Source organism: Chionomys nivalis, chromosome 7 (genome assembly GCF_950005125.1).
Source record: "Chionomys nivalis chromosome 7, mChiNiv1.1, whole genome shotgun sequence".
Taxonomy (NCBI): domain Eukaryota; kingdom Metazoa; phylum Chordata; class Mammalia; order Rodentia; family Cricetidae; genus Chionomys; species Chionomys nivalis.
Genome location: NC_080092.1, coordinates 23,738,534 through 23,882,712, shown reverse-complemented (window position 1 = coordinate 23,882,712; position 144,179 = coordinate 23,738,534). Strand labels below are relative to the sequence as shown.

Below are 144,179 nucleotides of genomic sequence, written 5' to 3'. Positions count from 1 at the left end.
TTGATTAAGGTATTGTGATTGTGTAGTTCATTTAAAAATGTAATGTATAATTAGGAAATATAGGTTGTTAATGGATAATCATCGATAATTGTCAAGCTTTTAGTCATGTTAGTTAGATTTTCTAGATGTGCATAGATATATTTCAGCTAGATAGGCATTCTTCATATCTTTCAAAGACTGCAGAATATGGCATTTAATGTTTTAATAACTTAGGGCTTTTCATGACAATGAGACACGTCTGCTCCTGGCAGCACCAATCTACTTCAAGAGGATGATGGGCATCGAAGAGGCTCCTTATGGAGTTTGATAGCCATTTGGGCATGATACTGCTCATGCCTGGACTGTTGCATAAACTGGACACAAAGAACCTGCAGAAAGAGGACTGCTGAACTTGCCTAAAGGTGAGATGGTCTTTCGGGGTTCCTGACTCATGAAAGTGTCCGCGAGACATTCTGCAGGACACAGCAGAAAATGACTAAACTGTCTTTGGAATTTCCTGCTTCATAAAAATGTCTGCTGGATACTATGGACCTAAAGGCTGAAGATGGATGCCCCAATGGTACAGAGGAACTTTGGGTGACTGTCCAGGCAATGAGATGTCTCTGTCATTTCTAGAGTTTTGGATCTCTTGTTTGCTTAGGTAATATTATATCCTTCTGGAGTCTTTGATGGAGTTGAAGAATGGTTAGTTATAGTTATAGTTTTCCTTAGTTATGATAAAAGATAAAATAGATATAAATATTGTAACTGTAATTCTTGCTTGATAACTGTTTTGCTATATGTAATCTTACTATGTTAAAATGAAAGCCTTTTTTTTGTTTAAACAGAAAAAGGGGAAATGATGGAGGAAAGTTATTGGTTAAATAATAAAGAAACTGCCTAGGCCCATTTATAGGCCAGCCCTTGGGTGGGTGGAGTGAACGGACGGAATGCTGGGAGAGAGAAGCCGAGTGAGGAGTCGCCATGATTCAGCCACCAGATACAGACGTAGGTTGAGATTCTCCCTGGTGGGCCAGCTCGTGGTGCTACACAGAATATTAGAAATGGGTTAGATCAATGTGTAAGAGCTAGCCAATAGGAGGCCGGAACTAATGGGCCAGGCAGTGTTTAAAAGAAAAAAAAAAAAAAAAGAATAAGATCCTTCATGGGACCAAGAGAAAGTGAGATGGAAGTCACCTGAAAGCCTACTCCCAGAAGACTGGTTTTCATAGGGCTACAAGGCCCTCTTCAAGCTTCCAACACAGGGTAGCAAACATGTATCCTACCTTTGTCCTTAACAACAAAGATAAAGAAATTATTACAATATTTAAATTGTTCCTCAGCTCTGTTCCCTTCATGACAGAGACTTAAAAAGAATGAAAAAGTGACCTATGGACATGAGAGCTTTCCCATATAACCCACACTGAGAAAACTAGCTTATTTAGAAACCAACAAACTATATATAAAACTATATAAAGACTGGCATAGTTTTTGTTTAGTGCTGTAATAAAGGCCATGACCAAAAGCAAGTTGGAAGGAAAAGGTTGATTTCACCGTTGAACTTAGAGTCTCTCTTAAATACAAATCAGGGCAGAAACTCAAGGCAAGAATCTGAAGGCAGGAATTGAAGCAGAGACCACTGAGGAATGCCACTTAATAACTTACTACCCATGGCATCTTCAATCTGCTTGCATATACAACTCAGATCCACCTGCCTGGAGGATACACCTCCCATAGTGGTCTGGGACATCCCACATCAATCATCAATCAAGAAAATGCCCCCGTAGGCTTATTTACAGGGCAATATGATGGAGCAAATTTCACAGGTGAGAGTCACTCTTCCCAGATAACTCTAGCTTGTGTCAATTTCACAAAAAACTAACGAACACACTGAATCATATAGACTGGATTATAAATGTAATAAAACCTCAGGAAAGAAAACAAAATAGCATGGGCTACAATAGAGCATCGAGAGAAAGGAACTTGAAGGATAAATAATAACTTAATAGCCGGGAATAAGGTCCTAGGCAATTTGAAAACTGAAACAGGACAAGGTAAATACTAGAGAAAGCCACCATTGTGAACTGCCACCAAGATTAAGCATCATTAATGTATCTCAATGAAAACTTAATAATAGTAGTGTTATGGTTTAGGAGTGTGTAACTGGAGGTTTTTCATCCCACCTGGTCCCATAGCCACTTTTAAAATAATCACTCTGAGGCTTGATATTAATTAACAATATTTGGCCATTACAAGCTAACTCTTACATTTAAATTAACCCATTTCTATTAATCTGTTTATTGTCACATGGCCTGTGGCTTACCAGTGGTGCTCTGGCATGTTGTTCTTTGAGTGGCTGGATGACACCTTCCAGACTCTGCCCCTCTTCTCTTGTATCCCTGCCTGGATGTCCTGACCAGCTTTATCCTACCTTGCCATAGGCCAAAACAGCCTCATTTATCAACTAATGAGGGCAACACACATTCACAGCACACAGAAAGACATTCCACATCATTTCCACATTTCTGTCTAATCAAAAAGGAAGGTTTAACTTCAACATAGTAAAATTACATACAACGAAATGGTTATCAAGCAAGAATTACAATTACAATATTTAGTCTATTTGTATTTGACAAAATTAAAGAAAATACTCTGTCATCTATTCTATCTTTGTGGGTCTAAAGTTTCATATCTAATTGATCTTTTGTCATAACTAAGAAAAACTATAATTATACATATTTAGTGTTCAACTCCATCAAAGACTCCAGAAGGATATAATATTACCTGAGTAAACAGGAAGTACATTGCAAGCAGCTTCCAAAACTCTAGAAGTTACAGAGATATCTGGCTGCCTGAACAGTCACCCAAAGTTCTTCTGTACCACTGGAGCAACAATCTTCAGCCTATAGGCCTAGAGTATCTAGCAGGCTTCTCAGTGAGGCAGGAAATTTGAAGGACTGTCTCATCCATATTGGCAAAGTTCATCAGTTGCTTTCCTCTGTGTCCTGCAGAATGTCTGGCAGTTCCTTCTGTAAAGCAGGAACCCTAACATACCATCCTTCCTTGTTTTGGTCACTCTTCTGTGGGTCCTGCATGTCCAGTTTATACAGCATACTGTCAAGCAGTTCAGGCAAAAACAGTTTCTTGCCCAAATGACTAACCTTGACACATTGAAAGCAAACTCCATAATGAGTTTCTTTGATGCCCGTTATCCTCTTTGAAGTAATTGGTGCTGTCAGGAGCAGACTCATCTCATGTCAAGAAAAGTCTAAGTTATTAAAACATTTTAAATGCCATTTTTTATAGTATTTTGTCTTTGAAGTGTTTGAAGATGACCTAGCTATCTGAAATATGGCTCTGTATTACCTTGAAAACATAACTAACATAACTATAAGTTTGATAGATATGGGTAACCATTAGCCTGTATTTCTTAATCTGAATAACTTTTAAGTACTAAAGCTTCATATTGCATAATTAAGCAAACTGTATAGGTATGAGCTGTATAGGTAATACCTTAAGTAAAAGAAGAAACAAATGTATAGTATGAGGACAATAACCTTAATCTTTAAACAAGAATAAAAACATATGTACAGGGTAACAAAATTAAGTTTAAATTTGTATTATTATACCAAATCCATGCCAATGCAAAATATCTGAGATTAATAGTTGCCTTTTTATCCTATATTCCTATATTTTCCAAAATATAACTAATACCCATAACCCACCAGATAACCAAAGAACATCCATACCTCCCAACTCTTGGGAATATGGATATCATTTTCTCCAAACTGCTTCCTGCTGTCTGTGGATGAAATATCTTTAGGGTACCTGATAAAAGAGGAGCAAGTCTTGTGGTTGGTCTTCATCACCCCTGGGCAGAACGGCCAAACAACAGCAACTGGGTGAGCAGTGGTGTCTACCTTGTTCTGTATTTGTGAGTCTGTTTCTTCATTGTGCCTCTCTTAATAAGTGATTGGCCCGACTTTGTGGGTTCTTGCTTCGGGGGTAAGTGAAGTGGAACAGAAAATCAAGGTTTTTTTCTATCTGCTAACTCTGTGAACTTCAAAGGAAGCGGCAGGAGGATTACTGCCAGCTCCAGGAGAGCCTGATCTATATAGCAAGATCCAGGTCAGCCAGGGCTACTTACTAAGATCCTGTCTCAAAAGAGAATAGAAAGAATTGTAGAATGATGTGAAATGATGTCATCTGCTATGTTCCGCCAGATCACGGTGTTGCATTTCACAGAAGCAGCCAGAAGACCCTTCTGAGCTGTTCTTGAACCCTGGTCAGCGGCTTCTTCTCCTGGACCAAGGCTGATAACGGCTGCCTTAAAGCTACTACTAGATCACAGGGCATAACGAATGCGAAGAATGCAGCACAAGCTCACACACACACACACACACACTAGTGTGTAATAAACATCCTGTATGATAGTACTAGGCTAGACATAATTGCTGAAAACTAACTAGTCTGTAGAAGAAGAACTACCCAAACCTGGAAAAGACCTACCTGTCTGACGTCTGGAGAGATGGAATGGCCTGCCCTAGCTCTCAGAGGTACACTCAGCTCTCTGATGTCTCACCACACCTGTGAGATTCCCCATTCCTAACGGAGAAACTAGCCATCAGTGTCCTTGAATATGCTAAATTAGTGCTGACTCAAGAGTCCTATTTGAAGGATTGCTGAGGTGTGAGCTGCCTCTTGTCAGGAGGCCCAGATGAGGACACCAAATTCTGCAAACAGTAGGTTTCAACTCTACACAAACCATTTCCAAAGCAGGAGCTGGAGCAAGGCCACTGTGAAATTGTACACATTTTCCCAGCTTCCTCCAAAGTACCTTTCTACCCAAATTTTCAAGGCAGCAAAACAAAACAAAACAGAAAAAAAAAAAAAGAAAAAGAAAAAAAAAAGAAACAAAAACCTCCTCTTTTAGTCTCCAGAAGTAGAAATCAAACCCATTTTTTAAAGATATCCTATTTTTAAGTCAGGCACTGGTGGCTTACCCCTCTAACCCCAGCACTCTGGAGGCAGAGACAGGAGGATCTCTGTGAGTTTGGGTCCAGCCTAGTCTACAAAGTTGCACAAAGAAATCCTGTCTCAGAGGGAAGGGAGAAGCTATCATATTTTTCCAGAAGATTCTAGAAGTTCGTAACTCTAGAAATATATGTAAAAATCATTTTGTAAAACACTTGGTGTTGTTCCTAATGAGGATTTTTTAAAAGTTGGTTTGGCTCCAGATAAGCAAATTATGTTCTTCTACCGCCCTCATCTGGTAGATGTCGGGAAAAGGCAGGTGGCATGCTCTGTGTTTTAAGAATTTGTTTCATTTAATGTCAATAAAATCTCACTGCTCCTCATAACCCCTTCGCTCCATCCTTGTTGATACAGAAATAGTTTCTTTGCTAAAAATGACTACAAATGACGAGTAACCTCCTAATTTTAAAGACAGTTCCCGACTCTGGAAGGAAAATAAATAAGAAAACTGTTCAAATATATTTGCATCAGGTAGGAATCGGATGAGGGAAGAAATAGAGCTTTCTCCTTGACTTGTAAAAATGCATAGTATGAAGGTGAACATGCTGGCACATGCTTGATATCACAGCACTAGAGGGAGGCAGAGGCAGAGAGATCATTACAAGTAAGACCAGTCTAATCTACAGAGCAAGTTCCAGGTTAGCCAAAATTACTTAACAAGTGAGACCCTGTCTCAAAAAAAAAAAAAAAAGCAAGAAGCAGCAAGCCCCCAGAGAGCAGAGATGGAAACACTCTCTGCTATTAATCTCAGCCAAGTCACAGAGGCCGGAAGACACAATGCCCACCTGAGCTGCCTTCTTGGTAAGGCATCAGAAGGGAAAGGGGAAGGTTGACAGCGACTGTGACTAACTAGAAACCAATTTGCAGAATGAAACTGGCCTCTGATATTTCATGCTTCCTGAACTATGTGGAAAAGCCTCCAGGGTTGACTTGGGAAGGCGTAACATGTCTCCATCCCGGTAACTGTCACTTACAACAAGATGCGCTATGCCACAGTAACAATCTGTAAGATTTCAGAGCCATAATCTAGGAGTCATTTATCACACAAATCCATTTGACTAAAGTTCCAAGTGTTTATCACACCAGAATGCACTTGCAGATTTTTGTTTTTGTTTTTGTTTTGGGAGACAGGGTTTCTCTGTGTACCCCTGTCTGCCCTGGAACTCGCTCTGTAGACCAGGCTGGCCTTGAACTCAGAGAGATCTGCCTGCCTCTGCCTTCTGAGGACTGGGATTAAAGGTCTTTGCCACCACCACCTGGTCACTTGTAATTCTTAATGACATACTATAAGTTACTTGGAGCATAGGAACTGTATTCAGTTCTATAATGGATCTCTGGAACACATGTGCTCAGAGAATATCTGTTGAGTAAAAGGATGATGCGAAAGATAGAGAACTGATGAACGCCAGATCCATGGGGACATCTTTACTAGGAGCTTGGCCACTGCCTTCTGCTTTTTCTGACCTTAGGTGCAGACACCTGTCCAGTGACCATCTTATACTCTAGTAGCAGCCACTGGATTTCCTAAGCCCATGCTATAGGACCATGCCCCCGTAAGTGAATGTGAGTTAACAGGGAAGGTCATCAAGTAGAAAGCTATAGCAAATAGGACAAGGAGTGAGACGTAGATCTGGACACAGTCCATCACAGCTCTAAGAGAGAGCCTGTTTGGAGCGACTTGTGGCAAAGTAACAAACACCAAAAGGAAAGGCAGAACCTTGTAAATTTATAGATCTTTTTTAGTTGGGGAAAAATTACTCCATTTAGAATTGTAAAAGGAAAAGAAAATGAACATTAACATGTAAAAATTTAGTCTTGCTGACATGAAAACCCCAGGAGGTCTCTCTCTCTCTCTCTCTCTCCCTCCCTCCCTCCCTCCTTGCTTCCTCCTTCCCTCTCTCCCTCTCCTTTTTTTCTAGAGCCTTCAATTTAGGCTGTACACAGCTACTTTGAAACTTCTTTCCTAATGACCTTACCATTCTCCCTTGTTTTTTAGCAAAACCTTTTAACCCTTTTGTTCCTGTGTATACCAAGCTAGCACCTTTGCCTATCTATGTTACATAATTAACACAAGAAATTCTCCATATAATTATTTTTTTATTTATGAATTTGTTTGTTTTGTTTCTTTATTGGCTCTCAGACAAGTATCACTATGCTACAGAGGCAGACCTTGAACTCCTACCTCAGCTTCCTGTGTCCTCTGTGTAATTCCTGAAGAGTTTATCAACTATAATTTTGTATCTAAAGTGGAATAGAGTATGAATCCTGAATTTATAAAAATAGGTAGAATGAAAACTTCTGAATATCAATCTTGCGGCTTAGTAAGAATTGTATCCGGGGCAGTTTATCCATCCATAAGGCATATATATTGTTTTATAGTAACTATAAATCCTGCTTGCATCCTTTGCATTTTGAGATGAAATAGTGACTTATAATTTGTACTGAAAACAAAGCTACTAGCCCTGATTTCTTCTCCTTGGCAGACCCAAAGCACAGATCCTAGGTCCCCATTGGAAGCCCCCATCCCATTGTTAGAGGGAGCACTGCACTGCCACAGGCCTAAATCCACCTGACCTTCTGCATGCTCACATTAGACAAGATGATTATTACTGGAATGAAAAACACGAACCAAATTGCAGACAGATTACACAGTGTGTCTTCTAAGTGGCAGGTTGCTATGGTTTCCCACTGAAAGGACAGATTTCTCACTGTTAGCTTACCCCGAATCACCAGGACTGCACCAAAATGTTTCTGCAGAGCAGTGGGCAGCCCTTCTGATGCAGCTTCATCAGGTCAAATCCATCTCAGATCAGCAGGCGACATGCCATTTCTTACAAGCGTATCTTCATGGAGTGCACTAGAATTCGCACACTGTTCATAAGGTTGAGGCTGAGGCCTTGACCTTTGTAGGTAGCAGAATTTCTCCCGAACTTACCATCTATGATCCCTGTGCAAAAACAAATGAGAAAGTGGTGTTCATGCCCTCCAAATGCTCTCAAAGGGCTCCTAGGATAAAACCAAATCAAGCTGCCTGCTGTGCCATCCTTTCAGTAGGCAGGATCCTTGCCTATGCTCTTGGGTTAGACTTGCCAACCCAACCCACAGCTGTAAGGCACATTTACCTTCTTTATCTCATTCAGAACTTCCCATAAACACTTTTGAATGGGGTCTTTTGAATGGGGTCATTTGAATGGGGTCTTTTAAATGGCGTCTTTTTTCTCCCTGTCATAACTAGGAGAAGTAGAGGCAAAGAGCAGGCAAAAGAAATGATAAAGGCAATGGATTGGTTCAGTTCCTCACCTCTCTGAGGCTTATATCCTCATCTTTATTGTTTTGTTTTTGTTTTTTATTGACTTTTATCAAGCTCTACATTTTTCTCTGCTCCCCTCCCTGCCTCTCCCCTCCCTTTCAACCCTCTCCCAAGGTCTCCATGCTCCCAATTTACTCAGGAGATCTTGTCTTTCTCTACTTTCCATGTAGATTGGATCCATGTATGTCTCTCTTAGGGTCCTCATTGTTGTCTAGGTTCTCTGGGATTGTGGTTTTCTTTGTTTTATGTTTAAAAACCACCTATGAGTGAGTAAATGTGATAATTGTCTTTCTGGGTTACCTCACATAAAATTTTTTCTAGTTTCATCCATTTTCCTGCAAATTTCAAGATGTCATTATTTTTTTCTGCTGTGTAGTACTCCATTGTGTAAATGTACCACATTTTCCTTATCTATTCTTTAGTCAAGGAACATTTAGGTTGTTTCCATGTTCTGGCTATGACAAATAAGGCTGCCATGAGCATAGTTGAGTACATGTCCTTGTGGCACAATTGAGCATCCTTTGGATATATGACCAAAAGTGGTATTGCTGGGTCTTGAGGTAGGTTGTTTTCTAATTTTCTGAAAAATTGCCACATTGGTATCGAAAGGGGCTGTTCCAGCTTGTACTCACACCAGCAATGTAGGAGTGTTCCCTTTACCCCACAACCTTTCCAGTATAAGTTGTCATCAGTGTTTTTAATCTCGGCCATTGAATGGGGTCTTACACATGCCTTTTGTTTTGAATTTTTGCCTACCTTGATTCTCATAAACCCTATAGGACTCACATTAAATATCCTAACCTGAGGAACCCATCACCATCAAAAAATTACTACCAAATATGCCATCTAACAAAACCCCATATTTTCATTTGATAGCACTCACCAATTCTCTATTTCTGTGATGTTCCTAATAAACACACTTACACATACACACATCAAGCTGAAAAGCATAGGCTAAGTCATTTCATTCTCCTCTATATCCTAAATCTATAAAACTTGGCACGGAGTTATTTAATATTGAATGAATAAGCCAGCCTGCTAACTTTAACCCACCTTTAATTAACAATTAGGTGGGACTGGATGTCTGCTTATTTATTTAACAAGTATTAAAATTGATAATTTCAAAGAGATTCTTGCCCTTGATAACTACAAATGTAAGATAAGGGAAAAGATGAACAAATAGTCACGTACAGAAGAAAAGACAATTCCTGTTGTACCATGGAACACAATACTGATAGTAGTTAATACAACGTGTCCAACATTGCTGTGTTGGGCACACACCTGAAGGATTTGTAAAAAATGTGACAGTCTGTCTTATGGTAAGTTTCTGTTCGCCCTAAACATACAGATAGAATGAAAGAAGACCAGAGATTCCATGAGAGAATGAGAAGAAACTTTGCAGACTATGTATGTATTACATACAGTGCAGGGCTGTATGTAAGGTTTAATGCCTTTCCTCGTGTTATCAAAGGTCTGAGAGGAGAGCCTCGAGAGACAGAAGAACACAGGTTCGGGAAAGGGAGGAGGGGTGGACCATGCTAGAAAGACAGCTTGTTCCAGGATGAAGGAAAGCCAATCAGTGCATCCCCAGCAACACACAGGAGCTAAGGAAAGTCAGTAGTTCGAGAGACCTTGATCTTCAAGTGCTATCCAAGTAAGCTCATCCAAATGCTCCCTGAGCGCTCTGACCCCGATCTGTTTCCTAAATTATTTTAGGGTTACATTTTCAGAGGTGGGAATGTTCGAGTACAAATGAAGACTTATTTAGGAAAGGCTCCTTCTGGTCAAAAGAATAGAATCTCAGGGTTGGGTGGAGACCCAACAATGGAACATGAATGACCTGGCCGATGGGCTCACTCCTCACCCCTAGGAAGGCTAGCTCACTTTAAGTCATGCTAAAGAGATTAAATGTAATAATTATTCCTTTAATGGGATAGTGTACTTTTTCTCTCCAGAATTTCCATCCTATGGGGCAGCCTTTTGCTGAGCACACAACGGATCATAAGTCTGAACACTTTTCTGAGTTAGTAACAGAAGAATGTAATGTTTCCTTTTAGTCTTCCTATTTCTGTTCTAAGCATTATTTCCTTAACATTTTGGCTGCCTTATTTTTTTCTTTACAGCCCTCTCCCCACCATGTACCTGCCTGACACCATGTGGCTAACCTCCATAACAACTTAACTTAAGCAGTGACTATATTTTCTTTCTCTCCTCCATTGTCCTCCTCTGGGCAGCAGCCAAGATTTGAAGCTTGTCTGCCCTTGTACGTTTTTCTTTTAAACTAATAAAATTGTCCTTGGGCTTTTGTTAAAAAAAAGTTCCCTATGAGGAAGAGATAAAGAGTTACTTTTGTCACGAAAGTACCAACAATCACATGACCAGAACCAGGCAAGGAATAGTCTTCGTTTCTCTTGTTTAACATACATGCACACATGTACACAGACACATACATACATACCCACATATACATACACATAAACACATATACACACATATATATAAAGATACTACATGCACACATACCCATACACACACACACACACAGGCACACACACCCATACACACATACACACACACACACACATGCCTTAGTCAGTACTCTATTGTGAAGAAATACCATGGCCATGGTTACCCTTATAAAAGAAAATATTTAGTTGCCTCTTGCTCACAGTTTCAGAGGTTTAGTCCATTATTATATTGGCAGGGAGCATGGTGGCACAGGCAGACATGGTGCTGGAGAAGTAGCTGAGAGTTCTACATCCAGACCCATGGGCATCAGGAAGATAGAGACACTGGGTTGTTTTGCATTTTTGAAACCTCAAAGCCCACCACCAGTGACACATGTCCTCTAACAAGGCCACACCTCCTTTTAATAGTACCACTTCCTGGTAACCAGGCATGCAAATCTATTAGTCTGTGGGGATCATTCTCCATCAAACCACCACAACACACATACACAGATATATAATCACACAGACACACACATATAATGACACACATATACACATACATACACACACTCAATTTTCTAAACTCCAGAGGAGCAAAAGCAACAGAATAAATGAGCAGTCAAAGATGGATCAAAAGAGAGAGAGAGAGAGAGAGTCAAAGAATGCACCATGCAACCTTTCTTCACAGGAGCATTATGGGTTTCAGGGGACAGACCTAGGAGGAAAATGATGAATAGAGAGAAACAGGATAAGACATGAAAGGTATTTCTAGTTATTATTGTTTAAGAATTTTACATATGCACACATTCAATTTTGACCTAGCCCACTCTTATTTCCACCACTCCAATTCCTTTGTCGTCTTCCCTACCATTATTCTATTCCTATTTCATGTTTTGTTTTGTTTTGTTTTGTTTTGCTTTTAACCCCCTCAGTCCACTAAATGCTGCCAGTATGTATATGGGTGTAAGGTCCTCTACTGGAACATGGGGAGGCTCTCAGCGTTCTTAAAGAAAACTGACTCCCCTCTCCCGGAAGATATTAATGTTTTGATAAAGTTTTAAGTTAATTATTTTCCCCACAGCTCTGAAAAAAATGCTTGATAAAGACAATTTAAGAAGAGAGTGTATAGTTTGGCTCACACTTGGGGGGATTTCGATCTGTGGCAGTGGGGAAGGTATGGAAGAACAGCTCCTATCCATAGCAGTGGGGTTCCGACTTCTGTTTATACTCATGGTGGCAAATGGGGAAGAGAAAACAAAACTGGAAGCAAGGCCAGGCTATAGCCCTCAAAAGCTGATCCCAGTGACCTACCTCTGCCACTCAGGACCCACAACCTTCCAAAATATTGCCACGAGCTGGGTACCAGGCCTCCTAGCACATGAGCCTATGGAGGGCAGGGAACAGTATTTCCTTAACACCGTGTGACTGTGCTAAATTTCATAAAAATTGACGGTAAAACTGTTCTGTTACCTAAAAGCATATGGGATTTGCCTAAGAAATCTTCTGGGTTGGGGAAGAGTAATCTAAAGGGTATAAATGAAGGCAGTGTAGAGAACAGTGACGCTTGGGGTGGGGTGGGGCTCAGTGATAGAGGGATTGCCTAACATGTGATTCCCTGCCCTGCAAGAACTAAAATGAACTAACAGAGGTGATTTCTGATTACATCTTCTTAAGTCCTGTCTGTCCGACAAACACATGGCATGGAAAGAAGCGAGCTCACTCAGAAGAGGAAGATAAAGCTCAACACAGAGTTTCCAAGTTTATACAACCAATTTATAACATTGACTGCTTAAGAAATTACTTATCAACCTCTCACTCTAGAAATATTAGGATCAGACAGCCATCCTTGAGTCTATTATATATGCAAAATGCATGTCCACTTTTCTTTCAGCAAAACTTACATTTATGGAAAAAGATAAATTTCTCAGCAACTTCCAAAAGATGTGTACATCTTGCAAAAATAGATAATTAAATAATTTGTGACTCTAGAGGTGGTGATATCTTACATCTAATTGTACTGTTCTGTGCAAAGAACTCTCAAGGACAAACATCTTTCCCTCCATAATAAACACCCTGGGTGGTTTGTAGAGAAAATAAATTGCCGTTTTGCAAACTAGGAATATAAAGACTAAGACAGGAATCTACAAATCGTGACCCATCAGTCAAATTCACGCTTCAATCTGCTTTTCCACATTGCAGAAGATAAAATCATTTGAACACGTTTTAATCACTGAAAAAGGCAAGACCTGCTGCTACATGCCTGTAATCATGGCACTGGAAAGGTAGAGGACAGAAGATCATGAGTTCAAGGCTAGCTTCGGCTACATAACAATTCTGAAGTGTAAATAAATAAATCATTGCAAAAGAACTAAAACACCAATAGTTTTATAAAATAATATGAAGTTCAAATCCCAATATTTATAACTAATGTTTTATTAAAACATGGCCAATGGTCATTGATAATACATTCTCTGTAACTGCTTTCATGCTACAATAAGAGATACAAAAGTCTATGATAGATTTAGCAAAAAAAAAAAAGTTTTGCTAATTTCCTCTAAGAAAAATTTTGCTGGTCTGGACGTGTGACTCAGTTAATATCATGCTTGCATAGCACACAGGAAGCCTTGGTTCAGTTCTCAGCACCATATAAAATCAGCCACTGTGGCACATGCTTATAATCTTAGACCATGGAGGCGAAAGCAGAAGAATCATAAATTCAAGGTTGCCTCTACCAAGCAAGTTCAAGATCAGCAGGAGCTATTTGAAACTGTCCCAAATATATACCTAAATCCTGTGATTCCTTCTCTAAAAGATCTATAACATCTAATTTTATACACTGAGTTTGTATAGGAAGGTCGGAAGAGCACTGGTTCATTCATACATAGTCTTACCTTATCTAACGCGTAACAGTGATATTGTTAACCTTCAACTCTTCCTCTTGCTGAGCCATCAGGATTTCTTTTACATACAGAATCTCCTAAAGCCCCCATTTCCCTGAGAGTATCCTTCCTTGTTCTGCCTATCTTAATTTATAAACCTTCCAGATTCACATTAGATGCCACATTCTTTGATTTCTTCACGTTCATCTAAATTAGTTTGCATTGTTGTGCCTCCTGGCCTGAGCCTGCTCTTGAACTTTGTAGCACTGAAGATGGAGTACCGTGAACCAAGCAAACATTGATAATGTTATAACTCAAGAGCCAGCAAACCTTGTGTATGAGGACCAAATAGGAAGTAAATACTCTGGCTTCTCGGGCCATACCATCTCTTCACTGTCCAGAATATTCTGCCTCAGTTTCATAGCTGCCACGGATTGAACAAAGGAATAAATATTCCAATATTTTATTCATACCTGTTGGCATATTTGGTCCGTGAAAATAGCTTACAGAGCCAGATGTGGTGGCACATGTCTTAAATCCCAGCATTTGTGATGCAGAAGCAGGCAGGTCACTCTGAGTTCCAGGCCAGTCAAAATTATATAGTTAAACCTTGCCTCAAAAAAAAAATTTAGTTTTCCAATCCCTTATGTAGTCTACACTCTTAACTCTTAAATTGCAATACTGAGGGTTGACAGAGAATAATGGATTGCTAACAATCAGCTGGCTGGACTCCTTTTGTTCCACCCAGATAGAATTGTGAAGAGCAGAGGAGAAACTCTGCTCATGTTGGCAGTCCCAGACCTATAACAAGGCTGAACTACCCTGAGAGCTGGAGCCTTATTGTTCCTGGCTTTAGAAACCAAAGGCTTGTGTCTCTGGGTACTTATACTGAAGGCTTTAAATACCAGCCACCCTAGCCTGTGGCAGCTACTATTATCCTTGACATCTAGAAGCAGGCAGCACTTACCAGAGTCAGCTCGTTGTGCAAACCCCAGGTATTGCAATCTTCAACTCTTACAGTCATTAGTATTTAAGCTATCAAGCGCGGGGTATGAGGACCCTTGGCCCTTTATACCCAGCAGCTCTCTGGACCTTTTCCAACAACCAGGGCCCACAGTTTCTTGTCTTGGCTCTCCACAGCCTTCTCTCTTTCTTCAGCCTTGGTTCTCTTATCTCCTCTCACTTCCTCTGTATTTCGTCCATCCCCAGTTGTCAGCGATGCTCCTGCACCTTGCTGTTCACACCCTGGTCACTCCCTGGTGTTCTTCTGCCTACCACTGCTTTCCTTCGTGGCCGCTACCTCCTGCTACCACTTTGCCATCTCTGTGTGCTTCTAGCTCAGTTCACTCTGTTGATGACTAAGAAGAAAAGATGCACGAAGAGACCACCCCCAGAGAAACATTTTAACTGTGCCTTGTGCTGCAACGCTGAAGGGCAGAGCAGGAGGGTGTCTCCTGAGTGACTCAAAAGATCAGCCTTCATATACAACCAGAAGAGAGTCATGGTAAAAAATGTTTGCACCAATCAAAACCTTTGAAGCAAATGATGGATTTTGATCTGCACCAATCACAAGCCTTCTGCTGGACAATGTAGGCGTGCCTCTGCTTTAGTGTCAGTGATGATGGCTGTGGGACTTTAGAGCTTGAAGTTCCGTTTTTTCGGGAGGGATGAAAATGAGAGCATACCATTAGCCAGGGCTGGGGCTAGTGGTCCTCTGCAGCTGCTGGAGTGTTCCCAGAGCAAACAGCCAAACTGCCATAAGGACAGTACATCCAGCTGCCAGGAAAGGGAATACTTAAGGATTCCCCACAGAGGCTGCCAGCTATAAAGGAAGAGCCTGGCAAAGGACTCCCCTCTGACAGGTGCAATCATTCACAGAAAGCATTAAGAGTGCATTTAGAGTAAAGGCTTAGTAAAAGCTCTGCAAGAACTAACAAGGCCAATAGCACTGAGCTCTACCTGTCTTTAGCAATGCTTAAAAGTACTTACTCCTTGCCCCAGTGCCGAGGGAAGAGTGCATCTCTGATCTGTCTCTGTGTCAATGGTTATATCCTTTCCAGTGCACATGTTGGAAGCCAGCCCTGAGATGACGGTGTTAGGAAGCATCTTTTGGATGAGATTATGATGTGGGATTCCCCTCTGTATGCTGTGAATACCATTGGTTAATAAAGAAACTGTCTTGTCCTGAGATAGGGCCAAAGAGGAGAGCTAGGCGAGGGGGGGGGGGGGGAACGACACTAAACTGAATGCTGGTAGAAGGAAGGAGGAGTTAAAAGAAGCCGCGGAACCGCCACTGGAGACAGAAGCACTGAAACTTTGCTGGTAGGCCCTGACCTCGTGTTGATGCACAGATTAAGGGAGATGGGTTAAATTAAGAGGAAAGGGTTACCAATAAAATGTTAGAACTAATGGGCCAAACAGTGATTTAAATAATATAGTTTCTGTGTGATTACTTCGGAAGTCTGGGTGGCTGGGAAATGAACAAGCAACCTCTAACAACACGATTAAGTCTTCAAGGGGTGTCTCTTTCCATAAAGCCAACCTGAAGGAGATTCCTCATCTCTTCCACCATGGGAAGTTATCATAGAAACAGCAGTTGTCTCACGGAATTAGACTCTCACTTGACAGTTAATCTATTAGTCCCTTCATTTTAAACTTCCTGGCCTCCCAAACTGTAAGAAATATTTTTTGTTGTTTATAACCAACCCAGACTAGGATATTTTGTTACATGAACTCATACAGATTAACATAGAAAAATGACTTGATAATTTCAATCCAAGGTTTCTCATATAACCTAGTTCAATAAATATATTGCTCTTAGTAAATACTATAAATAATAGCACTGATGATGAAACAACAGAATAAGGAGACCGAGAGACTTCAAAATCCCAGGAAATTAATGGAGTCTCTAAGTCTTTGGAAATTAGAAGGGGATATAATTTTGCTTACTTTCTGAAATAGACAGACATGGGTAAGATGAAAAATAGAAGTTTAAGAAGAAAAAAGCTATTATCTTCATTCTATAAATAACACTAATGATCATATTTTGAGCATAACTTTGCTGTCGAAACAAACAAAGGAAAAGTGGAAATAAGTAAATAATTCATTGAATTTGTCTTTTCTAAAATGATTTTGGAGACAAACTCATTTTCAGCACTGCATGGATAACAGCTATAGCCAGGGGCTGGGAAAATGGCTCAGTGGTAAAGACAGTAAAGTACTGCTCCTTTAGAGGACACAACTTTGATTTCCATCACCCAATAATAGGTGTTTCAAAACTGGTTGTAACCCTAGCTCCAGGGTATCTGCTGCCTTATTCTGACCTCCTCTGACACCTACATTCACCTACAAACATACACACACACGTACACATACACACACACATGCACACATACACACACTTTCGCGCGCACACACACACAATTAAAAATCATAAAATAAACCTAGGCCGAGAGATGGTGGCATACACCTTTAATACCAGCACTTGGGAGGCAGAGGCAGGCATAGTCCAAGGCCAACCTGGTCTTCTGAGTGAGTTCCAGGACAGCCAGGGCTATACAGAGAAATTGTCTCAAAAAACCAAAAAATAAAAAATAAACAAATAAATCAAAAAGAAAATAATTTAATCATTTGTTAGAAACACTTAACACATATAAAGCACTGTCCTAAGCATCCCCAGGCCAAAGGAAAAAAAAAGATATACTTACTTCCTCTACTTCCAACAGGTAAAATTCACATCATCTTCTTCAAATATGTTCATCTCTTTCATAAAAGAGATTTATTGCAAGACATCAGGGACTAAACTTGTTCTTCAAACATTCATCTATTGGTGTTCTAAGCCCTCCCCCCATCTATCAGAACAGAGTCTCTATGGAAATAAGGTTTCTGTAGCAATCACTAGTTAAAATGAGGTCATCAGTTTAAGCCCTAAAGCAACACTAACAGTTTTCCTGTGGAAAGAGAGTGTGTGGACAATGAACCAGGCACACGGAGAGCCCCACGTGAAGATGGAGCTGCAGTGCAGGCAATGCTATCCAAGGCAGGGAACACAAAATCTGAGACAGCCTGGAGGTAGGAAGAGAACAGATTCTTCCTCAGAGCTCTTGGAGGGAATCAACCCCAGACTTCAGCAGACTTCCGGGACCCAGAACTGGGGAGTGCTCACAATGTTTTTAGGAAGCCAAGCTATAGATCTGAGGAAAACGCTGTGTGTTAGAAAGTGGTAAGTGACCATTGGTGACCTGTGAACCCAAAACAACTAGACATTATAAGGGAGGTTAGTCTTGAGGTGGACATTGAAATTACCCTGTAATTCTGTGATTGTGAGGCTGGGGTAAAGTTGTCATGATTTGAATCTTCATAGTTGCATACCAGCTCACTTTTCTCATGTACAATCACAAGACTCTTTCAGCCAAACTAAGAATTGCAGCTGGGCAGTGGTGGCAGTGCACCCGCACGCCTTTAATCCCAGCACTTGGGAGGCAGAGGCACGTGGATCTCTGTGAGTCTGAGGCCAGCCTGGTCTACAGAGTGAGTTTTGAAACAGCCAGGGCTACACAGAAAACCCTGTTGCAAAAAAAACCAAAAGAACAAATAAATGAAAGAAAGAAAGAAAAATAAAAGAATTCTAGAAGCAGAATATATTGTCATTATCTAGTCAAGTTATCTTTTTCTTGGATGGGTATAGATGTGCATGTGCATACATGCGTGTGTGTATATATGTGTGTGTACGTATGTGTGTAATAATATTCCAAATTTTCTTCAGTCTCTGAATTTTTTCTGTTTGAAATAATAACGCAGAAATCAAAGGTGATACAGGGTGCTCAAGGACAAAAACTCCTATCCTGAACTTCAGATAGTTCCTGATAGGAAATATATTGATAGGAAGAATATTGGTAGAAAGTATATTTACATGAAGTACATTGTTAGGAGGTATAGTAACAGGAAGTATATTGATAGGGAGAAATATAATGACAGGTAGTATTTTTATAGAAATAAATAAATTGACAGGAAGCATATTGAAAGGAAGTATATTGCTACAAAGAAGTACATTGACAGGAAGTATATTGATAGGAAACATATTGTTAGCAAATATATTGATAGGAAGAAGGATATTGATGGGAAGTATTTTGGAAGGAAGTTTATTGACAGGGAGTAACTGCCCTACAAACATCCTGTCAGGAACTGAATCCACCAGAGGGAATTCCTTTTATGATCTAATGATCCTTCAAAAGGTCTGAGAAATCGAGAATGAGTAGACTTTGCACTGTCACCTGGAAGTCACAGTGCACTTAAAAAATTCAGGACTAGCCGGGCAATGGTAGTACCTGCCTTTAATCCCAACACTCGGGAGGCAGAGGCAGGCGAATCTCTGTAAATTCGAGGCCAGTCTTGTCTACAAGAGCTAGTTCCAGGAGTTCTAAAGCAACACAGAGAAACCCTGTCTCGAAAAAAATAAAAAATAAAAAACAAACAAACAAAATTCAGGACTATCGTACTCTGAGCCAGTTTTAATCTGCTAAACTTGCTTCAGTCTTGCTTGTCCTGGCCTCCACAGAGTGCTACTTCTTTTTACAAAAGCCCAAGTCTGCTAGCTCTCAGTGGAATGCTGATTCTGTCTAAATGAACGTTTGTTTCGGGATTCGTATTTATTCCACGCCCAAATAAAACTTTGCTTTTGTGTTAACTTTGAGTATGACTTCCCAATTTACAAAAGCAACAACAACAAAAAAGTAAAGCTTCCCTCAGATCAGTGACTTCCAAATAATTAACTGCCCTGTGGGGTTTCTGGGCATAGAGAAGAGAAGAGGGATAAGAAAGAGAGGCCCTCAGCTGACTTGTCCTCTGGGGGAGAGCTTTATTAATAGTTCATCAGACAGAACTCATCAATCATAAACAAGATGCTTCCATTTCACCACACAAAATCAAGCCTATTCTTAAAGTTTCTGAGGTGGGAGCCTTCACCACAATGAGGGACACTTAACTAATCTATGAGTTATGCTATATGACTGTCAGACAGCTTCCAATTCCCAGAGCTGTGAGCAGCCCAGGGAGGAAAGATGATCCAGGTCTAGGGCCAGCTCTGTGAGGCAGTTTGCAGCAATATTTGGAAAAGCTATGTTCTAATGTACCCAAAGTGCCCACGAATCACATTAGGCGGATTTTAAACACACAGCTTGCTGGATCCCATTCCACCCCTTCTAAACTCCAGGGCATGGCCCTAGAACAGCATCTCACAAAGCCTTTGGTTCAGGTAAATCCCTCTGAAACTAATCAGAGGTGAATTCTGGCCTGTTAACATGAAAACTAAACTTATATTGGTGGAAAATATGTTCTGACAACAAAGACACTTGTTAGTAAAGAATAAATGTTTGTGTCTCAGAGATCACAAGAAAATATCTTTGCTGTTTTTATAAGTTTATTTCCCAAATATGTCATACTCTACAAGATTTTTGTCTTGTTTCCATTTTTTTGTTTTGTTTTGGTTTGGTTTGGTTTGGTTTGGTTTTCTTTTTTGAGAGACAGGTTTTCTCTGTGTGACCTTGACTGTCCTGGAACTGTCTGTAGACCAGGCTCAGAGATCTGCCTGCTTCTGCTTCCCTAGTAGTGGGACTAAAGGTGTGCGCCACCACCGCCCGTCAGTTCTTGTCTTCTGTTGACAATAAACAAAACTATAAATTGCTTAGTACCATTTGCCTTTCTTGTGATTTTTTTTTTTTTTTTTTTTTTTTTTTGGTTTTTCGAGACAGGGTTTCTCTGTGGTTTTGGAGCCTGTCCTGGAACTAGCTCTTGTAGACCAGGCTGGTCTCGAACTCACAGAGATCCGCCTGCCTCTGCCTCCCAAGTGCTGGAATTAAAGGAGTGTGCCACCACCGCCCGGCATTTTCTTGTGATTTTTTTATTATAAGGATGTGTATTTGTAGATGTGGGCACATGCGTGTAGATACCGAGAGAGGCAAGATGCATCAGATACCCTGGAACTCGAGTTACAGGCAGTTGTGATCTACCTGACAAGGGTACGGGGAATGGAACTTGGATCTTCTACAAGAACAGTGTGCACTCTTAGCCTCTAAGCTGTTCTATCTAACCCCTCATTTTATTGCCATCTTTTCCAGGTGTCTCAGTGTTTCTAAACATTAGCAACTTTATACCAGTCGCTATAGAAAATTTAGACCATGTTGGATTTTTTTTTTCTATTGTGAACAAAATCTCACAATCTTCAAAAATCAATCGGGTCTTTAATTAATTCTGTACATTAATTAAAAATTCAGAGATCTTCTTTTGTTCATATGGGGTGCTTCAAGATAGTATCAGGACCCATTGAGCTTCAGCATTAAGTGCTGTGCAATGGACAGTTGAGAGCTTAAAACCTTTCTTTCCTTTACTGTCTAATAAAATGTTTCCTATAGAAATTAGTTTACAACTATCAGAGTTGCCAGTCTTGACTGCTGGGTTGAATTACACATTTAGCATGCATGCTAGAATATATATGTCTTCAGATGCTTATCTACAAAATACTGTGTTCCCCATCCCCAAAAAGAACAGGCTCCTCGTGCTTTAATGTAAAAGGATTTGCATGTATCGTGCTAAAGACTGATTCCCTGTGTACTCCTGCGTACCAGACACTGTGACAAACACAATTCTGGTTGCAAAGGAGAAAAGCAAGCATTCACTACCCAGGGTCGCATAACTACCAAGTCACAGAGATGAGGTTTGAATTTGCCATCAGCTGACTCCACACCCTACGCTATGTGTTTCCCCCCCCAAAAAAAAAAAAAAAAAAGATCAGGTTCTGGTGAACGGAAATAAGCCCCAGGCAGAGATCCAAGAGATAAAACTGTTCTTCCTTCAGCTGGGACCCAAAGTGACTGGGTAGTTTTGACCATGCCCCTTCTTTGGAGTTCCACTTCCTCTTCTATAAAGAGTGGTAATTGGACTACTAGATGAATAATAAAATTGCTTCCAACACTAATATACCACAGATTTAAGAGCGGCCACTTTGCATCCATAGACAATGAGAGCCATCTGGCTGTGGAAATGATGAATGGCAAAAGCCGTTGGAGGGGAGAGCCTCAGATTAACATTCTTTCCCAGGGACCCACACACCACACTGCCTCCCCTACAAATTGCCTGCAGCTGCACAGATCTAGAGGCCACTTAGAGCACAGAACCCTTAGCAAACTGTTCAAGGCATTTGGTCTTGGGTTTCCCTGGAAGCCTATCTAGGGCCATGAAATTAGTCTTGTCACTTGGCCAGCTTTGCTATGAGAAGTGTACCAGAGTTCTTTTGTTTGTTTGAACTCAATTATTACTTCATTCCAGTTGAGATGGTTGGGGGAGGGCCTTCGCAGACTCTTTTTTTAAGTCCTTGGCTGGGGCAGATTTTCACATCAATCAAAATGTGAAAATCACCTAAAGACACCCATAATGATGTAATTAGGGAAGCAAAATTGCGCTAGACTCATAGCTTCTCTGCCTGTCCTCACTTTTATAGTGCTGGCCTCCAGCACTCTAGATCCAGAACCATGATGCGCAGTTCATTGAGGGCTTGCATTTTCATGACTCCTGTTTCCTCTGACTCAAACATCCTCTAGAAGCCTTCTCACTCATGCAAGACTCCTATTCTTTTCTCTCTACTCCATATGAACCCAGGTATCTCCCAAACTGATTCTGGCAGTGCGGTGCTGGTGAAGTCAAAAGAGGACTTTTATCACCACAGGAAGACCACAGAAAAAACTAATGCACACTTAATCTTTTTTGTTTGTTTTGTTTTTCAAGATGGTTTCTCTTTCTAGCCCTGGCTTTCCTGGAACTCACACTGTAGATCAGGCTGGCCTCGAACTCACAGGGATTCACCTGCCTCTGCCTTCAGGGTACTGGGATTAAAGGCACGCACCACCACTGCCCTGCTTATCTGATCTTATATACATAAACTGTCCTTCAAAATTTTGAAGCTTTCTTGTTATGACTACTGGGATTTTTTTTCAAAGTTGTATTTTTGCCTAGAAGTTCCGATCTCTAGCATCTTTGGCCCTCTCCCTTATCTCATTGGATCATTGATCTCTTGTGATAACTACATAAAAGCTATGTTTCATTCATGTCCTTATGCAAAAAAAAAAAATTGATTGTTGCTTTTGCCCTCTCCTTCCAGCTGTGCCCAGAATCATTTCTCATTCTCAAGGAATCTCTGCCACCAAGAAAGTTCTTGTAATTCATTTATTTCTATTCAGTCTTGGTCCACCTTTGTAACTTGAAGTGGGGGCCCATATTGCCCAGTCTCTCTACAGCATATTATTTATGAAAAAAATTAAGTAATTCCGATGGTGACTCTGTGCTAAGTCAAGAAGCCTCACTGCTGAACATACAATTTCTCTTCTTCCATTTTCATGCTATTGCTAAAAAGTATTCACCTTTATCTATGCTACATTTTCAGGGGGAAATATTGGACAATATTCCTATCTCAACTGCCAGCCATTTTGACTTTTTGGGGGCTTTGGGGGGGTTTGGGTTTTGTTTTTGGTTTTGATTTTTGGTTTTTCAAGACAGGGTTTCTCTGTGTAAGAGTCCTGACTCTACTGGAACTTGTTTTGTAGACCACACTGGCCTCAAACTCACAGAGATCTGTCTGCCTCTGTCTCCCAGTATTGGGACTGAAGGTGCACGCCACCACTGCCTGTCTTTATTTTCTCAATGTGCTCCAAAATTCTCTTCTGTAATAGGTAGAATATACTTTATTTATTGTTTTTCTTTATTTGACTTTATTTTGCATTTTGCATGTTTGAAGCAAGGTATTCTTTATTTTCAGTACCCTTTGTGACTACCATAATGGGTAAAGTAGGTAATAGAGATTTGAGTAGAAATAAGATTGTAATTTCCATATTGTGAGAAGGGAGTTGGAACTTTATATACTTAACTACTGTGGATTTTGCTCCTTTCTCAAAATTTAAGATTTCTCAAAAGTTAAGATTGTTTTAAATAAATGAAAATAACCACTTATTTAAAATAAGTCCTTTAGTGGTTACAGACTCCTACAGTGCAAGTATCAGGCCTGAAATAAAGTCTTCTTTAACATAACAAAATGAATTTTGGGGGCTGGAGAGATGACTCAGAGGTTAAGAGCATTGCCTGCTCTTTCAAAGGTCCCGAGTTCAATTCCCAGCAACCACATGGTGGCTCACAGCCATCTGTAATGGGGTCTGGTGCCCTCTTCCGGCCTGCAGGCATACACACAGACAGAATATTGTATACATAATAAATAAATAAATAAATAAATAAATAAATAAATAAGTAAATAAATATTTTTAAAAAGAGCTAAGCTTCCCACTATTGAACAAAAACATTAAAATTAATTATGGACAAGAGATTGAATTAGAGAATCATAGATGAAAAATGATGACTGTCAATTGGTTTGAAAGCGAAGGAAGCTAAAAGCAACCATGTTCTGGGCATAGAAAAGAATCCTCTGAATGCTGTCTGTAGCTTGAGGCAATATGCAAACAGCAGAACAACCCAGCATGAAGGGACCAGATCCAAGTCAGGACTGACATCGGCATGCACATGCACAAAAACATCTGAACCTATTAAAACTGATTCCAAACAAGAGAAAAGATCCAAATGCTTTAACAGAAACAGAGCGTAACTGTAAAACATGAAGAAATTAACAAAAAGGCTTAAAACTGGCCTTATTTCTCTCCTACCAGAAATCTTGAATTGAGTTTCTTCTAACATAAGCTCAAACTACGATGGCTTGAAATAGAATGTTCACCCATTGGCCCTTATATTTAAATGTTTAATCACCAGGGAGGGCACTGTTTGAAAGGATTAGAAGGATTAGGAAGTGTGACCTTTTTGAGGAGTGTGTCACTAAGGGTGGACTTTGGGATTTCAAAAGCTATTCCAAGTCTAGAGTCTCTTTCTCTCTTCTCTCTTCTCTCTCTCTCTCTCTCTCTCTCTCTCTTTCTCTCTCTCTCTCTCTCTGTGTGTGTGTATGTGCTTTGTGATTTTTTTTCAGTTTTGTTTGGTATTTTTTGTCATATTCATTTTCTTTCTTTTGTCTATTTTAACCTTCACTTTTTGTTTTGCTTTTTCAGGTTTTTTAATTTGAGAGGTTTTTGAAAGATAGAGAACATGAAATTGGGTGGGGAGAAATGTAGGGGAGATCTGGGAGGAGTTGGGGAAGGAAAAAGAATATTATCAAAATACATTGCATGAAAAATGTTTTTAATTCAAAAATTTTTAAAAACCAATTGTGGTGGTTTGAATGAGAATGACCCCCATAGTCACATGTTTTAATACTTGGTCACCTGTTGGTGGCACTGTTTGGGAAGGATTAGGAGGTATGGCCTTGTTGAAGATATGGCCTCTAATGTTTCATTAGGAATGGTCTTTGAAATTATGTAAACTGACACCATTTCCAGTTAGCTATCTCTCTTTGTGAGTCTATATGTAAGCTCTCAGTCATGCTACAGCCTCATGCTTACCTGACTAGTGTCAAACTCCCTGCCATAATGGTCATCAAATCACACCCGCTGGAATCATGAGCTCCAAATTAAATTCTTTCTTTTCTAAGTTGCCTTAGTATGGTGTTTTGTCATGGCAAAAGAAAAGTAACTAGGACACTAACCAAACATGAAAACACCTACATGACCATCCATTTAATAGGAGCAATTTTGAATATGTATTCTCATATTGCTATATTAATTGAAAGATGATAATCTTTTTCATCACAGTCTACAGAGTCTAAAAAGTATTGCTTTGAATGTTTATACCACAAATTTTGCCTCTTATCTATTGTTTTTGTTAAGCCATAGTATAAGATCTCAAGAGCTAGAAGGACTCCTATTGGCCTAAGATGTGACCATTTGAAAGTGTAAAAGAAATAGCTGTATTTGATTGAAATGTAGCCAATTCAGGGCTTGGATTATAGCTCAGTAGTAGAGAATTTCCCCAGCATGTACAAGCTCCTAAGTGTATTCCCTACAGTGAGAGTCTCTCTCTCTCTCTCTCTCTCTCTCTCTCTCTCTCTCTCTCTCTCTCTCTCTCTCTCTCCCTCTCCCTCCTTCTCTCTTGCTCCCTCTCTTCCTCTCTCTCTATGTCTATGTGTGTGTGTATATACTTGAAAAGCCACACTGACACCAAATAATACAAAGAACTCATTGTCACTGCAATTTTTTATCCCCAATCCATTACTCTGAGAACTGACAAGTAAAATCAATCATTTATATCCCAGCTTTCATGTATAAAATATACTTCAGCCATAGCCAATAATTGCTACAGGCAAAGTCTCTTACAAAGCATTTTTAGATAATAAATGCAATAAGGATAATGTAGTTAAGAAAATCACTTCTTTGGAATGATCACAGAAGATGATAGAAGTTTCAAATCAGATTTTATGAGGTTGAACTTATCTGCAAGTGGATCATACAAAGTTCTGTGTCTCCTCATGTGGCATAAAACAATGAGCAAAACACTAGCTTTTGGGGAGAGGTGGGTGTAAACAGGACTCAAGAGTTCTGAAGTTTTTAAGATTTATTTTATTTTTAATTATGTATGGGTGTCTCTGGTTGAGGTGTGTACATGAGTGTAGATGCCAGCAGGGGCTGGAGACTTCAGATGGACCTACACCAGAGCTCTGGGCAGTTGTGATTTGCCCTGTTAGGGGGCTTGAAACTGAACTCAGATTTTCTGCAGAAATGGTACTCACTCTCAAGCTGAGCCATCTCTCCGGTCTCTAGAATTCTAAAGTTTATCCATGCTTTTAAGAAATACAGGAGCTAGAGAAATCATCAGAAGAAGAAACCAATTAAACATATCTAGGATGTAGCAAATCTTGTAGAAAAAGAAGTTAAATTTATCCAATAAATGGCTTCCTTTAACAAAGAAAGCAGTTTTGGTGGAGAAACTCCAGTAAATTGAATTAATTAAATGAAAAGGAAAATGATGGGCATACCTTCTCTGGTACTTCAGACAAACAAACAAACAAACAAAAACGTCTATTCATGTCCTTTATTTTGGCACCTGTATAGGCCTGTGTGGACGAGACTTCTAGGACATAAATATTTGTGAAAGCCTGTGGTAAAAAGCTATTTATGATAGCCATAAACTGGGTCTCCAAAGCCAAAGGGAGCAGATGACTCTCCTAAAACCTAGAGATATTATCACCAAGGATGAAACTAAATTCTGGGCAAGGGACATGCTAACATCTAAAATTGAGAAGAGAAAAGAAGAAAAGAAAGAATAACTCCAGGTAAAAGGTGGGAAAAAATTAATCTTTGAAAAAAGCTAGTAGTCATGGAAACAGTAGCATAATTTGTGCCAAATTCTGAATCAAATTTCTCCTTAGGCCATTTATTTGCAGCAGAATATCTGTAGAGCTGTTCCCTTGAGGATTTAAACTAACAAAAACTAAATTTTTTAAAAGTAGATTTATATTCTTATAAAAATAATGTTTAAATAATCAAGGAAACTAAAAATGAACTCAAGATAGGCAAAACCAAGAAACGGATGTCAGCTGTGCGTGGTGAAACATGACTTTAATCCCAGCACTCAGGAGGCAAAAAGCCAGTGGATTTCTATGTATGTTCAAGTCCAGCCCAGTCTATATAGCAAGTCCCAGGCAACATAGGACCTGTCTCAGTGAGGCAGAAGAAAAAGAGGAAGAGGAAGAGGAGGAGAAAAATGAAAATCAATTTAATTGGCATAATGGCTGTGTGGATGTATTTTAGATGTTATTTTATGACATGGATGTAATGTGGGATTCCCCTCTGGATGCTGTGAATACCATTGATGAATAAAGAAACTACCTTGGCCTGTTGGTAGGGCAGGGTAGAACTAGGTGGGGAAAACTAAACTGAATGCTGGAAAAAAAGAGGCAGAGTCAGGGAGAAGTCATGGAGCCAATACCAGAGACAGACATGCCAAAACTTTGCCAGTAAGTCACAGCTACATGACGATACACAGATTAATGGAGATGAGTTAGTTTAAAACATAAGAGTTAGCCAGACATCACAATCCCTGACTTCAAACTCTACTACAGAGCTACAGTACTGAAAACAACCTGGTATTGGCATAAGAACAGACAGGAGGACCAATGGAACTGAATAGAAGACCCGGATATCAATCCACACATCTTTGAACACCTGATTTTTGACAAAGGAGCAAAAAATATCAAATGGAATAAAGAAATCATATTTAACAAGTAATCCTGGCATAACTGGATATCAACATGTAGAAGAATGAAAATTAGACCCATACCTATCACCATGCACAAAACTCACTCATGTCCAAATGGATCAAAGACCTCAACATAAAGCCAGCCACACTGAACCTTATAGAAGAGAAAGTAGAAAGTACATTTGAATGCATTGGCATAGGGAACCATGTCCTAAATATAACCCAAGCAGAATAGACACTGAAAGTCAATAAATTGAACCTCCTGAAACTGAAAAGCTTCTTTAAAGCAAATGACATGGTCAACAAGACAAAACAACAGCCTACAGAATGGGAAAATATCTTCACTAACCCCACATCAGGCAGAGGTCTGATCTCCAAAATATACAAAGAACTCAAGAAATTGAACACCAAAAGAACACATAATACAATAAAAAAAAATGGAGTACATACCTAAACAGAGAACTCTCAACAGAGGAAGCTAAAATGGCTGAAAGACACTTAAGGAAATGTTCAACATCCTTAATCATCAGAGAAATGCAAATCAAAACAACTCTGAGATTCCATCTTACACCTGTAAGAATGGCCAAGATCAAAAATACTGATGACAACTTACTCTGGAGAAGTTGTGGGGAAAAGGGAACACTTCTGCATTACTGATAGAAATGCAAGCTGGTACAACCCCTTTGGATATCAGTGTGGCGATTTCTCAGAAAATTAGGAAACAACCTTCCTCAAGACCCAGTAACACCACTTTTGGGTATATATCCAAAGGATGCACAGTTGTGCCACAAGGACATATGCTCAACTATGTTCATAACAGCATTGTTTGTCATAGCCAGAACCTGGAAACAACCTAAATGTCCCTTGAATGAAGAATAGATAAGGAAAATGTGGTACATTTACACAATGGAGTACTACACAGCAGAAAAAAAATAATGACATCTTGAATTTTGAAGGAAAATGGATGGAGCTAGAAAACATTATTTTGAGTGAGGTAACCCAGACACTGAAAGACAATTATCACATGTACTTACTGATAGGTGGTTTTTAAACAGAAAGCAAAGAAAACCAGCCTACAAACCACAATCCCAGAGAACTTAGACAACAATGAGGACACTAAGAGAGACTCACATAGATCTAATCTACATGGGAAGTAGAAAGTAGAAAAACATAAGATCTCCTGAGTAAATTGGGAGCATGGGGATCTTGTGGGAGGGTTTAAGGGGGGAGAGAAAGGTAGGGAGGGGAGCAGAGAAAAAGGTAAAGCTCAATAAAAATCAATTTAAAAACCTCAATAAATAAATAAATATAGATAAATAATTTTTTTAAAAAAGAGTTAGGCAGAAATACATTTAAGCTATTGGCCAAGCAGTATTGCAAAAAAATAGTTTCTTTGTGATTATTTCTAGGCTTAGCAGCCGGTAACAAACAAGTGGCTTCCTACAACATGTATGCGTAACTAGAAATACTAGTTTGGGGACATGTCCCTTGGTGATTTCTATGGAATGTAAAATGCACACTAGCCAAAAAAACAGGACCACCACTAATATTCGAAGTAGCAGGGATAGTCTCTAAAAGAAGGCTATTAAGGTGTTTATGTTGCCAAAAGTGGGAAACAGGAATACTGGAACATATTACCTTTTTGTCCTTTTATATATACTTGAAAGTTTCTGTAATAAAAACAATTTACTACTTGCCTCAAAAGCTGGATGACTTGAGTCCCAATTCTAGAACCCACATAAAAATTCCAAGCATGATGGTGCCTGCTTGTGAACTCATCACCTGGAGGCAGAGACAAGATGATTCAGGAGATGTGCTGGCCAGTCAGTTTTGGATAGTTGGTGGGCTCCAGACCACCATGAGACACCGTCTCAAAGGAGGTGGGTGTTGTTCCCGAGGGTGACATCTGAGGTTTGTGCTCTGGCTTGTACCCTCATGTGTGCACCCTCACATTCTCAACTAAGCACACAATTACACACAAACATATAGAAAAGCATACTTTAAACCCCAAATAATTTGGAACCAAGTCTCATGAATATGATGATAGGTAATTAAATGTGTTATTCCTCTTGTCTAAAATAGTGTCTTTCTATACTGTAGTGAATGGTTTCTTTGTGTGTTTCTAAAAAGAATTTCAAAATAGAACTAAGTCTGAACTGTCACTCTGGGTGACCTTGGGCACTTCTCTTTCCCTATCTTTCAGCTAACAAAGGCGAGTAACTTGATCATCACGGTCTTTTCTAGAATGTCTAGAGCTAATTTGCACTCTGCTCAATTGGCAGAACTATCAGATAAAGGAATGACTTCTTAATGTCATAATAATACTTTGAATATATATTAATTTTTAAAAGTTAATTTAAAAGATGACTTCCTTATTTATAATGACTATATTTAATATTTAACCACAGTGGTTATATAAGGTCAGAAAATTTCTAAAATGATCAATTCTGTGAACAATAGCTTGTGAGGAAATTGCTTTAATTTATAATTTTGCAGACAGGTTGAACTCATGCCCCTGAAAGCTCCTACCTACTAATGGAAATCTAATCATGACTTTCTGCCTGGCTCAGGTCACCAGGTAAAACTTGATTTGAATGGAAGAGTGATAATATCGCATGGCAAAGGTTCTTCCAAACAGCAATCTAGCACCATTATAATAGAAAACATGGGTTCTCCTGCCCTTTCAAGCAGTTGTACAGGTACCATGTAGCTAACTTTATGGCTCAGACACATAAAACAAGTGAAATTAACTGTACAACCCCTTTGCATAACAAGGACTCTAGAAGTTGAGGCCAGTAACACAATCCAGTTTGGAGTTTTATTGTTGTTATCACATTGTAGATGTTTTATACATCTCTCTATACTCTTTGGTTCCTAGGAACATTCCTAATTTAAGGTTGGAAAAAATTTCCAGTAAGAGTAACGGTTCTGAAGGCTGAAAGCAGCCTCAGTCAATAAAACACTTGTCATGAAATCAGGAAGCCTGGAGTTCAGTTCCCAAGCACCCACACAAAGAACAGGTCTGGTGTAGAGGCCAGTGTGTGAGTCCAGTGCTCAAGGACGCAGAAACTGGATGTTCAAGACAAGAAGGCTAGCTAGACTAGCCAAACTGATGAGTTTGGGATTTGGAAAAACCTTGCCTAAATAAACAAAGTGGAAAGGGATTGAAGAAGACACACAGCATTAGCATCTGGTCTGTGTACAAATATGAACACATACATACATACCACACATATGTACACGTGCAAGAAAGAGAAAAATGGAAGTGGGGAGTGAGAGATAAGTAGAGAAGAATAATGGCTCCAGAGAGGCATGGTAACACACACCTATAATCCTATCACTTCAGAGGCCAAGATAGGAAGATCATGAGTTTGAGACCCAGTCTCAAAATTAAGAGGATAATAGTTCTTGAATGTATACCATTCCTTTTGAGAACTGAATTAAATTACCAGTGACATGATTTGATTCTTCAGCTACTATTATAAGGGAGAGGTATTTCAAAGTTACTGGTTTTAATTTATTATTACTGTGTGTATGGATGACACGTGTGTGGACAAGATGTATGTGTATGGACACATATGTCACAGGGCACACGAAGAAATCAAAGATCATTTGTGAGATAGGTTCTTTCTGTCCACAGTTGCCTGGGTTGTAAGAATCTAACTCAGGTCACTAAGTTTGTGAGTCAAATATCTTATCACTCCCTTGCCCCAAGTTACTGTTTTATAGCAAGAAGAGAAATATAACTTAAAATTGGGAAAAATAATTAAAATATTTGTGTTGGGAAATTCAGAGATAATTCACCACAACCCTAATCAAAATTAAAACTTAAATCTCTGACTGATGGGTAATTACCTTAATAAAAAAGTTTTAATTATTTGCCTTTATTACTTTGTGAGTGCTTGTTTTCTTAATTTTAAATATGAACTAATATATCAATAATTTCTACTGTTAAATGGCCCAAATAAAAATAGAATTTCATGATGAAGCCTCTAATGCTTTTAAAATCATTTTTCCTAGGGACTGGAAAAACAGCAGTTATGACCTTGCACTTACTAATCTTTTAGAGGACCTGGGTTTGTTTCCCAACACAAACAGGTAAGCAGGTCACAACTGTCTATAAGTACAGCTCCAGAGGAATCTAAGATCCTCTCTTGGTATCTGGGGGGACACACACACCGACACACATACACGGGAGGGACACGTAATAAATATTTTTAAAAGTTTCTCCTGTCTGTCCTGCTTTAAAAATAAAATGAGAACCCAGATTTAGTAGGCAATAGCACTTGTTTTATCTTTCTAAGAAACATTTTCAGGGCTTAGAATATAGCTCAGTAGTAGAGTACTCATGTAGTCTAGCCTGTGTAACACCCTAGATTCAGTCACCAGTACCAAAAAATAAAATAAAATAAGAATTCCTGATTGAGGATGTGCAAGACTCAATGCATTGATACAGACTATTACTTGTAGCATTCTTCATGACTTTTCCGTATGACTACAAAATCTCTAATGTGTAATTCTGCTTTGAAATGTGTGAACTCTCAAAATGAATTACCAAATACACATTTTCATTGTTTGCAAAGGCCTTTCGGGATTCAACTCAAAATTTTTCTAGACCTTAATTGCTAAAATGCACCATGCCACCAATTTCAAACCCTGGATCCACGGTATCTTCTGTCCTTAGCTGGCAACATCTCAGTTTGAGCCTCCCTAAATGAAGCTCTGGGGCTGCACTTCATGACTTTGTGTGGTGACCCTCAATTCTGATACCCAATGCACAAGTGACAAAAACCTCTCCCAAGAGCAAACACTTGATTAACTGATAATTAACCACAGGTTACCATAGAAGCAGATATAATTAAATCTCAATCACAAGGTCTTGATGTAAGTTGAATGACTATCTATTATCTAAATATATACCAGATATATTAGTTTAAAATAGTAAAATAACTGTACATGCAAACTGAATGAGTTATCTTGGAGGTGAGAGCCATGTCTAAACATGAAATGCATTTGTTTCATATTTCCAAAACATATAGCCTGAAGGAAATTTTACATATTTTTAGCAAACCTATATTTGAACTCTGATCCCATGAGGCCAGGTAAAAGATTTTTCCACTCGAAGGATTTTAAAATTGGCGTGCTCAATTAGGAATGTTCCACTTGTGGTAATATACAAAACTATTTGCCAGGGGTTTTCCCATTTTTAAAGATTTATTTTTATTCATGTATATGCATGTACCTGTGACAGGGTATGTACATGTGTGTGCAGGTTCCCAGAGAGGCCAGAAGAGGGTGTCAGATCACCTGGAGTTGGAGTTACCGGCGCTTGTTAACCTTCTTAGGTAGGTTCTGTGAGCCAAACTCTGGTCCTCTGAGAGAGCAGAGCAGCAGGCACACTTAACCGATGAGCCATCCTTCCAGTCCCTACTTGTTGATCTTCTATTTCACTTAAGAAGATACCGACAAATCAGACTTGCAATTCAAATCCACAGTGCGCTAGTGTTGTCTATCCCATAGTTGTCAGTGACCAACCTCGACAAAAATACCACTTGCCAGGGTAGGGGCATGGGGATTAGAAATGTAAGTAAAGAGTACAAAGATATGAAAATAAGAAACCAGAAAACAGAATAATACCAGGAGGGAGTTCTAGTGAATACTGAAATCACTCATGTTTAATTTCCAATTGCTTAAGATACACTGACCCCAAGAGGTAGGAGTAAGAAAAAAAAAATGCATTAACGCTGGGCAGTGGTGGCGCATGCCTTTAATTCCAGCACTCGGGAGGCAGAGGCAGGCAGATCTCTATGAGTTCGAGGGGCGGTGGTGGCGCACGCCTTTAATCCCAGCACTAGGGAGGCAGAGGCAGGCGGATCTCTGGGAGTTCGAGACCAGCCTGGTCTACAAGAGCTAGTTCCAGGACAGGCTCCTAAACCACAAAGAAACCCTGTCTCAAAAAACCAAAAAAAAAAAAAAAAAAAAAAAAAAAAAAAAAAAAACTGCATAAATTGACACAAGGAAAAGAACAGACCAGTTGAAGGTCACAAACTACATCCATAGTCAAACATTCTGTTTCTATAACAAAACAAGTCATGCTCACACCCTAGACCAAAACATTCTCTATTTCTTGAATTAGAAACACAATAACCTTGAAGGAATAGAGGTAAGTTCCAAGTCTTTGATCTTTGGTCAAGGTGGAATTGGGCTCACCTTTTTTTGTTTTGTTTTGATTTGTTTCTTAGGACAGGGTTTCTGCATGTGGCCCTGGATGTCCTGGAACTTGCTTCATAGACCAGACTGGCCTTGAACTCACCAGCCTCTGCCTCCCTGAGTGCTAGGATTAAAGGTGTCTGCCACCGCTCTCAGACCTGGAGACTCAAATCTTAAATCTGCTTCTTTGGTTGTAGAATTTAGAGGCATTCATAAGATAAAGAAGAATGCCGGGCGGTGGTGGCGCACGCCTTTAATCCCAGCACTTGGGAGGCAGAGGCAGGTGGATCTCTGTGAGTTCGAGACCAGCCTGGTCTACAAGAGCTAGTTCCAGGACAGGCTCCAAAACCACAGAGAAACCCTGTCTCGAAAAACCAAAAAAAAAAAAAAAAAAAAAAAAAAAGATAAAGAAGAATGACTTAATAGGTCTCCCATCTAAGTCCTAGCCAGCCCTCCTATCGGGCTCAGCTTCTGAGATCTGAGGAGACTGGCCACATTCAGGATGGTATGACCATAGATAAGGCTGCTTCACGAGATAAAACCAGTATCAGACACTGTTAAAGTGGCCAAGAACCTGAGACTAGGAAGAACAAAGGCCTTAGGGGAAAATCTACTATTATTATTCTTCTAAAGGAACATAGCAATAAAATGACTCCTAATAACATATTGTTATACCATAGAGGAATATTCCCTGAAAGGATAGCCTGGCTCATCCTTCATCAGAGAAGATTCTTCTTGGAAGTAAATGGATATTAACATAGGGAGTCATAACTGGATAATGCACAAAGAATGGGAGACACTGGAGTGCTCAGCCCCAAATGGGATATCTTTACCAAATCCTTCCACTCCAGCTCTCAGCATCCGAAGAGGTTGAACAATTTCTAAGAGTCAGAGGTGGAAGCCGGGCGGTGGTGGCGCACGCCTTTAATCCCAGCACTCGGGAGGCAGAGGCAGGCGGATCTCTGGGAGTGCGAGACCAGCCTGGTCTACAAGAGCTAGTTCCAGGACAGGCTCCAAAGCCACAGAGAAACCCTGTCTCGAAAAACCAAAAAAAAAAAAAAAAGAGTCAAAGGTGGTGAATTACCCAAAGGAAATAATACAACAGGACTTGATACACACAGGAACTCCCAGAGCCTGTGGCAGCACACACAAGACCTACACAGGTTCAAACAAGAAAAAAATCCCAGCATTGAGTAAAAGAAGTAGACACAAAGTCCTACTCCTCATGAAGAAGCTATTTACCACTGATACTCACTGAGAAAAAGAGTTTTCTCCACTGGAGTATCACTGGTGTATCAACCACATTGCTAGGCAGGTCCTATGCCCAGGAGTAGTTGGCCAACACAAAATGTACTCTGAGGTTTTGTGTGTGTGTGTTTTGTTTTATTTGAGGGCTTTTATTATTACTATTAAAGTTTTTTGTTTGTTTCCTTTGATTTTTTCTTTGTTTGGGTTTATTTTGTTGTTGTTGAGAGATGAAACCCAAAATTGGATGAATACACAGGTGGCATAGATCTGGGAATAGTTGGCAGAGGAGAAAGAATGTGATCAAAATATATTGTGCAAAAGGGAAATTAATAAAAGTAAATGAATAAGAAAATAAAAAATACTAAAGGCATTTGGGCAAGGGTGATTGAAGTTTAGGTCATCAGTGGGCAACGCAAACATATTCAGCGTAACTGTGTGGGCCTAGAACAGCTCCTAGCTCTGCCTACTGAATGCTACTATTACAGACAGGTGCCACAACATCTTGTGTATAATTAATCTTCAGGGGTTTTTGTGGGATAAATGCTTAGAAAATGGTGATATCAGTATGACCAAGAGGTGGACATTACTGCCTCTTCCATCAGAAAAGCACGGTCCTTGGGATCCTGAAAACTAACATAGGCAATCATTATTAGCATAGGCTACACATTATCAAGAATAACTAGAAAAATAACTCATGGGGAATTAATAATATAGCTCATCACTCTGACCTCCAAAATTAGTCATTTGTACTGACAACCAAAACAAAATAATTAAGCAACTGCACAAGGCTCGTCATCAGGGGAGTATCAAGTGTGAATGGTGTTTAGTCTTTATGAGGCTTGGACACCTGGGCATTGATGGTTGGTAGTTAGCGAAGGACTCTGTCCTCCCATGTGGTCCTGGGGACTCCAGTCTTATTCCTTTGATGGTTACATTCCTGTCCAGTTTTTGTGGTATGGAAATGTTTGGTGTCTCTTGCACCTGTTTAAGGTATTGGTAGAACAGAGGACAAAGTTAAGTTAAGGGAAAACATTTTTAGGACCAGGAAATTGAGAGGGGTGTATCTGACCTGTTTAAGGTGGATCCTTCAATTCAGCTCCCTGGAACTCACAAGAATTCTTTGGGTTTGTGAAAACAAAAGTTTCAGACATATACATTGTATAAATTGTAGCATATTTCTGTCAGAATGACTGTGACAGATATTTTTGAGCAATGAAAAGCATCTTCAAGACTATGAAAGGCAGTGGGAGAGAGAAATTTGATAACTTGTATTTGTCCTCACCCCTTTATAACTTGCAGGTCTTGTATTTGTATTTTACTGAAATTTGTTTGGTGAGGTTGTCCTTTTAAACTGACAAAACCTCTCAGTCAAACCGTGTGGCTCCCTGCCCAGGAGACCTGCGGCATGGTCTTGTGGCATGCCCATCTGTCTGTCTCTTTTCTTGGGACTGGCTGCCCCATTGAGGTCTCTCATCCACCACGTGGCCTGTTGCCACATGGCCCGCTGCCTGCCGCTGCTCAGGGACCTCCAGCGTTTCTGCCTCTGCAGCTGCTGGGGATCTGCAGCATTTTTACTTAATCATTACAGAACTCAGTTACTTGAAAATAATTTTTATAAAGAAAACTACCAAAATTAAAGATATATAAGTCATTTTTTCTTACTGATTTGTCCTAGATGGAATAAAGAGCTAATAAGCAAAAACCATCTTGTCATCCCCAGCTAGGGTTGAAGCTAGCTCAGTGGAACAATGTTTTCTTAGCATGGGAAACACTCTAGGTCAAATCTCTCATGAAAAATGAAAAACAATAATAATAATAATAATGCAATTTCTTTCTCGATGACTGACAGCAACTGGAAAGAACTAGGGTAGAAATAGAAATAGTCATTGTAGCTCGAACTTAGCCAAAGTTCCAGGTCCTCAGTTCTGAGCTCCTCTGTGCATCTCTCTGCAGGTTTTTAGCTCTCCTCTTGGACCTTACGCACCTCACTGAACATCCATCACCTTCTACCTTTCCTAAGGAGAGACTATGGTGGTTGTGGGCCTGGAGGTCAGGGAACTAGAGAAAGGCCTAGGCTGTGGCCTGGCCTTCCTTCCATACAGAGCTGCTTAAGTAAAGCATGGGCTGTTTTAACATGAGCTGTCCCTCTTTCCTGAGTGGCTCTGGGCAGCCAATCAGTTCACACATTTTTATCTAAGACCTGCCTACTGTAAAGATTTCTTTCCCCTCCATTCCTGGGCCCTTTCCCAAAAGAAAAGTCAGAAATTTTGGTGGTTGCAGTGTCTCTCTTGTTCTCACCAACTCTTTCAGTGGGTTTTCCTGACCTCAGAACCACCTTCCTCTTCCCTGGCCTAGGATCTAGGGATCTCCTAGACATTTCCTTTTACACGTACCACAGCTAAAATCAAAAAGAGATTGAAGATGGATGATAGATAGACATGTAGGTAGATAGACAGATAGATGATAGAGAAAGGCAGTAAGGTTTTTATTGGTGGTGGCAGCGGTTGGGTGTCTCTCTCTCTCTCTCTCTCTCTCTCTCTCTGTGTGTGTGTGTGTGTGTGTGTGTGTGTGTCACAGTTTGGGAGTTGCTTTTTGTTTTAGGGTGATCAGTATTTATTGAAATCCTTGTAAAGCATGCTTGCCTTTAGTTGTTTGGTGCCTTTGTTTTAGTTTGTTTACCTGATTGGTTAGTTGTGTTTAGTGGAAATTTAAGCAATTTATTATCTTACAAACTGAAAAGAAACAACTCTTCCCAAATCAAAATCAAGTCAACCTTTTGGGCTACAGAGACAGCTGAGCAGTTAAGAGCGCAGATGACACCCGTTTAGTCCTAGCATCCACATCTAGCAGCTCAAAACCATTTGTAAATCCAGTTCCAGGGGATCTGACACCCTCTAGCTTCCGCAGGCACTTGAACACACATGGTGCATATAAATTCGTGCAAGCACATATGCATAAATTAAAATAACAATAAATAAAATCTTTTAAGGACTAACCCGTTTTTATCCTATGATAAATGGCATCAAGCAACTGATCCAATTATCTTCAAGGAATTAACTATGTATCTCACCATGTCTTCCTCCTGGCCCATTTGGACTTTATTTTGTAGAGGGCTTTAGGCTTGAAAGGGAAGAATCCCCAAATCACTTTTGCTAGCCATCTTTATTGGTGCTGGGTAGTTCTTCATGCTCTCATTGTCACCAGCTCATTCACTCATAGTTCCCTCAAGGGAGACGGGCTTCCCATCTGGAGCTGAGGGAAAGGTACAGCGGAGCAAGCAACAAATGACAAATGTCATAATGAGCAAAGCCCCTGCTGACTGCTTAGGAATAATACTATATTATTGGATCAGGATTCTAGTAATGGGATATGATTTTTACATGAAACGTTTGCAGATAAACTGAAGCAAATGGAACTAACCCAAGCCATCTCCAAAGGACTCTTACTCTGTCTTCTGGTCTCTACAGGCACTCACATGTATATGGTACAAACACACACACACACACAGAGACAAGATAAAATTTTGAGAGTCTAGATAACAGATTGAACCTCATTCCACAAACATAAGGAGACACAGGGGTTACAAAAATACACAGAGAAGCAAAACCTATGCAATAATGGAATAATCAGAAAGAAAAGAAGCTACATTAGACACAACTTCAATACTAAATAAAAATATGAAAGTACCAGGTTTCAAAATACCTTCCAGCTGTTGTTACCCGAGAAAAGTTCACCTTACCAGCCCCTTCCAATGTCTTGAATTTTATTATTCACATTGATGTTTTCTCTTCTTTTATGGATGATATTACTGTTGCCACTGACAGAATACCAACAAAATCCAGCTTAAGCAATGGTTTAACCTTATTGACTCATAAATTTGACCTATCATATTATTCTCTCTCCCTCCCCCTCTCTTCCTCTCTTCCTTCCTCTTTCTCTCCCCTCCCTCCCTCTCTCCCTCTCTCCCTCCCTTTTTTCCTCCCTCCCTCCCTCCCTGTCTCTTTTCCTCTCCTTATTCTTGTTGTTCCTGTATTATCTAATTCTTTCCTATCACTGTCTCTCAGAGGCTTCTGCTTTAAGACATTGAGTGGGGGGAGGGGAGGATGGTTCCTGCAGGATTCATCATCCTCATCTAGTTTGCCCCGAGGGAAAGGGGAAGTTTCTTCCCCAAAACCCATTCTTAGTATTACCTGAAATCCAACATATGTTTCTGATTAACCAACTGGCTTATGTACACATAGTCAGTATAGTCATTGTTACAAGCTGACAGGATCATATGATCCACCGATGGCCCAAAATGTACATTGTTACAACCAGAATTCCCAGCTGATCCTGTAATGAAGGAATGACAGTTCCTATATAAAAAAAAAAAAAAAGAAAGAAAAGAAAAACAAGGAATAGTGCTGAAACACAAAACCAGTAAAAATACAAAAAAAAGCTCTCCCCATTGCATGGATATAATGAATGACCTTGTCGACCTTGTTTGCAGAGCTATAGTTGGAACAACATTCACGCTTCTAAGGTCTGTGTTTTTCCCTCGTCTCATCAGCAGGACACCAGCTGATGAACGCAATCACAGACTCGGAGGGGTTAAACAACTCTGATGTTGCTGCATCCAGGGTCAGAGATTAGCAGAAGCAAGACAGCTCCCCCTCTCTGCAGGGCTCCCATGAGCAGCAAAGGCAGAAAGCTCAGGCAAGGGCATGTGACTCCCAAGGATGCAAATAAAAGACGCAGACAAGAACCATGTGGAAAGAGGATAAATTTTCCACTCCTGCACAGCAGATTTTATTTCCAAACATCTCATTTTCCTCCCCAAAACTGCAGCGCAGATTTTGCAAACATGCTGGGTTATATAAGTAGGATTATGTGCTCTTCGTGCAAACTCCACAGCCAGCTGTCCATCCGGTTCCACTTCCCAAATAGGAAAACGGATTACTACCCAGTTCCAACACAATGCTGGGGAGATACTGATCGATTTCAAGTTAGAATGGAAAATTCTTATTCAGCCAGAGTCTTTTCAGAAGCACTGGAACTTTGATTACATGACTGTAGTTTATGTACATGTTTATATGTATAGATTCTATGTGTGTATCAGAGAACCACACACTTCATTCAAGTGTGAAGTTTCTTTCCTCCAAATCCAAATGTGGAAATGTTGTCTCTTTGTTCCTGTGTTTGTGTGGTTTTTGGTAACAGCAGCACCATGGAACCAAAATGCACCCAAAAATGGGTTGTTTGTATTTGTTTTAAAGCAAGATCTCATATAGTCCAAACTGGTCTCAAGCTTGCTAGATAGCCACACGTGACTTTGAACTGACAATTCTCTTGAATCTGCCTCTCAAATGTTGAAAATAAATTATAGGCTTACACCAACATACCCAACTTAGAAATCATAACACACCCAGTCACAAACACAAACATGTAGACACATACACAGATACAGACACACACACACACAGACACACACCTCAGACTATGGCATTTTCTAGAGATAGGGCCTTGGTGAGGAAGCTAGGTTAAAATGAAGACATTAACATGGGTTCTACTATGAGTACTGTATGGTAATAAGGAGAAATTCAGAAAAAAAGCACACCTATAAAAAATATGATGTAAAGTTAGAAAGGGAGTAATGAGATGACTCCCCTAAGAAGGAACACCAAAGATTACTACAAACCACCAGAAGGCAGTGAGAGCCATGAAACTGATTCTTCCTCCTGGTCCACAGCAGGGGCCAAGCTTACCTTCATCTTGACTATGGAAAGCCAGACTCCAGAATAATGATACAATAAAATATCTGTTGTATAAATCCCCTAATGTGTGGTGCTTCATTACAGCAGTCATGGAAATCTACTATGTTAATCAAGTAGCATGTCAGGAATGAAAGGAGGAAGATTGCCTGGGATATTGCATATAACAACTCGGACATTGCATTATTGTATTTTCTCTCACAAAGTCTTTAATCTATTCTCTTCAGATCAAATAAAGATCATCAAGCAAGAAAATCACCTTTGTTACACAGATCCAAAATTCATCTTTGCTTTACTTGGTAAAACTAGATTTGCTCCAGATATAACTCAGGAAGTATCCAGATAAAAATCATACCTGTCATAGCTGTCAACTTGGACTGTTAATTATGAAGTATACATAACCTCATGTAAACCAGTTCAGACCGCCTTTGGCCCAAGATGATTTAATTCCTCTAGTTATCTGTATACATTGATCCAAAGAGATGTGGACAAAGGCTGGGTTTTCCCTCTCCTGACATATTTCTGCTGAACAAATAGCTTGGTCCCACATCTGATGTCTTCCATAATCCTCTCTTTTTCAGTGCTACATGAGTCCGTGTATTTGGCTACACTCATGATGGGGTATGAATAAGGATAGCATTGGCAAAAGTAGACCAGTCTCTGTGAGAATCTACTTGCCAGGTAGCAATCAGGATGCTGCATCTGCCTAAGAGATGATCAAAAGCTTCTCATCTTTTCTGCTCTGAGGGTATTGGTATCCTGCCCAGCCAAGAAAAGGGGAAGACAAATAATTAGAGAAACATGATAAAACTTTAGTTCCTAACTATCTTCTCAGGGGTGAATTTGTGCATGAAACATTTTTTTCCTTAGTAGGTATCAAGTAAGCAGAACTCAGTGAAGGTGGCTGTCAACTAGCCCCAAGACAGCCTGGTTCGGAATCTCGACTTTTGTCATTACAATCTCATTTGGAAACACAAGCAAATGTAAAAGCAAAACAGGGTTAGGGGTACAGCATCAACCAAGAAATAAGCACACAGTTTTGTTTTTACTATTATTACTATTTTGCTATTATTTTATTAGAAAAGATGGTCCTTCACCCAACTGCAGAGCTGCACTCAGTGATGTAAAGATGTTCCAGCACAGGCATTTACGATGACAAATGCCACGCACTCTGTTTAATGTAAGTAGACTTTGAGATGCATATGGCGTAAGCAGATATAAGGCTGCAAAGCCTCAAGGCATGGTTTCCATTTCAGCACCGTCTTTCTCACTCCGAACCTGCCCAATCCAACCTGCAGACACGCTTCAGGATGGCTTCTGCCTTTCTGGGTGCCCTTGGGATTCGGGGATACTGCAACTCATTCACAAACTGCTTCATTTCCAGCTCCCACCTCCATAGCTGAGGGTCATCTCCTTCCTCACCCATGACCAATTAGACGAACCATAGTCTTTGCTGTTGCTTCATGAGACTTGCCCTGTTTTAAGAATAATAAGTGATTTATCCCAAATGCCATGTTTTAGATTGAAGGGGCTGCTTCAGTGTCCTCGTAAAGATGGAAGATTCCGAGATCGTAGAGGGAAAGTGCAGCACAAGAATGCGTCATTCTAGTCGGGCGGTGGTGGCGCACGCCTTTAATCCCAGCACTCGGGAGGCAGAGGCAGGCGGATCTCTGGGAGTTCGAGGCCAGCCTGGTCTACAAGAGTTAGTTCCAGGACAGGCACCAAAGCTACAGAGAAACCCTGTCTCCAAAAACCAAAAAAAAAAAAAAAGCGTCATTCTCACTACAAAATGGAAGAACTACTTGCTGTACCTCCGCAACTCTCCTCTGTATCACTGAACTCTAGACTGTCTTAAATTATTACCTCAACACACATGTCATTTCAATCATGTCTTCTTATTTCTAGTTGCTTTGTCACACGATCAAGCCCATTTTATCCATGTAATAGCTGCCTGGCATTGCTCGGAGCTTTGAAAATGAGGTTGGCAAATTTAGCTTACAAAAAGACAATGCTAACCTGACACATTATAAAATGTTAACACACGCACTTACACTTAAACCAGATGTCTCCCAAGATGCCGAACAAAAACAGAATCAAATGATTCATCTCCACGAAGCAGAAGAGGAAAGAAGTACATTTACAAGAAAGGGTGTAAGATCTGTAGGGTCAAAATTAATAGAATGCAGGGTCTTCAGAAAATGAGTATTAGAATATTCCAGAATATTCTGAAGAAAAAAAAGGTGCCTCAGGAAGGTAAGTCAATCTCCTTAATTTTGAATTTCTAAGAGTAGATGTTGAGTGCAGGAAAAATCCTGTGAATGATCTGGTGTTACAGTCAGTCCTGAAATGGATGAGCCCTGAAGCTGAAATTCACAAGAAAAAAAAAAATCACATGAATTAGAGCGTCTGTAGTCTATCTTTAAACTTATTGGGGGGAGGGCATTTAAAACAAGCATTCAGAAAAGCATTCTTTTCCTGGCACAATGATTTTGTGTTTCGTGTAGGCAGGAAGGCTTCACTTCCAGTGATATTTTCCAATTGTTAAAAAAGTCCTAACTGCTTTCTTTGTAATCCATAATTTTGTACTTTTAATTTAGATAACTGAAATGTCCCAAAGTAGAAATAAGCTGCATATTCATGAGCCCTGATTTGCTGTAATCATTATTTCTAAGGCTGCGCATCGGTGAAGACTCCAAGTGCTTGAGTTCTATTCTCAGGCTCTTAGATCAGATGACTAGGAACTGAAGGAACGAGGGACCCCCATTCTTCCTTTCCTCTTTGACGAATTCTGCTGGTATATCAGAGGTCATCTTTCCTTGTTCCCAACCGAGCTGATAATTAGTTGTTTCAGCATTGGCAGGAGGGATAAAAGTCTACTTAACATGCTAACCACAGGACTGTTAGCTTTCCAACAATCAGTCTTTTGTCATAGACAGCCAAAAGACCGAAGGAAAAAATGTTACATTAAAATGAGCTGAGCAAGGGGACCAGAGAGACAGCTCAGTGGCTAAAAGTACATGCTACTGTGATGGAGGAAGGTCATTGGTTAAAAATAAAGAAACTGCTTGGCCCTCATAGGTTAAAACATAGGTGGGTGGAGTAAACAGAACAGAATGCTGGGAGGAAGAGGAAGTGAGCTCAGATGCAGGGCAGCTCCTCTGAGAGACAGACGCCATGCTCTCCTCTCCAGAGCAGATGCGATGAAGCTCCAACCCAGGATGGACGTAGGCTAGAATCTTCCCGGTAAGCGCACCTTGGGGTGCTACACACATGAATAGAAATGGGCCAGGCAGTGCTTAAAAGAATACCGTTTGTGTGTCGTTATTTTGGGGCATAAGCTAGCCAGGCAGCCATGAGCCGGGCTGTGGGAAGAGGCCTGCAGCTCCCTACTACACTACTGCAGAGAAAATAGGTTTGCTTCCCAGCACCTTCGTTGGGGGCACACAGCCACCTATAACTCCAGCTCCAAGGAATCTTACAATCTCTTTGGGCCTCTGTGAGCCCTGCGTTCACATGCACATACCCACACAGAGAAACACACATGCACACATAATTAAAAATAACTAAAGTCGGGCTGGAGAGATGGCTCAGTGTTTAAGAGCGCTGGCTATTCTTCCAGAGTTCCTGGGTTCAATTCCCAGTAACCACATGGTGGCTTGCAACCATCTGTAATGAGAACTGGCTCCCTCTTCTGGCGTGCGGGCATACATGGAGGCAGAATGTTGTATACATAATGATAGATAGATAGATGGATAGATAGATAGATAGATAGATAGATGATAGATCTTTAAAATAAAAAAAAATAACTAAAGTCTTAAAGAGATGTCACAGATTCCTTAGCCATCATTCTAGAAAAGAACAAGTATCCAATTTGGGTTGGTTCTTCCAAAAAGGTGTGCAGAGAAGAAGGGAGCGCCATGGATCACCATTGGTTTACCTGCAATAAGCTCTCTGTGGAAATAGTGGACAGAACACACACCAGGCTGCAAAATTCAGGTCTATTACTTACTAGATTTAGGATGCTGGGATGCAGCTATTCCATCTGAAGACTGGGGTGAGATATCTATACCACAGCATATTCCATTAGGATTAGAAGATATAAGTTATATGAAGGGATTACAGCAGTAATTGAGCAAACAGGGACCTCAACAAACGATCTTTCTTTTTGTTGTATCTATTCTCTTTTTTTTTTTTTTTTTTTTTTTGTTTTTCGAGACAGGGTTTCTCTGTGGCTTTGGAGCCTGTCCTGGAACTAGCTCTTGTAGACCAGGCTGGTCTCGAACTCACAGAGATCCGCCTACCTCTGCCTCCCAAGTGCTGGGATTAAAGGTGTGTGCCACCACTGCCCGGCTTGTTGTATCTATTCTTGCTTTCTGTATCCTCCAAGAAAACGCTAGCAAGAAGAAACACACACAGTAGAAAACTGAAATTTCCTGCAATTTTCATTATTTGATTTCTTTTTAAAGTTGAATAATATTCCCTTGTGCATATGTACACATTTTCAATACTCATTCATCTGTTGATGGGCATCGAGGCTGAATCCTTTTCCTTGCTATTATGAATATAGCAACAATAAGCATGTGTCAGTGTCTCTGTGGTGGGGGACAAACTCCCTTGGGTATATGCCCAGGAGTGAAATAGATGGGCCATATGGTAGTTCTATTTTTAATTTTTGGTGACTTTCCATGCTGCTTTCCATAATGGCTGTACTAGTTTGCACTCCCATCAGCAGGGGAAGTGGGTTCTTCTTCCCCCACAGTTGGTCTTAAAATTTGTTGTCAGATTTCTTAATGACAGCCATTCTGACTGAGATGAGGTGGTATCGCAATGTAGTTTTAATTTGTGTTTCTCAAGTGATTGGGGATCTTGAGAATTTTTAAAATGCGTATTGGCCACTTGTGCTTCTTCTATTGGGAACTGCCAGTATGTGTTCTGGTGGCATCTTTAACATGACTCTTTTCCAAGGTCTTCAGCCATACTCTTTCTGCCAGTCGCACCTGACCGTAAATCAACCTGATGCAAACAATCCACACAGAAGATTCAGGGCTGACTCGTTTCAAGAGAAAGGCATATCATAAAGCTACTGGCTGCCTATGCTGAAAATATACACTAAAATAAATAACATTCTCTTCTGAGCTATTTTAAGACTGATGGCGATTATATTGAAAATGTGCATTCGATAGGTAAGTAATATTCATGGAATAGATAAGTGAATAGACTCGACTCGTTTTAGAGAGCAAGAGAAATGGGGTATTTTTGAGCATCCCTGACCTTGAATCTTTCCAATAGTAAATAGGCAAAATAAAAACATTTTTATTCATGTTAGTTTTATATAGAGAATGACTCAGAAATGACAATTCTTTCACCTAAACCAAATTATTACATACGTTTTCTTGGTAATAGATATATAGTGACATTAAAATATCTTGCCCTTAGTATGAAAACCTGTGTGTGTGTGTGTGTGTGTGTGTGTGTGTGTGTGTGTGTGTGTGTGTCCAACCATTTGGAGACTTCTTATGTACGAAAACTCTTTTCAAACACCATTATAATTCATTTCAAAGAAAGTTTACATAAGAAACATATTCTTATATATACACTGGGTTTCTAGTCAACTGCGATTTTTACAAGTGTGCTGCGTGAGATTAAATAACCCTGAGAATAATGTATCCCTCTTCTTATTCCCTAACAATTTGGTATTAGCATTTGATGTGATTTGAAACAAACTTTTTAAAGCACATTGGTGACTAGGTAATTTTCCTCTTCAGCTGTCAATTTTCCTAAAGCTCGTCTTGTGAATTGAGTGCATTAATATTAAAGTTTGCAAAATAGCAACCAGGGCATGTAAGCTCTAACTTTTCCCCTTCCAGAATTGACTTCATCCGAGGCTGCAGCTATCTGGTGATCAATTGGCTGAATAACAATGACAAAAATTAATATTTATTAGCACTTAAGATGTGCCAAGCTCTTAGCACACCACATTTAATTCCTACAGCAACACTATGTGACAAATATTATCTCTATTCTGTAGATGAGAGAACTGAAGCTCAGAAAAATAGGCTAATAACATTTCATTTCTGAGAAATAGTGCAATCGAAAGGCAAAGGTGGACAATGTGGCCCCAAAGGTCACCTACTTAACTACTTTTGAATTATTTAATTTAACTGATTATTTTCTAGTAAGAAAAATCTCTTGTTGATGATAGATCTTTTTTCTTATGAGATTCTGTAACAAAAAATGCTCTTCAGCCTGAATTTTCAATGACTGAGTTCAATATTTTTTATTGTCAATTATTCAAAACAATCCAACTGATAATGAACATAGATAAAAAGCTTTCCTTCCGGTTGGGCATCATGGCACCCTCATATCCACTGTATCGTCTTAAAAGACATTCCTTCAGAAAAAAATTGCAGTTTTCTATCTTCAAAGTAAAGATTGATTGACAATGTGTTTTTTCTATAGCTCCTGAAAAAGATGTGGAAGAAAAGTAAAGGGGTAAGCAAGACTGAGAGGAGGATCAATAAGCTGTGGATCAAGGAAGAAAAGACTCCCTAAGACCCATCTATTACAATGTCCAGTTGAATAACTGATAGCAGCCCCCACCTAAGCCGGGTGATTTTTCAGGGAAACTGATACTGAATATTCACGTGTGGCAATCTCCATTGCTTCCTGAAACTCATAAACCCAGCACCGTAGTCTTTTAGCACTACAAGTACCTGAGGCAGGGGAAATTATAGATAATAAAACTGAATTTTCTCACAGCTCTATCAGCTAGAAGTTTCCAGACCAAGGTTCGGCAAGCGTGGCTTTCTGGTAAGCTCTGCTCTCTGCACCCAAGATGGGATCTTGTGACTGCTTCGTCACATAATAGAAGGTGGAAAGGCAAAAGAGCCCAACATGCTTCAAACCTTTCATGAAGACCTTAATCCCATTCGTGAGGGAGAAGCTCTGGTAACCTAACCATTTCTTGATGGCTCCACCTATTTCCATTACATTGACCATTAGATTGGAATATCTGAATTTTGTAGAGGAAATGTTCAACAGCCTTAGCACAATGGAAGCAAACATATGCTCTTCAGGAATTCTGCAGGGATTCTCATGAGGTATAATTCTCTCACTCTCTCTCTCTCTCTCCACACACGCACACACACACACATTGAATCACATGTCAGGCACACCCAGGTGTCTTTCAACAGATGCATTGAAAAAAATCTTAGCTCACTTTTTAAAATTTTTTTATGTCAAACTGTGGCATCCATTTACTGCATTCAGAGCGTCCTGATGCAGGTTCCATCATTTGTTTTTGTCCATTTGCGAGTTAACAGACCTTCAGATAAAGACAAGTAATTTAGTGATATACCCAGGATCACAGCTATAATGATGGAACTGCTGCTAATGCTAATAGCCCATACTTACTATCTACTGTATATTTACGAAATGCATGAAGCAACTTCTTTTTTTTTTTTTTTTTGGTTTTTTGAGAGTTTCTCTGTGGCTTTGGAGCCTGTCCTGGAACTAGCTCTTGTAGACCAGGCTGGTCTCGAACTCACAGAGATCCGCCTGCCTCTGCCTCCCGAGTGCTGGGATTAAAGGCGTGTGCCACCACCGCCCGGCCATGAAGCACCTTCTATAGTTTCTTTTCTTTTTTTCTTTTCTTTCTTTTTTTTTTTTTTTTTTTTTTTTTTTTTTTTTTTTTTTTTGAGACAGGGTTTCTCTGTAGCTTTGGAACCTGACCTGGAACTAGCTCTTGTAGACCAGGCTGGCCTCGAACTCACAGAGATCTGCCTGCCTCTGCCTCCCGAGTGCTGAGATTAAAGGCATGCGCCAACACCACCTCCTTCTATAGTTTTTTATGTAATCCCATTATTCTCATTATACCAAAATGAAGACATCTTTAATCCAGCACTCTGGAAGCAGAAGTAGGCACATACCTGTGAGTTTTAGGCCAACCAAGTCTACATAGCAAGTTCCAGGCTAGCCAGAGCTAAATAAGAATACCCTGTGTCGCACTCGGGAGGCAGAGGCAGGCGGATCTCTGTGAGTTCGAGACCAGCCTGGTCTATAAGAGTTAGTTCCAGGACAGGCTCCAAAACCACAGAGAAACCCTGTCTCGAAAAACCAAAAAAAAAAAAAAAAAAAGAATACCCTGTGTCGAAAACAAAGACGCTAACCACTGACTCTCACCATATTATGATGGTAACAAGTCCATCTTCCTAGTCAGGGGGCACTAGTGAAAAGAATATTCCACAGCCATGGTTTTATTAAGAAACCATAACTTTCTACCCCAATATACAGATGGACTCTAAGTTTGCAAAATCAGCTGAGAAGCAGGACTCCATCCGAGTGCACCCACATCACTTGCTACCTGACATTCAAGTAAGTGGCTATTAATGAATCATCACATAGCGATACCGCTGAACCCCGGGCCCTCATTTCATTCAACGCTATGATCAGAGAAATTAAAGCCATTTACTACGGTCTCAAATACTGAACTAGAGGTGGCCCGCTGCGGCTAGCCAGTAACAATTACTGACAGAAACTGAAAGGAAAATGTCTAGTGCAAGCGCTTCGGTGCACTTCAGAGGCTGGCAGATGAGAAACAATTGATGCACCTGTCCAGGTACAAATTTAGGAAGAATAGAAAGATTCGTTTGCCCCGCTCTGGCTCTGCACAGCACTGGTAGAGGGTCATGTATTTGTACAAAATTTGCTATCTTGCTCACAATGATGATTTCGCATTAATATTTTTCTGGGTCTGAGCTCTGGTGCTCTGGCTGTTCCACCCCACCACCTGCTGGCTGTTTTATTACACGGGGGTTAAGAGAAACTTCCCTGATGATGCTCTATCTCTTCATGGATAAAATAGATATGAGATATTTAAATATTCTATTGTCATAAGAAGTGACTGAGATAACAGATGTGCAGTCCCTGCTGACAGCTGGAATTAACTAGTGCTCAATATATGCAGCTTCCATCCCTTGAGGTAGAAGTGTCTGAAGTGGGTTTTTTTTTTTTTTTTAATGTAGCTCAGCCTTTCATTCAACTCTTTCTATAATCTAAGAAGATCAAACGATCTTTACATTACCTGTCATTCAAACTGGAGTTCTTTCCAAGTTGAAAGCTGTGTCAGTATGATGCCAAGATGGTATTTGATTCAGAAAAATTCTGCTTGGGAGAAAGAGCAGCCAACTATTGCTGTGCACATGAGACTAATTTCCACAACCCATGGCATATACCCTGTGGTATCACTTAACAATTGGATACACAGTCCAGACCCAACAAAAATTCTTTCACCAATCTCATTGCATAAATCAGAACTCTGCCTCTCTGAGAAACAGCAGCCCAGTAAACAGGACGTTTTGAATGTTAGAATGTAAGGTCCCATGTGACCTTACAGATTGCCCACATACTTCTGCTCCCTTTAGCTGAATTTTAGATACTACAGGAACATATATAATTACACAGGACATTTAAATACTTACAGTTAAGAAAAGTGAGTACAGGGGAAAGACAATGCATTGTTTTCATGACAAATCCAATGCTTTGGGCGACAATAAAAGCAGCAGAAGACATGAATATGGCAAGCAAACTCAAGGACAAATCCCATCATTCCAAATTTAAATGCTAAAAATTTAATACAAAAAAATAGTATTTGTACAAAATAGAAAATGATGCACGCTGCAAGAAAATCATAACTACATCTCTGTGGGGTTTAGAGAAAGGAAGTTCTAATTACAGCATTCAGTTAGAGCAAGAAATTTTAATTCTAAGTCCTCCTAATTAATAAGAATCAATAGTAAACAAATGACAATACTAGACCTAGAATAAACAAGCTAAAGAATGTATTGAAATGTACAGAGGAGTTATTTTGAAGCCTTATGTATGATTTGTATCTTTAAAAAGTTGTATGTGAAGACAGCTGGAATTTACTGGGATGTTAATAAAAACCAGTAAATACATAAGAGGATTCAGTGTGTACAGTTTGTTGGTGAGTTACATAAACAGGAGCCCCAGACTCAGGCTTGCCATCCAGGTGAGTGGTTGTGAATTCCTTACTAAGCCTTGCTCTTGGTGCCTCTTTGCATTAAATGAGAAGTGATAACAACTGTCTTGGGGCGAGGTTGCAAGGACCAGAGGGAAGGATTTACATAAAGGCCTGGGGACCGGCAATTCCCTCCTCCTGCTTGAATCCACGTCTCTAGGGGTTTAATTACAGCTGTGGCTTTCTTCTCGCTGAACAAAAACTTTGAGCGTCAAAATTAATGGAGAACTCTTCTAAAACAAAGTGTTCTAAAAACAGAATGTCTTAACAATGTGCTCGGTAGAAAGGTATGAGCTAGCATTCTTTTCAAACGCTTGGGTTTATGGGCTTATTTTTCTCCTAAATCCGGGTGGTGCTTGTTTCTCGGAAAGTGACGCTATGCTGCCATCTAGTGGTCCTTTAGAATCTTCCAAAAGTTTCTATAATTAAAAAATACATATGTACGTACTCTAAAGAAGTCTCAGTTGGCAGCAAAGTGTCAACTTCCTGTGTCACAGGAGCAGAGCTACTGTCCTCGAGTTCTCTTCCATCATGTGCCCCACCTTCCCATCCTGGGTCTAGTTGAGTCTAGTCTCCGTCTTACTCTGTCAAATCCTGCAGTCAGCTATGGTGCTGATAAGTAGTCTGCTTAATTCGCGATGATGTCTGGTAAAAGTCTATACTCCAAAGTCAATCCATGGGCACTTGCATATTGGTTTGAGTTCATTTAGATACTATTTCAATTTTCTTTCTTTTTTCTTTTTTCTTTTTTTTCTTTCTTTCTTTCTTTGGTTTTTCAAGACAGGGTTTCTCTGTAACTTTGAAGCCTATCTTGGAACTAGCTCTTGTAGACCAGGCTGGCCTCGAATTCACAGAGATCCTCCTGCCTCTGCCTCCCAAGTGCTTGGATTAAAGGCTTGTGCCTATTTCAGTTTTCATCCCGGTTTATTCAATACATAGTTAAGGAGACATCCTCGAGGTAATCTCTCTCAAACGTTTGTGTACATCAAAACATCTGGAAAGTTTCCTAAGGCTCGGAACACTGGTCTCCGCGGCTATGCTTTATGAAATGTGACACCCCAATAGGTCCTTGGTGACAGGATGATTCTGGTCCATGTCCCAACTTTGAGTTCCAGTATTATCAACTTACAGGCCTCGGGACCTAATTCAAATACACCTTTTAAGATGTGTTATAATTTAGTCCTTCCTCGTGTCCACTCCAACCCTGGGCAGTCCTGCTCTTTATTCAGTGTGTTCTGCTAGCACATGATTTCTCAAATCTTGTCTCTTTGCAACAGAGAGTACTGCAGAAAATTACAACCAATCAAAATGAAGAGTTGCAGAGCCCAGTCCCAGTGGATATGTCTACCCAACAACTCCCACACCTGAGGCTCAGAAACAATGGGAAAGGGGGTGTGGAAAGATTTTTAGCTTATTTTTTATTTTTATTTGCTTGCTTGAATCTTTTTTTTAAACACACTATCTCCCCATATAGTCTTGTCTGTCCTAGAACTTGCTATATAGGCTAGACTGACTGTGAACTCACAGAGACCTGCATACCTCTGTCTTCTGAGTGCTGGGCTTAAAGATGTGTGCTGCCACACCTAGCATGGGGGGTGGAAAGACTTTTAAGGGCCAGGGAGATTGCTGTAAGATTGGGTCCTAGTAATGTCAGCAGACCCAGAAAATCTCACCAACATGACTGTCCAAACGCGACCAGAGCAAGAACAGCACCAATAGACACGCCAAGGTGAACTAGAAAAACCAAAGAGGCTTCAACCCTACACAAACAACTGTAGGCAGCTAAGAGTGCCGAGAATGGAAGAAACCGTCTTCTCCAACTGGCTACTGAATACCAAGCGGCCAGACCCGAAAACACACATACGAGCAACATTACACAGACTGAGCAAGATATATTTAAGAATATATAATAGTAATTACTGAAAAAAGAGGACACAGATCTAAAAAAACATAAGAGGGTATGTGGGAGAATTTGGGGGAAGGAAAAAGAAGGGAGAAATTATGTCACTGTATTATAATCTAAAAATGAAAGGATTTTTTTAAAAAAAAAAACAGGCAGAGAGTGATAAAGACATCTAATATTGATCTCTGGTCTCCACATGTGAACACACAGGTGAGTATGTCTGTACACTTATACCACACAGAAAAGTGAATAGATAGATAGATAGATAGATAGATAGATAGATAGATAGATAATTGATAGATAGGTGATTGACAGAAAGAGAAAAAGAAAGAAGGAAAAAACACAAGTAGGTAAAGAGTGAGAGATGGATACGTAGGTAGATGGGTAAGTGGGAAGGAAGGAAGGAAGGAAGGAAGGAAGGAAGGAAGGAAGGAAGGAAGGAAGGAAGGAAGGAAGGAAGGAAGGGGAAGGAAGGAAGATGCAAGTAGATAAAAAGAGATGGATAGATAGATAGATAGATAGATAGATAGATAGATAGATAGATAGATAGATAGATGTATATATTTGTTGTCCAGGAAAATAATAAGAAAGAGTTGGTGGAATGGCCTGTTTAACTGACATTGCTAGGATTTGCTTGCCTTTCACATATAGTTCATTAGAAGAAACCGGAGATTAAAAACAGGTAGTAATATTATAAAGGACAATACAAGGCACCATGTTTTACTTCTCAAGTCAGGATAACAACCATCTCACACAAATGAGTATTCATTTAGTGCTCTTGTCCAGTCAGTTTCAGATTTTTAGTACAAGTCTGGAGTTTGCATAAAAACATAAAATGTGTCCATTTCTAGAACTCTGAGGATGACATTTAAAGTGTCTCTTTCTCCTCCTCCCACCCCAGCCCTGAAATGCTTTCTCAATAGGTGTGTATTTAATGAGGAAAATTCAAATGCCAGTCACTCAGTCAAAGTTCAAACCCAGCATGAAAGTCACTGCCTAGAATCTCGGCACTCACCTGTAACACAATCATTCTCTGTAGAGTCCTGCATGACTTTTAAGTCCATTTCTTCAGTCTTCCTTGACACATTACTATTTTCAACGTTCATCTTTTTCCTATTTTAGTAATCATTTTTAGGAAGTGTTGAGAATAACGGGTTTCTTTGTCATTTTCACGTATGTATAGCATTATACTTCGTTCATATTTACCCCCACATCACCTTCCCTTGTCCAATTTCTTCTCCCCAAATGACCTCTCCTCTCCCCAAATATGTGTATGTATGTATATATGTGTGTGTGTGTGCATGTATATATATATATGTATGTGTATATATATATATTTCAAATGCATGATGAAGAAAGGCTCTGAGCGAACCTAATTATAACGTTAGTGAGATGAGAGATAGATTTGTGAGGCATTCCTCTTTCAAAGTGTCTCATGTTTTACTCTTTTTTTATTCTCGCATACATTTCATCCTAACCCCGGTTTCTCCTCCCACCACTCCTCCCACCCCCTCTCTATCTCCCCTCTGCCCTAAATCTACTCCTCCTGTGTTTCCTTCCAAAAATAAAAAGAGGAGTCCTCCCAGCGATATCAACCAAACATGGCATGACAAGTTACAATAAGACCAGATACAAAGCCTCGCACCAAGGCTGTACGAGACAACCCAGTAGGAGGAAAAGGGTCAGAGACACTCCCCAGTACACTCCCCCTGTTAAAAGTACCACAAGAACACCAAACTACACAATCACAGCGTGTATGCAGAGGATCTAGCTCAGGCCTATACAGGTTCTCAGGTCGCTTCAGTACCTGAGACTCCTATGAGCCCTGCTAAGTTGATTCTGTGGGCCCAAGTTCTCGTGGTGTCCTCTACCTCTCTGAATCCTACAATCCTTCCTCCCCATCCTTTGAGGGGTCACCCCTGCCTTGGTCTCGTGTTTGGCTGTGGGTCTCTGCATCTGCTCCCATCAGTTGCTGGATGACACCCCTCTAATGACAGTCAGGCTTAAGTAACATTACCATTAGGTTGGTTCAAAGTCTGTAAGAAGAGTCTGCACTGACAATACCATGGCCACTTGAAAATGTTTCTAGACAAATTTAAGCAGCAATGACAAAAAAAAAAAAAAATCTATGGGAACATCCACGTCATACCTTGATATTTGTGACTTTGAAAATACGTATACATATTATGTATGTATACTTTGCAACGTTCTGCCTGGCAAATATGCTTCAATTAATGCTAAGGGAAGTGTATTATTTTCAAACAGAACTAGTCCATGTGTGTTTGCCAACCTAACATTTGACCATTATTGAATAAGCTGTGTAAATAATTCTTCCATAAGTGCCCAAAACACCCACCATTTTGATTTTTTTTTAATTCACAGTTTCCTTTCTAAAAATTCATATATTACCATTGAGGTGTGTGGCAGATTGTGTGTTTTCTAAAAATAATCACTGCAGTATTCGTGAGTCTCACATTCTATTCCAGAGCCTTGTCGCTCACTTACAGAAGGGGAGCCACTTTTCCTTCCCTTTGAACCAGCTGTATCTCACTGCTCCATGGGTAGAGAAGACTGTGTGTTCTATTCAAGACTAGTTCATAAAACACTTTGTAGCTTCTGACTCATTCTGTTCAGTCCTCCTCACATCTATCTGAATGCTGGACCTTGTAACCCAGCCGCTATGCTGAGAGGAAGCCAAATAGCCACACGGAAAGGCCTCAGCTCAGGTAACTAAGTTCTCTAGCCAATGTGGAAGTTCCACGGAAGAGCCAGAATCAATGACAGCTGAGTGAGTGGGTGAGCTTTCTGAGGACTGAAACAATAACGATGAAGGGAGAGGTCGTGAATTTGAGAGGGAGTAGGGCAGACATGGGAGGCGTTGGATGGAAGAAGCAAAGTTGGAAATTATGGAATGCCTTACAAAGGTATAAAATTCTCAAAAAATGAGTTTTAATTTTTTTGTAAATAGGAAAACTACAATCAAATCAAGAAGAGATTGGCTTCCAGGACAGGCTCCAAAACCACAGAGAAACCCTGTCTCGAAAAACAAAACAAAACAAAACAAAAAAAAAAAAAAAAAGAAGAGATTGGCATTTGTGTCAGTAGAATATGGGATAAAGAAGATCTACACTTACAGGTCTAGTGAGCATCAGTCTTTCTGTTGAGGGGCTAGATGGATAGAACAAAACAGAAGGGGAGGAAGAGGGAGAGAAAAGAGAACTAAAGGAAAGAGGGGAAGAAGGAATGATGAGAAAGGAAAAGGGAAAAAGAGATGGAAGAAAGGGCAGGAGGAAGAAGGAGGGATGGAGGAAAAGAGGAGAGAAGGAAGCAGAGTCTAAAGGGAATGGAGACTTAGCTCAGCAATTAAGAGCACTTGCTGCTCTTTGAAAGAACCAGAGTTTCCCAGAACCTGCATTAGGCAACAAACAACAGCCTGTACTCCCAGCTCCAGGAGAGTCTGATGGACTCTGCGGGCACCTGTACTCATATATTTACAGACACAGTTATACAAACATAATTTCAAAAATTTTTAAAAGTTAATAGAGAGAGGGAGAGAGAGAGAAAGAAGGGGTGAAAGAGAGAGGAAAGGGGGATGGGCAAATCTTTATGTATTCTTAGGACATTGATGTCCTCTTGCCCCTGAACATAAAAGCTTCTTATTGATGACCCCGGATAAGACCCTAACCAACAGTGGAGAGAGAGGGTGCCTGAATAGGCCTTCCCTTGCAAACAGGTTGATGAGTACCTTAATTGTCATTACAGAACCTTTATCAAGCAACTGATGGAAGCAGATGCAGAGATCCATTCCTAAGCATTAGGTCGAGCTCCCACAGTTCAGTCGAAGAGAGGGAAGAATGATAATATGAGCAAAAGGGTCAGGACCTTGACGGAGACACTCACAGAAACAGCTGACCTGAGCTAGTGACAGCTCACTGACTCTGGACTGACAGTGGAGGAACCTGCATAGGACCAAACTAGGCCCTTTGAATATGGGTGACAGTTCTGTGGGGCCACTGGCAGTGGGACCAGGATTTATCCCTATTGCTTGGGCTGACTTTCTGGAGCCCATTCTCTATGGAGAGACACCTTGCTCAACCTAGATATAGGGTGAGGGCTTACTTAGTTCCTGCCTCAAAGTGGTGTGCCAGATTTGTTGATTCCCCATGGGAAGCCTTACCCTCTCTGAAGAGTGGAAGTGGGGTGGAGAGAAGGTGGAGAAGCAAGAGGAGGGGAGGAGAAGAGGGAGGAAGTGGGAACTGGGATTGGTATGTAATATAAGAAAAGATTATTTTAAAAAATAAAATTTAAAAAAAAGAGAGATTCCAGGCTTATACCAGACAATCCTTGGTTCCCCAGTTCTCAGACCAGAAGATATAGATTCAGTCACTGCCTGCTTTCTTACTGCTCGAGCCTGCAGAGGGCAAACGGTAAGACACTGGAGACTCTGTGACCACCATTTCGCTGGAGAATCTTGAGCAACACGGGTTTTCTAACTGTAAAGGAAACAAAAACATGCATCTGCAGATGATGCTGTCCAGAGAAAATCCTGATGGCTTCACAGAAAAAAAATCAGCATAATAAAAACATCAGAGTTGCAGATTAAACACACACACACAAAGATAAAGATCAAAATACTAACAACAAATAATCTGAAAGGAAATGAATTAAGAAAATACTTCTACTTCTAATAGTGTCAAAGGGAATACAATGGGAATCGGCGAGATAACTCAGTGATTAAGAGTGCATACTGCTCTTGCAGAGGACTGGTTTTGCTCCCAGCACCCATGTCAGATGGCCTATAATTGCCTGTGACTCTAGCTCCAAGGAATTCAAGGCCGTTTTGGCCTGCTGGGCACTGCACTATTGTAATGTACATGTATACAAGCAGGCACACACATCCGCACAAATAGAAATACACAAATATTTTAATTGTATAAGCATACAAAAATCTTGTGTGTAAATGTAGTACTATAATAAAACATAGAAAAATATCAACTGGTGAATGAATACACAGGATTTACATATATACACATACATTACCCCTTCTTGGGAGAAATATCACTAAATAATACAGGCTATGTAAATGTCTTCTTTAAAAAAACATTTTTATGTGCATTGTGCATTGCTGTGAAAGCATCAGATCCCCTGAAACTGGAGTTACAGACAGCTGTGAACTGCCATGTAGGTGCTTGGAATTGAACCTGGGTCCTTTGAAAGAACAGCTAGTGCTCTTAACTGCTGAGCCATCTCTAAATAAATGTCTTCTTTTTTAGGATGTAAAAAAGATGTACAGAGAAGGCTTGGTGGTTAAGAACACTTGCTGGTCTTGCAGAGAACCTGAGTTCAGTGCCCAGGACCCACGTCAGGTGACTCACAGCCACCTGCGACTCCTATTCCAGGTAATCTGACATCCTCTTCCGGCCTCTGTAAGCACCTGTACACACCCGCACATTCCCATACATCTACTCACACATATACAAATAATTAAAAGTAAAATATCTTTTAAAATACTACAAAATGTACAGAGAATCAGAAAGAAACTTGCATTAAAGATCTTTTCATTTAGTCAATGAATCAAGGTTAAGAATGTAAAAAAAAAATGTGTAATTAGTACCTGATAAGAAAAATGTTTCTTTGAAATAGTACCAAGTTCTGTCTCTTGATGCAATGGAAAGTGTTAATTGGGAACAGACAAATTTTTGTGTCATTATGCAGACTTATATAAACTTCATTTTCTTTACATAACTTACTAGAGTCATCATGCTGTGCAGATTCTCAGAAGAGTAGAATGTGGTTGCTGGGGACTATAGTGTGTGAGAAATGGGAGGTGTTGATCACAGTTCTAAACTTTCAATTATAAGATGAAAAGTCTGACATGTTTGGGCCTTGTGTGAAGCAGGAACCGAGGCAGCCTGCGCCTGCTAAACTGCAAGATGGGGAGAGGCAGAACCAAGACCCTGCGTTCTGCAGTGAATACTGTGTGTGTTTCAATGCATACACAATATCCTTAGGAATTTCCCCATTCAAAAGGAAATTTTAGAACAACAACCTTAATCTGACCCCAAAGCGGCTCTTCTCATACTCCTCACCAGGAATTACATAATTAGGGCTACTCCTTCTTTAAATGTTTCCTGCCAGGGATCTGTGTGCCAGGGAGCATTTGAATCAACTAGTCCTTAATATCTTACTGGAAGTGGCCATTTAAAGGTAGGGACAACTCAGAGAGTGGGCTTCATTGAATAGAAAAAAAAAAAAAAAACACATGACCAAGTCATGAATGAGTGTAGATTTCCTTTGTGGATAAATAATGTTCTTTTGCCCATGAAGTTGAAATTATCTTATGAGCACAAGTCATGGAAGAAGCAATTCCAGAAGGGGTTGTCATCATCTGATGGGAAAAAATAGGACTGTGAACATTCTGAACGTTAGTCCTAACTTGGAATTCAAGAGCCACGTGACCCTGAATAAATCATTTCGCGTCTCTAGTCTTTCTGTCTTCTCCCCCAGTGAATATAAATTTCAATCTGTTATTGTCAGAATTGTGGGCTTCAAAATTTTTATGTTGAAGACTTATTCTCTAATGTGGAGGAATTTGTCCTTATGAATTGGAAGATTCCAAGCCCACAAATCCCAGGTATCTAGTATATACCTATAAAATTGACCTGGTGGAGATGGGAAGATCAATAGCTAAAGGTCATCCTCAGCTATATACCTAGTTGAAGGCAATTCTGAACCATATGAAACCCTGCCTCAGAAAGAAGGGGGTGCTGGAGAGATGACTCAGTGGTTAAAAGCACTGTCTGTTCCTTTAAAGGACCTAGGTTTGATTCCCAGCACTCATGAGGAGGTTAACACAGACTTTAACTCTAGTTCCAGAACTGACACTCTTCATCCATTTGCAGGGACTGCATTTACATGGTACACAGACATACATATGACAAGACATGCATATGGAACACAGACATACATACAAGCACATAATATACAGATATACATGCAAGGCAAGGCATGTGCATGGTATACAGACACACATTCAAGGCAAGGCATGCACATGGGATACAGACATACATGCAAGGCATGCACATGGGATACAGACATACATGCAAGGCATGCACATGGGATACAGACATACATGCAAGGCAAGGCATGCACATGGGATACAGAAATACATACAAGACAAAACATGCACATGGGATACAGACATGCATGCAAGACATGGCATATGTATGGTACACAGACAGACATACAAGGCAAGGCATACACTTGGTACTCAGACAAACATACAAGCAAGGCATGCACATCATACACAGGCATACATGCAAGGTAAGGCATGAATATGGGATACAGGCGTACATACAGGCAAGGCATGTACATGATACACAGACATACATGACAGGCAAGGCATGGTATACAGACATATATACCAGGCAAGGCACCAATATACACAAAATAAAATAAAAAAAAAAAATAAGTGTTTAAAAGAAGAAAGAGGAGTTGGGAACTCACCAAGGCCAGCTGGCCCGGGTCTGAAAAAGCATGGGATAAAACCAGACTCGCTGAACATAGCGGACAATGAGGTCTACTGAGAACTCAAGAACAATGGCAATGGGTTTTGGATCCTACTGCACGTACTGGCTTGGTGGGAGCCTAGGCAGTTTGGATGCTCACCTTAATAGAACTGGATGGAGGTGGGGGGGTCCTTGGACTTCCCACAGGGCAGGGAACCCTGATTGCTCTTCGGGCTGACGAGGGAGGGGGACTTGGTTGGGGGAGGGGGAGGGAAATGGGAGGCGGTGGCGGGGAGGAGGCAGAAATCTTTAATAAATAAATAAATTTTAAAAAAAAAGAAGAAAGAGGAGGAGACATGCGCCAGCTAAAAAGAGACCTTGGAAGACCGAAATTTACTGAACACTGTATCTCAACCTTTCAGCCTCCAGAAATAAACCTGTTTAAGCCACCTGGGTTAATGGGTTTTCGATTTAGTTATGAGAGCCTGTTTGTGTGTGTGTGTGTGTGTGTGTGTGTGATTGAGTCATGATAACATTCTAGAAGCCAGTCATTTGAAAACTTCCTGATAGGAACTCATGATAAAATAATATAACCTTCTTAAAATTAAAATTTTAATGGACTTGTTTTCTTTCTTTTACAAGGATAGTTACTTGTTTTAATTTCTTCAGTTCTTTTAAATTATTCAAATGATGGTGTGTAGTTTGAATGTAATTAGGTTTCATACTCTCATAGAGAGTGGCACTGTTAGGAGCTGTGGCTTTGTTAGAGTGGATCTAGCCTTGTTGGGGGAAATATGTCACTGTGGGGGCGAGCTTTGAGGTTTCCTATGCTCAGGATACTGCCCAGTGTCTCAGTTGGCTTTCTGTTGCCTGAAAATTGTAGGACTCTTAGCTACTTAGCCAGCACCTTGTTCTGTCTGCACACCATCATGTTCGAAACTATAAGCAAGGAGCTGGAGAGATGGCTCAGTGGTTAAGAGCATTGCCTGCCCTTCCAAAGGTCCTGAGTTCAATTCCCAGCAACCACATGGTGGCTCACAACCATCTGTAATGAGGTCTGGTGCTCTCTTCTGGACTGCAGACACACAGACAGAATAAATAAATAAATATTAAAAAAAAGAGAAACTATAAGCAAATTACCCCAATTAAAAGATTTTCTTATAAGAGTTGCCATGATCATGGTATCACTTCATAGCAATAGAAAACTTAATTAAGACAGAAGTTGGTACCAGGGACTGTGTTATTGCAGTGGTGGGCCTGATCATGTTTTTATTTGGAGTAATATAGGTTTGGGGAGTTTGGGTTAGGATAGCAGTGGAATGCTTTAAGTGCTGCTTAGTGGGCCATACTAGTAAGGAGCATGAAAGACAGTGGCGTAGAATGTGATGTGATGAACTGTGAAGGGCTTGCTCAAGAGGTTACAGAGGAGAATTTTAGTATGTTGCCTAGAGAATGCTCTTGTGATATTTTTGTGAAGTGGCTGCTTTTTGCCCTTGTCTGAAGAGTCTGCCTGGGGCTTAAGTGAAGAATTTGGTTTAATTACGTTGGCAGAGGAAATCTCAAAACATTATAGTGTAGACTATGTTGTGCTGCTATTAGTGTTAACGCTGATGAAGATTTATAATGAAAAGGAGCAAGCTGAGCAAGGAAAAATTATTGAGGAGAAAAAGAGCACCAGAAAGTGGAGTGGAGCTAAGTCCTCTATTCAAAGAGATAAACAGGTAAGAAACTGAGAAAAAAGAAGTGATGACCTCGGGGAAAGAGCCTTTTGGGCTAAATTTCCAGCTTGTGAAAGGGAATTAAAGAAAAGCTTAGAGCAGTTTGTGGTGGTGCATGCCATTCAGCCTAGCACTCGGAGGCAGAGGCTGGTCTCTGAGTTTGAGGCCAGCCTAATAATACAGAGCAAGTTCAAAGATAACCAAAGTTGGCAGTGAAGAAAACCATGGAAAACAGAAAGCTGGTGAAGATGTAATTGAATGAGGGAATCATATTCCAAACCCAGCAAGGAGCAGAACTTGGCAGCTTCAGCCACATGGTTCTGCTTTAGAGTTAAAAATAGAAGAGATGGCTCAGCGGTTAAGAGCATTGCCTGCTCTTCCAAAGGTCCTGAGTTCAATTCCCAGCAACCACATGGTGGCTCACAACCATCTGTAAAGAGGTCTGGTGCCCTCTTCTGGCCTGCAGACATATACACAGACAAAATATTGTATACATAATAAATAAATATTTTAAAAAAAAATAGAAGGAATGGGTTATAGAATTTGCCTCGGGGCCTAAAGAAAGCCTAAAAGTCAGGCATATGCCAACGATGTCCCTGAATGGAGGCCTAGAGAGGCTATTTTTGAAGCTGTGATATTCTATATGTATATGAAATTGTCAAAACAAAATATTCATATTTAAAAATTGCAACAGAGGCCGGGCGGTGGTGGCGCACGCCTTTAATCCCAGCACTCGGGAGGCAGAGGCAGGCAGATCTCTGTGAGTTCGAGACCAGCCTGGTCTACAAGAGCTAGTTCCAGGACAGGTTCCAAAACCACAGAGAAACCCTGTCTCGAAAAACCAAAAAAAAAAAAAAAAAAAAAAATTGCAACAGAGGGCTAGAAAGATGTCTCCAAAGTTAAGAGCACCCGTAATCACCTGAACTCCACCTGCAGGGCATCCAACACCCTTTATCCACCTCTTAGGGCACTGTGCAAACCCATACGTAGACAAGTATATATACATAATTAAAAATGAAAAATGAGTTTTTAGTTAAAATTGAAAGAAAAATAAGCAAGGAATATCTATTAGATTTTATTTATATTTGTTTTTTCAATGTCAGCAAAATAATTTTATGTAGACAATTCAATAAACAGGATTCTGAAGGATTTTTTATTTGTGTATTTGTTTGTTTGAGACAGGGTTTCTCTGTGCAGCCTTGGTGTCTGTCCTGGAACAGGCTGGCCTCAAACTCACAGAGATCCACCTGCCTCTGCCTCCTGAGTGCTGTAATTAAAGTTGTGTGCCACCACCACCCACCAAGAAAATTTTTAGTTTATGGTAATATATTGCCAAAAGTTCTCAATAGAAAATTTTAATGTAAGTTGTAGAAAGTAATAGATGCAATTTAGAAATTCTTATTGGCGTTAAGCAATTCTAATACTCAAATCATCCTTCTAGGTCGAGGTGACTGACAATAGAATAAATAGAACCAACTATTTATATAAGGGATTTAAAAATAAATGTAAGGCTGCTATTTACCACATGCTTTCCATTATTTAATCCTCCCACTTATCTATAACTGTCTATATTTTTTACTGTGTATTTTTGAGAAACCAAAACAAGACAGGGCTGCTTTTGTGGATTTACAGTACCAGGAATCCAAGAGATTTAGGCTTCTAGCACCCACGCTGGGCAACTCACAACTGCCTGAATCTCCAGATCCATCATCATCCCTGGCTTCTGTGAGTACCCTCACTCATACACACATGCCCACACACAGACACACACATATAGGCAGAATTTTAGAAAACAAAATAGAACTTTTTATTTTATTTTATATTATATTATTATTGTTATATTTTATTATTATTCTTATTATCGGGTTTTTTTGGTTTTTCTTAGAGACAGGGTTTCTCTGTAGCATTGGAGCCTGTCCTGGAACTCGCTCTTGTAGACCAGGCTGGCCTTGAACTCACAGAGATCCACGTGCCTCTGCCTCCCGAGTGCTGGGATTAAAGGCATGTGCCACCCCCGCCGGGCAGAACTTTTTATTTTTAAATAAAAAAGTCCAGGTATGACAATGTCCATCTTTAATAGCAGTACCACAGGAGCTAGAAGCAGGCAGCTCTGAGTCAAGACCAGCCTGCTCTCCATAGAGAGTTCCAGGACAGCTAGGACTGTATAGAGACCCTGTCACAACAAAACAAAAGTTGTAACTAGTTTATGACCTCTACGGCTGACCCTTGGCCCTTTGTTGTTTTTCATGAAAGTCATCGAAGTCCTGCACCCAGGACCATCTCTGAGAACTAGGAGCTGACTCCCTCCTCACTGTTCCTGAGGGGACACCCTTCTCAACCCAGGAGAAACAGTGCAGCGGGAATTACAATAATACGTTAAAAATATAAACAGAGCGGGAATTACAATAATACGTTAAAAATATAAACAGACAAGAGGAAGAATGGTTTTCCCGTTCACCTGTGAGAGAAGATGCAAAGATGTAATGTTCCTTCACGTCCTATCCCGAGCCTGAGAGCGCAGTTTTCCACGTACTGACTGCTCTTGATGCTGTTTGAACCACGCATTTCATTTCAAGCCACTGGTGACTGCCCGAGGACACTCCATCAAGCTCAAAATTTAAATTTGTTTAAAAACCAAATTCTGTAAACTAGTAGAGGACCAAGAAACTACATAGTCCAACTTCTCTATAACATGTTTCACAAAAAAAGCAAAATAGGAAAAAAGATTAACTGATTTCCAAAAGCCACTGGGATGTTAGTTACTACACTCTAGAGAAGTCTACCACCTCTTTCTCTGTAAAGAGAACGGACGCCAGATTTGTTTTCTTCTTTTTAACTTTCATTGTATTTTTAGGAAGAGGGGTCTGAACCACTACAGAACTGCTAAACTGCAGAGAACAAACAAAAACCCTCCAGGTACATTCAGGAACACTACCCAGGCCACTCTGACTACTAGCAAGCAGACCTGCCCGGGCAAGCCTTGGCACCGAGTGTTCACTTCCGTGGCTCATGGAAGGACGGAAATGTTCCAATGAGAGAGGCGGAGAGATCCGGGCGTGGCATCAAGGGGGCGGAGAATTGGAGTCTGGACAATGGCAGATGCACGCTGATTGGCCCAACTTCCTCAGATGCTAGCCATCAAAAGGAGCGCACCAATCAGCGGCTAAGTTGCGTCCCCCGCCACCCAGCCCGGTCCCCGGCCTGCCTCCCAGCTGCCGGGCGCACCTCTTTCGCTGCGTGCTGACCCTCGGGGACGCCGCGCCAATTCGGGGCGCTGCGGGACCCTCCACCCGGGACGCCCGCCCCTCCCCGGGCCTCTGCTCGCTTGCCCGCTCGCGAATCCGTTCCCCTCGTCGGCCTCTCGGTCCGGGAACGTAGGGCGAGCTGAGAGTAGGCCCGGGGAGGGTGGTGACCACCGCCGAGGAGCTGTAGCTGTCAAGGTGAGAGGGAACTAGGGGTGGACCTCGGGGTGCGGGGGCTGTGCAAGCCCGGGCTAGTCTGCTCCTGGAAAGGCGCAACCGGAGCCGTCGTCCTGGGATGTTCCTGTGTCATGCCTCCCAGTCTCAACTTGCACCCTTGAACTGAGTTAGTGATTCTTCACCAGGGCGACTCTCAGCTCCTCTGTTCTGTCTTTAAATTAACAAGAGAAGGGGCATCTTCTGTATCCAGGACTTAGCCTGTGACCTGGTCTCAGGGGAAGTGCTGTGCGTGCTTACAACAATGCGACTCCCAGCTTCACCTAACTTTTTCTTTTGGTCTTTAAATGATGTTACACTATTAAGAGCATGTGTGCTAAGCACCGCACCACATTGAGTCATGTCGTGTGTCATTTCCAGCCGGCGCAAGAAACAGATGTTGCTGTCCTCAGTTCACTGATGTAGAAATAAGCTCATTATCTGGCAGTAATTAAACATCTATGTGCTAAGCGGTTTGTGGGACTCCAGTTAACCCACACAATCTATGAACTTCGGCAATAATCATCTTTCTACTTCACAGATAAGGAACTAAGAAGGTTCCCGTTGTTAATATAGATGGCAGAGTATTATGTACTGTCATTTTTACTTTTTGATTTGGGTGTCTTGTGCGGTAGTATCTGTTTCTGGCTGTGGACTGGTAATGAATAAGTTTCCTAAAGCTGGGGGAAAAGTTATTTTTGTTCTTGTTTTTAAGTCATAGTTCATGTCCTGCACAAACTCATAATTCAGAAATGTGACCAACTAGGAGAAGGTAAAAATTAACTGAGAGCCCTTTGCAGGGTCTCAGACTTAGTGGGGGTGGGGGAATCATGCATTATAAAGCACTTCTTGGCACAGTGCACAGATGGCGGGGCAGGAAGGGGCTCTTACACTCTTTTCTGGGTTTGTTCTATTTATAGATGATAGAGGTACTGACAACTGACTCTCAGAAACTGCTACACCAGCTGACCACCCTGTTGGAACAGGAGTCTAGATGTCAGCCAAAGGTCTGCGGCTTGAAACTAATTGAGTCTGCACACGATAATGGCCTCAGAATGACTGCCAGACTCAGGGACTTTGAAGTAAAAGATCTACTCAGTCTAACTCAGTTCTTTGGCTTCGACACTGAGACGTTTTCCCTAGCTGTGAATTTACTGGACAGGTTCTTGTCTAAAATGAAGGTATGTTCAAGCTACAATATCCTCTTTCTTAATTTTGCTCAGCATTTGTTGAAGAGATCAAATTGCAGAGGGCTGGAGATGGCCAAGGGGTTAGAAGGCTTGCTGGTCTTCCAGAGGACTTGAGTTCCATCCCAAGCACCCAGGAAGGCAGCTGGGATCTAATGCTTTCCTCTGGCTTCCTCCAGCACCTGCCCAAATGTAGCAAACATCACACATATACACATGGATACACAAAATCGATACTAATAAAAAAAAAAGCTGTCAAATTGCTGGTTTAGACCTGGTATTAAAAGCCATTTTTTTTTATTTATTTATTTATTTATTTATTTATTTATTAAAGATTTCTGCTTCCTCCCCGCCACCGCCTCCCATTTCCCTTCCCCTCCCCCAATCAAGTCCCCCTCCCTCATCAGCCCGAAGAGCAATCAGGGTTCCCTGCCCTGTGGGAAGTCCAAGGACCACCCACCTCCATCCAGGTCTATTAAGGAGCAAATGTAATAATGATTCTTTCTTATAATCAAGAGTAGTAATACATCACTTACTAGTTGTGCACGGGAGAAGAAAATTGTCAGATCTAACGATTAATTGTAGTACTCCAGTAGGAAATCTGGCTGTATTTAAAAACCTTTCTTGAGTCAACAAAATGATCCATCAAGTAAAAGCAACTGCTGCACCTGCCTCAGGTGGTCACATCTGAGTTCTGTCCCTGGAACACACAGGAAAAAGAGGGAACCAACTCCCAAAAGCTGTGCACCATGGCACACAGCTGCCCTCCCATCTGCCTTTGTCCCTTAGACACACACACACACACGATAATAATAAAAATTAAGGGCCTGAGCCGGGCAGTGGTGGCGCACGCTTTTAATCCCAGCACTTGGGAGGCAGAGGCAGGCGGATCTCTATGAGTTCGAGACCAGCCTGGTCTACAAGAGCTAGTTCCAGGACAGGCTCCAAAACCACAGAGAAACCCTGTCTCAAAAAAACCAAAAAAAAAAAAAAATTAAGGGCCTGGCATAATAGTGCATGCCTTTAATATGAGCACTTGGGAGGCAGAGACAGGTGGATCTGTTAATTTTAGGCCATCCTGGCATACACACAGTTCTAGACCAGCCAAGGGTACACAGTGAGACCATTTCAAAAAATAAATTTTTAAAAAATTAGAAATCTTTCTTAAAAACTGTTTTATGTATAGTTATATGTTTGCATGTATATGGGCACACTCACGCTACATCATGTATGGAGGTGAGGACCACGGCAGCAACTGAGTCCTGGGGATTAAAGTTGGGTTGTCAGGGTTGGTGGCCAGCATCCTTACCCACTGAACCATCTCACTAGTCCTTATCAAAGCCTTTCTTGATAGACTGAGTATTTCTAGACATTTATACATGTTCATAGATGTGAAGACGTTAAAGTCAGAATGTTAGGTTGTGGTTAAGAATTAAGATGCATTTCTTAATCTCTACCCATATATAAAAATTCTAATTCCTTTAGCTGTCTGGCATTTCCAGCTTCATTTTGCACGCAGCAGAAAGGGAAGAATTGTCTGAAGGAGGATCATCTATAGAGTTATTCCCCAGTAACTGACAAAATACTTGTATGGTTTTCAAAGTTTAGCTGTTAAAACTGAAGCTATCTCCCCTATCCACCAAGTTACTGGTTCCAAGAAGGGCACATAAGACCGCAGGCTCCTGTCCAAGTGGGGCAGATGTTAAATTCCCTGTAGCTCAGATGTTTGCTGCAGGCATACTTTCATAATGGTAGCTCTGAGTCCTAGATGTCCCTTCGTGTTCTATTTATTGAGACGTGGTAAAGATACACTGCCTTTGTTTGTGTTTGTAGGTACAGGCGAAGCATCTTGGGTGTGTTGGATTGAGCTGTTTTTATTTGGCTGTTAAGTCTATAGAAGAGGAAAGGAATGTCCCCTTGGCAACTGATTTGATTAGAATAAGTCAGTACAGGTTCACGGTTTCAGACTTGATGAGAATGGAAAAGATTGTGCTGGAGAAAGTGTGTTGGAAAGTCAAAGCTACTACTGCCTTTCAGTTCCTGCAACTCTATTACTCACTCATTCAAGAAAACTCGCCATTTGAAAGGTACGTGAATTTTGTTTTGAACAAAAAGAAAAGGTTGGAAATAAAAGGATCCCGTTTGGCTGCTGCATAAAGTCGGAAACTTCATAGAATTCTTACCAGAATAAGCCTACGTCACCTGTGGTCCTTTGGACTTTACTGCCTAACAGAAGTGAAAAGATGGATAGTTTATTAAATGCTTTCTTAAGATAAAAGGATATATGTCAACTTTATAAAACCCAGGAAATAAACATCTAACACAAATTTTAAAAAGATATTCAGAAGATGGAGAAATTCTTATTAAAATAAAATCATATTTGTGGTATAGTATTGTTCACAAAGATTTTTACCAGAATAATTTAAAACTCATGCTTAAGAAGTTTCTATCACTGATAGAAGAGAAATTCCTTCAAATAATTTTCTATAAGTATATGAGTTCCATTTTAAAAATGGGCATTAACTTATTTCTAAAACTGTCTGCCAACTAGATATAATAAATACTATTTACATAAAACCAATCCCATTTTCTTTTTGAAGGAGAAACGATCTTAATTTTGAAAGACTAGAAGCCCAACTTAAGGCATGCCACTGCAGGATCATATTTTCCAAGGCAAAGGTAAATATTTCCTAAGAGTACATGTAGTTACAGAGACCTATTTTTACACTTGACATTTACTTCATATTTATCTTTTTCAGCCTTCTGTGTTGGCATTGTCCATCATTGCTTTGGAGGTCCAAGCACTAAAATATGTAGAATTAACAGAGGGGATTGAATGTATTCAGAAACATTCCAAGGTATGTGAAGGTTGTAGCGTCAACCCCATTAGCCATCTACAAATGAAATGTATCCACTGTACTCCTAAAATAAAATAAGATGCCATATATTGATTTGAAGCTTAAATGGTTCTCCCCTGGTTCTCTTTGGATGAGGAACCATGATAATGGGTTTACATTTATTACTATAAATAAGTGGGGCTTTTAGTAATTTTTTTTTATTTATGTACAGATAAATGGCCGAGATTTGACCTTCTGGCAAGAGCTTGTATCCAAATGTTTAACTGAATATTCATCAAACAAGTGTTCCAAACCAAATGTTCAGAAGCTGAAATGGATTGTGTCTGGACGCACAGCTCGACAACTGAAGCATAGTTATTACAGAATAACTCACCTCCCAACAATTCCTGAGACGGCTTCTTAGGTGGTAAATCTGGCTGCTTTCCAGGTCTACACCTGAAGAATCTAAATATTGTCTTCAGTAATAAACAATATGGGATTAAAATAGTAAAGGGCAGAACGACTCTGTTGATCTAGTTCGTGAATACTGGAGGGCATTTACTGTGTACAAGACTCAGCGGTCTCAAAAGAAACGGCCTAGCGAACCTCTAAACATATGTCAACACTTCCGTCACCTTATTAGCTTAGGAAAGAGAATCTTCCAAACCCGAATTTTCAAAGTAGTTAATGAAATAGTATTTTTTAAAATTACACATCACCTCACTGTAGCTCATTTAAAGCTAAATAAACCCAAGCAGAAGGACGAAAGAAAAAGTTTGACCCATATATGAACAAGTTTGAGTCTGTTCTTTGATTAAGAAAATGCAGTATGCACTTGGGTGATGTAATAACAAAGTAATATAGGGCGGACAGTCGCCACGTTAGGTTTCTGGAAAATGCTGGGGCCTCTCAATTCTATATTTAGTAATTTTTCTCTATAGCAGATGAGTACCATTCCAAAGTAATTAGGTGTTTAAAAAACATTAACTTGTTTCCTGATACATATACATTTTTGCCATCTAAATTTTTTAATCATAGCAAAGATTTATTGTTTATGATTAAAACTAAATGTTGCCAGGCTTTGTGGCACACACCTTTAATCCCAGCATTCAGAAAGCAGAGGCAGGTGGGTCTCTGAGTTCTAAGCCAGCCTGGTCTACACAGTGAGTTCCAGGAAAGTCAGAAAGCTACATAATAGAGAGACCCTGTCTCAAAAACATTTTTTTTAAAAAAGTAAATGTTGCTGAAAAGATGGTTCAGCAGGTAAAGGTTCTTGTCGCATGCCCCTAAGTCAAGCAACCTGACTTCATTCCCTAAGCCCCACATGATGGGAGGAGAGAGGAGAGCAAACATATGATCATTCACCTTGGATATCAGTTCAGGTTGTCTTTAGCAGCTTTCAGAAGGGAGGCAGATTTCTGTCAGGCTGGGTTTGTGTTGTTAGCTTAGGTAAGGTAGTAGGATTGCAGTCGCAACAAAAAACTGTCCCAAGTCCTTCTCTGCCACTCTGACTGTGAGTTTTAAGCTATGAAACCTCAGAACATCACCACCTTAGCAGAATGGTCTCAGTGTTGGGAAGACTCCTGATTCCAGGCTTGGTAGAGCTATGCTTAGGTTTGAATTCACCCACAAAACATTCAAATCAAGGCAAAAGACATGAATGTGAAATACAACTGTGAAGCTTCATTTTAACATTGGTCTAACATCCTAGATTGGATCAATATATACTGAGGTGGTATTGAAAACGGTAAACTACTTCATTTAAATCTCAAAATTTAAATTGCGAGGTTTACATCAAAACCAACATTTCACAAATGCACTTTTAAGGTATTATCGGGTAATTTAAGCAGTAAATGGTTTCTTGGCACCCATAACCAAGTACTAGCTAATTTAGAGGTGGGATTTTTATTGCTATATGAGAATTACATTTAAACTTGTGGGTGTTTTCTATAAAGCAGGTCTCTCACAAGTTTTGAAAATTTATTGTTACCTTTAATGTTTCTTCTAGAGAACAGGTGGTTTGTATCCATAATAAAAGAAACCTACAGAACTGCTGCTTCAATCTAGCCGCAAATGAGAAAATTTGTTTCTACTGTGTTAATAACCGGGTGAATTATCACTCTGAAAATTTATTTATTGCATCAAACTTAGTTCAGGCTTGAAAATGCACTGCTGAAGGTTTTCCCCCCACGGTTTTATTATAAAACCGCCACACTGCTTCTAAGGCATTTTGTTTTAAAAGGAAGAGAAAATTTGGAAAGCGTCTACTGTGTCTTAAGGGAGGCACTCTGTAAAACCACCAAGGTTGGCCTTGAATGTAAGATCTACACTGTTAAATTGTAGCTGCTCCTCAGTGCAGCCTGAGTCCACCCAGCGTGGCTGTAACCATTTTGACATGTAATGGATAATGACTAATGGAAAATAAACCAAAGAATGGGAGTATTTTATCCTTAACCTTTGTAAACCATTTTTCATGGTTACCTTTTCAGTTCTTCCTAAAGGCTGATTTTGAGTGGACAGAAGTAAACTAACCAACTACCATTATGTTTTGTTTTGGTTTGGTTTTTGGTTTTTTCGAGACGGGGTTTCTCTGTGGTTTTTTTTTTTTTGGTTTTTTGAGACAGGGTTTCTCTGTGGTTTTGGAGCCTGTCCTGGAACTAGCTCTTGTAGACCAGGCTGGTCTCAAACTCACAGAGATCCGCCTGCCTCTGCCTCCCGAGTGCTGGGATTAAAGGCATGCGCCACCACCGCCCGGCTACCATTATGTTTTGAACTAAGGAATGCACCTTTCAATAAAATTATTGAAACGAAATCCTTCCCTGGGTGTTTTTGTTTCTTTGGCTTTCTTTATGTTATATTGTTGTATATTAATTTACTAAAGTAAGATGCACAGAAGCAACAAGAAAATCTTTTTCAGTAGTGCAGCTATCATGATGGGCATGGTGGCACACACCTTTAATTCCAGCACTGGAAGGCTGAGACTGGTGGATCTCCAGAAGTCCAATGCCAGCCAAGGCTACATCATAGTCATTTGGTTCCACCCTCTTTTTTTTTTTAGACAGGGGTTTTTTTTTGTGTGTGTGTGTGTGTGTGTGTGTGTAGCCCTTGCTGTCCTGGAACTCACTCTGTAGACCAGCTGGCCTTGAACTCACAGAGATCAGAGGTTCACCTGCCTCTGCTTCCTGAGTGCTGGGATTAAAGGCTTAAAGGCTTATGCTACCATGCTAGGATAAGTATGTTTGTTAAATGTATACTAAAAGCTATATTTATGCATTATTGTTAATCAGGTTTTTCATTTAGATACACCACTGCTATGGCTATTATTCATCTTAAGAATTTACCCTTAGATCCCACCCACCTGAGGTTTTGTCCAAACCCTCCTACCTAATTAAGTAATATCCAAGCAGAGTGAACGCTACTGATGCTGATAACCTGCTTGGATCCAGTGGTAATTATTACTGAAGAGAAACTGTAGTTAGAACTCTCCATACTTTAATTTTTTATTCTTCGATGGCTTCATACATGTATTTAATGAATTTTAGTCACTGTCTCTACCATTCCCGTTCCACTTTTTCCATCTCCTCTTCCTGGTAGAACCCCTACTACTTACCGTACACGTGCGCATGTGTGTGTGCGCGTGTGTGTGTGTGTATGTGTGTGTGTGTGTGTAAGCACACGCGCATGCGTGCCAGAAGAGCACGCGTGAGTCCCATTCCACTCTTTCCACCTCCTCTTCCTGATAAAACCCCTACTGTGTGTGTGTGAAGATTGTCAACAGTCCCTTGGGGATGCATGGGGTCTCAAGAACCCTTTCTTTTTCCAAGATGAAATGTTTTTTTTCCCTTTTTATTTATTTATTTATTAAAGATTTCTGTCTCCTCCCAACCACCACCTCCCATTTCCCTCCCCCTCCCCCAATCAAGTCCCCCTCCCTCGTCTGCCCTAAGAGCAATCAGAGTTCCCTGCCCTGTGGGAAGTCCAAAGACCATCCACCTCCATCCCGGTCTATTAAGAGGAGTATCCAAACTGCCTAGGCTCCCAAGATGAAATGTTAATGGACCCAGTTCTTAGAGCGTTTAAAGAGAGTTATAAAGTGAGCATTGGGAGGAAATCACAACAAAACTACTGGACCTGACTCATATACGACATCATTAACTCCCTTTTCCAAGTACCTGAACTTTATGTATTCCCAAATATATGATATATACACTTGCTACTTCTGATCTAACATCTATAGCTGTCAGGGAGTTTTTGGTATAACTAAAACTCTCCTCATACAAATCCTAAACTGAATAAAGATACCAATTAACAAATGCTTCAGAAACACAAGAAGTGAAGTGATTTGTACTTGGTTGATACATGGTTCATTAAAATTCAGGAACTTCTGACTCCAGAGCCTTTTGATCTTATGAGTATGTATATTCTGTCCCCAAATGGAGAATTAATACATGTGAAATTGTATAATTACCACAATCGAAACCATATTCTGTGCACTATTATGATAGAACATATGACAATATAAAACTTTCCCTAGGGGCTGGAGAGATGGCTGTGTGGTTAAGAGCACTGACTACTCTTCCAGAGGATCCAGGTTCAACTCCCAGCACCCACATGGTATCTTGCAACTGTCTCTGACTCTGGTTTCAGAGGCACCCCCACACAGACATCCAGGCAAAACACCAATGCACATTAAATAAAAATAAAGTTTACAAAAAACTTTCTCTAATAACAAAGTAGTATTTATCAAATGGTCCATTACAAAACAACCTAACGAAAATGTGTCATGTCTTGCACTGTGAAGCTTGTAATTTTCCTAATCCAACACCAGAGGAGATGATTTTTACATTAGTTCAATAAATGGACTTAGGAGCAATCAAAACTGCCGAAGGAGGATAGTTCATAACCAAGTAACCTCTCCACAAAATCACTAAATATATCACTACTTAAAACGTGAAACTAATGCATAGCAATGAAAGGAGAAATCTTCAGTTTGGAAAACTAGACATGAATCTTGGAAATCCACGGAATTACTACAACATAAAGCTGAATACCATTAAATGACTCACAGACTAAGTGCGACACCCTAAAAGAGCGTGTGAACCCTTCTCAGGTGAGTGTGGGACATTCATCAAGACAGACTAGTTCTTGGGTCCTAAAAATTAAAAAAAGCTGAAAGTATACAAAGTATGTTGGCAGAAAAAAAGTAGAAACAAGTTAGCATGCAAAATTCTAAGCACTTAAAAAGGAAACTGCAGACTTCCAATTTGGGGCTCTAAGGATAAGCCTCAAAATAGAAAGTATTTTAAACAGAGTGTAAATGAAGCAGCGCCATGTGTGGAACGCGCTAAATCAGTACTTGGAAAGCAAATTACAGTCACTGCGTTATTGACTCTGACGGTCTTAAGAGCCAATAAAGTTTCTATTTTAAGAAACTGCGGCGGGAGGCTAAGTGAAACCCAAACGAGCAGAAAGAAGAATTTATGAAAAAAGATGGGGTGAAAAAAATTCAAAACAAAATAATAAAAATTTAAAAAAATTGAGAAAAATCAAAACCAAAAACTGCTTTTTTTTTTTTTTTTTTTTTTTTTTTTTTTTTTTTTTTAAGACAGCAACAACTGATACTCTAGACAAACTCCAGTTTTGGAAAGAAGAGATTGGACTCCAAGACATTAAAAGGTATCGAGGCAGGTGAAACGGCTGGTCGGAGAGTAACGGAGCTTGCTGGCAGTTGTCCTCTGACGCCTACAAGTGCTGTGCGATATGTTCGACTGTACATTCAAAATAAATGATTTTTAGCTGGCCAGTGGTGGCGCACACCCTTAATTCCAGCCCTGGGGAGGCAGAGGCAGGCGGACCTCTGTGAGTTCGAGGCCAGCCTGGTCTACAGAGTGAGTGTCAAAAAAGCCAAGGCTGTTACACTGAGAAGCCCTGTCTTGCCCCTGCATCAAGGCTGAGCAAGGTAGCCCACAACAGGGACTGGGCTCCAAAAAGCTAGTTCATGCACCAGGGATAAATGCTGATCCCACTGCCAGGGGCGCACTGACTGCCCAAGCCACTGAACTGTCGTGTCACTCATTTTCAGAGGGCCTAGTTGAGTCCCAGACCTTCGGTACCTTCACCCAGTAACTGATGAAAGTAGACGCAGAAGTCCACAGCAAAGCACTGGGCTGAGCTTCTGGAGTCCAACTGGAGAGAGGGAGGAGCGATTATGTGAGTGCAGTGTGTGTGTGTGTGTGTGTGTGTGTGTGTGTGTGTGTGTGACGATCATGATGGGGAAACCCACAGAGAAGCTCACTGGAGCTAGTGGGACCTCTTGGACTCTGTACTGACCAGCTGGGAACTTGTATGGGACCGAACTAGGCCACCTGCCTCTGCCTCCCAAGTGCTGGGATTAAAGGCGGGCACCACCACCACACTGGGCTCTAACACCCTTTTTGAAGTTCAACTAGCTACAAATGAATAGTTGGGAACTTCAGCCTGATATAAGGGAAGTGTGGAAGCCTTGCAGATAGCATTCCACACAGTGATGGGCAACAGTGAGTTCATCCTCCTAAAGTACAGCTGATACGGGCTGGCCCATTTCTCTGTCGTCTAGCCAGTACATTCAGGAAAGATGAAGGTGTAATAAGCCTCATCTCAGCACCGGAATGGAGGCAGGAGAATCAGGAACTCAAGGTCATCTCAGCTACATAGTGAGCTCAGGATTAATATGGGCTACATGAGATTCTTTCTCCAAAGCAAATAGACCCCCCTTTTCCACTCAAAAGGAGGGTAAAATAAAACTGATTTATACAGAAAATTCAAAAAATCAAACAAACAAAATCATGAAAACCAAGACCCACAAACTGAATTTAACATAGCCATAGAATACAGAGTCAACAAATATCAAACATATCTGTATATATGGACTTCTACATTATGATATCAATGACACTTTAAATCACTCCACCTAAAAATGAACACTGGGTAATAAAGACACAAAGGATCTATAAACTGAGAAGTATAAAAAATGCTTATAACTGGAACCAAAGAGGGACTCAATGTAGACACATTACCTAATGGATTAGAAAACATGAAATTCCATCCTGTGATGGCTATTCTTGGTTGTCAACTTGACTAAATCTAGAAATTAACTAAAACTCAAAGGAATGGGCACATATGCGAGGGATTTTTTCTTTATTACATTATTTGGAGTGGAAAGACACATTTCTAACTGGATCTTTGAGAGGGGAAGATCCACCTCTAATCCGGCCCACACCTTCTGCAGGCAGCCTAAATAAATGACATGGGGAAAGGAAGCTCTCTCTTCTTGACTGCTTGCTCTTGTTCCTGCTAGTATGCCCATTCCTTCACTGGCATTAAAGACTACTTCTTTGGGAGTCTGGGGTACAGTGAAGTCCAGCTGAGACATCCAGCCTCATGGACTGAACAACTACTGGATCTTCTGTTCATAGACAGCCATGGCTGGAATGGCTGGACCACAGTCTGCAAGCCATTATAATAATCCCCTTTCCATATATAGAGGCTCATTTTCTAAGTTCTGTTACTCTAGAGACTCCTAATTCACATTACCATCTCAGTGAGATCTCTCACAGATACAGACAAGATGGATCTGAACCTCTCAGAAAAATACAGGAACTAAAAAGTCAATGAAGTTTTGAGAAAGAATCAAGTTGAAGGAATCAAGCTACTCCATTTTGTGTCTTGCACTATAAGGCTGTGATAATCAAGGCAGTGTGCTATTGATAGAGGATTGACTCATAGTTAGTGGAAAATGGTACCAAACCAGACTCACATAAACACAGAACTGATTTGTTTGGAGACAGGGACTCACTTTGTAGCCCAGGCAAGCCTATTTACTGAGTATAAGAACCTGGCTTCAAACTTGCAGTGGTCCTCCTGCGTCTGTCAACTTAAGTGCTGGGATTACAGGGATGACCCATCATCATGCCCTGCTACAACTGATTTTTGGTAAAAGTACAAAGATGATTCAGTAGGCAGTGTTCTCAACAAAAGATTCTGAAACCAATGGGTGGGTAAGAAATAAGGAATTTCCACCTAAACTTTCCAGCTTCCATGAAATCTGCTAAAAATAGGTAGTTACATGTAAAACATAACATCAGGGGCTGCCGTAGACCCACACTTGTACAGTCTGTGTCTCTGTGCATATTTCTCTTATGCTTTTCAATAATTCATGACTCTTCTTTGAGAGCCTATATTCATACTTTGGAATATCTTCCTTTCTGAGCATTTCTTTCTCTTTGCCTTTGTGTATAGTCTTTATAATAAAACCTCAAGTTTGCTTTTAAAAATTCATTAGATTAAGACAAAAACAAAGGGAAAAATTCTTATGATCAGAAATTCCCGTAAGAGTTCTTATGGGGACACAAGACACAAGCATAGTCTACTAACAATATGATAAATTAGGCTTAGCCAAAGTGAGAAAAAAAACTTAAGTGCTTCCAAAGAAACTACCAGAAAATAAAAAATACCGACTGGAGGGGAGGCATGCCTGCAATCCCGGCTCTGTAGTACTGAGGTAGGAGGCTTTCAGGCTCAGTCTGTATTACACACCAGGAGTGTCTCAAGACACAAATAAGTAAAACCCACAGGACATTACCTAAAAATCACACAGCAGGTAACTTGTACCCAGATGATGTACAACTTAATAAGACAACCCTATTTCCAAACTGGCATGAGATTTGAATTCTTTTTGGAACTTGCTCTGTAGTCCAGGCTGGCTTCAAACTCAAAGAGAAACACCTGCCTCTGCCTTGAAAGTGCTGGGATTAAGACAAGACACCACCACCCACAAATAAACATTCATCTTTAAAGACAATACACAAATGCTCAATCAACACATGAATGCTAGCTGTAACCTGCCTTCACAGAAATGCAAACCCAAACACAAGGAGGCTATGAGATGCTTCAGTGGGTAGAGAACTTGTCACCAAGACTGGTGACTGAGTATAATCACTGAGAGCTGCATGGTGAAAACAGAACTGACCTCCTTGCCGTCTGTGTAATGTGTATACCCTAACCCCTGACTCACCCACTCCCCACACAACAGATAAACGCACAACATAAATCATCTATATATGCAAGTATACACAGCCACAAAGACACCAGGTCCTATCACTAGAATGACTAGACTCAAAAAGCCAGCTAAGGCTGGGCAGTGGTGGAGCACACCTTTAATCCCAGCACTCGAGGGGGCGGGGCAGAGGCAGGCGGATCCCCCGAATTCAAGGTCAGCCTGGCAAAAGAGTGAATTCCAGGACAGGCTCCAAAGCTAACCCTCTCTTGAAAAAACAAAAACAAGGAAGTGTAGGCAACAATGTGGAAAAACTGTCATCCTAAACACCACAGGGAAATATGTAGCTTCTTTGGAAAAGAACCTAGCAGTTTTTCAAATGACTAAATTAAGGCACATGTAGTGACATGAGAAAAAATTGGCCCCCAAAGGGAGTGGTGCTATTAGGAGCAGCGGCCATTGTTAGAGTGGCTGCGGCCTTGTTGGAGTAGGTGCGGTCTTATTAGAAGTGTGCCTATGTGGGGGTGGGCTTTGAGGTCTCATATTTTCCATGTTCTATCACAGAAAAATGCCAAAGCAGTAAAACCCAAAGAAAGAATGGGAACTTGTTCCAGGCTAAAGTGCCTTGCTGGGGCAGCATATCCCAGCAGCGGGGCTTTCTTACTTAAAGGACATTGCTGGGCTCAGTCCAACATAAATGGCCTCAGGTCTTAGGATGAAACAGCAGTACCAAGCCCACGTCGACATTCTTCCTTTAATGATTGCATTGTTGAGAAAACACACTTTTTGGAAGCAAAGCTAAACAAACCACCACCACCAACAACAAAAACCAAAACCGTAAAAGATTGAGGTGACAGCATCATGTCAATTTATTACAAAATAGTATTAAGATTTTTTAAAGTGTTAATACTTCACTTATAAGCTTTCTACACATTTCAGATTATCTCTTAAAGAATTAAAATACAACTGGGCAGTGTCCCAGCACTCGGGAGGCAGAGGCAGGTGGATCTCGAGTTCAAGGCCAGCCTGGTCTACAGAGTTCTAGGACAGTCAGGGCTACACAGAGAAACCCAACCCTTTCTTGAATGCCCCCCACAAAAGAAAAATAATTAAAAGACACACACACACAAAAAGGATGAAAGCAATTTATTCTAGACAATCCTCTCTCTGTCTGAATTATTAAACTTATGTGAAGCCACTAGCTTACACTCAGGGGCCTACATTTGCTTTCTGACACTAATAGGTTACTCATTCTTCCTTTGTTAGGCTTTTACCGGTTTTCAATTTCTTCACATAATCACTTAGGCAGCAACACACGAGTTAAGAGTTTTTCACTAACTCAAATTACCTAAAACTCTTCTGTATACTTTTTTCCTTTATTAAAGTGTTTCCAGCACTGTACTTCCCTTTTAAGGACTGGCATATTTAGACAATGGGCTGCAACATAATTTTTTTTTGTTTGTGTTTTTTTTTGTTTGTTTTTTAAGACAGGGTTCTCTGTAGCTTTGAGGCCTGTCCTGGAACTCACTCTGTAGACCAGGCTGGTCTCAAACTCCTAGAGATCCTCCTGCCTCTGCCTCCAGAGCGCTGGGATTAAAGGCGTATACCACAACTGCCCGGCGAGAAGTGCATAATTCTTACTCAGAAGTTTACTGAACATTATTCCTGCATCAGACTAAAAAAGAAAAAAAATTCCCTGAAGGCACTTTTTCATTTCATATGATTTGTACTCCAATGCTTTTGTAGTAAAAATACATTTAAATATGAAATTAGTAAAATGTAGCATATAAAACTTAATGCAGAGCAATAAGTTATCATCTAGCCACAGGACAGTTGCTACACCTCCTGTATAAATCATATCCGAATGTAGTCTTTTAGAACCATGCTGAAATACATTTTGCAATATGTTAACTGTACACATCCGTGTCTTTCATCCTTCGTATCATCTGCTGCATTAAGCTGCCAGCACCTGCTGGGATCCACAAGATGGAACAAATAAAGAAGCAGTCATTTCTCAAGGCTTGAGAAATCTGGTCCGCCCTTTGTGTAGTTCCCTGAGATTTCTGCACCACTGAAGTCAAAACCAGGGTTCTGAAAGACATAAAATAACAAAACTTACAAGATGTTGAATTCACAGTTGACAAAAACAAAAAATATCACTGCAAGCACCCATGGGAAAATGAAAACCAAGAGGCACCTTTCAGATCTGTTGGTCTTTACAGAGTGGTATGCATGTGACAATGCTAGTGACCGTACAGCGAAACATCTTTCAACTTCACTGTATAAAAGATCTTTTTTTTTTTTTTTTTTTTTGGTTTTTCGAGACAAGGTTTCTCTGTGGTTTTGGAGCCTGTCCTGGAACTAGCTCTTGTAGACCAGGCTGGTCTCGAACTCACAGAGATCCGCCTGCCTCTGCCTCCCCAGTGCTGGGATTAAAGGCGTGCGCCACCACCGCCCGGCTTGTATAAAAGATCTTAACCTTTTCTCTGGGCAGGGTGTATTATAGACTGAAAACAGAGCCTCCTTTAAGCTAGGCAGGTACTCTATTCTGAATTATAACAATTTTCAATTTAATTTTTTTCTTTTGAGACATGGTATAGATATGTTGCCCAGGCTGACCTTGAACTTGCAGTTCTCTTGCACCATCCTAAGTAGCTGGAATTAAAGGTGAATATCACCAAGCACAGCTAATAGCCGGCAATTTTTTGCAGCTTACTATAAGCCATGCAGAGTTCTAAGAGCTCTGTGTATATTAGCATAGTGATACACATTATATACAGTGGAGTACTGCTGTAAGCTTCAGACTTTTCTGGGGGCATTTCATTTGTTTAACAGACATTTATTGAGCCCCGTACAACTTGGAAAATACCACTACATAATACATATTTCAAAAGTAAAAGAATTTCAGACCTCTGTTCTAGAGGAGCTTATACTGCAGCAGGAAACCACAAATATCCATAAATACTGACACAGATTTCGGCAAGCTTGACTTGTACAAAGAGACCAACAGGAATCACTTTTGACTATGCAGACTATATAATTTCTCTCATAAACACTTGATTATAAGAAACTGCTATATATAAAACATATTAATAAGTGAACAAAGGTTATGTCTCTGTAAAACTTTACCTGCAGAGACATATAGCAGGTTCAATCTCCCCAAGCGACAATTTGCCAACCCTGACTTAGTGTGCTAAAGCTTGTAAGTGCTATAAAAAAAGCTAAACAGAAAGTATGGCAGGAGAAAGAATTAGAGAGAAAATTATAGACTTAAATGGGATCGTTAAAATTTGATGAGCTGAAAACTACAGAATAAATATTCCAGTCAGAATCAGCAGAAAGCCAGGCATGCTGGTACACACCTTTAATTCCAGTACTTGGGAGGAAGGTATCTGTTCAAGGCCAGCTTGATCTGATTTTATATGTGCGCGTGTGTGTGTGTATTCATACACACACACACACATATATAAAGTTCCAGTACAGCCAGACCTACACAGTTGAGATACTGTCTCAAAGGAAAAAAAATACAAGAGAGAAAGAGAAAGGGAAAAAAAAAGAAAAAAGGAGTGGGTAATAAGTAATTGATCTTGGAGAATTCTGAGAAAAAAACACACTGATCTGACTTACACTATCAAAAGACATCTTTAATGGCTACTCTAAGATGACTATTTGGGTAAGAGTCAAGGAGGCTAGTTAGAAACTTTCTAAATTGGCCGGGTGGTTGTGACGCACACCTTTAATCCCAGCACTTGGAAGGCAGAAAGGCAGGCAATTTCTACGAGTTTGAGGCCAGCCTGGTCTACAATGAAGAATTCTAAGACAGGCTCCAAAGCTACAGAGAAACCTTGTCTCAAAAAACAAAACACACCAAACAAAGAAAGAGAAAACAGACAAAAAGACCATAACTGAGATGGCGGCAGAGGTTTGAGGTGGGGACTAAAACTGCGAAAGGATCTTTCACCTGGTATACTATGTGCTCTACAGTGTTCCAGTTTTAGGCTTATTATTCACGAATTACTAATATGAATTCAGCAATCTTAAGTTCACAGTAATGAACATATTTGTGAAATTTAAAACCCACACGCTGGGTGGTGGTAGCATATGCCTTTAATCTCAACACTCGGGAGGCAGAAGAAGACAGATCTCTATGAGTCTGAGGTCAGCCTGGTCTACAGAGCTAGTTCCAGGACAGCTAGGTTTGTTACACAGAGATACCCTGTCTCGAAAAACCAAAAAAATAAAAATAAAAAACTAAAACCCACATAGTAGGCTATTTTCTTACCGTTCACTTTAAAAATCACCCAGGAAGATTTTTTTTAACTACTTCGTATAATGGCTTATGAACGAATACCTGCATTTGGATCGTATAACTCTACATACTCACAGCTGCACCTGACTTACTTCTTTCTGGAACCGCTCTAATGTAAGTTTTCTCTGCATTTGGTCTTGTACCCAGGGATCAGCTGCATATTCAGATTCTAGAAGAGAAGTCCAACAGTTTGCAGCATCTCTCTTGGTCTTTGTCAGGACAATGCGGACCATTTTTCTATCCTCTAAAATACAAATAAGAAACAAGTTACGGAGAAATTACAGAAGGAGTTAATCCTTGTATTATCTAAGACTGTCAGGCAATTCTGATATACAACTGTTCCCAACATTTTTCTCCATCTTTAACAGCTCCAAGGACAAGATTTAAAACAAAGAACAATATCACAATCTACGTTTTATATTTTATGAATCATAGTAATTATTCTTACCCAAAGTCCATGTTCCTTCATCAGCAATTGTAGAATCAAATAATTTTCCCTGGGAAATAAATATAAGGTACTAAGGATACAACATTACATTTTATACATTTTCATAATTAAGATTTGGCTCATTTCAAGCTAAGCCACATCTTAGACTAGTCTAGCCTAACTGTAGGTGCTCAACCCTGAATTTCCTCCTACTCAAAGGGACCCCGGTTTACAAAATTTGACATTCTTAGCATCGGAAACAACACAGGACGCTCTAAACAAAACAAAAAAGACACACTACTCATTACTAATAGAATAAGTGTGAAATTAATTATAAAATGCTTTACCAATCAAAATGAATAAGACAGGAACTCATGATAAAACTAGAAGAAATGTTCTATTTTATTTATTTCTTGAGGGAGGATCTCTGTCAGTGTTCTCTACCTGTGGGACGCAACCCTTCTGGGTGTCCCATATTAGATATTTATAGTACGATTTGTTTTTTTTCGTTTGTTTGTTTGTTTTTTTGGGGGGAGGGTTTCGAGACAGGGTTGCTCTGTAGTCCTGGAACTAGCTCTTGTAGACTAGGCTGGTTTTTAACTCACAGAGATTCACCTGCCTCTGCCTCCCAAGAGCTGGGATTAAAGGTGTGCACCACCACTGCCAGGCCAACAGTATGATTTGTAACAGTAGCAAAAAATAACTTTATGAAGGGGGGGTGTCACCCCAAAATGAGGAACTATATTAAGGGGGCTGCAGCATTTGGGAAGTTTACAACCACTGTTCTGTGTAGCCCTGGAGCTCAATATGTACACCTGACTGGACTCGCCTGCCTCTGGCTCTCAAAATGCTGGGATTAAAGGCATATGCCACAATGCCTGCCTTAAAAATGCTATCTTTTAAAGCAAATGTTATTAAAAGCCAGTTCAATCTCTTCTGAAAAGCTGGCACTAGAAAAAGCCAATTTCTTTTTTTTTTTTTTTTTTTTTTTTTTTTTGGTTTTTCGAGACAGGGTTTCGCTGTGGTTTTGGAGCCTGTCCTGGACCTAGCTCTTGTAGACCAGGCTGGTCTCGAACTCACAGAGATCCGCCTGCCTCTGCCTCCCAAGTGCTGGGATTAAAGGCGTGCGCCACCACCGCCCGGCGAAAAAGCCAATTTCTTAAGGAGAGTTAACCACATACTGCAGATTTTGATGTCAAATTAGCTGTGACTAATTTTTCATCTCCTCCTCCCAAGGTTACAAAACATGGTACCAGTCTCCCTTCACCACTACACTGCATGGCCATCAATCAGGTTAGACATCTAATCAAGGAGCGAAATTCAATCTCAGCTTGTTTTGTGAAAATTCTTTTTTTTTTTTTTTTTTTTTTTTTTGGGACAGGGTTTAGGATTTTTCTGAGATTTGTAGAGCAGACTGTCCTCAAACTCACAGAACTCTCCCTGCCTCTAACTTTGGGATTAAACGCACCACCACCCGGTTTGTGAAAAGTCTTTAAAAAAAAAAAATGGTATAGCCAGATTCAAAATGTATTGGTGAAATCAAATAAAAGAGGCAGTATTTTCTTCACACACCTCTTCATTATCTTGATGATCGTCAACATGCAAGAAACCTGCAATTTAGAGAGCCAATCTGACATCTTTATCCACTACCCTAGTCTTGTCTGTTATTCCTCTATCTGCCTACACATCACGAAGAGTTCAGAAACCGTTTGTCTAGTCCCTGGGACTTAGATCAGTGCCCGGAAGATGAAGCGCGTTTGCTCTTTTGATCTAGTTAGCCTTCTGTCAGAGGAATTAAGAAGCAGAAATTTGTTTTAGAAACAACAACAACAAGGAAAACGGAATCTTTACATTACCACCCACGCAAGGTCAGCAGCTCTGGGAGCGGGTGCTACGAGGAGACAGACCCCTCGCCAGATCCAGTTCCTTTCTGCCAGACAGGAACTGACCTTTCCACCCAGCAGTCATCCCTCTGAAACCGTGAGTTTTAGGACTCGGGGTGCGTTGAGGCCAGAAGAAAGAAACTCGGGACAAGCCCTGGCTGGCTACCTTGAGGATCTCACGGCCACCCACGGCCAGAGCCACATGCCTGCTCTGCAGGCCGCACTGGATGTCCTGCGCGCGAGTGCCCGGGGGCACCTGGACTTCAATGAACACCTCCTCCAGGGTCTGGTACCACTGGCCCCACGGCGTCCCGCACGGGACCACCCCACTACGCTCCTCAAACGGGGCAGACATTCTCCAGAAGCCACGCGGGGACAAGGCTCCGAGAGAGCACGGCACGGGCGGGATGCGACTTGGGGTCACCGCACATGCGCAGGAGGCCAAGCTGGCGCGTCCGAACGTGCAGATTTTTCCCTTTCAGCGCCCATTCAGGACACTCGCGAGACCTGGGGTGAAAGAACCGAAGGCCGGCGACGTAAACATCCCAAGAACGGAGACGCCGGAACAAAGGAGACAGGCGCTCGCGACCTTTTAACCTGTGTGACGCCGAAAACACGGAATCGCCGGCGGGGCGCCTGTGAAGTGCGCTTGCGCGAACTTTGAGTCAACTTAAGTAACGCCGGACGCGACTGGTTGGAGCCGTAGCGGCGGCGACCAGGAGCAGTCTGTCATTGGCTGTCGGCTTAAAGTTACAGTCCTCCCGATTGGACGCGGCACAAACCTCGTGCGCATGCTCCTGGGCCCCTTTAGGCTGGCTCGGCTAGGTGTCTGTCTTCTGATTGGCCGACGCGGGGAAGCTGGGGTGAATTTGAATCCCGGCGAGCGGACAGTTGCAGAGGCGTTTGGTGGCCGCGGCGGATCCGGCTGTCAGAATGTCTTTTCCTAAGGCTCCCCTGAAAAGATTCAATGACCCTTCGGGTGCGTACCGGTGCGGGAGCAGGGTGGGAAGGGGATGCGCCCTCCATTGCTCCTTCCTCAGGCGGCGGGAAGCCGGAGTAGGGCCGGCATGGTGTTTGTTTCTCTCAAAATACGTACAGTAAACACTTGGCAAGGGCTGTACAGGATGGTAGGGATGTGGCTCCGAGTAAAATAGAGTCCCCCGACCGACAACAGCGAGCCTTCAAGAGGGAAATTCTACCAATAAGCCGTCAGCGCCATGGTGAAGCTATAGCTGGTTGAAAGGGGATGAGAATTGGCAGGCATTACGTTATGTTACTTTCCTTAGAATTTTCTTTCTTTCTTAGACACTGGTACTTGGTGTGTCGATGGCACAGTAAATTGAGTGTAGGTGGTGATAGTGTCCAAAAAGTTAGGCTAAAGGAATTTTTAATGTTTTCATCATTAAAAAATAGATGTTTCCAGGCCCAGTGGCCTGAGCTACAAAGACTGTCAGTGACCCACCCCTCTCAACAAATAAATAGTTTTAAGGAAAATGAGACTGAAATCTGCTCAGTGTTGACACAGCTAAGTTGACAAAATTGGTATGGGAACCCAGGCTTCCACTGATATATCCTGTGCCCTTAACCACTGTAGTGGCTACCTACCCACAATAACCAGGGAGCCTTAGGTGTGATTGGATCGATGCTAACTGTACAACTGTACTGTTCTAAGGGCTGGAACTTAGTCCCTTAAGCAGCCAGATGAACAAAGTACCCAAGTTGCACTCTTTACAAATGAGAAGTTGAGGGAGTTTCTGACTCTGTTGGCCATCAAAGGCCACGCTGAATCCTCTAACATATTATCTGTCAGGTCTACATCTGTGACTTCTAGCCACACCACTCTACTCACAGGGTCAAGGGACGATCAGATTCATCCAGCTCAAGGGCCACACCATGTAAAAGGGATTCGAACAACTTAGGTTCTGCAGAGCAGGGGGGATTGAAATTGGACTATGAATTCTAAGTGACTGATTGGAAAATGCGGACGTCTGGAAGCTTGAAGGCTTTAGTGTAATAAAAGGGCCATCCTTTCAAAGAGGACAAAGTGCTGGATAGAGGAAGGTACACTGGAGCTAGGCATCACGCTGCGTGTGATCTGAGCACCCTGGATGCTAAAGTGAGAGAGACTTAGGGATTCAAGATGAGCCTGACTTTATCAGCTGATTTGATTGTTTTAGGTTAGAAGATAGCAGCTTGGGTAAGAAATCCATGAAAAAATAATGATAATCAAGGCAGCAATTGTAGCCACTTTGTGAATAATAAATAACACAGCTTACAAATAAATGAATTGTGCCCATAACAGCAGAGGTCTATTGTCTCTGTGACATTTTTTTGAAGTGGGGGGGAAAGGTCTTTCTCTGGAAGACCAGGCTGGCCTTGAACTCCCAGAGATCCGCCTGTGTCTGCTCCCCTGAGTGCTGGGATTAAAGGCGTGCGCCACCATCTCTTAGCACACCTTTGACTTTTCTAGTAATGCTCTCATAGTCCTAATCCTTTCAGAACACACACATAGAATTTTAAATAGGGTGGTAGCACATGAGAGTTTCTTTAAAAAATCAAGACACACAAGAGTAATCAGCTGTCTGCATCATGAGAAAAGTTAACTGAATAATAGATATTTAGAATGAAGAAGAAAAAATCCAAGATAATGAGATAGTTAATCTCTAAATACTTGAAATCCATAATGAATAAAAAGTGTTTATTTGAAATTCTTGAGAGGTAGTGGGAAACGTGTATATTAATTACAAGCAGGCACATTTCTGAAAGTAAATATCTACTGCTACAGTAAGCCTGTTTGGACTAACAGATTTTTATGTCTAAGAGATTCAAACACATGTGGAACCAGAATAAATGTGCACACCAAAGAGATGAAATGGACACTGTTTAAAGTCCCTTCTGACACAGTCGTCTACATTAGCTGCAGCTGTGTTCTAACTGGGCAGATTTTTGGTACTCAGAGCTAGGTCTGCATGCATAAGAAAGCCAGGGACTCTGTTCCCAGAAAGTCTATAGATTTTTGTATTTATAAAATGATAAAATTATGAAGTCCAAAATTGTATTTCCCCCATCTGGTTTGTTTCTCAAGGCTAATGTGAAATGGGAGAAAGTGCTTTTGTCTCACGCTGTTTGGCTTTACTGCACTGACAGGCTCTCATGGGTCCTACTGGTTTCCACTCCGAATACAGAAAACGGGGCTGTTCTCCTTTGCTCGCTAATTTCTGTGCAAAAACTTGAGTCACACTGCGTTTGATTTGGCAAGGAGCCGAAGGGGGTGGGGAGAGTTTTAAAAAATAACAACAAAAACTCTTCAAGCATGTTGAATCCTAGTATCCTTGTCTACCACCTGGGCCATCCTTTCAAAGAGGACAAAGTGCTGGATAGAGGAAGGTACACTGGAGCTAGGCATCACGCTGCATGTGATCTGAGCACCCTGGATGCTAAAGTGAGAGAGACTCAGGGATTCAAGATGAGCCTAGTGGTTGAGCCTGAGTTCCATAGTAGGATACTGTGGAGCAAGAACAAAAGTAGGGAAGAAAGACTGTTAAGCAAAAACATCATAGAATATCTTGGAAAATGCTAAGTTTTCTGGAATAAGTTATCTTAATTCATCAATGACTGTGTGGAGAGCAGAGTAGGAAAGGTTTATTGGCTTCCAGCTTACAGTCTATCTAGAGTCAAACCAAGTCAGGATGCACAGATGGAGTTCTGCTAATGGCTTGCTTTCTATGGCACGCTTTGTTACATAACCTGGGACCACTTGCCCCGGGGTGGAATACCCGCAGGAACTTGTGACGAAAGATAGTAGATACTTATTATAGGTATTGCTAATCTGTTAATGGTGGTAATAAAATGATAGCATTAGCTGATACATTGCTGTTATGTGTTTTCTGTAGGTTGTGCTCCATCCCCAGGTGCCTATGATGTTAAAACTGCAGAAGTATCTAAAGGACCAGTGTCTTTTCAGAAATCACAAAGATTTAAAAACCAAAAAGGTAATGGGTCTGTAAACAATGATTATACAGTTTTATAACCTAACATAAGCAATACTGTTGAAATTTTAAAATGCATTTCTAAAGTTTCATGGCTGAAAGTATATCATTTTTGGTTTATTTATGAAAGACTCAAGTAAGGGATGTTTTTTTTTCATGGTCAGACTGTACATTACAAGTGAAATTATGCAGGATATTTACAGATAGGTAGTTTCCCTTTGGATAATTGCTTTTCCTTTCTGTCAGAGTATTGGGACTGCCAAGGAGTTGGAGAGTTGGCTCGGTGGTTAAAAGCACATAGTGCTTTTGCAGAGGACCTCAGTTGGGTTACAAACACTCAAGTACACACACATCCTCTCACACAAACACATGGACAAACACTCAAGTACACACGCATACTACCACACAAACACATGGACAAATTTAATATTTTTAAAAAATTGTTTGTTTTTTTTGTTTTTTGAAAATTAAAAATATCAGGAAGGGGATTGGGGATTGGAGAGATAGCTCAGAGGTTAAGAGCACTTACTGATCTTCTAGAGGTCATGTGTTCAATTCCCAGCAACCACATGGTGATTCACAACCAACTATAGTGGGCTCTGATGTCCTTTTCTAATAGATCTTTAAAAAAATATCAGGAATATTTTAGGTCTATAACAAATAATTGTGCAAGTAATTATTTGAAATGTACAATCAAAAAGAAAAGCTTATCTTGTTCAATTACTATCTGCAGTGAGAAGTTTGGAAATTTTATTGTATGTGGTTAAAACATACATCAACCATGGTCATATTTATTTTTTTTTCAGAATCTCAACAAAATCTTAATGTTGACAAAGATACTACCTTGCTTGCTTCATCTAAGAAAGGAAAGACATTGGTTTCAAAGGTGAGAAACATTTTTAAGACTGTTGGTATATTCATTACTTCATTGATTATATACCTGCAAGACACTGTATTTGATTAAAATGGCTAAGTGTGTAAATCAAATTTATATGTAAGTTGGAGCTCGAGAGTATGCTTACTGCTCTTTAGAGGACCTGAGTTCCGGTGCTTGCACTTCGAATTGGAGTTTTGTATGATTAAGCATACACTCCCCAAATGATAGACCTTTTCCAGTAGAAAAGGCTACCAGTTTTGAAATGAATAGAGTCGTTAGGCCTGTCAACTTAGAAACACACATGACAAACCTGTTATTATCAATGATGTATATAATGAAGTATAAACATCCATGTTTATATTTTCTTCCATTGCGTCAGAAAGGCTGCTGTGTACAAAATTATGTGAAGATTAATTATGTTGTAGGTAAATAAATGCCATAAAAAAACCAGATTCAGAATCACAAGTTTTCATCATAGACCTCTATTTTTGTTGTAAAGGAAAGGGAAAGCTATTTTTCTAATGGGTTGAAATTTAGAAAATTGAAATTTTTTCAAGTTTTAAGAACATTTTAGCCAGGCAGTGGTGGTGCACTCATTTAATCCCAGCATTCAATAAGTAGAGACAGGTGGGTCTCTGTGAGTTCGAAGCCACCCTGAAGAGTGAGTTCCAGTAAGAAACCCTGTTTTGAAAAACTGGGAGTGGGAGGGCATTTTATTTATCAGAAAAATTCCTATAAAATATGTCATAACCCTCTATAGTATTTACAATACACATGAAGATGAGTGTGTTAGTTTGTAGTTTCAATCCCAGCACATGAAAGTTGGATTGTGAATTCAAGGCCAGGGTGCACTGCATAGTGAGTTCTTGACGTAAAAAACTAAAAATTAGGAGCTAGAGAAATGGCTCAGTTACTGCTCTTTCAGAGGACCCAGGTTTAATTCCCAGAACCCACTTGGCTATTCCAACACTTTATATGACTCCTCCAGAAGATTCAGTATCCCTTTCTGGCCTCCGAAGGCACCAGGCACACACATGACCTGCAGACATATATGCAGGCAGAATACCCACACACATGAATTTTAATTTGGAAAAGGACCAAATATAAATAATTAAATATCAGATTGGGCTGTGATGTTTGTGGCATGAAGTTGATAAATTTTTTTTTTTTTTTTTGACTTTTAAACAGAAGGAGCCTCAGAAAAATGATAAAGATTTGAAGAGATTAGAGAAAGAGGTAAACCATACTTTGAGCTTACTGGGGAATAAATGGAATAGTGGGAAGAGGATCACATAGATTTGCAGGCTGATACTGTGGAGCAATCTGAGTAGTTCTGCAGTGAGGTTAGCATGTCATTCATATCAGAACCTTTAGGGAATGGAACCTTGTCTCATTTAATTTAATATGGACTGTCTTTATTGAGGATCGATGGCAATGAGGATGTTATGGTTGATACTTACACGTGTAATAATTGAGTTAGTGACATTGCTGATGAGTGAGTGACATTGCCAGGATTAGGACTGATTATTTGCATCAAATTTGAGGTTGGCGAGTTTTTAACCATACTTTCCTTGTTTTGCTTTGTTTCTTTTGCATCAGTGTGTGGTATGCATACTTACATGGTATATTCACGTGTGCATAGATGGGAAAGCCAGCGTCGTCTTAGGTTGCTCTCCACCCTAAGTATTGAGGCAGAGTTATACAGAACCTGAGCTCGCCCTTTCAGCTAGTCTGCCCAGCTAGCTCACTCCAGAGATCTGTTTCTACCTGAAGTACTAGGATTACAAGGGGCCACAACCCCTTACTGACACTTAGATGGCTTCTGGGACTCCCAACGCCAACCCTCATGTTTGAGCAGCAAACCTCCCCAAACATTTTCAATGTGTTGTTTCTGTGTTTCTGTTTACTAATATTCTGACAAATATTAGTTTCTGTGTTTTGCGCTTGGTTAACTAGTAGAGAGAAAAAAACATGGCTCACTGCTGCCTATTAAGTTCTTCTGAGGACTCTGCTTTCCTAAAATAAGAAACATATAGCACTTCAAGCTATAATTTAAACTTGTGTAATTAGGACCAGAGGAAACAACAATTCTTACAGCTTTTACGTGACTAAATAGTTAACTATCTTACACTTGTAAGTTTATGTCAATTAAAAACTATTGTGTTTTGTTGTGGTTTTGTTGTGTGTGTTTGAAACTGGGTATGTAGCTCTTACTGGCCTGGAATTCTCTATGTAGACTGGCCTGAAAAATCACAGAAGTCTGCCTGCTTCTGCCTCTCAAATACTAATCATTCAGAATTTACAATGCACATCTTTAAGGTGTATTCATAAGGTAAATATGATTATTCAAACAGAAAGTAAAATAAGAATGTCTGAACACTGTGTCAAATTGTAAGTTTCCTAGAAGGGTTGAGGCTTCTGGTACCAGTACGATCAATCATGTATTTATCCTCTCATTTTCTTCCAGATCCGTGTTCTTTTGCAGGAGCGAGGTGCTCAGGACAAACGGATCCAGGATATGGAATCTGAGTTGGAGAAGACAGAAGCAAAGCTAAATGTAGCACTCAGAGAGAAAACATCTCTTTCTGCAAATAATGCTTCGCTGGAAAAAAGGCTTATTGAGCTAACCAGGGCCAACGAGCTACTCAAATCTAAGGTAGTTGGACCTCATAAGAACACAACATTGAATAGTGCTTACGTTCACATTCAAGTGGTTTGGTAGTTTAAGCTTGTGACACTCACAAGTGGAGTTGAGGCTATGTATTCACTTACAGCACAGGTGTAGGAGTTCTTGCTCTCACTGGACCTAACCACACAAACTAGAGTGATGGTTTGCTGTGCTAAGTACTGGTCTATTTCAAGAAGGCAAGTAAGGTTTTGAATAGAATGTAGTAAACACCAGCAAACCATTAGTCCTGCTGTGACTATTAAATTAAGTACTTTAAATATTAGCCTACTGTTGTAGGATTATTTTTACCTACTTTATTATAGGACTTAGAAATGATTAATAAAGCCGGGAGGTGGTGGCGCACGCCTTTAATCCCAGCACTCGGGAGGCAGAGGCAGGCAGATCTCTGAGTTCGAGGCCAGCCTGGTCTACAAGAGCTAGTTCCGGGACAGGCACCAAAGCTACAGAGAAACCCTGCCTCGAAAAACCAAAAAAAAAAAAAGAAATGATTAATAAAATGAATGTACTCAATACATAAATTGTGTTTATAAATAATAATGTACTAATAGATTCTAAAGAATGTACGATGGTTCCATTAAACAATGGCAAACATAGAGGGAAGTCATCGTTCAGTTGAATTCATCATTTATTCAGTGCCCATGATGGGCTGTGCTCTTTATGTAGGGAATAAAAAGTGTATTAGAGCCCAAGAGAGATTCTGACCTAGAAGGCCTGGATTAGGCCCTATATATACTCCATGTATACTCCAGGGATCCCAAGCAGCTGAGACTAGTTTAACACACAGTTCCACAAGTCTTTCTGGGGTTTGTCTAAACCCTGCATATAACAGTAAGTGACCTCTTAGACCAGCGGTTCTCAACCTGTGCGTTGCAACACCCTTGGCAAACCTCTGTACTGTTATGATTCATAACAGTACAAAATTACAGTTATTAAGTAGCAGTGAAAATAATTTTATGGTTGGGGGGTAACTATATTAAAGAGTTGTAGTGTTCGGAAGGTTGAAAATAATTGACTTATACTGTTTCAAAAATAAGCCAGGAAGTCAAGGGAAAAAGGGAAAAATCAGTACTGGTGTACAGTCAGTACTTGTTGTGGTAAAGCTCTTTTCTCTGCCAAAGTACATTACACATAATTAATAACTCCAGTGACAGGCACATTAATTAGTATTTAAGTGATTCTTTTTCTTCTGGGTTTTTTGTTGTTTGTTTGTTTGTTTTGAGACAAGGTCTTTGAAGCCCAGGCTGACATTGACCTCTTGGTCATCTTGTCTGTGTCTCAAGTGCAGAGATTACAGGCATCTGATACTATACCCAGACTTGCGTAATTATACATATGACTTAGCAGAAAATATTTCTGAATTTTTATGTTTGTTGTAGTTTTCTGAAGATGCTCACCAAAAGAGTATGAGAGCTCTAAGCCTGGAGTTGATGAAACTTAGAAATAAAAGAGAAACAAAGATGAGGGTGAGTGCTACCTTTGGTATGTATCCCGTCTCTTGTCTCTGGAGCCTAAGAGCGTCTCAGTTCCTAAAATAGTTGTCTCTGTGTGCAGAGTATGATGGCTAAACATGAAGGCATGGAGCTGAAGCTGCAGGCCACTCAGAGGGACCTTGTGGAGTCTCAGGGGAAAATAGTCCAACTGGAGGGAAAACTGTAAGTGGGAAAAGGATAGTTAAGTGTGACGATTTCTTTATTAAAGTGTTCTATCAAACTATATGTATTAATAAAGTTTGGTAATGTTTCAGTGTAAATATACATTGTATAATGAGGAAATCAAATTAAATATAAGAATCCCCTCATTACCTTATAGTGAAGAACTCTAGCTTTTTTAAGTTATACCCAACTCAATCTGGAGTCATCTTACTGTGGCATGCCAGCTTCTTCCTCCTTTCTATATTAGAACTCATTGATCAAAAGTTCTTTTGACCAACTAGCGCCATGCTGGCCTTCCCCTATTCTTTTTCCAAGTTTCAGTAGCTATGTTCTTTTATGACAATTAATTTTTAATTCCACTATTTTGTGAAATTTGTGGTATTTGTCTTTGTGCCTTGCTTGTTTCACTTAGCATAATGAGCTCTAGTTCCATCCATGATGTTACACGAAAGGATTCTGCTTTCTTTATAGGCCTGTGTACTATTCCACTGTATGTCATTGGATCAGTTTGTCTCTTGAATAGGTGTCCTTGGCTTCTATGTCGTAGCTGTGTGAGTACTGCTGAGGCTACCATGGGAGTGTAGCCATTACATCCATATAGTGACTGTATACCCACAAATACAGTTGTTGATCTTATGGTAGTTTATTTTCAGTTTTGTCATTCTTTATGGAAAAACCTATGTTCTGTTTTCCATAATAATTATGTCAAATTTTTTCCTACCACCAGTGTACAAGAGTTTATTTTCTTCATATCCTTATCAGTACTTATTAACTTCAGACTTTTTAAAAAATTTATTTATCTTTATGTGTATGGGTACTTTGCCTGTATGTATGTATTTGCACTATATACATCCCTGGTGTGTGGATCAAGAGGACATTGGATCCCATGAAACTGTATTTACAGATGGTGGTTGTGATCCACCAATGTGGGTGCTCGAACCTAGGTCCTCTGCAAGAGCAGCCAGAGTTCCTAACTGCTGAGCCATCTCTCTAAACTCCAAAACCAGTCTTTCTCTTTCCCTCTAGTCCCTCCCAGGTACTGTTCTTTCGACCATTCCTATGGACCCCCCCGCCACACACACACACTTTTAAGTTGATAGCCTTTTTTTTTTTTTGGTTTTTCGAGACAGGGTTTCTCTGTGGTTTTGGAGCCTGTCCTGGAACTAGCTCTCGTAGACCAGGCTGGTCTCGAACTCACAGAGATCCGCCTGCCTCTGCCTCCCAAGTGCTGGGATTAAAGGCGTGCGCCACCACCGCCCGGCCTGTTTGTGTGTTATATATACAAATATAATACAACCTGCTGAATTTGTTTTGTTATTTAATGATCATTCTTTCTATGGCAAATTAATACTTGATTTTGATTTGCATTTTCTTAGTGATTAGTGATATTAAGCATTTTCATCTATCTGTTGGCCATTTGTATATTTTTGAAAAATGTCCATTTATATCTCCTGCCTATTTTTTATTTTTATTTATTTTTTTTTTTATTTTCTAGATAGGGTTTCTCCGTAGCTTTTGGTTCCTGTCCTGGAACTAGCTCTTGTAGACCAGGCTGGCCTCGAACTCACAAAGATCCGCCTGCCTCTGCCTCCCGAGTGCTGGGATTAAAGGCGTGCGCCACCACCGCCCGGCTTCCTGCCTATTTTTTAATTAGATTAAGTTTTTACTATTAAAATTTGAAAGTTCCTTATATAATGTAAATATCATAACTTTATTAGAGATGCACTTTGCAAATATTTTCTCCAATTCTGTAGGTGGTCTCATCATACAGTATTTGCTATCCAGAATATTTTTAGTTTGATGTAGTTATATTTATCTATTCTTACTTTTGCTTTCTCTGCTTTGAGGGTTTTGCCCATTCTACTTTCAGTGTCCTAAAGCATTTCCCCAGGGTGTGTGCCAGTAGTATTGTTGTTTTGAGTGTTAAGTGCTTAGTCCATTTTGAGTTGACTTCAGAAGCTGATGGGTTATAGGGGCTTACTCCCATTTTTCTGCATATGGATACACGATGTTCCCAGCATCATTTATGAGGATTCTTCTGCTCCAGTGCATGTGCTGTGGGTCTGTTTGTTACCCTTTTGGCTCTAGGCTGTGGATTTATCCAATTGTCTTATTTTTACACAAACATAGTATTTTCATTTCAGTAGCTTTGTAGTATATAAAATCATGGAGTATAGTCATTCTTGCATTGCCTTTTGCTCAAGGTGTCTTGGTTATATGGTATTTTGTTTGGTACAAATTATAGATTTATTTCTTGGTTTGTGAAGAATGTCTTTGATACCTTGTTAGAGGTTGCACTGAATCTGTAGATTACTTTGTGGAGTATGAATATGATAACAATATTGACTCTTCTCATTTGTATTTATATAAATACAAAGAATTAATTATATCCTGTAAGGTTTTATGTCAGTATTATGTAATTTGTATTTTAGAAAATGACCACCTCTGTTGTGGTTTAAATGACACATGTCCCATACAAGCTCATCTTTTGTTTTGTTTTGTTTTTTTGGTTTTTTGAGACAGGGTTTCTCTCTGGTTTTGGAGCCTGCCCTGGAACTAGCTCTTGTAGACCAGGCTGGTCTCGAACTCACAGAGATCCGCCTGCCTCTGCCTCCCAAGTGCTGGGATTAAAGGCGTGCGCCACCACCGCCCGGCTACAAGCTCATCTTTTGAACTGGATCCCAGCTGGTCATGCTGCTGGGAGGCTGTGGAACCTTGTGGAGGCTGGGCAGAGCTAAATGAAGTAGGCCTCTGGGAATGGGTACTTGGAAACTTTAAAGCAAAAAAAACCCAAAAAACTGCAAGGGGTTGATGAAGAGTCAGGTGTAAGGATGCAGTAGTTTTGGTTACAGAGTAAGCTTTTTAGTCTCCATTTTATTTCTGCTCTGATTTTTATTGTTTCCTCTATTAACTTAAGACTATAGTAGATTGTTAGCCATTTTTTTTGTCTTTCTCTGAAATCTGTATTTGCTGTGACTGTTTCCTCAGTACTTTCCTTGTTGCCTTCCTTAACCTCTTGTTTTCAGGAGTGGAGGGTAGTTTCGAGACAGGGTTTCTCTGTATAACAGCTTTGGCTGTCCTAGAACTTGTTTTGTGACCAGGCTGACCTTGAACTCACAGAGCTCCACTTGCTTCTGCCTCTTGAGTGCTGGGATTAAAGGCATGTGCCACCACCTCCTAATTCTTCCTTAACCTCTTAAGCTAAGTCATAATCATACTCTAACATTATGAATGTGTTACCTTCAACTCCTTTTGTGCATCTTCAGTTTTGATGAACAGGGAAGATCTTGTTCTGCTAGCATGATTGTATTGAGGTAGTTGACTAACCCAAACTGAAACACAGGTATAGGAAGATAGGATTCATGTCCAATTATAACCTTAAAAAAAAAACTGAGTTATAACTACCATAAACATATCTCACACACATCACATACACAGACTCCTACATGTATACACGAATGTGTTCACGCATTACACACATACAGAAACACATCTACACATACATCACATGCACACAGCTGTGCTGCTTTATAACCTGTAGCCAAGTGTGGTCTTAGATTTGTTCTATATTCATAGTGTTTAATATTGCTGGCCTATTTCAGCCTTTCTAATGGTGCTATATGCTAATTTGTCTTTGTCGTTCCTGTTTGAAACAAGGTTGTGTGTCTCATGTAGCCCAGGAAGTCTTCAGCGTCCAGATCCTCTTTCCTCAGCCTCTCAGGCTGCTAGGATTTACAGGCCTGTGCTATATGACCTGGCAATAATTTGTTATATCTATAGACTTTATATATCTTCTCTTATGAAGTATCTGCTTAAATCTAATTCATCCCTCAAAGTAGATCATCTTGAAGAGCCTAAATCACATAAGTAATCGAATGCTGTACAACCTGGGATGGAAGCTTCTTAGCATACAAAATGTGATTTGGGTTGGTAAAACTAGGAAAGCTGCAAAATATGACCATTTCTAATTTATACTGTTGTTCTCATCATAGATCTTTTGTCAGAGTGTGTTTGGAAAGCTTTTTCATGTAAATAAAATCTAGTTACCTGTGTTGATCATAGTTGTTAACCTGAAAAATCACATGAAATTTAAGATAGAAGCCGGGCGGTGGTGGCGCACGCCTTTAATCCCAGCACTTGGGAGGCAGAGACAGGCGGATCTTTGTGAGTTCGAGGCCAGCCTGGTCTACAAGAGCTAGTTCCAGGACAGGTTCTGTACCTACAGAGAAACCCTGTCTCGAAAAACCAAAAAAAAAAAAAAAAAAAAAGAAATTTAAAATAGAAATTGACCTCTGGAGTTACCTTACCTGACATAATAGTATTTAGTATCTAGTAAGTATTATGCATGGTTATTAAGTAAACAAACCATATGTATTTATTTCCTTTTTTTCCCCAGTGTTTCCATAGAGAAAGAACAGATTGATGAAAAATCTGAAACAGAGAAACTCTTAGAATACATCGAAGAAATTAGGTAATATAAATAGTAACTTTAAAATTAATTTCCAGGCCAGAGAGATGGCTCAGTGGTTAAGAGGACCTGGGTTCAATTCCCAGCAGCCACATGGTGACTTAACAACCATATGTAACACCAACCCCCAGGGGAATCTTATCTGTTGGCCTCTGTGGGCATTGCACATCATGTGGTACACAGACATCCAGGCAGATAAAATATAAACGTTGAATATATAAATAATTGAAATGAAAAGAAAATGGACTTTACTGGCTGGGAAATAACTTTGTGGGTTGCCTGGCATTTGGGAAGCCCTGGATTTAAATTCGAAATTGTTTTGCTCATAGAAAACAAGAGGACCTTATTTTGTTGAATATGTTCTTCCAGTACCTAAAGAGGAATTCTCTTCAAAATATTCTTTAATGCAGTTGTGCATCTGATCAAGTGGAAAAATATAAACTTGATATTGCCCAGTTAGAAGAAGATCTGAAAGAGAAGGATCGTGAGATTTTAAGTCTTCAGAGGTCTCTCGAGGAAACCCTCACATTTTCTAAGCAAATAGAAGACCTGACTGTTAAATGCCAGCTGCTTGAAACGGAAAGAGGTACTGAGATGTTGTTCTACTTCAGTAAGGCCTGGGTGCTGGCTATGAAAAATGCATGGCTGTATGACAGCAACATTTTTCATAATTATGTGAATACCAATAAAGTCCATGTGCTATGTTTGGGAAGTTTTTTAATGGTACAATGTTTGTTTTATTTCAACATGATATATTCTTTGATTGAAAATAAAGAGTTATATTAGCTGACGACTTCTACCCTGGGTGGCCATTCATAATTAGTGTAAACTCAAAACTAACGTTTCTGTTTAACATATATAATAAGGTAATGACTAGAATCTCACCCCTTAGGAAACACTTACTCTATATAGTGTGAAATATTATGAAATATATGGGGTGAAATATTAGCTGAACTGAGCCCCTTAACATCAGTATTTAGTTCTGGAATGCCTCATACTTTCCTTTTATAGACGATCTTGTCAACAAGGACAGAGAAAGGGCTGAAAGTCTCAGTGCTGAGATACAGATTGTAACAGAGAAGCTTGTTCTGGAAAAACAAGAATATGAAAAGCTGCAACAAAAAGAATTGCAAATAGAGTCACTTCTACAGCAAGAGAAGGTAGTTAACTACATGTATTTTTGCTTTTTTTTTTTTAAAAAAAAAATACTTAATTATATCATAATTTCTCCTTTTTATCAGAAATTCTGTGTATACTTTGAATGTTTAGTCACAGATACTAGTATATGTTTTATCAAGTAGACAAGATAGGTATTTATAATTACCTTAAAAAAATGTCTAACACAAGATCTCCTGAGTAAATTGGGAACATGGGGACCTTGGGGGAGAGCTGAAGGGGGGAGGGGAGAAGCAGGGAGGGGAGCAGAGAAAAATGTAGAGCTCAATATTATATATATATATATATATATATATATATATATATATATATATATATGATTCCTAAGAATTCAGGGGAAAAAAGAATGTCTAACAATAAGAAAAAGCAAAACAATATAAAAATGAAAGTTACATAAAGAAAATTTTACATATCAGTAAGGGAAGAAAACCCACGAAAATATACAGACAAATAAAAAACATGGTTATGGGGCATAGAAGTAGATAATTGTAACACTGTAACACAACACTGTGATTACTTGTAAACATGGAAAGAGGCTCTCCCCATTAATCAGTGGATTAGAGAGATGTTCATTAACCATTTCACTGTCATACTGTGGGGAAGGCTGAATCAATAGGGATGAACATGCACTAATGTGATGGATATTTGGGGGCAGTAGACAATGAAAGGGGTTCAATAGGTTAATATACATTAACCTGGAAAGATCTCAACTATTTTTATGATTTAAAAAAATTTTACATACACAGAATATGTAGTATAGACCCCCACTCCCAAATATATGGCATGTATGAAAATATATGGGTAATTACTCTAAACCAAAAGTTACCTCTGGAAAGGAAAAAGAGAGATTGGAATAGGGATTAGTGAAAACTTATACTAATTTCACTTAAAATCTAGAATTTTGTTCTCAATAATAATGTTTTATAAAACTTTGAAATGTATATCCTATAACGGAAACATTAAACGGTGAGATCATAATATACTTTTTATCATATTTAAATAGAGTAGATTGGTAAATTGGGAGCATGGGGCCCATGGGAGAGGGTTGAAGGGGAGTGGGGAGGAGGAGAGAGGAGCAGAGAAAAGTTAATAACTCAGTAAAATCAAAAAAAGGGAAAAAAAATCACGATAATTTAATATCAGGAATTGAATGACAGCTTTGTGCTGTGTTTTATGTAGATAAGGAAATAAGTCTTCAATGACTATTTTTTTCTCTTAATGTTATCTAATGGGAAATGAAGCATTTTATGCATAGGAAGTAGATCATATTTGTTAACAAGATAAAAGTAAATAAATTTAGAGTATATTGAAGTATGTATAAGCCAATTGTAAAGCAGATATAAAGAAAGTAGTGTGATGGTTTTTCACTAAAAAAGCTAGAAATTGTATTTTCCACAGTATTAAATTATAATATATAATCTGGGGAAAGTGAATATAGTATGTATATTTTTGTGTTTCCTTTAAATTTTCTAATTTATTTACCATACTTCATGATCTGTATTGCATTTCTTGTCTCCAAGAAAGGTCCTGAGGCCACATCTAATTATTTTGTGCTTATCTGTCTGAATGCAGGAATTGTCTGCTAGTCTTCAGCAGCATCTCTGCTCATTTCAAGAGGAAATGACTTCAGAGAAGAATGTCATTAGAGAAGAGCTAAAACTTGCCCTGGAGGAGTTGGATGCAGTCCAGCAGAAGGAGGAACAGAGTGAAAGACTGGTCAGACAGCTGGAAGAGGAGACAAAGTCGACTGCCGAACAACTGAGCCGGCTAGAGGAGCTGCTGAGAGAGTACGTGTTAGTGGGGTCTTTTCTACACAGGACGGGAAAAATGAACTGTTTCCGTAGAGTTCTCATATCACCTGAGTATATGCACAAAGGTAGGAAGAGCTACAGAGGAACACATGGTACGCGTATACATATGTTCACATACGTACACCACACACATCTATGTAAACAGGCATGGTAGTCAAAGTAAGAGTTGCCTAGCACATGTTTACTCCCCAGACCCAAGAGGTTAAGGCAGGAGGATGATGAGTTTGAGATTTGTCTGAATTGCACATTGAGTTCAAGGTGTTGGGCTTTAATAGTGAAATTTTGTCTCACAACAAAAAAAGCAACAAAAGGAAGCCCTTTTTCTAAGCCAAAAACTGGTGTTTGCTACTACATTTTCTAAAAGTCTGGGCATCCACATTAAAACAGTTTTTATTATATTTGAAAACATCTAACCTTTTCATTTTTTAAATATCTTTTTTGAGAGAATCCAGACACTCCATTCATTCATGGGTGTGCACATCAACATGGACAGGCACACATCACTGCTGCATGTGGGGGTCAGAGGACAACTTTTAGGAGTTGCTTCTCTTCTCACCATGTGGGGACCTCAGGATGTAACTCAGATCACCAAGGTTGACAGTGCCTTTTTCCCCTCAGCCAATCTTTCCTCATTTAACAATCAGAAAACAAAATGGTCCCAAGCTATAGTGGCTCATGCAGGTAATCCCAGCACGTCAGAGTGAGGCAAGAAGACCGCAGTGAGCTTGAGGCCAGCCTGTGTTGTAGGATGGAGTGCTCTCTCAAAAAGAAAGCAATCAGAATTAGCTGGTAAGCATGCAGAAACAACATTCTTATTCAAAGAAAAACTGTCTCACAGTTTTATATCAATTTTATATTACTACACTCCTTTTATTAAAACTTTATTTTCCAGCACATGCTGGAAATGCATTTAAATTAACATTTAGCAATTTTATTCTTTTATTTTTAATTGTTATTATTTACTTTAAAAATATTTTTGAATTGTATTGTTATTGTTAGCCCGTATGTGTGGTGTGTGTGAGTCTAGGCATGGGTAGAGATCAGAGGACAAATTTCAGGAGTCAGTCCTCCCTACCATGGGTTTCAGGGACAGACATATGTCACGAGGTTGCACCGCAGATTCTTTTATCTGGTCCTGGCAATTTGATTCGTAAATTTAAACTACAAATAACTTCTACCATTTAAATTCCTGAAATCCCATCAAGATAGCAAGCTACTGTGGATGGGATTTGAGCCTGTGGTGTTGTGTCTTACACCTTTCCTGTTGAGTACTTAATAATCTCTTCTGAGTTTTTGTCACTCATAACGAAGAGGCACCCCAGGGCTTTGTGTACCCCCACTTTGGGGGAGCAGTACAAAGTGTTACGGGGATTGTTCTAAATTGCAACTGATTTTGGAGAAGAGGAAAAATTGAGTGGATAACCCATTTCCTAAAGGGGGGTGGAACAGTTATTCACTCCAGCTTAAAGAGTTCTGATTCCACCTGCACGCCTCTAACCCCAGCACTTGGGAGACAAAGGCAGGCAGATCTCTCTGAGTTCAAGAAAAAAAAGAGGAAGAGAGAGTTCTGATTTCACAAGAGCTTTATTTGTTAGCCTAACTAGTTAGCTATGCAATTATTGGGGAAGTGGTTTTGATGCCTTCTTATTCTGTTTCATTGGGTGCTGTGTGAGATGAGGTTTAAGATTCTTCTTGGATTAGACATTTTAGGCTTACATTTAAAAAGAACTGAAAGTCACTTTTCTAAGTGACAAGGAAAATATTTTACTTTACCATATTCTTTTTGTGTGTGTGTGTGACAGGGTTTCTCTCTGTAGCTTTGGAGCCTGTCCTAGAACTTGCCCTGGAGACCATGCTGGCCTTGAACTCACAGAGATCCCTCCTGCCTCTGCCTCCTGAGAGTTGGGATTAAAGGTGTGCACCACCTCCACCCAGCCCTTTCACCATAGTCTTTTAGAGACTGTTCAAAGCTCAAATTCCCATCCAAACATGTTATATGCAATATTAGGAAAGATATTTGAAATTTGTAGTATACATTTAGAAAAATGACTTAAAACATATTTTGTTACCATATAAAACTATTTAGGATCTTGATAGTGTTGGGTATGTGTTATCCATTCATTTGGTAGGCTGAAACAGGAAGATCCTGAGTTCAAGGCTAGCTTGGGCTAAATAGCAAGATCTTATCTCAAACAAAATTGAGTGATAACAGCATATATGGATTAATTATAAAATGAAAAATGCACACAGTACCATAAATACTTTTTGAAAAAGAGTTTTTAATGTAAGTATCTCAGTACAGAGAATTAAACTTCATTAAATCTATATGGTTTCAGCTGGCATTGCATTCAGTCTTTAGATCTGACTACTCTGTAACACTGACTTTACAGGTTGTATAGGTTTTGTTCTTTCCCCTAGATTACCTACATAATGCAGGAGACATGGAAAGAAATCCAGTAGAAAGTATATATACACGGGCTGGAGAGATGGCTCAGAGGTTAAAAGCGCTGACTGTTCTTCAGAGATCCTGAGTTCAATTCCCAGCAACCACATGGTGGCTCACAACCATCTATAATGAGATCTGATGCCCTCTTCTGACCTGCAGGCATACATGCAGACAGAATACTGTATATATAATAAATAAATAAATCTTAAAAAAAAAAGAGAGAGAGAGAGAGAGAGAGAGAGAGAGAGAGCCGGGTGGTGGTGGCCTTTAATCCCAGCACTCGGGAGGCAGAGGCAGGTGGATCTCTATGAGTTCGAGGCCAGCCTGGTCTACAAGAGCTAGTTCCAGGACAGACTCCAAAGCTACAGATAAACCCTGTCTCGAAAAAAAAGAAAGAAAAGAAAGCATATATAGAAGCTGGTAAATAAAGTAAAGCATTCATGCTATGAACCTAAGTCATAAATGTGTATTTTTAAATTATACAGCAGCTATTGCCATGGATCTATGTGATATAGTTTATGATGTTTTGTAATTTTTCCTTGTTCTTAGGAAAGAAGTTGAGCTTGAGAAAAGTAATGCTGCTCACATCCATGCAACCATGACTTTACAAGAGAGGTATAATGATACAGTGCAAGATCTTAAAGACATTACTGCTCAGTTGGAAAGGTATTTTTCTTTGTAGTGTTCACTATGGAATATATGAGTGGGGAGATGTGTTTACCTATAGAAATCTGAACAAAGTAATCCATAGAGGATGACTGCCATTACGTTACATTCCATAAAGACTGGCTGCAAATGGGCACCTAGTGTCATCTCGTAATCTTACTACACGTAGATTGGTGTTCTTTTCCTACCATCCACTTCAAACCCACGCAAACCTTTAGCACCATCTACTTTCCAGATAACATCATTTAAAAAAATAAAAGCTTTTAGATCTTCATGATAGTTATCTTATCCCCCAGACTATTCACTAATTCTTTAGTCTCATGTTTCTTTGTTGGTTTTCTTTCCCTCTTCCCCAACCATTACCCCTTCCTTACACACTCTTGCTGTGATAGCTCTGGTTAGCCTGGCCTCAAACACACAGAAGTCCTACCTCAGCCTCTGAGTGCTGGTGTTACAGGAATGCTCGACTGTGTGGAAGCTAATATTTTAGTCTTTTTAACCTTCAGTGACCGTATAGTATCATTTCTTCCTTGTCCCTTAATTTTTCTTGACCAGGGTTGGCAGCTCAATATCTGCACTCCTTTGCTCGGGAGTTCTAAAGCAGAATTACAGTAAGGTAGAGGCCAGAATGAACTAGATAGCGAGTGATTTCTAGTCCAACAAAGTGTGACCTTATCTCAGAGTGCAAAAAAGAAAATTAGAGGTGTTTTCAGTCAATATGATTGTATATTTGATGTGAAGTCATTTTTAAATGCATAAATTAGAAAAGAAAACAACCCAATTGACCCTCACTTTCTTCTTTACCTCTCAAGGACCACTCGTTCCCAGCACCTTCTTAGCACAGAATTCTCTTCCTCTCTCAGTCCATCCTCTTGGGGTAACACTAGTTTTCATAAGTGTTATTTCATACACTGCTCATTTCCCTCAACTCCTACCCTATCTACTTCCTATTCCACTTTTGGGGGAGTGGGGATACAGAGTCTCTCTGTAGTTCTCGCTGTCCTAGAATTTTCTATGTAGATCAAACTGGCCTTCAACTCACAGATATCCACCTGCCTCTGCCTCCCACGTTCCGGAATTAAAGGTGTGTGCTACCACACCCTGGCACTAATTTCTCCTTTATAAAAAAAAGGTCAGAAGCATTGGAGAAGGGGCTCGGTGGTTAAAGGCACTACTAAGTGCTCTTCCAAAGGACCTATGTTTGATTTCCAGCACCCACAGAGTGCCTCAGCCATCTGTAACTCTAGATCTGGATATCAGATGTCATATTCTGGATTTTTGGATACTGTACATATGTGGCTCACATATACCTGCAGGCCAGTGACTCCTAAGCAGAAAATGTTATGTAAGCTCATTAGTGTTTACCTCAGAGTACTGAGTTGTTACCTGTGTGAGCACATAATAATAAGGTTTTTTCATCTGCCAAGAAGTATATAAGATCTAAACTTTGTCATGTGTACAGTAGTAACAAAGAAGTCTCTGCCTTTTTCTCTCCAATAAGCTATAAAACATCGACCCTTAAAGAAATGGAAGAGCTGAAGCTGGAGAACGTGGCTCTACAGGAAAGAGTAGCCATGGCTGAGAAGAATGTGGAAGAGGTTCAGCATCAGATATTGACAGCTGAGAACACAAATCAAGAATACGCAAGGTGAGTAGCACAAATACATTAGATAAGGAAAAAATAGTTTTCTGTTTGTTTTTTGAGACAAGGTCTCAACTCACTGCGTATTCTTGGCTGGAACCTACTATGTAGATCAGGCTGGCCTCAAATGGAGAATCGGCCTGACTCCGCCTCCCAAATGCTGCAATTAAAGGCAAATTTCCATCACATCCAATTAGAATTGAAATTTTTAAGAACTTCTCCTACTGCTTTGTATTTCTTTTCTCCGAAAAGAAGGGATAAAAATTAAAATGTCTGTGAGATAATTAGTGGATTCTTCTTTCTCAAATCCAAGGATGCTTCTAGATCTGCAGAACAGATCAACATTGAAAGAAGCAGAAATTAAAGAAATCACAGTTTCATCTCTTAAGAAAATAACTGATTTGCAAAATCAACTCAGACAACAGGATGAAGACTTTAAGAAACAACTCGAAGAGGAAGAGACAAGGTAATTCAGGCTTAGACCTTGAGTGCCGTGTAATGCATTGTTTTTTGCTAATAAATTGAAAAAAGATAATTTTTAAATTTACTTTTCCCATTCAGAAAAGCAGAGAAAGAAGATGCAGTGGCAGAGTTAACTGTGGAAAGTAATAAATGGCGGCTCCTTTATGAAGAACTTTATAACAAGACTAAACCTTTTCAGGTGTGTTGCTTATTAACTTTTCGTGAGCTGGAGATATGACTCAGGGTTTAAGAGTACTGTTTGCTCTTCCAGAGGACCCAGGTTCAAACCTAGCACCTACATGGTGGCTCCCAACTGCCTATAACTCCATTTCTAGGGGATCCAACATTTTCTTCAGGCTCCATGGCCATGTGGTACACAGACATACATGCAAAATACCCATACACAAAAATTAAAGTAAAAATAAATAAAGTTAGTTGGATCTATTTTAAGAATGCATTTCTTTCCTGTGAGTCTTGGCTATGACTTGCTGCTTCTGTATTACTCTTCATTATGTAGTCATGGTTACAATTGAACTGCATATTAACAGTTCTCAAATTTTATCTGGTACTCAGCACTTGGGAGGCAGAGGCAGGTAGATCCCTGAGTTAAAGGCCAGCTAGGTTTACAGAGTGAGTTCCAGGGCAGTCAAGGCTATGCAGAGAAACTTTGTCTCAAAATTTAAAAAAAAAATTTTTTTTTTAATCTGGGGATGAGCTCACTGGTAGAGTGCTTGGCATATACAAAGTCCAGGGTTGAATTCCCAGCAGTATGTGAAAACAATGAAACCAAAAGCTAACGACTAAACATTACTATTTATAATTTCTTCAGCTTTATTGAAATACAGTTAATAAACTTAGTAGTCATAAAATTTTAACATAGCTATTTAAAAAGTACTTTCTAATAAACAGCTTTTAATTAGTAGTCCTGAAGGCTCTCTTGATAGGAACATGTTTTACTTTGTGGTGTGTGGGTTTTTTTGAATTTTTCGAGACAGGGTTTCTCTGTAGCTTTTTTGGTTACTGTCCTGGAACTGGCTCTTGTAGCCCAGGCTGGCCTCGAACTCACAGAGATCCGCCTGCCTCTGCCTCCCGAGTGCTGGGATTAAAGGCGTGCGCCACCACCACCCGGCTGTGGTGTGTATTTTGATATGATCTATCTCAGTATTTTTCAGGTTAGTATACTGATCTTTGTACTATATTTTTTCCTTTGGTTTTTAGATGGGAGTCTTGCTCTATGCTCCAAACTGGCCTGGTACTTGCTGTGCCAAGCAGCCTGGCTTGAGGTTTGAAGGGCTCCTCTTTTAATTCCCAAGTGTGTCCTTATGACTCGGCCTGTATGCCTGACTATCCTTTGTCCTTGAGACCTGGGCTGGCCTCCAAGTTTCTACGTAGCTGGAGGGCCTTGAATCCCTGACTCTCCTGCTTCTGCCTTCTGAATAGAGAATTTATAGCCATAGTCCACCATACATGGCAATAACCTGTTCTTTTTATTTTTTAAAAAAATATTTATTTATTTATTATGTATACATTAGTCTGTCTATGTATGCCTGAAGGCCAGAAGAGGGCACCAGACCTCTTTACAGATGGTTGTGAGCCACCACGTGGTTGCTGGGAATTGAACTCAGGACCTTTGGAAGAGCAGGCAATGCTCTTAACCACTGAACCATCTCTCCAGCCCCTAACCTGGTCTTTTTATAAGGAAAAGGTGGTGGGCATGGTATCAGATGCTTTTAATCCCAGCACCCAGGAGGCAAAGATAGGTAATAAAGTTCAGGCCAGCCTGATAGTGCATTCCAGGACAGCCAAGTCTACATATGGACATCTTTTATTTCAAAAATATAACAAAAACGCCTACAAAGAAAAACAAATACTATCTGGGCGGCAGTGGCGCACGCCTTTAATCCCAGCACTGGAGACAGAGGCTGGTGGATCTCTGTGAGTTCAAGGCCGCCTGGTCTTCAAGAGCTAGCTCCAGGACAGGCTCCAAAGCTAAAGAAAAACCCTGTCTCAAAAAACCAAAAAAAGAAAGAAAAAAAAAAAGGTCTAATTGGACTGTAAGCAGATGGTGACTGTTTTACTGATAGATTAAGAAAGCTGGCTAGCCTGGCAGTGGTGGTGCATGTCTTCAATCCCAGCAGAGGCAGGAGGATCTCTTTTAGTTCGAAGCCAGCCTGGTCTACAGAGTAAGTTCCAAGACAGGCACCAAAGCTACACAAAGAAACCCTGTCTCAAAGGAAAAAAAAAAGAAGACAGCTGGATGGATCTTTATTGCTTTCTATTTTGATGATACTTAAAGTAAAAAATGCAAAGCTTAAAGAATTTTCTTAGTGAAATTAAACAGCCTTCAAGAAAAGTGTGAATACTGCTTGGTGTGTTATTTTTATTTATTTATCTTTATGCTTTATATGAACTTAATAAGATTTAATGATTTTAGGCCAGATGTAGTCACAAATGGTTTTAATTACTGGTGCAGGGGCAGAAGCAGAAGGATGCACAGGTTTAACAATTTTAAGTCTCAATTTCATTAAAAACAAGTATGTGTCTTTTCCAGGAACAACTGGATGCCTTTGAAGCAGAGAGGCAGGCATTGTTGAATGAACGTGGTGCAACTCAGGAACAGCTAAATAAAATCAGAGATTCCTATGCAGAGCTCCTGGGTCACCAGAATCTAAAGCAAAAAATCAAGCATGTTGTGAAATTGAAAGACGAAAATAGCCAACTCAAATCGGTTTGTAAAATAACACTTGTATTCAGATATACTAAAAACTAGAAAAACTGAGCAATTTATAGGGGAGAACTCATCTGAGAATTAATGAACTTATTTAGTGTTGACTGGATTGATATTCAGTTTTACTTAGCTTTATAATTGCTGCTGTAGTTGACTGTGTAAAATGTGTTTTGTGTTTGTTTAGGTTTTTCGAGACAGGGTTTCTCTGTGTAGTCCTGCCTGTCTTGGAACTCACTTTGTAGACCAGGCTGGCCTCGAACTCACTGAGAGCCGCCTGCTTTTGCCTCTCAAGTGCTAGAATTAAAGGTGTGCACCCACCACCACCTAGGTGACTGTATAAAGTTTTACACGTTCATCTCTATTTACAAAATAACCATTTCTTTTTTTGTAAATACATGAAGATAAGTCATATTCAAAAAATTATTATTTAACTTTTTTCCTTCTAGAAGTTCAATTTATATTTTATTTACGGCATACATATTCACATTTTTAAAATCTGTTCACTTGCTGATAAACATCTAGGCTTATTTTGCAGCTTGGCTGCTATGAATTGTTCTGCTGTAGACCTGAGTATATAGTTATCTATTGAATGTTGATTTGATTCCTCCTGCTATATACGCAGGAGCTGTAAGCCATCTTGTGCAGTATTCTGTTGTAACTCCAGGAGGCAGCTGTCATCTGTCTGTCTTTGTCTTACTCCCCTTGAGCACACTGAGCTAGGACTTTAGAACTGAAACTGGAGCCATGTAATCTCTTTCGGTGCCATTGGAGCCATGGTTCTTAGTGACTTGAAGGGAAAGGGTATGAGAAATAGCCTCGGTTTCTCTCGCTCTTGCATCTCCGTGGAACTGGTGTTATGAGCTAGAGCTAGGGTGATCAGTGTTTGCAGAACACCATTGCACAACTGCAGCCGAGCAGAAGACATTTGCCCGTGGACTTCACCTCAGCAAGTAGGAGCCGCTGGCAAATGGGCTTATGGATGGGAGTCTTCGGGAGCTGGGGAGAAGGAAAGCCTGTGTTTTTGGCGATGGGCTTTCTAATATGGAGGGAGTGAACTCATTGGTTTCAAATGCCAGAAAAGCTTGCGGATCACTTTGAATAGCTATTTTCTCTTTGGTTATTGTGCTTTAAGAGGACCGTTTCTAGAGGAAGAAAGTGATGCTTGCCTTTTTATACTATTTAGTTTTACTAGGAAGCCTGCCACAGAGTGTTAATTCTGTCAAGCCAAAAGCTGTTTTGAGGGCAATGTATTTTCACTTCACTTTTGATCAGAAAAGTATACTCATAACTATAGAAGGACAAGAAAATTTGAAATGCTTTGTTTACTTCGTATGAACTGTTCCAAATCACTTTGTAATTAAATCTTTTGTGAATGTGTAAGAGTTACTTTTGCCATTAGTTATGATATATAAGAAACTTTTTGGAATATGTCTGCAACAATGATAACACATTTTACCACTGTATTTTAGTGATTATTTCTGTTTTTCTTATCTAGGAGGTGTCAAAACTCCGATCTCAGCTTTTTAAAAGGAAACAAAATGAACTCAGACTTCAGGGAGAGTTGAATAAAGCTTTGGGCATCAAACACTTTGACCCTGCCAAGGCTTTTCACCATGAATGTAAAGAGAATTTTGTCCTCAAGACCCCATTAAAAGAAGGTAAAAAAAAAAAAAAATTACGTATTTATATACCTGTCATCATTCATTCTCTCTTTCTGTCTCTGTCTCTCTCTGTCTTGCTTTCAGAGTAGTTTAGTGATTTATCTTTTTTATAAACTATGAAACTGTGTTGCTATCTTCTAATATAGAAATTCTTTCTGAGATTGATGCATTAAGGCTACTTTCCTCCTTTATCTGCTTTTGCACATCTAGATGCCCTGTCCTTCAAGTTCCATCCAGACCACATCTTCCTCGGAGTCTTCCTTTTATTGCTTGTACTAGCATCCCTCCTTCCTTATCCCCTCTATACCGCATGTGTCTCGCCAAAGGCTAATCCCTCTGTACAAAACTCACAATGTAACCTAAGTGTGTCTTAGATCCATCATAATTTTTTATATTACAATTTTAGAGAAATAATTTTTTTGATGGAATCTTTATATATTTCACAGTTAAGTCCTAATTACTTGCAATTGTGTATGTGCATGTGTATTCATATAATACATATATATTATAATATGGTATAGAGTGTGAACATTGCTTCTTCTGTCTTCAAGAACTTAGGTCTGGTTTTAGTTTATAATGACTTAGGAATTTGGTTTGGTTTGGTTTGTTTTGGTTTTCAAGGATTTGAATGTAGACCCTTGAACATGCTAGGCAAGTGTTGTGCCTGAGCTAGATCCATAGCCTGGATCATCGGTTAGTAGTTTTAATATAACATACTTATAGCTGTTGTGATCTTTTCAGGCGACACAAACTGCTGCTGAATTCTGATGCAACATCAAGGATCATGGAAGTATACATTTGAAATACCTGTTGAAGATTATTCTCTTCATTATTCCTGATACTATGTTTATAGTATATATTATATAATATATTGTTTCTATTGCCCATTCTTAGATATATGGAAAGACATTCAGCATTTGTTATGAAGATGTCTTTTGACATTTTATTTTCTATTATGTATCAATTTAATCTTTTAATCTTTTTTAATTTTTCTCATCTCATTCTGAATCATCTTACTTGCTTTGCAGCTTACATCAAATCAACATTTTGTTAAGATCAGTATTAAAGATTTCCCCTCTATTCTGTATTCCCCCAGTGTTTTTAACTCGATTTTAGAGTTCTTTCTATTGTGATGCAGAGTGGAAAGACTGAAGCACTTTGACTTGCTCTTGCCTCTGCTTGATTTACTTATCATGCTCACTCTGGTCTCCCTGTCATCAGTCTCTTCTCACTTCAGACAGAATAAAGGCACCTTAACTCCACAGTAACCTCTTTTTTTTATCAAAGTCACTGAGTTATTTAATCATTCCCAGATTCTTTGGCTCTATCCTAGTTCTAAACTAAAGCATGTAGCTCGGCCTACATACCTACATTTTAAAAAAATTAGCCTGCTAAGTTTTAGATATACCGAATTTTTTTTCCCCTTTGTCTGAGACAGGATTTTTCTGTGTTTCTCTGGCTGTCTTAGAACTAACTCCCTATGTAGACTAGACTGACCTAGAACTCAGAGATCCACCTGCCTCTGCCTCTCAATTGCTAGGACTAAAGGCAAGCACCACCATGCCCAGGCTCAAGGAAATCTGAAAAACTGTACATATTAGATTTTTAGAGAATTTGTCACCTGCATATTCTCTGAATATATAGACACTCGTAACACCCAAACAGTAATTCAGTTTTCATGTAATAAAGCTCTGTTCAAGATGTATTTGTGTCTACCTCCCGTCCTAATTTGTCTCAGAATCATAGATGATACCTTTTATTTATTTCTTTTAAAGTTTTATTTATGCCAGGGTGACACACACCTTTAATCATAGCACTCTGGAGGTAGAGGCAGACAATGAGTTTAAGGCTAGCTTGGTCTGTATAGCTAGTCCCAGTCTAGCCTGTTATAGTATTTAGGCATCTGTACTGACCTGCCTTTGGGGTCCAAACAGGTTACATCCTCAGCTGTAGCCACTATCTCTCTCTCTCTCTCTCTCTCTCTCTCTCTCTCTCTCTCTCTCGCTCTCTCGCTCTCTCGCTCTCTCGCTCTCTCTCGCTCTCTTTGTTTCTCTGCCTGTCTGTCTCCCCACCCCTCTCTCTGCCTCTCTCTTCTCTTCCGCTGCCCCTGTCCCCAGAAGCTGGTTTCCCCCTTCCTTTCCCCTCCTTTACCATTCTCTTTCCCCTAGTGAAAAACCACCCTGCCAGGCAGTGGTGGTACACGCCTTTAATCCCAGTACTCGGGAAGCAGAGGCAGGCAGATCTCTGTGAGTTGAGGCCAGCCTGGGCTACAAGAGCTAGTTCCAGGACAGGCTCCAAAGCTACAGAGAAACCCAGTCTCAAAAAACAAAAATAAATAAAAATAATAAAAACAACAAAAAACCCCACATGGCCTCTTTTTCTGTCATACTACTTTTTAAATTGCAATACAGCCAAGACTACATATTTATTTTTACTTAGGTTTAAACATTGAAAATTTATATTATTTATTCTATTCTTGTAGTATTCTGTAGAAATTTATAGCCTTTAGTCATAGTAAATATATACAAGGAAAACAGAATAATCAGTCTTTTGTGGACTACTGGCTTTGTGATGACACTATCCCCAGAATATCATTTCTGGGGCTGAAGACAGGGCTCAGAGATGGAGTGCTGATAGCACAATCATGAGGACCAGAGTTTGAGTCTTAGTACCTATGTAACAAGCCAGGCATCCGGTACATGCCTGACACATGCCTGGGTCTGAGACAGGAGAGTCACTAGGATTCACCGGCTCCTGGCCTAGTTACAAAGACAGCAAGTCCCAAGTTTAGGGAGGGACCCTACCTCAAGGAACAGATGAAGTGTGATAGAAGACCACACCTGATTTCCCTGTCCACATTCATACAAACACAGAATTCTTAGGCTTATTCAGGTTCAGTTCAGTGGAGTTCCTGTCTTGCCGCATGAGCAAGTCATAACCAGTTACCTGGTTATAAGCATATGTGGGTCTTACTGTTTATGCAGTCATACTTTTCTACAAAATAAATGCACACTCTATAGGAAAACAGATTTTTATTTTTTTTTCAGATCCAAATTGCTTGTCCATTTTATCAATGTGATGGCTCTCACACTATGTCAAACTAATAGCCCAGAAAATGTTAACTGAGTCCAAAATTGTGACTTCAAGGATACAAAATATGATTGTACTGTGTTTTAAAATGCAGGTATAGCTATGCATGGTTGTATATAATTCTAGCACTTGGGAGGCTGAGGCAGGAAAATGTAAGTTCATGACTGGCCTGGACTTAATAGGGAGACTCTTTGTATTCAGGCGTCTACTGGCCTGCCCTTGGGGTTCTGACAGGAGCGACTGAGAGCACCTCCTATGCACTTTCACAATGTTCCCTTTTAAAAGGTAGACCTTGCCCACCTTCCATCTTTCTCTCCCTCCCCCTTTCTCTTCTGCCACTCTTGCCCCCAGGAACTGATCTCTGCCCCCCTTTCTGCCCCCTCCTCTGTACCCTTCTCTGCCCCTTCTCTCTCTAAAATAAAATTCCCATTTGAGCCTTGTTGTATGGCGTGACTCCTTTCCTGCTGGTTTTAAATAAATTACAACACCATGTCTTATTTTAAAAAAAATGGATATAAGCTACATATAGCAATAGAGTGAAATAAATAAATCTTTTGTGTTTTAACACAAGTTCTGGTAAATGTCTATACTCTTGAAATTCACATTCCATTGATAAAATAAGTTCACTCTTCAGAAAGTTCACGAAGGCCTTCATTGTCAATCCCTGTTTTTCTACTAGCACAAGGTTATGCCTTCCACAAAGATTACTTACCTGTTCTAGAATTTCACATACATGGAATCATATTCTCTGTGCCTACCTTTATTCACTCTGCAAATGACAGATTCATTTTTGTAGTTTATTTCTTTGTATTCCTAAGTAGTATTCCCCAGTATGGATGAGCCAGAATTTATCTATTCATCTGTTGACAGTTGTTTGGTTTAGCTCAAGTTTCATGCCATTTTGAATTCAGCAATAGGGCTGGTGAGGTGAGTCAGTGGGTACAAGTGCTTGGCACCAAGCCTAACAACCTGAGTCCAATCACGTAGTCACAGTAGCAGGAGAGGCCTGGAGGTGGTGGCACACGCCTTTAATCCCAGCACTCGGAAGGCAGAGCCAGGCAGATCTCTGAGTTCGAGAGCCTGGTCTACAGAGCAAGTTCCAGGATTGGCTCCATACCTACTGAGAAACCTTGTCTTGAAAAACTAAAAAGAAAAAGAAAAAAAAAAATAGCAGGCAAAAACCAACTTCTACAAATTAACCTCTCCTCCCCTCCCCAGCACAATGCCCTTACCCCACAGGAACATGCACAAAAAGAAGAAAAAAAAAATTAAAGTGGAATTAAGCATCTCTGAATACTCATGTATAAATCTTCGTGAATGGGGTATATGCTTTCATTATGAATGCATGCCTATATTACTGGTTGATGGGGAAGTGTACATTTAAGAATGTCAGCCATATGCATTTTCAAATGGTTTCACCATTTTTGTACTCCCACTAGCATAGAGTGAGCAATCTGTTGAAAATGCTTGCAAGTCCTAGTACAGAGAGGGCCGGCAAGGGAAGGAGTTAAGAATGAGCCACATTGGGCTGGAGAGATGGCTCAGAGGTTAAGAGCATTGCCTGCTCTTCCAAAGGTCCTGAGTTCAATTCCCAGCAACCACATGGTGGCTCACAACCATCTGTAACGGGGTCTGGTGCCCTCTTCTGGCCTGCAGGCATACACACAGACAGAATATTGTATACATAATAAATAAATATTAAAAAAAAAAGAATGAGCCACATTAACATTCACTGTTTGGAATTAGACACTTAAGAAACAAGTGCAAGAAGATGATTCTGATCTTTCTGTTTCTTGAAGGTAGAAGCAAAGCCACCTTCTTATTACTATGAATGGGGAGTTGTGCAAACCTTACCAAAATTACTCCCAACTGCCAATCTCACCACGTAATGTTTTTTTCTGTTCATAACTTACTATTCTCTGTCTAATTCAATGTATAATTGTTGAACTCTTGGATCCTTATTGTCTGGGTCTTTAGTGCCTTATTAGGGCAGCATATTGGCCCTCTCCCCCAGGCCTCCTCTGATTTCCTGACCATAGGTGAGTCCTCTGAATTCCTCCTACAGCTCCTACAGCTTGCCAGATGCCCTATGCCCTCTGGGTAGGCTATAAAGTTGAGTAGCATTTTAAAGCTCAATTTCAATACCAGCTTCTATAGTCGTTAAAACAGTGCAAGGCCATAAACTCAAACAATGTCTCAAAGCTGAACTAAGCAAGCTTAAATCACTATTAAATCGCCCAAGAAACTACAAATTGCTGGTTCTGCTTCACTCCTAAAAAGTGGTTCTACACTGCTGATGCTGTTAGGGGCAGGTTCGGAAAGTACTGAGAAGCGATATTCAATGCTTGGCTAAATATAAACAGAATACAGTCAATGGAAGCGACCACATTCTACATTTGTGTGTTGCTACCACTAAGGTTTTTAAATTGCACTTTGAAATCTTAAAAAAAAAAAAAAAAAAAGGCATTGAATGGGGCGGGAGAGATGGCTCAGTGGTTAAGAGCATTTATTTTACTTTCAAAGCGTCGGGATTCGATTCCCAGCACCCACAAAATGGCTCACAACTATCCATAACCCCAGTTCCAGGGGATCCAACAGGCACACATGGTGCTCATACATGCATGCGAACAAAATATTCATACACACAAACTTTTTGGAAAGCACCGAGGAATTTTACTAAAGGCTCTTAAGTGTGAAACGTGTGAAATATTTCAAAACAGGAATCAATTGCATTGTGCTTCCTAACTTGGCTCATTCTCGCTTGAGAGAATTGCACGTCTTTGTTTTGTTTTGTTGTGTTTAATAGTTCTGTCATGGATTTTGGTAACGGACCCTCTCTTGACTTACAATTAAACATGAAACTTCTCATTGGGTAGTTTCAAAACGAACAGGAGGAATCAGCTGCCAGTTTACTGCACTGTGGAAAACTGCACGAGATTCCAGGATTGGAATGGAAATGCTAATTTAAAAGGTCAAGCGGAGCTGCGCCTCACGTTTTTGGCGTCCGTGTGCTCGGTGCGGGCGGAGCAAACAAAGACCCAGCCAGAGAAGCCAGACGCCGATATTCCTCCCGCTGCTGTTTCCCCAAAATAGTTCTGGAATCATGCCTGAAATGCCGGAGGACATGGAACAGGTAAGAGCTAGCAATTCAAGATACAGTCTCCATTCCGCGTTGACTTAAAAGCGATTCAGAACGGCTGGTAAGAGCAAAATGGGTGCAAAGGAAATATTTGCCGGTGCCATTTATTTCCTTAAGAAACAGAAGCTTGAGACACAGAACACTCTCTTGGGTTTCTGACCCGAAAAACCAAATTGTGTTTGACAGAAATAAAATGTGAAGCAGAACGAGTTTCATTCTCCACATTAAGTGCAATGGTGGCGAAGGTTCTGGATAGTATAAGATTTAATCTGTGGTGCATGCCCGGCTTTTGTCTTGTAGGGCTTGAATCTGCTAATGGGACTTTAAGTTCCAGTTTGCACTCTTTAAGACGTGATCCCTGTCGGAAGTCGGACATTGACTGTACACATAGAACCTTTTTTTATTAAGCAAAATGACTAAAAATTGCATTTAAGTATGTGCCCCTAGAGATTGCATTTAAGTATGCCCAACTTTTGCCTGACAGGTGTCAAACCGTATTCTTAAATATAGGCAAACAAATATTTCCTTACTCACTCAAAGGTTGCACAGGGAATCAAACTGCAAATTGCAGAAATCCTTCAATGTTCCTTTTGAGTACAATTTATAATCCCGTCTAGGAAGCGATTCCTTCACACATTCCAACTAGAGACTTGAAACATTCTCACTTTTAAGAAGGAAGTGGGATCTTGGATCTGTCCTCTCCCTCGGACTTTTTCTTTCTAATTATTCTTGTAAATTAGTGTTAGGTAGCCCTTTTAGTAATCTTTAAGGCCTGGATTAGAAAAAAAATAAATGAAAAAGTGACGGGCCTCGGGCTGCCTCCCCCCCCACACACAAAGAATTACGTGAAAGGGGAATACGTGTTTTTAGTGTATGGGGGAGGAAGGAAAAATCACCTGGCTTTTTCTTTATTGATATAAATTTAATCACCTGGCTTTTTCTAAAGGGCAGCTTGATCGTTAGTTTAAAAATAAACCAGACGGATTGTGACAATAAGGCGTTTGGGGGAAATCCAGGCAATGGTCACATTTCGGGGCGAGTTTTGAAATCCCTTATGTGGGTGTCTGGATGAGAACAGAAGGCTGGGTCGAAGCAGGCGAATCCTTTCCTGGGTGCGAGCTTTTATTTACAGTGGAGGTTTCATAGGCTTGGCTGGCGCTGTACTTCGGAGTTTTTAACCCGCAGGTAATTCAGTTGAGTGCTGAGTCAGACACTAGGGGCTGTTGTTTCTGATTAACTTTTAAACAACCACACAGGCTTGGAAGAATGCCCGGCACTGTGCGCGCCCTTCCTTGGCGCCATCATTCTAAGTTTTTGCAACTCCTCCAAAGCTTGGCTCCAGCAGCCCCGCAGCGTTCCCTAAAGTGACTTCCTCCACCTAGGGCAGCCAGAACACCTGTAAAATCTACTTAAAAGTGGACCAGGCTCGTTATTGCAGCTGTTTCTCGTTTTGTAATTCTTAAATTACCCAAATGATATTCCCTCCCACACCTTTTTTATTTTTAATTAGCTAAAAATAATTACACACTTAAAAAACTTCTCAGCACTTTTTTTTTTTGTTTGTTTGTTTTTTTTTGGTTTTTCGAGCCAGGGTTTCTCTGTGGCTTTGGAGCCTGTCCTGGAACTAGCTCTGTAGACCAGGCTGGTCTCGAACTCACAGAGATCCGCCTGCCTCTGCCTCCCGAGTGCTGGGATTAAAGGCGTGCGCCACCACTGCCTGGCCCTAGCACTTTTTTTTAACATTCCAGAAAAACTTAGTTTCCAGAGATGTTAATGACTCAGAAGACAGCACCTATGTTTATTCTTTCTCCTTGCCTTGAACAAACGACCAATCACAACTTGCGTAGATTGATCCACTCCTGGGATCCCAGCTCTTGGGAGGTGAAGCTGGAGGGTCAGAAGTTCAAGATCATTCCCTGACAGCCTGGGCTTGAAACTGCTTGAAACCAACCCAAATCAGCCTCAGCGCTGTGGTCCTGGGACAACTCTTCGTTTTTTTTGCCTCTCCTCAGGTTACTGATGTTGTTTGTAGTCTACTTTGTGTAATACACGCGCAGTTGACTCTTAGGCATTTCGCAGTCTGCAAACACAGAACTCTAGGCCACTCGATTCTTTATTCCCCTTCACTAGGAAGGAAGAAGTAGACAGATTTAAAAAAAAAAAAAATCACTCACTCACTTAAACCCAAGAAAGCCTGCAGTCACCGCTTGGCGTTGCTCTATCTCTTTAAGAACTGGCACGTGGGCTAGAGCGTCCCTTGAGGTCCCGCCCCGTGTTGAATGCGTGGCGGGAGGTGGCCAATCAACGGCCGCGGCCAAGGCGGCGGAAGCCGGAAGCGGTGGCCCGGGTCGGCCAGGGCCTAGGGGGAGGAGGGCCAAGGGCGCGGGCGCTGTGGCCCCCGGCAGTGCTGCGCTGGAGGTGGCTGCGGTCGCGACGGCGACGGCGCAAAGGCGGCTGGCATGGTGGGCCGGGAGAAAGAGCTCTCTATCCACTTCGTTCCCGGCAGCTGCCGGCTGGTGGAGGTGAGGTGCGGGGCGGGGAGCCCTGGGTGGCGCCTCTGAGTTTGTTTACCTCGCTCGCTCGCTGCAGGCTTCCCCTGAGCCGCTGCAGCCTGGAAGTTGGGGAGGGGTGGGGGCCCCCGAGGGCTTGTTTCCGTTTGGGTTCTGTGGACATCACCTTTGTTTTGTATTCCTGGATCTTTAAGGAGATGGGAGGGTGGCTTTTTATAAACGACGACGTTGGGGATGTCAGCTCAGTGACTTCATAGTTGACAGGGCACGTTACTTCGGGCACTTTTACGGATGTCCGTATTCCCCAGTATGCATGCGGTGCTGTTAACGCTCGGTCTCACAGTGAGAACACAGTCTTTACCTCGAGTTTATTCACTAAGGTTTGAGCAGGTATTCCAATACAGGTTTGTTTGGCCCTTGGCCACCTGGGGTTTCAAGTCTTGCACGGTGGAAGACTGCTGAGATTTGGGGGATCAAGTGTCTGGTAAACTTCCCCTGCCTCTTCCCAATTGATGAGCCTTAATTCCCAAGCCAGTGTGTCTTGCAGGTATAAGGAAGTATAGGAGATGACCAGTTTTGTTCATGCCCCAAAATATTTGTCTGTCTATTGAGATGGAGTCTCTGCTGGCTAGTTTGTCAGGTTTTTGTTGTTTCTGTTTTTCGAAACAGGGTGTCTCGGTGTATCTTTGGCTGTGTTAGAACTGGCTCTGTAGACCAGGCTGGCCTTGAACGCACAAAGATCCACCCGCCTCTGCCTCCCGAGTGCTGGGATTAAAGGCGCTGGCCGCCACACCCTGCACTGCTGACTAGTTTTACCTCCACTTAATACAAGCAGGAGAGGAGGGGCCTCAGAAAAAAATGCCTCCTTAAGATTAGGCAGCAGGCAAACCTGTGGGGCATTTTCTTACTGTTTGATGTGAAAGGAACCAGCCCATTGAGGGTGTTAGCAGCAGTAGGCGGATGTCCTAGAAAGTTGGTTGAGCAGGCAAGTCCGTAAGCTGCACTTCTACATAGCCTGCCTCAGGTTCCTGCCCTGTCGACTTCCTGCCCTGATTTCCTCTAATGATGAACAGTGATGCGAAAGTGGAAGCCAAATAAACTCTTGTTTCCTCAGATTTTGGTCCTGTTTTATCACAGCGTAGTAACCAGCCCTAACTAGAACAAGTTCTCTCGTATAACCCTTGCTGTCCTTGATCTCAACAGAGACTTCCCTGTCTCTACACCCCAGAGTGCCAAGATTAAAGGCAGGGCGCACCATGTCCAGCTGCAAGATTTTTATATTTGGGTGATGTACATTCGGTATTGTCTCCAAGTGACTGGGCTTTAGCTAAAGTTCAAGTTCATTTGCAGTTTCAGGCTGTGACCGTTTCTGCATGCATGTATGTATGTACACATGTAACGTTAATGTGTTAAAATTACAAAGTGGAGAGTGGTAAGCTGTAGAGTTATTTTCTTGCCAAAGATCAAAGAAAATATTTTGCTGGCTTGAGTCTTTGTTTTCTTAAATTGCCTGGCTTAGAGCCAAGGGGTTGTCAGGCTGCCACATGAAATCTCTTTAATTAAAAAAAAAATTTTGAAATTGGTTGAATTAAAATCCTTAATTTTTTTGGTATACTGCATCTCCCCCCCCCCCCCCCCGCAAACCCCATCATCCCCTTTTGATTTTAGCTTTTGTGCATGTTAGAAACACCTGATTTTAGTGTCATTAAGTAAAGTATGTATGTTTACTAAACCCTTTACCTCACATGAAGTTAGGGCTCAAAATGTCTGTCTATTTCTTATGTAAAAGCTTTTTTGCTAGCTGAGAATTAGGGGACTTTAACAGTAATAGGGCCTCATGATGAACTTTAATGAAAGTTTCAACTGTGGAACTTATACTGGACTTCAGGAGTGTGACACATGCCAGCTAAAAACACTATTTTTACAAAAGGGTAAGTTGGCTTTACTTGAGAATTCGGAAGGAAAGTGTTTCTTGATTTTTTTGGTTTTTTTTTTTTTTGGAACTTTTCCTTTAATATACAGAATTTAAATTATTCCTTCAGCTTTTAAACATTTCTGTGAACATGAATATTTTTCTCAATAGCAACACATCAGTTCAAAAATTTCCTTACTGTCTGTAACTATTAGTCATAAGTACTCTGTGTAAGTAAATTTAGTGCTGACTAAGGGATATATATTAGTTCAGATTTAAAATATATGTTTTAAAGATCAGATTAGTTTTAGTCTAAATAAACTGCTTTGAAATGTTGACAGATTTTCAAACCTATAAAAATGTGATGTGCCATCTGAGGCTTGCACGTTTTCATAATATCTTCGAAGATGGAAAATTCTTGTTGACTCATCAAGGTGATATACCATCACTTCATCCATCATAAAAGCAAAATAACTTCCATTATTAACATGAAATCTAAATCAAGTGGGGAAGTTACTTGTGATTTATCTTAGGTTCTTTTTCTTCATTATTAATACTTTGTTCTATTATTTTTTCTTTTTTACTAGTCTGGAAGATTTTAGTTTTCATTAACGTATTCATTAAAAAATTTTATGTGCATGAGTGTTTCTTCTGTGTGTTTGGGTGCATGCATGCCTGGTGCTCACAGAAGCAAGAAGAGGGCATCAGATCCTCTGAACTAGGAGTTAACAGACAGAGTTTTTAGTTGCCTCTGGGTTCTGGGAATCAAGAAGAACATGCAGTGTTCTTAACCATGGAGCCATCTCTCCTGCCCCTTATTTTTTATGTTAGAGTCTTTTGTCTGTGAATGCAGTTGCTCTCAGAGGCCAGAGATCTGGAGCTTGAGTTATAGGAGGTTGTAAGTCACTCGGCGTCTGTCTTCTGCAAAAGCAGTGTGAGATTGATTATTAAAACTTATAAAGTAAGTGGTGGCTGGAAAGATGGTTCTATGGTTAAGAGTACTTTGTTGATTTGCAATGTACCCAGGCTCAGTTCTCAGCACCTACCTGTAAGCCCTGCCTGAACTCCAGTTCCAGGAGATTTTACACCCTCTTCTGTCTCCCCCAGCAACGCAGGTGGTGCGCATGCATGCAGGCAAAACACTCATACACATAAAATAATTAAAAAACAAACTTATTAAGTTGTACAGTTGTTGGTGCAGTTTTTTTTTTTTTTTTTTTTTTTTTTGGTTTTCCGAGACAGGGTTTCTCTGTGGCTTTGGAGCCTGTCCTGGAACTAGCTCTGTAGACCAGGCTGGTCTCGAACTCACAGAGATCCACCTGCCTCTGCCTCCCGAGTGCTGGGATTAAAGGCATGCGCCACCATCGCCCAGCTTGTTGGTGCAGTTTGATTAATCTAGCTTTAAAACTGAGTGTTTAGGTATGTGACATTAATAAGAAAAATACTTAGATTTCAGGTATTTGGCACACAATGTTGGCAGCCCATTTCTTTAGGAGAATTGTTTTCAAGCAGACTTTCCTTCTTTTTCACTTCTAGGAGGAAGTAAACATCCCTACTCGGCGGGTTCTAGTTACAGGCGCCACAGGGCTTCTTGGCAGAGCAGTTTACAAAGAATTTCAACAAAGTAATTGGCACACTGTTGGCTGTGGCTTTCGAAGAGCAAGACCAAAATTTGAACAGGTGAACCTGTTGGATTCTGAAGCAGTTCATCACCTCATTCATGATTTTCAGGTATGGGTTTTTATGTTTGAAGTTGTATGTGCATTCTATTCAGAGTTCTCTGGAGTGTACAGAAAGTACATGCTGGCTGGAAGCTGTGCTTGAAACTGTAACCTGCTGAGCAGCAACAGTGCAGAGCACACTTTGCTGGGGAGGGGGGTGCTTTACCTGCAGTAGTGCAGGTTGTGGGGCCAGGGTCCCCACATGCTGGGCAAGTACTCTACCGCAGAGCTAGATCCTCCTCCCTGTCCTTTACATAGTGCACAGCTTGTATTTATGCAGTATTTTCCTAATACTCACCATACAAATAAGTGTTATCTGGAACCTGAAAAAAATTATTATTTCTGCTTTAGAGCCAAGAAAGTACAGTCAGGGATTTCGAGAACCTGTTTGTCATTGCTCCAAAAAAGTTAGAGGGAGATAGAGATACTGTTTGGTTTTTTTTCTAAAGATGTGAGCCCTAGAGCATGGGTTCTCGAAACACTGGGGAAACCTGATTTTAGGCTGCATGCCCAAAGAGTGTAATATAGTAAATCCTTGATGGGCCCTGGATGCTACATGTGAAGCATCCCAGATTCTGACATTCAAGTTTAAAAACAATTATACCTTCTTGAAATTAGGTATGTGGGAGTTCATTCTCTGCCTCTTTCTCCCTTTTTTTTTTTAAATTTTATTCTTTCTACGTATATGCCTGCAGGCCAGAAGAGGGCACCAGATCTCATTACATATGGTTGTGAGTCACCATGTGGTTGCTGGGAATTGAACTCAGGACCTTTGGAAGAGCAGGCAATGCTCTTAACCGCTGAGCCATCTCTCCAGCCCCCTCTTTCTCCTTTTAAAATTTATTTTTATATATTTTCTGTGTATGGGTATAGGTGGAGTTTTTCTGTGTCCTGGCAATTGCTCCCAAATAACCACGCGGAGACTTATTAATTATAAATGCTTGGCCAGTAGCTCAGGCTTGTTACTAACTCTTACATTTAAAAATAACCCATATCTCCTATCTACACTCTGCCATGTGACCTGGTACCTTTTCTCAGTATAGCAGGTTCATCTCCTCAAGATTCTGAGACTCCTCCCCTTCTTTATACTCACCTTTTGTCTGCAAGTCCCGCCTGACCTCTACCTGTCCAACTATTGGCCAGTCAGCTCCTTTATTAATCCCATCACAGTGGCGTATATTCACATAGTGTAAAGGAATGTTCCACATATGGGTGTTTTGCCTGCATGTGTATGTTTGTGCAACACATGTGTGCAGTGCCTGCAGAGGTCAGAAAAGGAAGTCTTTCTGGTTGAAACTGGAGTTACAAATGGTTGTTAGTTGTCATGTGGCTTCCATAGCACATTGACTGTTAGCACAGTCTTAGTTCTTGCTCTGTTCTTCTTGAATTTAAAAAAAAAAAAAACTCTGTGAAAGATCTCCTGCATCCCTGTTTTCGTGTGTAAGGAAGACCTGTTCTGCTTACAGTGCTTCCTGTGTCCTGTTTAGTTGTCAGCTTGACAAGAGCTGCAGCCATCTGCAAAGAGAGAATCTCAGTTGAGAAAATGCCTCTACCATGTTGGTCCATGGGGCTTTTATTTATTTATTTTTATTAATATGACTGATGTGGGTGGGCCTGGGTTGTATAAGAGCAAGCTGAGCATGCTAGCAGGAGCAAGCTGGTAAGCAGAGTAACACTGTTGGCTTCTAGACCACTTCCTGCCTTGACTCCCTTCAGTGATGTACTTTGGTGTGTAAGTGAAATAAACCCTTTGCTCCCCAATTTGCTTTTGGTCCACAGTAATAGGAAAATAACCAGGACAGGATGGCTTACTGCATTATGGTCAAATGGACACGCAGGTTCTGTAAATAGTTGATTCTGGTTAAATGACTGGTCAAAAGACTTGAATTTAAACAGTTAACTTGCAGCGGGTACTATTGCCTTTGTCATGAATTCATTAAGTGCTAGGGCTGGAGCGGCAGAGCACTTAGTGCCGTGAGGCCTGGGGTCTGATGAGTCACAGTCGTGTACATGGTAACCCTTTCCCACCACATCAGCATAGCCGTCTGATTTTGATTATACATATAGTTGCTGACAGTTTTTTCTGCACTTTTGTCTAGGGATTACTAAGTTGTTTCTTACCTTGGCTAGGTATGACGTTTGGGCTTACATACCTGCCTGGTGTATGATGTGCAAAGTGCAATTCTTTTTTTGGAGACCATGTGTGTGTGTTTGAAGAAGAAAAAGAAAGTATGACAAACTATTAAAAATTAAATGATTTATTAATTAAAGAAATATTGACTTAAGGAACCTTTTCCTTCTCCGAAGTTCTCTAAGGAAGCCATTGTTCTCTGTTGCTTACCATTTTGAGTTTCAACTCAGTGTTTAACTTTCAGCCTCACGTCATAGTGCATTGTGCTGCGGAGAGAAGACCGGATGTTGTTGAGAGTCAGCCAGATGCTGCTTCCCAGCTGAATGTGGGTGCTTCTGGGAATTTAGCAAAGGAGGCAGGTAATGCTACATCATCATCACTGGATATTTTTTTAATATATGCCTATTTTAGGTTTAGGAATGTTTTACCTGCATGTGTGTCTATGCACAGTATTTGTGCCTTGTATCCTTGGAGGTCAGAAGGGGACTTAAGACCCCTTTAAGTGGAGTTACAGGTGGTTGTGATCATCCACGTGGGTGCTAGGAACCAAAGCCAGGTCCTCTCGAAGAGCATCAGTGTTGCTAGCTGTGAGCCTTCTCCAGCTTCCTTTACTGTGGTTTTGGCTTTTGCTTGTTTTGTTTTTCCAGACAGGATTTTTGAGTTACCCTGAGTGTTCTGCAACTCACTCTGTAGACCAGGCTGTACTCAGATTCAGGGAGTTCCTGCATCTAGAAATTTGGGATTACAGGCATGCGCCACCACTGTCCGGCTTCACCGGGTTGTTTAAGTTGAAAGTTTTGTTGCTCTCTTACATGTGTTTTTGTTGAAGGAAAAAAAACGCAAAAACAGAAAACATTCCAAGCAAAAGTAATGAAGTGGGCGTATCTTTTCTTTTTGTAGCTGCTGTTGGAGCATTTCTCATCTACATTAGCTCAGATTATGTGTTTGATGGCACAAATCCCCCTTATACAGAAGAAGATATACCAAATCCCTTGAATCTCTATGGAAAAACAAAATTAGAAGGAGAAAAGGCAGTCCTGGAGAACAATTTAGGTAAGATCCAGCATATTTGGCACCTGATGAAGACTGTGTTGTGTTGTTTATGAAAAGATATGTCCTAACTTATAAAAATATCCAGAATTGCTGTATGTATGTGTTACATGCCTGAACTCCCAGCACTCAGAAGATAGGTCAGTGAAGCTCTGTCTTCCTCTCTTCTAATTAAAAAAGGAAAAGAAAGAAAAGGGAACTAACTGTAGGTTACTAGAAATTAGAGACTATGGACTGGTGAGATAGCTCGGTAAGTAAAAGTGTTTGCCACCAATTGATGAGTTCGATTCCCGAGACCTGTGTGGACAGAGAGAACCGGCTCCTATAAGTTGTCACTGACCTGCACACACACATACACATAAATAAATGTAATAAAATTTTGAGGCATCCTATGCCATGATATTTTCTTTTTAACATGTGCGTTTATATGTACATGTGTAACTTCTTTGAAAAGAAACTAAAAGAAAATTTAAAGCTGGGAGAATGAAATCTCTCCTGTGTGCTGTTCCTTCAGGAAGACAAACGTGAAATATGGTTTCTTAAGAGAGGTATTTCTGAATAATTTTTTTCAAGTTGTTTGCATTTTGATTCATAATCTGACTTCCTTCCCACATCTTTGCATCTCATTATATATGCTTCCAGTTCTGACGTGACTTCTTCCTGTCTCTGGGCACACCGTGCTCACTTATTTTCTACCTGTGGCAGCACCATGCTCAACATAATGATCCCTGTGGAAACTGATGCTTTGGGTCATAGTATACCCCTGCGAAGCAGCCACCAGCTTGTGGTGCCCTCATTTATGGACATTTAATTTGTCAAGTTTTGTGTTTTTTTTTTTATTGACTATTCTAAGTTATTCTGTCTCAGTAGTAGAGTACTTGCTGAGCATATGCGATGCCCAAGGTTAGATCTCCAGTGCCTCCAGATAAAGTAGATACACAAATGAGCATCAGTCCTAAGAAGTGGCGCTAGCATCAGTCTCTCCCTTGCTTCATGTTGCTTCATGTCTGCTTCATGTCACTGTTACAGTGCACAGAATGGATCATTTATAAAGAACTGGAATTTACCTCTCACAGTTCTGGAGGCTGGGAAGTCTTAACCTCCAAGAGCCAGCGTGTGGGAAAGGCCTCCTTTCTGCTTGTCCTCAACCATACTAGACTGCTCCCCATTAAGCTCTTTCATAGTGGTATCTTCATGACCTAAACAGCTTCCCAAAGCACCTCCCCCAACCAAGCATGCACATACTCAAGTATGTATGTATGTGTCTATCCACCCACCCACCCACCTACCTACCTACCTACCTTTTTATCTTTCTGTTGGACTTGGAATTAAATTTCAATATATAATTTTGGAGTGGATACAACATTCCAACCACAGCAAGACCTGTCTTTATGAAAAGAAATACATGTCTACTTTGTTAAAAGTGCTAATAATCTGACAGCTATCAAACCCTTCACCAGAGCAGCCTTCGGAGATCCCGTGGATCTGTGTCTTGCTTCAACAGTGTTTGGACGGAACAGACCCGGGGCCTCCCTTTGTTAGCTTCCACTGCTCCTCATCTGCAGCCGGAGCCTCCGGGACCATCACCTCGCCGCCTTCTGCTCCTAGGACCAGCCAGCACCGTCTCTTTGCGAGTAGCTCCAGACTGCGTCTCAACCATGACCTCCCAGATTCATCAGAATTATTCCACCGAAGTGGAGGCTGCCGTGAACCGCCTGGTCAACCTGCACCTGCAGGCCTCCTACACCTATCTCTCGCTGGGCTACTCTTTTGACCAGGATGATGTGGCTCTGGAGGGTGTAGGCCACTTCTTCCGCCAATTGGCCGAGGAGAAGCGCGAGGGCGCCGAGCATCTCCTCAAGTTGCAGAACGATCGCGGAGGCCGTGCACTCTTTCAGGATGTGCAGAAGCCATCTCCAGATGAGTGGGGTAAAACCCAGGAGGCCATGGAAGCTGCCCTGGCCTTGGAGAAGAACGTGAACCAGGCCCTCTTGGATCTTCATTCCCTGGGCTCTGCCCGTACAGATCATCATCTCTGTGACTTCCTTGAAAACCACTTCCTGGATAAGGAGGTGAAGGTCATCAAGAAGATGGGCAACCACCTGACCAACCTCGCAGGTTGGCTGCTGGGCCCCAGGCGTCTCTGGGCGAGTACCTCTTTGAGCGGCTCACTCTCAAGCATGACTAGGAGGCCTCCTTCCGAGGGGCTCCCACCTCTGCTCTGCACCAGCCCGCCTCAGGACCTTCACCCGAACCTCTCAAGAAGTCACTAGGCAGCTTTGTAACGCCCTGTGAGCCCCTCTCAAGTCTTGGACCAAGTAGAAATAAAGCCTTTGAAACAGCAAAAAAAAAAACCTTCACTAGATATCAGTATAAAATCTAATATTGAACATTTCTTCAACCATGATTATAAGTGTGTGACCACTCAGCCCTACCTTCAAATTGATCAGTTTTTAATTGGTACTTTTGTGTGTGAATACTTGGTCAAATTCAGCAGTGATCAGTGCAGTATCCAAACACTTGGTTGTGTGTCTTGTAGGGACTCGAATGTTGTTTACATAATCACGTGATGTTTACCAGTCAGAAGGAAACCTTTTCTTGATGTATTCCAGCTATCAAATGCGTAGCCTGTGTAGATGGTTTCCCAGTTGGCCCAAAATTGTTCTGCTTTGCTGTTGTCTTTCACTTGACCTCCAGTCAGTCATTTTGTTGTCTATATAGGCTCTATTTTTTAATGGGTATAATGACCAATTATATAGGGATTCTATATGTGACAACAGATACTTAAAATATTCATGATCACCTTTCAGTTTGTTCAGTTATGAGCTGCATCCCATCCTGGTATTTATATTAAAAGGCAAGGTTTCTCCTTTGCTATTATTTCAATTCACACAATTTTTCTTTACATCAAAACATGGGAAAGCCATAAAATATCTACATGTGTTGTCCCTAGGTGCTGCTGTTTTGAGAATTCCTGTTCTGTATGGGGAAGTTGAAAAGCTTGAAGAAAGTGCTGTGACTGTTATGTTCGACAAGGTGCAGTTCAGCAACAAGTCAGCCAACATGGACCACTGGCAGCAGAGGTTCCCCACACACGTGAAGGATGTAGCCAGTGTGTGCCGGCAGCTGGCAGAGAAGAGGATGCTGGTGAGTCTTGGGAAAGATGGGGCCTGCCTTCTGTCTTAGTGAAAGTTGTGCTTTGGTGTTTGGCCCTCCATGGGTGTACATAGATTCTCACAGACTGAAAAGTTCAACAAAAGCAGTTTCTACAGAGTAGAGGTTGTGTTCATGAGGTCTGTAGTGTGCAAGAGATTTGTCCCTGCCTTCCTCGTTCTGGGAGTAAAGACACAGTGGACCAACCACACCCAGTGAGAGGTATTTTTTTAATTTATTACATATGTGTGTGTTCATGAATTTATATATACCACATGCAGGTAAGTATCAAACAACCGAGGTCATGGGATCCCCTGGGAACAAAACCCAATTCCTCTTAAGGAAAAAATAAGCACCCTTGACCACTGAGCCATCTTTCCACCCCAGAATGGAAATAAATTTTAAGCATTTGGAGAAGTTGGCATTAAATACAATACCCATACGAAGACTGGAGACAGTTTAGATTATGACTAATGCTGGTCACAGCCTGACTCCATTTTTTTACTATATGAAAATTATACTGGTATAAGCAAGCAGACTTTCCTTTCTCACCCACCAGTTCTCAAATAACCGACATGGAGATTTAACATTATTTATAAATGCTTGGACACTAGCTTAGGCTTGTTTTTAGCTAGCTCTTAATAACTTAAATTAACCCATTTCTATTAATCTATGTGCTGCCCGAGGCTTGTTTACCTCATGTACATACTTCCAATCCTGCTCGCTCTATATCTCATGGCGTCTCCTCAGACTCTCTCCTGCTTCCTCCTAATGGTCTCCCTGCCCTGAAAATCCTATGGCCATCGACCAGTCAGCTCTTTATTAACCAACAAGAGTAGTGCATATTTACAGTCTACAAAAAGAGTGTTCCACAGCATACTCGTGTTAACTGTGGGTAAACTAAAAATTTCTTCATACAGGTGAAGACAGGTAGGTACCAACACCAGAGGTTGTCCTTGACCTTCACATACATGCTGTGACATGCACACCTGAGTTCACACACAAACAGTTAATTCTATAGAAGACGCTTTTGGAAATCTGTTAGGGGAGGAAGCCTGAGCAAGACCGAAAATAGTAGCATGGCATTGTTAAGTGTATTTAACTAGTTCATCTCTTCGGTTTCTGGTTTATTTATTTATTTTTTTTTTTTCTTTTCGAGACAGGGTTTCTCTGTAGTTTTTGGAGCCTGTCCTGGAACTAGCTCTTGTAGACCACCAGGCTGGCCTCGAACTCACAGAGATCCGCCTGCCTCTGCCTCCCGAGTGCTGAGATTAAAGGCGTGCGCCACCATCGCCCGGCTAAACTCCCTCCTCCCCCCCTCCCCGATTTATTATGATGCATGCGCACATGTCACAAGCACACAGATATACGAGCCGGGACTCGAACCAGCGACCTCTGCCTCCGCGGGCGGCACTCCCAACCTCTTGGCCAGCGCTCAGACCGTTTCTCTTCGGTTTCTTGAGGTGACCAGTTTATTGTCCAGAGTGACCTTAAATCCCTGTGTAACTTAGGCTGCCCTTGCAATTCAAGGCTGTCTTTCTACCTCATCTTTCCCAAATAACTAGGATTACTAGCATGTGTCACTGTGCTTGTCAGGTTCATTTTAAAATGGTTTCATAACTGATCTTGGTGGTACATAGTTGTAATAGCAGCATTTGAGATAATACCAGTAAAACAGCAGTGTCAAGTGGATCCCTATGAATTCTAGGCCCACTGTGTCCATATAATGAGCCAAGGCTAAGAAGCAAAGCCAAAATTTTTTGTTTTTCTTAAAACAAAAAGAGTGAGGCTAAGAATGTGGTTCAGACCATAAAGTGCTTGTCCAGCATGCAAAAAGCCTTGTATTGAATCATAGGACCTCATAAACCCGACATGGTGGTGCATGCCTGTAATCCCTGAGCTTGGAAGACTCAAACTGGAGGTGAGCCTCAGCTATATGCTGATTTTGAAGACAGCCTAGACTGTGTGAGATCGTGTCTCAAAACTGTTTTGTTTTTATTTATCTTAAAATAATTTAAAATGTTAATTAAAGTTAGTCAATGTCAGCTGGGCGGTGGTGGCGCACGCCTTTAATCCCAGCACTCTGGAGGCAGAGGCAGGCGGATCTCTGTGAGGATCTCTGTGAGTTCGAGGCCAGCCTGGTCTACAAAGGGAGTTCCAGGACAGGGTCCAAAGCTACAGAGAAACCCTGTCTCGAAAAACCAAAAAAATACAAAAAAAAACAAAAAACAGTCAATGTCTCTAAATTGGAGCCACTTGCATTTTTATTTCAAAAAGTTATTTCTATAAATTGCTTTTAGTGTTGGACTATTTGTAGATATTTGATTTTAGGTATTTTGAAGAGAATATTCCAAAATGGTAGGTCTCTTTTGATTCTTGGACCTTTAAAATTAAATTTCTTGTCAAACTTTACCATTAATTTTCTTTTTTCTTCTTTCTCTCTCCCCCTCTATATCTTTCTCTCTTCCCTTGTGTTTGTTGTTAGGATCCGTCCGTTAAGGGAACCTTTCACTGGTCTGGCAATGAGCAGATGACCAAGTACGAAATGGCATGTGCGATTGCAGATGCCTTCAACCTCCCGAGCAGTCACTTAAGACCTGTAAGTCTGCTGATTGACACCTCCCTCCTGACCTCCTAAGGCCGCTATATGTTATTAATAGCATTTTTCTATTTGGGATAATTAATCAAGGTGAACTTAATTTGGATCTTGGCAGTATCTAGCTGTAAATATCCCTAAAGAAGCCAGAGTATTGATGGAGGTAAAGGGGGTGGGGTGGGGTGGGGGGTACTTGCTGCAGAACCCAACAACCTGAGTCAATCCACATGACCGAAGGAGAGAACTGACTCCCACTGTCTTCTGACCTCAACATGAGCATATACTCCCATGTGCACATGCACACACAGACATACGCACTTTTTTGTCATGTTTTGTTTTTCAATGTTTTTCAAGATAGAGTCTTACTATGTAGCTGTGGCTGTCCTGGAACTCACTCCATTCTGGGATTAAAGGTGTATGTCACCACCACCTGGCTGATTTTTTTTTTTCCTAAGTATTGTCTTGATGGCAGCATGTTTATTTTTCTATATCTAATAAGATCAGGTCTTTTTTCACTAAGGGAAACTTATAACTCTATTTGAGTTATTAAGTCTCAAGATGTTACTTCTTTACTCATGATTTTTTGTTTTGTTTTGTTTTTCTTTAAAGATTACTGACAGCCCCGTCATAGGAGCACAACGCCCCAAAAATGCTCAGCTTGACTGCTCCAAATTGGAGACTTTGGGCATTGGCCAGCGGACGCCATTTCGAATTGGAATCAAAGACTCGCTCTGGCCTTTCCTCATTGACAAGAGATGGAGACAGACTGTCTTTCATTAGTTTATGTGCTGTGTATTTTTTAAATGAAAAGTCTAGTATGTGGCACTTTTCAAGAATAAAGGAAATAGTTTTGTATGAGTACTCCTTAATTGTGACTCATGATCCTTCAGGTAAATGATGCTGTTGCACTAGGGGAATGTTGGAGAGACTGAGGGCAGCCATGCCTTGTTTGCAGTCATGACTTTGAGTTGATTGTTTCGTTCTGGTTCACCTTGCTCTTCAAGAAATATAAATTATGATTCTTAATGTCCGAGAGCTCGGATGAAACAGACTGTTAGACTCTGGATGAAATGCTTTATCCATTCCTGTAACTCCGTTTTGTTTTGTTTGTGGACCTTTATATATTGATAGTTTCAGCGCGTGTAGGATCCTATGAAAATCATCGCTGCTCACTGTTTGCTTTGCTTGAGCCCAGATCAAAATGCTTGAAGAAAAGGAAACTTTATTTTTGCAACTTTAAGTATGGTTTTTATGCTTGATTCTTAATGTGTTGTGTATATCAGAACTGTATAGCCTGACACCTCACCTGCATAGCACCATGTGGCAGACATTTGAGAGAGTGCGTGTGTGTGTATTTTTTTAATATAAATACATATCTGTCTCTTTCACTCTGTCACCAAGTGATATTTCATACATGTGCTTATAATAATGAGCCTTGTTTGTCTTTTGATCACTTATGAATAACAATAAATACTGCTGGCATGTAACACTTTGGTTTCTCTTTTATTTAAAAATATATAATGTTTTAATTCTGAGAATCTCAGTGTATTTTGATCATATTCAACCTTATACCCCCAGCTTCTCCTATATCTATCCCTGTTTCCTTAATATTTTGTTGTTTCCTTTTGTTTTTAAGAACACTGACTCGCAGGTAGAGCCACCCACTCGAGATGGTTGACCCACCAGAGACCACACTCTTCAGCTGTCTTCCATTCCCAGAGTTGATTTCTCTTTAATTTGTTTCTTTTTAAATTGTAAGTACTGCTAGGCATGATGATACACATCATTTATTCTATAAGAACCAGGTAGATCTCTGCTTTTGAGGCCAGCCTGGTCTAAATAGCAAGTATCAGGCCAGGCAGGACTACATAGTGAGACAATATAAGGACTGACTTATCTTAAGTTTTCAAATTAGACACTTAGAATCTTTGCTATGTAATGTCAGCATGCAGTGTGGTGTAAGGTAACCCTTATACTTGATCTAGAAGTATTTTTGTACCAACTGATTAGAAACAACTCCATAGTCTTGTTATGTTTTATTTAAAATTTACCTAGAATTTGGGAATTAGAATGGACCTTGTTTGGATCATTTGGTTATAGCAATCACCAGACTGCATTAGGTTTTGGAATTTACTGGGTTATTGCTAACACCATCTTAAACCATTGTCGATCAGCTGAAATAGAATGTACAAAATTAAAGCCTGCTAGTTGGGAATGATGGTACATTTCTGTATTCCCAGCATGAGAAACTGAGGCAGGAGGATTACTGTGAGTTCAAGGACAGCCTGTGTTACAAAGCAAGCAAAAACTAAAAAGTGAAATTGAGAATTTAGAGGTTTTCTTCAAATTGCTGTATTTTCTGATTTTTTTCCTTTAAAAAAAAGTGTATAAGAGCACTGCACGGGATGCCTGGTGCCAGATAAGGACATCAGATCCTCTGAAACTGAAGTTGAAGACCTGTGAGGCACTATGTGGGTGCTGGGAATAGAACCTGCTCTGCAAGAACAACCAGTGCTCTTGACCCTTGAAGCATCTCTCCAGGCCCATAATTGTTGCACTTCACACCATGCAAAATGTAAGTTTGTGTGGACCGCCATCTTCTCATTGTTTAGTAAAGAGCCAATAGCATAGGCCAGCATGACACACACAGTCCCGTCATCCTATATTGACCAGCCACACAGTACACATTTTCTGCAGGTCTTCTTTGGGCCACTTATGCTGAATGTTAAGTCCGTTTTTAAGTTTTTGAGTTTGCATTGCTGGCCTCAAGTTTAAGATCCTTCGGCCTCAACCTTGCCCGGTGCTGGGATTTATAGGTGCATCACAACAGTTGAGTATTCTCCCACCATTGCCCTACTTCTAGGAAGGCCACCATGGAATTTGCTACCATCTGGGCAGAATTTGACCATGTGTATGTATATTTGGGGTGTATTTGACACCCTAATCACAGCAGGAAAGAGTTCTGTTGGAGCTTCAATCCCTTTGAGAGTTAAGTGAAGGAAATAAAACCTGTTTCACAAGTCCCGGGGAAACATCAGGAACATACATTTACAAATATCTTCGCTTATCAAATGCATTTGGGGCCAGGTGCCATGCTTGTTACCATCGATACTACCTTCATTCTTAGTTGTAAGAAAGTTCTGTAATAAGACTGCCAGTGGGTTTTGTTGCCTTTCTGTCATCTTAAAAATATTCCTAAAAGGAGGAAGGCAGGAGAGATGGTTCTGCCATTAAGAGCACTTTCTACTCTTACATGAGACCCAGATTTGGTTCCCAGCACTATCTGCAACTCCCCTTCCACAGCCCTTGATGCCCTCTCTGGCCCCGCAGGAACCTGCACTCGTGCACATACCCACACACATAGATACACATAAATCCTCCTTCCCCTGGATTTTCTGCCATAAGCATACATATATAGTTCTGGAAATACACTTACATAGATTTTAAAGAGAAATTATTCTGTCTGGTGTTTTGCCAAATGGCTTCTGAAAGCTTGTTTCTGTATTTTAACCACATAAATGTCAACACAATTGGATTTTTTTTGTTTTTTTTTTTTGTTTTTTTTTTTTTGGTTTTTCGAGACAGGGTTTCTCTGTGTACCTTTGGATCCTGTCCTGGAACTTGCCCTGTAGACCAGGCTGGCCTCAAACTCAGATTCACCTGCCTCTGCCTCCTGAGTGCTGGGATTAAAGCTGTGTGCCACCACCGCCTGGCACACAGGTTTATGTGTTTTTACAAAAAGATGGCTATGAAGTTGCTTATCCCTCCCAAGAGTTGTTTTCTTCTTTATTGTCCACTTGATTCTATTTTATAGTACACATATATACTACATATCACTGAGCAATTTTAATTTTCCCCCAGTTTGTTAATAGATTTCTTTTTTGTTTGTTTCTTTGGTTTTTTTTTTTTTTTTTTTTTTTTTTTCGAGACAGGGTTTCTCTGTGTAACAGCCCTGGCTGTCCTGGAACTCACTCTGTAGACCAGGCTGGCCTCGAACTCCAGAGATCCGCCTGCCTCTGCCTCCCGAGTGCTGAGATGAAAGTCGTGCGCCACCACCACCTGGTTCTTAATAGATTTTTTAATAAAAATTTTTTGAAACAATCTTTTCTCATTTTACATGCCTATCCCAGTTCCTACTCCCTCCCCTACTGTGGACTCCCCCCCCCCAACTGTCTCCTCACTCCAGACCCCCCTCCACTCCTCAAAGAGGGTAAGGCTTCCCAAGAAGAGTCAATGAAGTCTGACACATCACTTTAAGGAAGGACCGTGGCCCTACCCTCTGTATCTAGGCTGAGCTAGGTATCCCTCCAAAAAGAATGGGCTTCAAAATGCCAGTTCAAGCACTAGGGATAAATACTGATCTTCCTGCCAGTGGTCTCAACTATCCATGCCACACGACCGTCATCCACATTTGATGGGCCTAGTTTGGTCCTATGTAGGTTCCCCTGCTATCAGTCCAAAGTCAGTGAGCTCTCACTGGCTCAGGTCATCTGCCTCTGTAGGTTTCCCCATCACGGTCTTGACCCCTTTGCTCATATTATTGCTCCTCCCTCTCTTGTACTAGTCTCCTGAAGCTCTGTCCAGTGCTTCGTTGTGGATCGCTTTATCTGCTTCCATCAGTTATTGGATGAAGGCTCTATGATGACAAAGTAGTCATCAATCTGATTACAGGGAAAGGCCAGTACAGGCACCTTCTCCACTATTGCTTAGGGTCTTAATTGGGCTCATTCTCGTGGATTCCTGAGAATTTTCCTAGAGCCAGGATTCTTGCTGCTAGCCCCATAATGGCTCCCTCAATCAAGATATCTCTTTTCTTGCTCTCCCTCTCTGTCCTTCCACCATATATACATAAAAGCACTCATGCACATAACAATAAATCTAAATATAAAAGTTAGAGGAGACAGAACAGCTGAAATTTTCCATCACAAAGGTCTCTTCACCCAAATAACTTTTCCCATACATTGAACTCATGACCTATTTTATCTTTGAAAACTTGTATGCATTTCCCAGCTTTTACCACTGGGGGAAAATGACTTATCTACTGACCATAGACTCCCCTAATGTGCCCTCTGAAGTGGTTGGACTAAGAATGCTCCCCTCCCCCAACAGGCTCATCTAATCGAATGCCTAGTCATCAAGAGTCACACTATTTTGAAAAAGATTAGTAAGTATGGCCTTCGTGGAGAAAGTATTGGCCTTGTGCCACTGGGGGTGTTCTCAGCTTTCAAAATCTCATTCTTTCCCCCCCCCTCTCTTGTTTCCCACCCTCCACCACACCACCTACAGATCAGGTTATAGCTCTCAACTGCTTCTCCAGTGCCTGCCTGCATGCTGCCATGCTCCCTGCCTTGATAATGGACTAAGCCTCTGAAACTGTAAGCAAACCACCAATTAAATACTTTCCTTTGTAACAGCTGCCTCGGTCACAGTGTCTCATCATAGTTATAGCATAGTGACTAAGGTACCATCTAAATAGTATTTCCTGTACTGACTTGGTGTCTAAGGTCTGTAATCCCAGCACATAGAAAGTAGAGTCAGGAAGATCAGGAGGAGCTCCAGGTCAGGCTGAGCTATATGAGACTTGAGTTGGGGGAAAAACCAAAAGACTCAGTCCCTGAACACTCTGCTCAGCTGCACAATCACTCTGTTCCTCAGCAAAGACAGGATGTCCAAGATGAAGAACGGTCCATTTTCTGGATTGAACCTCCTCGAAAGACCTCTATGGTCCATGCTGCCCCTGGAGGCCACTCTGGTGTCAGTGGTCCACTGCCCAAGGCTGTATTGGAGCCTGAGCTTCATGTGGATATCCATAGTCTGTGCTGCAGGCTGAATCCATGTTGGTGTGTGTGAGCTGTGCTGCTGCCAGGACCATGTTGATGTGACCTGTGCTGCCACCTGAGGCCAGATTGATGTCCTTGGTCTGTGCTGCCACCAAGGGTTAGGATGGTGTCCATGGCCCATGCAGCGGCAGAGGGCTGTGTTGATGTCTGTGGTCTGTACATCCGCCAGAGACCATGCTAAGGTGTGTGGCACGTGCTGATGCTGAAGACTATGTGGATGTCTGTGGTCCATGCTGTCTCCAGAAACCATGTGTAAATTCGTGGTCTGTGCTCCAGCTGACTGTAAATGGTAAAGGAAGATATATTTTTTTTTTTTTTGTCATGCTATTGATGACTGCAGATTCTAACAGGTACAAAGACAACTTCTGTGGCAACCCCTACTGTAGGAGCCAGCCATGATAGGCTAAGTAGAAACAGACCACCCAAAGGAAGTTCTTTACTTTCAACCATTATCAACTGCCAGTGTAGGACTCAGCCAGTTTAATAGAGGCCTGAGTCTCAGTAGTTTACCCCAAGCAATACCTGGTTGCAGGAAGAACCACAAACTGAGATTACTTGAGCACCACCCAAGAACAGACCTTCCAAAGGAAATGCCTAACATTCCAACTGTTTGTAGATAGGATCACCCTCCAGCACACACTCACCAAGACACACCTAGACAAATGTCAGCCAATCAGGGATCCTGAACCTCAGAAATCCCCCACCCCCACCTTTACTAGTATAAAAACCCAACTCTAACTGAGCTCAGGGCTCTTCAATTATTCTAATACGTTAGACATGCAGAGAGACCAAGCTTGCAAGCTTGTATAAAATAAAGGCTCTTTGCTTTTACATATGGGACTTGGTCTCCTTGTTTTGGGGGAAACTTTGTGGATTTAGGCATAACACCTATCCCACCCCCTCCACCCCCCACCCCCCACCCAAAGTAACTGCATGGACAGAAAGCTACCGAAGAGAACTCTTAAAAATTGTGATAAAAGTACTGAGGTGTAGCTCTCCGCAACTGGTGGCTTGTGGCAGTGAGAACGGGTGGGCATGGAATCTTTTTTCTTTAAGGTCACTGGGAGTTTGGTCATGCTCTAGTGAGTATATGGGCAACATTAACTGGACTTGATTTTTTTTCTTTTTCTTCCCTTTTGAGGGATGGTGGGAGGTCACAGGGTTGCAGAAGGACCTGGGAGGACTGGAAGTGAGTGCTGTCAGGGTTCATGATGTGAGGTTCCCAAATAATCAAAAAAGTATTTGAAAAAAAAGTTAATAGATATAAATATTGTAATTACAATTCTTGCTTGATACCTGTTTTGTTAGATGTAATTTTACTATGTTAAAATTAAAACCTTTCTTTTTATTTAAACATAAAAAGGTTAAAGCCCCTATGGGAAACTAATCACACAGATTCTTTAATTTTCACTCCTATTTTTCTGCTTTTTATATCTTTATTTTACATATGAGAGATTGCCTCATTTTTTAACTCTCCAATTTTGTTACTAAATTGTTCTTTATAAAAACTATCTTAATTCCAGTAGTCCTTCTATGAATGTTAGAATTATCTCATTTCTTTGAAATATTAATGATAATTAAAATTTGTGGATTATCTTTTCTTCAGGTTCTTGTTGCCTATTTTTTGGTCAGTTTTATTTTTTTGTTGAAAGTATTGTAATACCGTCTGGCAATCTTTGGTTTCCAGGTCTTAATGTGAGGGAGACAGAAAACACTATTGGAAGTGCAGGGTACTGGGTGTTGGTGTGTCGGGCGTTGTCCTGGACATTAGAGGACATGTACCACTATCATTGGCTTCTCCTCACTAGATACACATCATGCTCCTCCATCTACACGTCTACACGTATCTAGACACCTCCCAGTGTTCCCTGGGCACAACATCACCCCCGTTGCAGACCCCTATTTTATGGCAGCACAGGCCGTTCTTTGGTTGGAGAAGACTCGCTGTCATCATTTTAATTTTTTCCCTAGTAAGTAGGACCAGCTCAGCTTTCCCTGGCTTCCTCAGCCCCTTTCCTGACGAGTGCAGGTGTGACTGCCCACGTTCTGGTGCTAGAGCCTAAGAAACAGCCTCCGTCCTGCAGTCTGAGGCCTTTTCAGTGAGAGCATATAAAGGAAAAGTTCATCACAGGAAGTGGAGTGGGGAGGAGGCTAAGGTTGAGCACATCACTGCTTCACAGTCTTGCCTTTACCCCACCTGGAAAGGCAGGAGCAGAAGGACCGGAGGGGCCATCAACCTGGGGGCTTCTCCTTAGTCATCCTCTTCTTGTTCCACTGGTCACAGCTTAGAGATTCCATAATTAGTAATGTAAAGGGCCACTGCTTGAACCAGACTTGCTATTTATCTGATAGTCTATATTTCTTAAGAGTCTGCAGTAAATCCAATGGAGGCTTCTCCTCAGGATGAACTAATTTTGGTCTTCTTGCTAGAATGCATTGACCTTCTACACACACAATTTGAAGATACTGCGCTCAGCATGCTACCTTCCTATATTCAGGTTTTTCCTAGTTGCCCTGTGCTCCCTCTGTCTTCAGCCTGTCTCTCTGTAGTTCATCAGTCCAGAACTCACCTGTGTTCATCTGTCAAAGCAGAAAGTTTAATAAGCTAGACACACTGGGGTGGATATCAGTCTGCTCCCCTTTTATACCATCGCTCCCCACATCCAGGATTCAGATCTATGTTTTGAAGAGTTCTGGATTCAGATAGTTTACGTCTCAGTTTTCATACTGCTTTCAACAATACAGTCTTTTCAGGGGCAGGGAGAGGGCGGATGTGGGAGAATAAGTGAAGTCCTTAAGCGTTAGTCTCCTTTGCTTTCTAGCAACTAAAATTCTGTCGTGGATCTCTCTCCTTTCCTCTTTCTTCTGTCCTTATTATTTTATGTCTTATTCTCTTTTTCCCGAGGATGATTTTTCTGAAGTTTGATGCGTGTTTCCAGACTGTTTCTTAATATGGAGCCATTGTATACCATTATTGATTTTTGTGGACTTGTATGCTGTGTGCCTCTGACCTGCCTTATGAGATTAAAGTCCTTGCTTTCTTTAGCTCAATACGTTACAGAATTGTCTGTGAGCCCTGGGCTCACTTGAATTGCACTTCTTTGCCAGTGTGCCTGTGGGAAAGTTAATTAACTGCAAGTGGAATATTCTGGGTGTTAGATGAGGTCTTCATTTAACTCAGACGATGTACTAAACTAACCATTTTATTTTTGCCCATTAATATTGTTTGCCTTCACCTGGAAAATGGATGCTAATATTAGTCATGATTCCTAATATTTCTGAAGTATCTTTAGTTTCAAAGACATGAATATTTTTGAATTTGAGTAGATTTCTTATTATAGAGTATCAAGGTTAAGCTTCAAATTAGCAAACAACTAACTCTCTGATTCCTCCCCAGAGTAATTCTTAGAAGATGATTAAGGTCAGCATCTATATTAACATTCTTGATTTGAAAGTTATTAATTTCTATCCTTTACCCAAAGTTCCAATAAGTTTCTTAATAATTGCCACTTTCTGAAATGAGGCTAGAATATCTTTTTTTTTTTTTTTTTTTTTTTTGGTTTTTCGAGACAGGGTTTCTCTGTAGCTTTGGAGCCTATCTTCCCTCTGTAGACCAGGCTGGCCTCGAACTCACAGAGATCCGCCTGCCTCTGCCTCCCGAGTGCTGGGATTAAAGGCGTGCGCCACCACCGCCCTAGAATATCTTTTCTATTTATAAAATGTGGTTTTATTTGATTTTAGTAAGCTATATTTGTATTCTATTAAGGATGGGACTGTCTAAATACTAAATGCACCAAAATTAGTATAATAACTTCTATATTTGGGTGCTTCCAGGATATTCGGTGTATAAAGACAAGATGTTACCAAACTGTTTGTAGCTTTTTATGTGACTTCAAAGAATTACCAGAGATGCAGTTGCTTGAACAATTCTAATGTATTACCTTACAAGTTTGGTCAGTTGGAAGTTCAGTATAGGTGTCTTTGGGCTATCATCAAGGTCTGTGTGTGAGGAGAGACTATGATCCCAGCTCATCTGGGTGGGTGATGATGATCTTCAGTTTTATCTGGGTTGATGGTCGCCTTCACTTCCTTGTATCTGTGGGTGCAAGGTCCCTGTTTTATTGCTAGCTTTACACTGAGAACTAATGTCAACTGCTAGAAGCCACTAGATTCCTTGGCTTGCCACTCCCTTCCTTTATTTTACAAGCTTGCAGAAACAGGTTGAGTCTTGGTGTTAACTGTCTCTGCCAGCACTATCCTACCTCCCTTGACCACAGCCAGGAAAGAGTTGCTTCCAGGGTGTATGTGGTTACATTTGAACTTGTAAAAATCCAACATCATCTTCCCATCTCAGGGTCAGTAGAGGAAGTTACACCTACAAAACCGTTGTCATGTCAAATGATGGGAATGGAGGTATGACTACAGCTTGATCCATAACTTAAAATTAAATAAATAAAATTGGCAGCTTTAAAATTCAAGGTAGGGGACTGGAGAGACTGCTCAGAGGTTAAGAGTTGGCTGCTCTAACAGACGTTCTTGAGTTTAATTCCTAGCGACCACATCATGGCTCACAACCATCTGTAGTGAGATCTGCTGCCCTCTTCCGGCCTGCAGGTATACATGCAGGCAGAACACTGTATACATGATAAATAAATAAATCCAAATGAGAAAAGCTCAAGGTAAAATTTTCTCCTAAAGTGAATGAATGCACTATTGTTTGCTTAAATGGTAAATGAAGATTGTTTAAACACAACCAACATTAAGTATATATTTATTTTAATTGATGCATACCGATTATGCATATTTATGGAGTCTAGTGTCATTGCAATACGTCAGAAGCAGCAGCTCTTAAGGTTTTTCCTTTTCTTCCCCAATTTGTCCATTTTACTTTCAGTTTAATCTATGGTTAAAATTCTGCAGAATAACAAAGATAATACTTTAAAAAAAATACAAACAAACAAATAAACAAAAAAAGCCCCAACAGAGCTGGGCATGGTGAGACACACCTTTAATCCCAGCACTTTGGAAGCAGAAACAGGCGGAGTTGTGTGAGTTCAAGACCAGCATGATCTCCACAGTGGTCCCAGGACAGCCAGGGCTACATAGAAAGACTCTGCCTCAAAAAACCAAAAACAGCCGGGCGGTGGTGGCGCACGCCTTTAATCCCAGCACTCGGGAGGCAGAGGCAGGTGGATCTCTGTGAGTTCGAGACCAGCCTGGTCTACAAGAGCTAGTTCCAGGACAGGCTCCAAAAACCACAGAGAAACCCTGTCTCAAAAAACCAAAAAAAAAAAAAAAACCAAAAACATTTAAAAAAAAGTTTACGAACAATATCTATCCTGAAAGTGATAGTCATTTCTGTGGGGCAGACAAAAATGAAGCAACTTCGTCTTGCTAGTTTTGGAGATGACAAAGCTGTTTAAATGGAAAGGAAATTA

The 144,179-nt window shown here is 40.6% G+C and overlaps 4 protein-coding genes and 1 pseudogene across 6 annotated transcripts; 4 read left to right on the top strand and 1 right to left on the bottom strand.

The window, feature by feature from the left end:
- Positions 1-65,382: 65,382 nt before the first annotated feature.
- On the top strand, positions 65,383-72,220 carry Ccng1 (cyclin G1). Its single transcript, XM_057776296.1, has 6 exons — positions 65,383-65,640; positions 66,576-66,836; positions 68,676-68,929; positions 69,443-69,521; positions 69,602-69,700; positions 69,912-72,220. The coding sequence occupies exons 2-6, from the start codon at positions 66,576-66,578 to the stop codon at positions 70,101-70,103; spliced, it is 885 nt and encodes a 294-aa protein (XP_057632279.1). The 5' UTR covers positions 65,383-65,640; the 3' UTR covers positions 70,104-72,220.
- A 7,346-nt stretch (positions 72,221-79,566) lies between these two features.
- On the bottom strand, positions 79,567-85,963 carry Nudcd2 (NudC domain containing 2). The gene is made up of 4 exons (XM_057775028.1): positions 85,499-85,963; positions 83,471-83,519; positions 83,115-83,266; positions 79,567-80,804 (listed from the first exon to the last, which is right to left on the bottom strand). Exons 1-4 carry the CDS (start codon positions 85,685-85,687, stop codon positions 80,721-80,723), a joined length of 474 nt encoding a protein of 157 aa, XP_057631011.1. The 5' UTR covers positions 85,688-85,963; the 3' UTR covers positions 79,567-80,720.
- Positions 85,964-86,182: 219 nt separating this feature from the next.
- On the top strand, positions 86,183-113,954 carry Hmmr (hyaluronan mediated motility receptor). 2 transcript variants are annotated; one of them, XM_057774790.1, is made up of 18 exons: positions 86,183-86,311; positions 89,226-89,324; positions 90,128-90,207; positions 91,387-91,434; positions 92,666-92,854; positions 94,264-94,350; positions 94,439-94,539; positions 98,936-99,010; positions 99,418-99,593; positions 100,019-100,167; positions 101,756-101,970; positions 104,990-105,055; positions 106,608-106,754; positions 107,062-107,214; positions 107,310-107,409; positions 109,762-109,938; positions 111,434-111,596; positions 112,341-113,954. In XM_057774790.1, the coding sequence occupies exons 1-18, from the start codon at positions 86,266-86,268 to the stop codon at positions 112,358-112,360; spliced, it is 2,091 nt and encodes a 696-aa protein (XP_057630773.1). In that variant the 5' UTR covers positions 86,183-86,265; the 3' UTR covers positions 112,361-113,954. The 2 variants fall into 2 exon arrangements, with proteins under 2 accessions (XP_057630773.1, XP_057630772.1); XM_057774789.1 differs by having other exon boundaries at positions 104,990-105,106; positions 112,341-113,952.
- A 3,713-nt stretch (positions 113,955-117,667) lies between these two features.
- On the top strand, positions 117,668-134,390 carry Mat2b (methionine adenosyltransferase 2 non-catalytic beta subunit). Of its 2 annotated transcripts, none has more exons than XM_057776678.1 (7): positions 117,668-117,822; positions 123,787-123,981; positions 126,347-126,461; positions 127,003-127,155; positions 130,106-130,299; positions 132,791-132,904; positions 133,511-134,390. In XM_057776678.1, exons 1-7 carry the CDS (start codon positions 117,793-117,795, stop codon positions 133,679-133,681), a joined length of 972 nt encoding a protein of 323 aa, XP_057632661.1. In that variant the 5' UTR covers positions 117,668-117,792; the 3' UTR covers positions 133,682-134,390. The 2 variants fall into 2 exon arrangements, with proteins under 2 accessions (XP_057632661.1, XP_057632660.1); XM_057776677.1 differs by lacking the exon at positions 117,668-117,822 and adding an exon at positions 120,155-120,350.
- On the top strand, positions 128,811-129,373 carry LOC130878640 (ferritin light chain 1-like; annotated as a pseudogene).
- Positions 134,391-144,179: the final 9,789 nt, after the last annotated feature.

What these genes read in the sequence shown, in the direction of transcription:
- Hmmr (XM_057774789.1), top strand. Translation starts at nt 86,266, where the DNA reads ATGTCTTTTCCTAAGGCTCCCCTGAAAAGATTCAATGACCCTTCGG. An exon ending in CACTTCTACAGCAAGAGAAG is followed by an intron (nt 100,168 to 101,755) that starts GTAGTTAACTAC and finishes GTCTGAATGCAG; the next exon opens with GAATTGTCTGCTAGTCTTCA. An exon ending in ACAAGACTAAACCTTTTCAG is followed by an intron (nt 107,410 to 109,761) that starts GTGTGTTGCTTA and finishes TGTCTTTTCCAG; the next exon opens with GAACAACTGGATGCCTTTGA.
- Mat2b (XM_057776677.1), top strand. Translation starts at nt 120,288, where the DNA reads ATGGTGGGCCGGGAGAAAGAGCTCTCTATCCACTTCGTTCCCGGCAGC. An exon ending in ACCTCATTCATGATTTTCAG is followed by an intron (nt 123,982 to 126,346) that starts GTATGGGTTTTT and finishes TTTAACTTTCAG; the next exon opens with CCTCACGTCATAGTGCATTG. An exon ending in TGGCAGAGAAGAGGATGCTG is followed by an intron (nt 130,300 to 132,790) that starts GTGAGTCTTGGG and finishes GTTTGTTGTTAG; the next exon opens with GATCCGTCCGTTAAGGGAAC.
- Ccng1 (XM_057776296.1), top strand. Translation starts at nt 66,576, where the DNA reads ATGATAGAGGTACTGACAACTGACTCTCAGAAACTGCTACACCAGCTG. An exon ending in TCATATTTTCCAAGGCAAAG is followed by an intron (nt 69,522 to 69,601) that starts GTAAATATTTCC and finishes TATCTTTTTCAG; the next exon opens with CCTTCTGTGTTGGCATTGTC. An exon ending in GTATTCAGAAACATTCCAAG is followed by an intron (nt 69,701 to 69,911) that starts GTATGTGAAGGT and finishes ATTTATGTACAG; the next exon opens with ATAAATGGCCGAGATTTGAC.
- Nudcd2 (XM_057775028.1), bottom strand. Translation starts at nt 85,687, where the DNA reads ATGTCTGCCCCGTTTGAGGAGCGTAGTGGGGTGGTCCCGTGCGGGACG. An exon ending in TGAAGGAACATGGACTTTGG is followed by an intron (nt 83,267 to 83,470) that starts GTAAGAATAATT and finishes TTTGTATTTTAG; the next exon opens with AGGATAGAAAAATGGTCCGC. An exon ending in TAGAGCGGTTCCAGAAAGAA is followed by an intron (nt 80,805 to 83,114) that starts GTAAGTCAGGTG and finishes TATGTCTTTCAG; the next exon opens with AACCCTGGTTTTGACTTCAG.